Source organism: Spermophilus citellus (genome assembly GCF_964194105.1).
Source record: "Spermophilus citellus genome assembly, chromosome: 5".
Classification (NCBI taxonomy): domain Eukaryota; kingdom Metazoa; phylum Chordata; class Mammalia; order Rodentia; family Sciuridae; genus Spermophilus; species Spermophilus citellus.
Genome location: NC_138186.1, coordinates 93795294 through 93939472, shown reverse-complemented (window position 1 = coordinate 93939472; position 144179 = coordinate 93795294). Strand labels below are relative to the sequence as shown.

At 35.8% G+C, this 144179-nt stretch overlaps 2 protein-coding genes across 6 annotated transcripts; both read right to left on the bottom strand.

The window, feature by feature from the left end:
* Positions 1-34772: 34772 nt before the first annotated feature.
* Positions 34773-126473, bottom strand: LOC308649590 (cytochrome b5 reductase 4). 5 transcript variants are annotated; one of them, XM_081295244.1, is made up of 17 exons: positions 126268-126473; positions 120559-120712; positions 108545-108645; positions 104985-105066; positions 94277-94306; positions 90264-90324; positions 88633-88690; positions 86873-86966; positions 84708-84740; positions 83288-83410; positions 64959-65099; positions 63366-63518; positions 60780-60930; positions 60378-60464; positions 48802-48966; positions 47022-47131; positions 34775-45082 (listed from the first exon to the last, which is right to left on the bottom strand). In XM_081295244.1, exons 1-17 carry the CDS (start codon positions 126379-126381, stop codon positions 45015-45017), a joined length of 1725 nt encoding a protein of 574 aa, XP_081151370.1. In that variant the 5' UTR covers positions 126382-126473; the 3' UTR covers positions 34775-45014. The 5 variants fall into 5 exon arrangements, with proteins under 5 accessions (XP_081151373.1, XP_081151371.1, XP_081151374.1 ...); XM_081295247.1 differs by lacking the exon at positions 63366-63518 and having other exon boundaries at positions 34773-45082; XM_081295245.1 differs by lacking the exon at positions 94277-94306 and having other exon boundaries at positions 34774-45082.
* Positions 126474-127792: 1319 nt separating this feature from the next.
* Positions 127793-132498, bottom strand: RIPPLY2 (ripply transcriptional repressor 2; the record flags this gene model as incomplete). Its single annotated transcript, XM_081294999.1, has 5 exons — positions 127793-127940; positions 130961-131025; positions 131347-131428; positions 131606-131932; positions 132479-132498. 5 exons carry the CDS (start codon positions 132496-132498, stop codon positions 127793-127795), a joined length of 642 nt encoding a protein of 213 aa, XP_081151125.1.
* Between the last annotated feature and the right edge of the window lie 11681 nt (positions 132499-144179).

Sequence of the window (144179 nt, the reverse complement as noted above, 5' to 3'; positions counted from 1 at the left end):
GAAGATGGGAGGGGAGGGGAGGGGAGGGGGGATAGTAGGGGATAGGAAAGGTAGCAGAATACAACAGTCACTAATATGGCATTATGTAAAAATGTGAATATGTAACAGATGTGATTCTGCAATCTGTATTTGGGGTGAAAATGGGAGTTCAAAACACAATTTGAGTCAAATGTATGAAAGATGATATATCATGAGCTATGTAATGCTTTAAATAATCAATAAAAAAATAAAATGATAAGCTCAAAAAAAATTTAATTCAGATAGTTAAAATTGAAAGTATCTATAGGTGTAAATGGTGTTTGAATAAGACCCCAGAAGAAGTTCTACTTCTGGATATATATCCAAAGGAAGTCAGGATCTCAAAGAGGCATTAGCAGGTTTAAGCAAGGGGCAATGGGGATTGGAAGAGTCACACATTGAAGTCAGGGTCTCAAAGAGGCATCTTCAGACCCATTTTCATGATGGCATTGTTCACAACAGCCAAGACATGTGCTGTGTCTCTAATGTTTGTGTCTCCTCCAAAATTCATATGTCGGAACTAAATCACCAATGTGATAGTATTAAGAGGCAAGGCCTTTAAGAGTTGATTAATTCATCAGGATAGAGCCCTCAGGAAGAGGTGCAAGGGAGCTACCTCCCTCTCTTTTCCCTCTCTGTTTCTTCCACCATGTGAGGACAGTGTTTGTCCCTCTGAAGGACACATCCATAAGGCACCATCTTTGAAGCAGAAAGCAATCTTAGCCAGACATCAAATCTGCTTATACCTTGATCACGAACTTCCCACCTCCAGAACTGTGAGAAATCGATCTCTGTTGCTTATAAATCACCCAGTCTGTAGCATTTTTATTATAGTTACACAAAGAGACTAAGACAACATGGAAGCTAAATGTCCACTGACAGATGAAGAGCTAAAGTAAATGTGGCATACACATACAGTGAAATACGATGCAGCCCTAAAAAGGGAAGGAAATCAATCTTACCATTTACAACAACATGGATGAACCTGGAGAGCATTATGCTGAGTGAAACAAGTCAGACACAGAAAAACATGTACTACCACAACCAGCACAGCCAAATTAGCAGGTTTCAGCGAGGAGTGATGGGATGTTAGAAGAAATAAGAGTCACACATGCAGATCTTGAAGATAAAACAGGTGGGGTCAGCTGGAATGTACAGTGTGGTGGGATTTACATGATGAACCTAAAATATATGCATAGAAATCAGAGAGTAGAATGGTGGTTCCTGACAGAGACTGGAAATGGAGGGAAGAAATGGGAATTATTAGAAGGGAGACACTTTAGTTACATAAGATGAACTAATCCTAGGAATCCACTGTGTGGCACAGTATCTATACTTAAAAATACTGCATGGCATACTTAAAAGTTTTCTAAAAGAGTAAATCTTATATTAAATGTACAAAAAATGATAATAAATTAAAAGTTTGAGAGAAATGAGTCCTCAACACCTCCCCCTTCCAAATCACTCTTCCCACAAATGTTTCACCAGTGAGGATTGATTTAATTAACTAGATCATCTTTCAAAATGAGAAAACACCACCAGGGAATGGAGGAAGACATAAATGACACAATGCTGTAGCAGAATAATTAGAGTCACTTCCATCTCAGATCCACTCCTAGCTAAGGTCAGAGTCAATCCTACATGAGAAGAGAAGAGAAAAAGTATTTGAATCTAAAAGACTCAGACTCTTACTGACACTTTTTATTTACTATTGGTGTAAAACAATACATTCAGGTTTTGTATTGCAGCAATCTGGAGAGATACTCCACTTGGAAAGCTAAGGAAATCTGGTTTTCAAGCCAAGGAACTCAGAGACCTAAAATAACTCATTCTTTTAACAAAGAAAGTAAACAGAGAAGGAAATTTATTTATAATTATCCTCTATCATCTAAGGAGGGAAGATCCTAGTGATTTAAATAAAGATTTTGTTTGCAGAGCGCAAAGGAAGCACCATCTCCAGTGTGTTGACCTCTGGCTGTCTATCTTGACAGAGGGTTTTAAAAGGTGGATGTGGAACTGGGCTCAGTGGCACATGCCTGTAATCCCAGCAGCTCAGGAGGCTGAAGCAGGAGGATCATGAGTTCAAAGCCAGCCTCAGCAAAAAACAAGGCACTAAGCAACTCAATGAGACCCTGTCTCTAAATAAAATACAAAAAAGGGCTGGGGATGTAGCTCAATGGTTGAGTGTCCCTGAGTTCAATCCCGGGTACCAAACAAACCAAAAGGTGGATGTAGGAGCCCCAGCTGAGGCTGCATCACACCCTACAGTTCTTAGAATGGAAATATGGAGGGAAGAAGGGCTGGAAGGAAGGAGTGTAGGAGAGGGGGGAGACTCATCCATTGCTACAATGAAAGACAGGAAGGAAATGTTGTCCACATGGGGAGATGGCAAAAGGTGCTGAGCTCTGGGTCAGAAACCAGCTCCCCCACTGCGCCTCTTATTAGAAGAATAAGGAGATCCTTTGAGTTCTGCATGAGGTTAAAGAAAAACTCTCTATAGGGCCCAGTGTCTCTCTCACACAATAATTTTAGTCTTTTGGATTGATTTAAATCCCAAACAGGACTCATGAAGTCCACCATCATCAAAGCTGAAAGGAAAAAAAAAAAAAATGAATCCCAGTCAGCAGGCTATACCTCCTCCAAGAGCTTGCTGTTGGTACCCGGTCAGAAACAATGTGGTTACTGGGAGTTGATAATGGGTAAATTCTTTAGAAATCCTTGAAATAGTGTTTAATCTGTCATGCTATTACAATCACAGTTGGAGCCGCTCTGCTGACAGAGCTGTAAATATTTTCCTTTGAAATTAATACAGCCCCGTGTAGGCCGTCTCTGTAGTAAAATCCTCCCTCTTGGCTGATGAAATCTGTTGCTATGGTAACAAGAGTTAACAGCAGAAAATCATTTTTCATCCCCAGGATGATGGCTTCCCCTTTTGCAAAATAATGTCAACACTTAATCAGGCAAAAAAAAAAAAAATGGACAAAAACTGTGGACACTGAAATTCATAGATCCTTGCTCCACTAATCCATCTCCCCGTACCACCCCAGCATTTGATCTCTACCCAAAACAATATTTTGATTCTCTCCTACCCATACTATAAATCTCCCTTCTGTTTGGACTGATTTAATAGTGACAGTATCATTCTCCAGTTCTTCACACGCACTCACAGCCAGCCGCAAGCCAGGCCAACCTCAACGATTCTGCTAAAGCCCTATTCATCCACACTCCAAAGCCAATTACAGATAACTTCAATTGGGTTCTTATTTGTGAAGATGGATGCATTATCTTCCCCTCCAAAGTGACTCTCCTTCCCACATTCTACATTTCATTTCATACAGGGCAATTTTCCCTAAAAGTCTCAGATCCATAATTCTGAAGACACTTTTCACTTCCCCATCTGTTCTCTTCAGCAGGTATCTCTGGCTGCCAAATTATTCCACAATGTCTTTGTCATCAGTGTTGCTTGTCTTCTATCATTCTCTACCCACCCAGGCAGCTTGTCAAGTGCAGAAACTTGATGCAATAAACTTCCTGTGCTAATCTCGCTCTCTGTCTCTCTCTCAGCATCATGTGTATGTGTATTAGCATTGCTGTCACATGCTAATACACATATGCTGATAACGACAAGGTCGCGGGTTTGTTCCCCTTGCGGGCAACCAAATGCCACAGTCTGGCTGGGCACAATCAGGAGCCACTTGTCAAAAGAAACTAACTTTATTTTTAGAACCACACGCCAAACAAAACAGCTCCTCAGGAAAACCTTCAGAGCCCAACTGCCACCACCGGCTTCCCACAAGCCTCTCTCACAACCACCAGCCTCTCCACCTCCCACAATCCTCCTGCTCTTGAGGCCGATTGGCTGGGTCGCGTGGGCAGAGCCAAAAAAGTCCCCCAATGAGCAGCTCCTGGTCTGAAATGGCAGGGAAACAGCCCAATGAGCATCACCACAGAGGAGCCAATCAGCTAGATGTTGCTGGGCCGCTGTGAGCCAATCATCAGCCCGCAGCTGGAAGTTTGCTGGCAGCTGGAAGTTTGCTGGGGCCCCTTCCGCTGTGGCTCTCAACATCATTCTCCTACTCTCATTTTCTCTCTGAGCTCTTTCCTTATTCCCTTATTTTACTGTTATGGATCCAAAAAAAATATTTTTCTTTCCTCAACCTTTAAAAACAGAGATCTCCTTGTAGGATGAAACCTGTCCTTATTAAGGAATTGCCCAGTTAGGAAAAGAAAATCGAATCTCTATCTGTTAGAAGAGCTGTACCCTGTGCCTGGCTGTGGATCATGAGGGAAGAAACTAGAGGTGGAAGTCACTTGCCAGAATCCTCCCAGTAAATGAGAAGTGGAGATCTTAGAATAAACCACAGTTTCATTCTTCACCTTTACTCTGTAAATGATGCTACTCATCAGAGGTAAATTTCAAGTTTTTGTTTTTGTTACATACCCCATATGTAAAAAGAAACAGCTGCAGAAACAAGTTCCCTGAATTTTTAGTTTAGATGAGTTTCAAGAATTATAGGGATTTGAATTGGAACATTATGAAAAATGAGACCAAATGCCTGGGTTGTTTCTAAGAAAGGCTGAATCAATTTCCAAAAGAGAAGGAAAAAATCCAGCTATTACTGTCACATGCTACACATATGGAAGATGTCAATTGCTTTGGAGGATGTTTCTCCAAATTGGTGACACAGTTTTGGTTTACTTATATCCTAAATCTTGTTTTGTTATGGCTCTTAACTTCATGTGGGTGGATGACTGCACGTGCCCCAGTGAGATGATTTCTGAGTTAGTGGTTGAAGTTCATAGGATTAACTCCTGGCTCTTCTCTGCTTCTCTTCCAGATCTCAACATTTTGCAGTTCAGACATACTGACATATCTTTCCTGGCCTGTCTCTTCGCTGCTCATATGTTTGAGTTCTTATCTTTGAGACATCAAATGTCGTGCAATGAAATCCACACAATGTTGTGTTGCCTGACTCTAAGGCTCTGCTTGCTGCATCATCGCAGCATGTTAGGAGAACCCTGAACCGTGAAGACCAGCACTACAAAGCCTCATGATGAACTGAGTGCCTCATGCCTGGAGAGCTCCCACCCCTTTTCTTCTGATTTCTTCAAACTCTCATCTTACCAGGAATGCCTCGGAAGCAACCAGCATCATCACACTCAAGTTAATTGAACCCAGTTTTTACCTGCAGGGTGCCTATGAAACACTAAATTAGATTGAATGATCAGAGCTGGTAAAGAGGCCAACACAAGCACCATACTGCAAACCCTGAATAGATGCATCCAATATACAATAGCCTAGTGAGTTACTTGTTAACCCCAAGCCAAAGAACTTGGCAAAGAAGGGACCAATTTTAGTTCATCATGAGAAAGAAAATTACTTGGCACAAAGACCAAGTGATTTCCTCTAATTCATCTATTTCATGAATTGGTAGCAGAAGCAAAACTATAGAGATCAATTTTCCCCCAGATTACAATACCATTTTTTGAGTTCTCTTTTTGTTTAAATGGGGTAGGACAATGTTGGGCAGTGTTTTCCCAAAGTGCAGGCTAAGCAACCTTTGCCTCAGTATCTCTCAGAGGGACTTATCTAACATTTAATTTCTTAGACCTCATCCTGGATCTAAACCAAAAATCTCTAGTGGATGGGGATGCTGGCATGTATATAGTTTAACCAGATCTGCAGATGATTCCTATGGGTCCTCAAATTTGAAAACCAGAGTTAGAAAATATGAAATTTTATATCATCCATGTTTCTGAAGAGTGCCCAGACTCTCGAGGATCTTGTTTAACAGACTTCCAGGTCCCATCCCTTGGACATGCAGGTTCACTAGGTCAGAAGCAGAGCCCTAGAATCTGTGATAAATACTCCCAGGTTATGATGAGCCACGTTTGGGGGATTCCAATTGGGGATGATTGCTTTAAGTATGGCTCAGTTATATTTTATAATAATAAAGCCGATATTTACTGAGGCCCCACCACTAAACACTCTGCGGAATACTGCTTCCTACCTCAAAAAAATCTTAAGAGGTAAGTGGTATTACACCTATTTGATGGAGTAAGAAAATAGGAATTAGCCAACATAACCTGGGGTCCCACAGCTAAGTGAGTAGTGGAGATAGAATCTGAACTCAAGTCATAGGAATCTGAAATCCTTGCTGTTTCCCCTGGGCTAGCCTCTCTCCTGACCCCATGCCAGACAATTTTCAGCATTGAGTGATTCTACCTAAGGTTTTCTACCGTACCTATACCTATAAGATTCTATTCTCTATAGTTTTGCCATTTTTTGAACCAGGACTTAATTCTCCAGGTCACAAAATCTGTTCTTTGTTTTGCAAAGTATTTTTCTGACTCAAACCTTATTTTCAGGATTCCATTTAAAATTTAATTTTTCTGACTACATACCAAATTCACTTCCTTATGGGACACCAAAAGTTTCTACATCATATGCAAGGTCACCACTTCTGTGGACTTACTGCCATGAGGCTAGAATGGATGCAAAAAATCTCCCTCTGGGATGTTGAAATAAAGAATCTTTGGTTTGGGGCATTTCTGGTGAATTCTTTTTATAAAGTATGTCTGTGTGCTCATGTAAATTCTGAATCAGACTGATCTTCTGAGCTCAGTCTGAACTAAATTTGAAGTTTGACAAAGAAAGTTTGTTTAAAAAATAACAACTTTCAGAAAATTATGTGTACATATATTGCTTTGGACCATGGCACATAAAAGAGAAGGTTGTGTCGGAGTTAGAGGAAGACCTGGAGAGGCCTCTGCAGGCAAAGGGGAGGGAAGGAGATTAATGGATGTTAAACACCAAGGGGAATTTGATGGTGGTTAAAATTAATGGCTACATTAAGTCTGATTTGGAGAGTAGTTGCCTTCCTGGAGATAATTTTGTGCAAGGCAGTCCCTGAGCATCCAAGCTGTGATTGTGATATAGCTCAAATGGACATGAAAAACAATTCAGTAATTTTTGTAAAAAGTATCTGAATTTTTGTTACCAAATGAAACAATGGCCTCTTGGATCATTGAGAACACTTAATGCACCACTCAGACCTGATTGCTTTAGAGTCTTCATTTTTCCTTTGAAAACTTATGTAACAACTTTATCAAGTTTTAAGAGATATAACCTACCCATGTAAAAATGAACAATCTCATAAGTGTTTATATATGTAATATGCCTACAAAACCACAATCAAGACAGAAAGCATGTGATCATGAATAGCTCAAATGGACAGGAAAAATAAGTCAGTAATTTTTTAAAGAAGTATCTGAATTTTTGTTACCAAATGAAACAATGGCCTCTTGACAGTTTCCTTAGGACCTTTGCTATCCCTTCTGCCCAGCCTTCTCCCTTCTCGACTTGTCAACACATATTTGTCTCTATAGATTACTTTGCATTTTCTATAAATGGAATCATATGGTATATACTTTTTGTCTGGTTTCTTTCACTCAACAAAATTATTTTGAGATTCAATCCATGTTGTTGTACATACTAAGAGTCCATTTCTTTTTGTTGCTCAGTCATATTCCATCATATGGATATACTGCAACTATTAAGTCAGTCCTCTCTTGATGAATATTTGGGTTGTTTCCAGCTTGGAGCCATTATGAGTAGAGCTGCTATGAATGTTTATTTTTAAGCCTTTCTGTGGATATGTGCTTTCATTTCTCTTGGTTAACTATCTAGGAGAAGAGTAAGGTCAAATGGTAGGTACATATTTTTAAGAAATTACCAAACTGTTTTTCAAAGTGGTTATACCAGTCTATATTCCTATCAGCAGAGTAAGAATTCCAATTTTTCCACATCCTCACCAGCATCTGATATAGTCAGTCTTTTTAATTTTAGCCTTTTGAATAATAGATGTGTAGTGGTGTCTCACTTGATTTTAGCTGGCAATTTTAGCTGGCGTTTGTTTCCCTAATAACCTAGGACATCAAGCATCTTTTCATGAGCTTATTTGTTATCAACATAGCTTCTTTGGCAATTTTTTTTTCAAATTATTGGCCCATTTTTAAAATTGGATATGTGTTTTCTTACTTTTGAGTTTTAAGAGTTCTTTTTACATTATGGATATGAATTCTTCACCAGTTATGTGACTGTAAATACTCTCTCCACATTTATGACTTTTTAAAAAAAATCCTGAGTCCTTTATGAAACCAACTAACCACAGGACTAAAGTCTGACAGGAGCCAGGGTGCCCCTTGCCCACTTTGCAGACACCTACCTCCATGTGAGAAGATCTTGAAGAAGCCACAGGACCTCCATATAGCTACACTATCAGGGCCAAGGACTGGGGTGCAAAAGGGGCAGGCGTGAGCAAGAGACAGAAGGGCCACTGCTAGAAACAGGCATTGGACTCCAGGTCTCCTGATGTGATCCAATTCCATTTTCACACTTGAGCCTACAAATCAGCCATTATTTCTGTATTAGTCAGTTTTTTATCACTTTGACTAAAATACCTGAGCAAAAAAAAAAAAAAAACAAACAACTTAGAGGAGGAAATTTTATTTTGGCCCATGGTTTCAAAAGTTCAGTCCATAGTGGGCTGATTCCATTGCTGGTCCAAGGCGAGGTAGAACATCATGATGGAAAAGCATGGTAGAGGAGCCCTGCTGGGTTCATGGCTACCCAGAAACAGAGAGAGAAATGCGAAAGGGCCACAAGAAACATGTACCCTTCTAAGATAACGGTGACCCACCCTCTCTAGCCATTCCCCACCTCTTACAGTTACCCTGCAGTCAGTCGATTCAAACTAGGATGAACTAATTAGTATACAACTCTCACAATTCAATCATTTTACCTCTGAATATTCCTGAATCAATACAAATATTGATATGAATCAATCATAACACTTACTCTGATTCTATGGCAACTTGTAAAGGTTACTGAGCCAACAAACAAGGCTTAAAATCCAAGTACATGCAGATGCATCTCACAAACCACAATGAGTAAAAGAAGTCAGACTCAGAGTACATAGGGCCTGGTTCCATTTACTGAAGTAAAACAAACAAACAACAACAACAACAACAACAAAAAACAGGCAAAACTGACCCATGCTTTAGAAGCCAGGGAGGGGAGTGATAAATGGAAGGGACGATGGGGCTTCTAGGGTGCCAATGTTTCAGTTTCATGATTAGGTTTCAATTTGTGAAACTTGACCCATGCATGTTTCTAAATGTATATGTCAATTTTTTAAAATCCGACATCTTCCCCACAATGCCACCTGCCTCCCCAGGGCCTCATATGGCTGTGGGACAAGGTGAGTGAATAACACAGCCAATACAATTTAACATGGTATCCATCTGGGAAGTGCTTACTAAACGCCATTCATGTGCTTAGAGCCAGGGTTTTCTGAACCACAACACAGGTAAGCACATCCCAAAAGATCTGCAAGTGAGCTGGGTTTATACATGTGGCAAGACCAGGGGCCAGGGGAGATCCCCTGGAAGGTTTTGATCACAGAGGCATAGAAGTAGTACAGGCACCCGCTCACTGCACTTGGTAACACCTACCCAAGGTGGAAAGGCCATACATAAAGCTTGCACACTGGAGTTAGAGAACAAATGAAAGGAAACATGGAAAGATTCACAAAGGATCAGATAAATTGATGGGGAGGCAGAGCTGTGATGAGTTAAAGGGAATTGGGGACATTAAAGGAGGGCTCAGTCTTCTGGAGAGGCTGACAGAGAGAGTGGCTACTGTAATCTCCACAATCAAAATCACATCAAGCACCAGAAAAGAGGGCCTCTTGGTGAGACATCTTCTCACACTGTTTATGCTCTTAAACTTGAAAGACTGAACCTAGAGCGGTTCTCTAGTGGCCCTGGAGTTGAGCACAGATCACACAGACTGTCAGTACTACCAAACTCACTGGCATGAGGAGGGGGCACTAACATTGAATGCCTACTAACTTTCTGGTACTAAGTCACAGATGTGCTACTCTTCACAGCCACCCCGAAGGCTTCTCCTGTCCACCTTTGAGGAGCACATCCTGCTTTCCACTAGACTGCTGATGGTTTCTGTGTTGTTATTGACTTCCAGTAAGAGACATCTAGTCAGTTTCTGCAGGTGAATGGATTGGTACTTAAGTCATCCATTGGCAAATACAGCAATTCTAGGGTCTTCTCAAATGCTTGATGATGACCGCCCATTTTTAAAGTTATTTAGTTAATGGCATTTCCCTATGAACACCAAACATGGTGAATAATGTATGTGAGACTTACTGATATTAAGATATTTCTTCTATAATACTGGATCCTATCTCTAGGGCATAATAGTTCCTGAGATTTCATAGGCCTCCAAGTGCTTACGTAAGATAATTTCTCTTTTCTTCTAACTGAAGAACATTATTCTAATTAACAGCTCATAGGAAATTAAATACATCTGCACTCCAGGTAGTAGTTTAAACATGGAAAAGAAAGATTTGCAACTAATCCAATTAGAAGTGATTTGAAGCTTCAGACAACATAATGTGATTCCTTCAAATGTATAATTACCTGTGTCTCTTGAGCAGACTATAGCCAAGGATCATGGGCTGTCAGCAGACAAGCCCTGTCAAATCACCTTGATGGTGTGCTTTTCTTGACAGTCTTTTGCCCGTCTGTGATATTTATGCTTGCAAGTGGAAGGATGCCTGGAAAAACACTTGTGTTTTAAAGGAAGTTATTTTAGATGTGAAAGTTTTGTTTTTATTTTTTTTTCTTTGTAGTACTAGGGACTGAACTCAGGAGGCCATGTATGCCGGGCAAGCACTTTACCCCTGAGCTGCATGTCTGGACTAAAGATTTTGTTTTATATGTAGGATGGTCTGTCTTAAGATGCAGATCCATTGGCAGATGCTGAGACTGTGACAAGTGAGAACTCTGGTCTAGAGAGCAGCTCACGGGACAGGCAGATGCCCGGAAAAAAAGGCTTGAGTACTTGGAGATCCCTAACTTACCATGACTCTGACAGGCTACTAATGGGCAGCCAAGCTATGCATATTCATTTATTTATAATATATTTACTAAATATTTATAAAGAGATTCCAGTGAACAGAGTACTGTTTATTAACTTTACAAAGACTCACTCATGGAATTCTCATAATAACCCTGTAAGAGTGACTCTGTTATGATCCCATCAAACAGAGGAGGGGATGAAGGTACTGACAAGTTGAAAACCTTGCCCAAAGTGGCCCAGCTAGGAAGTGGTAGAGCCAGGAAGTAGGCTCCTGAGTCTGCTCCCTGAGCCCCCATCCTGTGCTGCTTCCAAACATGGAATAACAGGCTGTGCCAGCAGTTGTGGCAAAATCAGATGGGAGCAGGCAACATTCAAGTCCAGGCTAAGTGCATATAAAAAAAAGTCTGTGGAAGGTAGGAACAGGGCCCAGGCTGTGGGCCAACCCACTGGATGATCAAGAAGGAGGCTCTGAGCCAGGGGTGGGCATCTGAGAGCTTCATTCTTGTTTCTAATTTGTTATATAATATACATATTCTAAACTTGAACTTTTGATTAAAGAATCTACTCAAACCAGACACAGTGGCACATGACTACAATCCCAGCTACTTGGGAGGCTGTGACAAGAGGATAGCAAGTTCCAGATCAGCCTCAGAAAATAAAAATAATAAAAACAGCTCGGGTTGTAGCTCAGTGGTAGAATACCTTTGGGTTCAGTCTCCAGTAGTAGAAAAAACATCCTATTTTATCATTCATTTATTTCTACAACTATTCAGACATTCATTCAACAAACATTTACTTAATGAGTCAGGAACTTTGATGAATGCCAGGAGAGAAAACACATCAATAACCTCAAACTAACAGGTTTAATAATATCTCTCAGTGAAAGTAGTTCCTTCTGAAGAGCCCTGCAAATAATTACACATTGACACTTATTTTAAATGAGGTCTAAATTAAATAGCAAGCTAGAAAGAATGCCCCTGCTCCAACACCAATACACATTTAGTGTGGAACCTGGTCATCAAACCATTTGCAGCCAAGTGAGTACATACTCTTCCCACTACTAACCTGATATTAAAAATAAAGATAAAGTAGTAGAAAGTAAATATATCTGTTAAACAAATTCATTGAAAAGAAAAAACTATTAATACTATTGAATTATACATCTAGACTGAAAATCTACATTACTTAAGAAAATTATCCTTTTATGATAGAGAGAACATTAAATTTTATTTCATTAGCAGACTCTAGCTTTTTAACAAACAAGGAAAATATAATCAACAATTTCAATTATGACACTAAAATGAATTGGATAAACTAGAATTTATATTAGCTCAATGATTATAATATTTTGGTTTCAGTCACCCTCTACCCTGTTAAAAATTATTGAGGATCCTAAAGAGCTTTTTTAATGTGAATTATCAATATTATCATATAATAAATAAAATAGACTATTAAAACATATTTATTCAATGATTAAAAATAACTTCAAGTCCACTTCATATTAACATAAATAACACATATCAATAAAAATATGTTTTCTAGGACTCAGTTATAGAGTGCTTGCCTAGCACAAGTGAGGCCTTAGGTTTCATTCCCAGCACTGCAAATATAAATGTAAGTAAATAGGTAAATATACACACACATATACGTATATATATTTGTTTTCCTAATACAAAAAACATATATTAACAAGAGTGGTATTTTATAATTGCACCTTTCTTTATTATCTAGCTTAAAGATAGCTAGATTTTTATATTTGCTTCTGCATTCAATCTGTTCCAACAAGCTCTTTTGGTTAAGAAAAAAATTTCCAACTTTACAGAGATTTATTATTGGAAGTAAAAGAGCATTTGAATAGCCTTTATTTAAGTAACAGTGCGTAACCTTCTTTGATACAACACCAAAACCCAGTAAGTGGAATTTTCTTATAGGTAAGGTGCACTGTGGAAACTGAAATGATGTTTATGAACTTTTATACTTGGTAACACTAAAATCCATTTGCTTATCTTGACTTTTGAATGGATCTTTCACTGAAGCAAATTTTTTTCAAAATTATGTATTGTTAAATGATGGCTCACTAAGTTACACAGATCTTCCAAATGTTGATTTCAAAAAAAATTGCACAAATAACAAAGTCACATGTATCAGTATCTCCATAAATTTCAAACAAAATGTCTTTCAGTATTGGGAAGATGTCAAATTCAGAGTGGAAGATACAACTTTTCCAAATTCCTTATCTCTTTTAAGTTTATCTTATCTTTAAATTTATCTTTATCACTAGCAAACATGCACACACACACACACACACACACACACCACTTCATATGCACAAACACACAACCAGCAAAATTAGCAACAACAACAAAAAAGACTTCAGTGTTGGTAGTAACAAGCTACATTGTTTATCTTCCAGAAAAATCTCTGTCAAATACGTATGTCTGAATGGCCATACTTTGCATATCACTTTCTCTTTCAAGTAAAATTGTTTTATGAATAAATCAGCTAGTTCAGCTTGCAACTCAAATTGCTTTTCCATGAGACAAGCTTCTTCGTGCTTCATGGAACAGAGTTATTTTCTCTCAGTTGCTTTAATATTGAGAAGTGGTGCTGCTGTGACCTCTCCTACTAAATTTTCCTCCAGCAGCATTCAGCAATATCTGATTTTGAAAATGTAAAAGTCTCTCATTATTGTTTCTGTTACTGAATGCAATGTAATAACTTATCCTAGAAGATGCTTCAGGGAGTTTTCATTCTAGTTCAAAAAGTTTGTAATAAATAATTTGGGGCACTTAAAAGGGCCCATCAAGTTGATATTAAAAACAACCAGTGTTTTTTCTTTAAACTCTGAGTCATTTCTAACAAAATTGGCCACAATTGACACTCTACATTATCTGAAATCATCTTGGTGCATAGAATCCAATATGGCAAATGTGTAATATCTGGAGCACAAGGGAAACATAGCTCTTGTCATTTGCTTGTCTCATTCACAGTTCTGCAGTTTCTTTGGTAAGTTAGAGAACTCATTGGTCAGTTTTCACATTTTTCAGCATCTTTCGATATGGATGACGCAACTGTTGGTTAAGAAAGCAATTGTGAGGAATGTAAGCAAGATGGAAGTGTAGGAAGTCACAGGCTACAGCCTCTTCACAACTAGCTACATCCCCAGATTAGAAATATTTTTGGAAACCCCAGTACTTGGAACCAAGCCTGAGACACTCCTGTGGTCCACAGAACTGAATGAAAATTGAATTAGATAGAAAAGAAGAGTGACTTCAACTTTAACTGCACCATTTATCTCCCTCCTCCAAGTTGGCATAGCACCAAATAGGCTCACAGTCCCACAGTTGGGTTAGTGTTAGAACTCAGGGTGATCCAGTTTTCCTAGCATCACAAGTCCTTTCCCAGGAATCCTACTACAGGCTTACCTAATGGTGAGGTATTTATTTCTACTTTACCCTGTTCAGCGTCATATTGTCAGAGTGATCAATGTATGAAACTTGGCAGTACCTCTGTGTCACTTGATTAGGAGATACCAGCCAACTTTATAGCTCACCTGCAAAGTTGAGCTGATTGTCTTCAGAAATATGGTAAGAAGTTCAATATGACTTGAGTCCTTAGGCCCTATGCCCAGTCTTAGGCTCTACCCCAACAACTCTACACAGGTAGAGAGACTTGTAGCAGTATAGGGCCTGAACCTACTTGACCCAGGGAATGAAGAAGTGATTTCACTTAGCCAAAAGGACTTTCTTAATTATATATATTTAGTTGTAGATGGACATAATACTTTGCTTTATTTATTTTATGTGGTGCTCAGGATGAAACCCAGTGCCTCATACACACTAAGCAAGTGCTCTACCACTGAGTTACTACCCTAGCCCCTGATAATATAATTCTTTAATTAGAAGATTCTAAAGACTAAACAAAAAGATTCTTCAGAACTGATAAACAAATTTGGCAAAGATGCAGTAGCTCTTCTACACACTAATAATGAACTTGGTAAGAAAGAAATCAGAAAAACAATCTCATTCACAATAGCCTCAAAAAATAAAATACCTAGGGATAAACCTAACCAAGGAGGTGAAAGACATCTACAATGAAAATTATAAAACACTGAAGAAAGAAATTGAAGAATTAAATATGAGATGGAAAAGTCTGCCATGGTCATGGATTGGGAAAACTAATGATGTTAAAAGGCCATACTAACAAAAGCAACCTACAGATTCAGTGCTGTTATAGTTTGGATATGAGGTGTCCCCACAAAGTTCCTGTGTTTATGTGAGACTATTGAGATGTAAAATAATTGGATCATGATCACTGTAACCTAATCACTCCATACTAATTTGAATGGATTAACAGGGTGGTAACTTTTAGGGAGATGGGGCATGACTGATGTAGGTGGGTCATCTGCAGGTGAGCCTTGGCAGGGTGCATATTCCCTGTGGTCCCCCACCCATCCCTTTTTCTGCTTCCTGACCCTGCCATGAATTAACTGGCTTTCCTCCACTGGGCTTTTCCCCCATAATGTTCTGCCTCACCTTGAGCCCAGAGCAATGGTGTCAGCCATCTATGGACTGAAATCTCTGAAACTATAAAACCCAAATAAACTTTTCCTTCTCTACTTTGTTCTTGTCAGGTATTTTTGTCACAGTGACAAAAAGCTGACTAAAACATAAATTAGTATCAGAAGTGGTATTGTTACTATGACTGACCTGATCATGTGGTTCAGAAACTTTTGGAGCTGGTTTATTAAGTGTAATTTTGAAAATTTAGAGATGCAAGCTTGAAAAGCTCTAGAATATTGTAAGCAGAGCTTAATAGACAAGTATGATGGAAGTTCAGAATGCCAATAGGATTGTGGAGAGTGAAGACTGGGCTCATGAGAATTCAGTGGTAAAGAAGGACTCAAGTGGGAATTGTACTAGAGGCCATTCATTTTATTCTGGCAAAGAAATTGTCCACAATTTTCCCATTTCCGGAGTCTTTCTGTGAGGCTAAATTTAAAGGTATTGAACTATTTAATCTTGTGGATGAAATTACAAGGCAGCACAGCAATCAGGGGATGGCACAGGTAATTCTGGCGGCTTTTAGGTAAGTTTACCATGATACTCAGGAGCAAAAAAAATGTGAAAAAACTTATAGTCAGAAAAAAAAAATGAGGGGCTGGGGTCGTGGCTCAGTGGTAGAGTGCTCGCCTAGCATGCACAAGGCACTGGGTTCTATCCTCAGCATCACATAAATGTAAAATAAAGATATTGTGTCCACCTAAAGCTAAAAAATAAACATTAAAAAAATGTGAGGATAAAAGGATTAAGGATATAGTGGCTTTAAAAGAGATTATAATCACTAAAGAGATGCTAAATACTTTACCAGAAAAAAAGGTTTGAAGGCATCTCAGTAATTACAATACCACACCTATCTCTGACTCAAAGATATAAAAGTAAAAATTCCTTTGAGAAGAGATATTGAGGCCACCTACTTCCACAGGGGGACTTAGGAAGTTGTTTCACTCTCCTCTGCAGCTTCAGCCACAGTCCCATGATGTTTCCCTACTTCTCCTGATAGTGGCAGACCTTGGTGTCAATCATGTATTGCTGGTTCTGTAGGAATACAAAATGTTGGAGTTAGGGGATAATAGTGGCTTCTACTGAGATTTCAAAGGAAGGCCTAGGAGTCCAGGCAAAGTATAACAGAGTTGGAATCCCTGCAGGCAGACCCTGAGAAGGTGATACATAAAGATGTGAGAAGGAAGCTAAAGCTGCAGTAGAGATTCTTAAAATTAAAAGACACCAGTAATGTGGAACATCTGCTAAGAAAAGTTTCAGAAATTGAGCAGAGATAAGCCAAGAGAGAGGTCATATGGGCTGAAACTAGAAAGGCCATAGGGATGAAGCTACACAATCTTTGGAAAGAACAGCATGATGTCATGTGCCCCAGACATGGAGCTATAGGATTTGTTTACCCAGTTGGATTTTGGTCTTGCTTTGTCTCTTTCTTCTACACCCTTATTTTTCCCTTTTGTAATGCAAATGTTTACTCTGTGCCATCAAATATTGGATATATATAACTTCCTTTTGAATTTTATAGAGGCTTATAGTCAAGAGTTTGCCTTGAATCTCAGATGAGATTTTGGACTTGGACAATGCTAAAACTGTTAAGACTATGGGACCAGTTTTAGGTGGACTAAATGCTTTTTGTTTTCTTGAATGGACATGAGCTTTTTAAGCGTGGGGCAGAATGTTATGGTTTGAATATGAGGTGTTTCCTAAAAGCTCCTAGCTTAATGCAAGAATATTCAGAGGTAAGACAATTAGATGATAATAGCTGTAACCTAATCAGTCAATCCCAATTTGAATAGATTGGGTAATAAGTATAGGCAAGTAGAGAGTGGCTGATGAAGGTGGGTCACAGGGGGTGGACTCTAGAGGGGTGCACCTTCCCTGTGGCACCTCCCCTTCCTCCTTGCCTCTGCTTCCTCACCCTGTCATGAGCTGAGCAGCATTCCACCACTTGGCCTTTCCACCAGGATGTCCTGCCTCACCTCAGGTCCAGAGCAATAGAGTTGGTCATCTATGGACTGAGATATCTGAAACTGTGAGCTCCAAACAAATAAACTTTCCCTTATTTGTCAGGTACTTTGGTCCCAGAGATAAAAAGCTGACTAAAACAGATGTAATCCCCATGAAAATACCAATTACATTCTTCACAAAACTATGAAAAATCCTAAAATTCTTATGTAAGTATCAAAGATCCCAAATAGCTAAAGCAATCTTGAGCAAAATGAGAAACACTGGAGGCATCACAATATCTGATTTCTAAATATATTACAGAGCCATAGTTACAAAAACATCATGATATTGGCATAAAAACAGACATGTAGACCAATTGAATAGAGTAGAGGACCCAGAAATAAATCCACATATCCGCAGCTTTCTAATTCTCAACAAAAATGCCAAAAACATTGGAAACAAGATAGTCTCTTCAATAAAATATGGAGGGGAAACTGGATAACCATATGCAGAAAATTGAAACTAAATCACTGCAAAAATCATCTCAAAATAGATCAAAGGCCTTCATGTAAGACCTGAAACTTTGACTATTAGGGGGAACACTTCAAAATATTGGCACAGCTAACAATTTCCTGGATAGACTCAAATAGCTCAAAGAAAGGATATAAGAATTGACAAATAGGATTAGATCAAATTAAAAGGCTTTTTCACAACAATGAAGAAAATCTTTGCCAGTTATCCACATGACAGAAGGTTAACATCCAGACCATATAAAGAACTTGAAAAAGTTAACGTAAGAACTAGTAATATAATCAATAATTGGGCAAATATTCTGAATAAATCTGTCTCAAAAGAAGTACAAATGGCCAATAAATATATGAAAAAAATTCTCAACATATTTAGCCATCAGGGAAATGCAAATCAAAACTTCATTGAGATTCCACCTTACCTTAGTTAAAATAGCTATTTTATATATATATCTATATATATATATATCTATATATATATCTATATATATATATATATATATATATATATATATATATATATATATATATCAAATGCTGGTGAGGATGTAGAGAAAAAAGAACCCTTGTGTACCATTAATAGGAATGTAAATAGTTCAGCCACTATGGAAAACAGTATGGAATTTCCTCAAAAATCTAAAAAAAAAAATAGATCTACCATATGATCTAGCTATACTACTCCTGACTATATATCCAAAGGAAATGAAAGCAACATAGGAAATACTCATGTTTATTGTAGCACTAAGCGTAGATATGCTGATATATACACAATGGAGTTTTATTTAGCCATAAAGATGAATGAAATCATGTCATTGCAAGAAAATAGATGGAATTAGAGGTTATCGTGTTAAGCAAAATTAGTCAGATACAGAAAGATAAGTATTGTGTATCTTCCCCCATATGTAGAAACTTTAAAAAAAATTTTTAAAGATAGGCTATTAAGGAAAGAGATCAGAGGGAAACAGGGGTTTGTGGGTGAGGTAAAGAAAGGGGAAGGCAAAGGGGATAGTAAGGTGGGTGGTAACAATGAATGCATGATAAATGCATGTATGGAAGTGTCACAGTGAAACTCATTAACTTGTACAATTAATACAGTGGAATGATTTTTCTTTCTTTCTTTTTTTTTTTAAGTTTGTCTACAACTTTTCCCAGAGAAGGAAACTCCCACCCTCTATGCATTTTGGGTGAAGCTAGACCTACTTTGTCCAAAACAGTCACTCAACATAGTCAAAAATCCACACCAAAACTCTACCTTGACACAGAAGCAATTCCCAATCATGTATTTTTAGGAACATTATCTAGTCATGCTTACTCTGAGCAGAAACTCTTGTCTACTCTCAGATCCTACTCTATAGCCTTGTCCAATTACAGACTCCAAATAATGGAATTGCCTGGTCAGGGACTACATCCTGTGATCTGCTGGATAGCACACTGGAACTAGTGGTCTCACTGGCCAGCAGAGTTAATTATTTGAAAAGATAAACAAAATTAATAAATCTTTACCTAGACTAATAAAAAAGAGAGAGGTTGCAAATTAATAAAAATCACAACTGCAAGAAGAGACATTACAACAGCAGAATACATCAGACACTAGAATGGCAATATGTAAATCAATGGAAGTGTAACTGATGTGATACAGCAATTTGTATACGGGGTAAAAATGGGAATTCATAACCCACTTGAATCAAATTGTGAAATATGATATATTAAGAACTATGTAATGTTTTGAACAACCAACAATAAAAAAAAAGAGACATTACAACTGATACCATAGAAATACAAAAGATTCTAACAGACTGTTATTCAAGTATACTCCAACTGGATAACCTAGAAGAAATGAATAAATTTCCAGGTACATATAAATCTATCAAGACTAAATCATGAAGAAATAGAAAATCTGATCAGAACAATAGGACATAAGAAAATTGAATTCTTCCATCAAAGAAAAATCCCAGGACCTGATGGCTTAATTGTTAAATTCTACCAAACATTTAAAGAATTATTGCCAATCCTTCTTGTCAGCCTCACAAGTGGAGCATAATGGCCAGTTTTCTGCCAAAAGGGCCAGAAAAGATGAACAGGCCGATTCTGGGGCCTGACTGATGCCAGGAGCCTGTATGTTGATTGTTATATTGAATTTAGAGAGAATATCTCAGCCGAGCAAAGGAACTTGACATTTGGGGCATAATAGGAATGTCTGAGAGATTGGGAAGTTGTCTATGGAACAGAGATGGATAGATATGGATAGATGGTCTTTCCTTCTATTCCGACAATAGGAGAGGTGGACGGCACTGTTTGCCCCCAGAATTCTGTCAGGACTGAGAAGGTAGCTCTGGTGTCAAGGAGAAAGTTAACCTTGCACCTATCCACCTGAATCCGCACCCTGGGTTTCTGTCTATTGATTGTTATGGCCAGGGACAAGGACCCAAGGCACTGTCAATTGATTGCCATGTCCAGAAGGTCAGAGGGTTCCCTGGCCATAGGCCTCATACGCAGAGTGAGTGGTACGGGACATGCCCTGGCCCAATGTCCCTCCTTGCCACACTTGAAGCAGGTGCCCAGGGGGATTTTCAGTGATGGACAGCGACCGAGGAAGCACCTTGCAGCACCTGGGTGAGCATTTGAAATTTATCGTGTTCGGCCCTGTGCTTGTGGCGCTCAATTTCCTCATCCCAGTTGTGAAAAACCTTAAAGGCTACCCCCAAGATCTCAGTCTGGGGGGTGGCAGGGCCTTGTTTGAGCTTTTTTAGTTTGGCCCAGATATCAGGGTAGTTCTGCCAGAGGAAATATGTCATAAGGACATGACGGCCATCTGGGGTTTTGGGAGTCTGATCTGGGGGCAGCAAGTGGCCCCGGAGGGTGATTGGGATTAACTCGGTGAGTTTCATCCGCATGGGCTCTGGCAAGTTCCCAGACTCTGGTACGTTTCTCAAGAAGAAGAGTATTAGCCAATAACATATAAGTGAGGCTATAAGCCTGGAGGACCCATTGAAACTCTCTAACGTAAGTGGTGGGATCTGTAGTGAATGAGCCCAACCTTCGCTCTAGTTGCATGAGGTCATTCATAGAGAACGGGACATGTACCTTGATAATGCCCTCAGGTCCAGCAACCTCTCTTAAAGGGGCCATGGTTTTCGAGACTAGGGGCGGGACGGACCTAGTTTGGGGGGAACTAAAGGTGTTGGCCAAGTCAGGGGGAGCACCTGAGGGGGTGGACATAGCCAATAGGGGAGGTCAGTAGGGAGGGGGTTCATCTGCCGGATAGGTAGGGGTGAGAATGAAGAAGAGAAAAAGCCTCAACATAGGGGAACTCCTTCCACTTTTTCGAGCACTCGAAGGAGTAAACAGATCTCTAAGAATTGTGGGATCTAGGGATCCTCCTGGAGGCCATTGACTTTGATTGTCTAATTGATAGTAAGGCCAATCTTGTGTGCAGAATTTAATAAGGGGGAATCTGCAGGGAGGGAAGAAGAGGCCCCCATAGGTCAGGAGAGGGACAAGGGTGGTTGAGAGAGAGAGGGGGGGGAGGGGAGTGCCTGTTCTTCCACCCCTCAGTACCTCCCACTCATGAACCAGGTTCCAGAGAGTCCACCGTGACCATGAAGGTCGTGGTGGGGTGCGTTCTCTCCTCCAGATTGGGCGTCAGAGGTTTGCCGGACGATCAGTCAAAGCCCCTGCGTAGCCCATCTGAACTTGGATACTCGATAGGTGAACTCACCTACTGAAGATCTGGTATTGTAAACAGCACTTGAAAGAGTGGACCAGGACAGCAAGCCTTGAGAGAGGGGGCCCTCAGGCAGTGAGGCATTCCCCCTCCCAGGTTTCGGCACCAATGAAACAATGAACAAGGCTTGTTGTCGGAGCAAATGCCCATTTATTGAGGAACAGTTCTGCATATTTATAGAGCCAGGGGTGGTTTGACAGTTGGCATGGGGTGCTTTTTGACTGGAGGGTAAGGATCAGGTGAGCCAGCAGGGCTCTGATTGGTGGGTAGGATCAGGTGAGCCAGCAGGGCTCTGATTGGTGGGTAAGGATCATGTGAGCCAGCAGGGCTCTGATTGGTGGGTAAGGATCATGTGAGCAAGCAGGGCTCTGATTGGTGGGTAAGAGTCATGTGATCCAGCATGGCTCTGATTGGTGGGTAAGGATCATGTGAGCCAGCAGGGCTCACCATTGGACGGCTCTTCTTGGGGGCTGGGGAAGTTAGTCTTTGGAGCCGGGGGTCTCCCAACACTTCTGAAATGTCAAAAAAACTGAAGAGGAGAGAACACTTTCACTCTTTTTAGAAGACCAGTATTACCCTGATACCAAAGCCAGGCAAGGACATTGAAAGAAAATTGTAGGACATTGCTCTTGAGGAACACAGATTCAAGTCTTCAACAAAACATGATCAAACAACTCAACAACACATTAAATGTATCATTCATCTGACCAAGTGGAATTTACTCCTGGAAAGCAAGATATGTGCAAACTGAGAAATGTGATATGTCATAGTAACAGAATTGAAGACAAAAACATCATTTCTGTAGATGCAAAAAAAAAAAACTTGAAAAAAGTTCAATTTTCTTTCATGGAAAAATCACATCAAATTAGGTATAAAAGGAATTTACTTCAGGATAGTAAAGGCCATATACAGCTAACTTTATACTCAATGGTGAAAAACTGAAAGCCTTTCCTCTAAGCTTTGGAACAAGACAAGAATGTCCATTCTCCCCACTTCTATTCAACATAGTATTGAAAGTCTTTGTCAGAGCAATGAGGCTGTGATAGTAGGAGCAAATGTGACTCCATTTTGTTTTATGACTTCATCCTGTAAAAAAACCATGCCAAGTAGAAGGGTCATGACTGGGGCAAGATGTTCTTTCCCTTTTGCTATAGAAACCTTTAAGAACACGGAACTACCTAATGGGGTATTGTTTCTGTAACTAGGGTAACGGGGCTCTGTTTCTGTAACTGGGGTGACTGGGCTAACTGTGATTGGTTAGGCTTGCCTCTGCTAGACTGCACTGTCCCGCTTCTGTAACCTGGCTTGCTTGCATTGGCTAGACCCCTGAACATCCCTTTTGCAGTTTTCAGGCTTATAAGGAGTGCCCTTGCAATTGTTCAGGGCTGATCAGGGGAACAGCTTTATGTTCTGGTCAGCCGCCACCGGTGTGCTTCAATAAAGGCTTGATTCAATTATATGTGAGTGGTCTGGAAGTCAGTTTATGAAACCCTGGGATGAAGCTTTAACTATAACAAGGCAAGAAATAAAAAAATACCTAGACATGAAAAGAAGATGTGAAATTATCAGTGTTTACCAACTATATGATCTTGTATATTAAAAAAAACCCTAAAAACTCTACCACAAAACTATTAGAATACATGAAAACAGTAAAGATGCAGAATACAAACCAACTATGCACTAACAACAAACTGTCTGATTAGGAAATGGAGAGAACAATCCCATTTATAATAGTTACAAAAAATAAAACTAAGTAATAAATTTAACGAAGGAGGCAAAAACACTGCACATTAAAAACTGTATAGCGATAAAAAAATGTTAGACACAAATAAATGGAAAGATATCCTGTATTCAAGTATTGGATAATTACTATTGTTAAAATGCTCATATGATTCAGAGTGATCCTCAGATTCCATTAATTCCTACTGAAATCCTAAATGTCATTTTTCACAACAGTCAAGCAAACAGAAACTGAGGATAACTCGGTAGTAGAGAGCATGTTTGGCACACATGGTACCCTGGGTTCAATCTTCAATATCATCCCCTCACAAAAGAAAAAAAGAAAAAAAAAATCCTAAAATTCACATGGATCCCACAAAATAACCCCCAATAGCCATGGCAGTCACCAACAAAGTAAAGGCGCATCCCACTATCTGATTTTAAACCTTACTACACACCTATAATGAAAGAGAGGCCCTGGGTTCAATCCCCAGCACCACAAAAGCAATAACAACAATAACAAAAACAAGCAAACAAACCAGCATAGTATTGGCAAAAAACACACAAAACATATTGACAAATGAAACAACAGAGAGACCAGAAGTGAACCAAGGCCTACACATTGAACTGATTTTTTGACAAAGTTGCCAAGAATTACACAATAAATGGTGCTTGGAAAACTGGGTACTTAACTTGCAGAAAAATGAAATTGGATCCTTATTTCACACCATGTACAAAAAAACCCAAAAAAACTGAAGTAAATGAAAGATTTAAATGTTAGACCAGAACTGTAACACTATCAGAAAAGAACTTAGTGGGGAAACTAAACAACATCAGTCTGAGCAATTTTTTTTTAATTTGACCCCCCAAAATTCATGGAACAATGATAAAATTAGATAAACCAGCTTACATCAAGATATAAAGCTTCTGAAAAACAAATAAAACAATGTGGAGAGACAATTTATGGACTGGGAGAAAATATTTGTAAGCCTTCTATCTGCTAAGTAGGTAATGTCCAAGATACATAAGGAAATCAGACAGCTCAATGACCAATGTATTAGTCACCTTTTGTCACTACAACAAATACTTCAGATATTCAATTTATGAAGAGAAAAGGTTTATTTTCGCTCACAGTTTTGGAGATTTCAGTCCATGATTGGTTGGCCCTTGTTTTAGTCAGTTTTTTCACCCAACCACAACAACTGTAGAGGAGGAAAAGTTTCAGAGGTCTCAATCCATAGACAGCAGATCCATTCTTCGGGGGTCAGGGTGAAGCAGAACATCATGGTAGAAGAGTGGCAGAGGGAAGCAGGTCACATGACGACCAGGAAGCAGAAAGAGAGAGAGACTCCACTGGCCAGATACAAATACCTACCCTGTAGCCACGCCTCCAATGAACCACTTCCTCAGCCACCTGCCTCCAGTTACCACTCAGTTAAATCTCCTCAGAGATTGATTCACTGATTAGGTTCAGGCTCTCAGAACCCAATCATTTCTCCTCCAAACCTTCTTGCATTGTCTCACACGTGAGCTTTTGGGGGACACCTCACATTCAAACCATAACAGCCCTGTTGCTTTGGAGTGATGAGGGTGTACATCCTGTAGGGAGTGTGTGGTGGAGCAAAACTGCTCTCTTCATGGCCAGAATGCAGAAGAGAAGAGGAGGACAGGGGCAGCTCCCAACGACCTAACGACCTCCCAAAGGTACTATGTCTTAAAGGTTCCACCCCCTCCCAACTGCAGTTTCCTGGGGATGAAGCCTTTAATGCATGAACCCTTGGGGGGACAAGGCATTAAAGAAAAACCAATTAGTCTGGGTCTGGTGGCCTATGCCTATCATCCAGCAGCTTGGAAGGCTGAGGCAGGATGATTTCAAAGTCAAAGCCAGCCTCAGGAACTTAGAAATGCCCTGTCTCGAAATAAAATAAAATAAAATAAATACAAAAAGGGCTGGGGATGTGGCTTAGTGGTTAAGTGCCCCTGGGTTCAATCCCTGGTTTAAACACACACACACACACACACACACACACACACACACACACACACAATAAAAGGAAAGAAAAAAATGTTTAATTGTTAAATTACAGCAGCAAGAAAAAAAATTTAAAGGGCAGGGATCTTGATAGATATTTTCTAAAAGAAGATATACAAATGACCAAAAGATATGAAAAATGCCCAGTAATGCTAATCATCAGGGAAATACAAATTACAACTACAATGAAATATCATCTCAAACCTGTCAGAATGACTCTTAAAAGTATGAAAGATAACAAGTGTTGACAAGGATCTGGAGAAATAAGCACCTTTGTACACTGTTGGTGGGAATGCAAATTAGTACATTCATTACTGAAAACTGTATGGAGGTTCCTTAAAAAAAAGTATTATTCAGCAATCCACTCCTGAGTATTTATACAAAAGATGTGAAAAAAGGTATTTTTAAAAAATATTTTTTTAGTTGTCAATGGATTGATTATTTATTTATTTATTTATTTATTTATTGTGCTGAGGACTGATCCCCAGGTCTCACACATGCCAGGTAAGCACTCTACCACTGAGCCACAACTCCAGCCCCAGAAATCAGTTTTTCAAAGAGATGTCTGCACTCATATCTGTTATAGCACTATTTAAAATAGCCAAGTTATGAAATTAAGCTAAGTTACGAGCAACAGATGAATGAAAAAAGACAATGTGGTATCTATACCTAATGGAATATTATTCAGCCTTTAAAAAGGAAATTCTGATATTTGAAAAAATATGGATGGAATCAAAGAATATTAAGCTAAGTGAAATAAGCCAGGCTCACAAACACAGCATGTTCTCACTTATATGTAATATCTCAATCAAACTCATAGAAGCGATGGGTAGCACAGAATTTACCAGAGGCTAGCAGGTAGGGAGAATAGGAAACTGATGGTTAAGGGAACAGAGAGTCAGTTATCTCCCTTATTTCCATCTCTCCTTATTGACCTTAACCAAAACTTTCTGTAAACCTTTTGTCAGCGTTTCCAACATGGATGCTTATCCAAATAGAATTAGATTTTACTCTGAATGTCTTGTTTCCTTCAGACATTCTTACAAACACGATATCAGGTCTTAGGGCAGAGGGAGCAGCATAGGCTGTGTTAATGCTTATTAGCATCATCTGCAGACAAAACCTCATTTCTAGCTTCCTGGGTTCAGTCTCTGTTGAATATATAATTTCTATTCTTTTAATAACTTTGCTGTAAGGTCCATCAGACAGGGGGGTGTTGGTCTATGGACAGTAATACATGAGTTGGGAGGAAATAAATGGAAACACTCAAAAACCTACTGAAGATATATTCATTGCCCTAAAAAAGAAACTGCTTAATTAACTATAAAATGTAAAGCCAGACTGTACTGAATGTGGTTGCTGATAAACTTCAAACAGTTGGGATCTGCATTAGGGTTCAACCCTGTCCATTAAAGTCATACTTTTTTTTTTTTTTTTTTTTTTTTTTTTTTTTTTTTTTTAGAGAGAGTGAGAGAGGAGAGAGAGAGAGAGAGAGAATTTTTAATATTTATTTTTTAGTTCTCGGCAGACACAACATCTTTGTTGGTATGTGGTGCTGAGGATCGAACCCGGGCCGCACGCATGCCAGGCGAGCGTGCTACCGCTTGAGCCACATCCCCAGCCCTAAAGTCATACTTTCTGACAAACGTCAGCTCAAATACTAACCCATACAAAATCTTTTTTTAATCTTCAGAATCTCAAACAACATCTCCTTCTTCTGTGTTTTCCGAAAGAATAGGTTTCCTAATACTTTAAAAATAATTTTCAGGTGAGGAGGGCCATCTCATTCCCACCAACTCATCTGTACCCCCAGCTACTCAGGAGGCTGGGGCAGGAGGATCACAAGTTCAAGGACAGCCTGGATGACTTAATTAGGCAAATTCTTGTAGCATCTATTTCCCTACCTGTCTCAAAAAAAAAAAAAAAAAGAAGGAAAAAGAAAGAAATCTGCTTCATAATCAATTTTATAATGTGTTATCTGCCTTCTACATACAAACACGTTGAACACAGGAGCATCTCTGCATGATCACAGGACAGGTTCTCCTATATCCAATAGATTGGAGAAATAGAGAAGTGGAACAATTTCTCAAGGTCACTGAGAAGCATGAGCATAAATTTTACTTCAAAATAAACAGGCAAGTAATGATTCATCCTCCACATCTACTCTGTACTTGCCATCTGGGGTCATCTCATTCCCACCAACTCATGCTGCCTTGGCTCTGGCATCAAGAGAAGGAGCATAGAGGTATGTGATCACTTTATCAGCTCAGCCTGGATTTCTCTAACCATTGACTCTGCTTTTTCTTTGTTTTTTGTTTTTTTTTTTTTTTTTTTGCAACACTGGGGATTGCACCCAGGGCCTTATACACACTAGACAACTGCTATACCCTGTGCTTTCTTCAAACTGAGGCCCACTTGGTAGGCCAGAACTTCAAGGGCTAAGCTTTCTTCACCTCCCCTAATTCCTGCATGGATGAAAAGAGGTTTAGGAATTACTCAGAGCCAGTGTCTTGGGTAGGGGAAGATCTGGTATGAATTCTGAATGTTACAGTCATCAGCTCAGAAATTTAATTAGGCAAATTCTTGTAGCATCTATTTCCCTACCTGCATAGTGAGAATTACTAATACAGTGCAGCTCCTGGGGTTCAGTGAGGAGCAATGAGATGCAGTGTGCAAGTGCTTTGCAACATTTGCTACATCTCAGTTCTTCCTCAGAGGGGGTCCCCATGGCTTAGTGCACCTCTCTGCCCCAGAAATACTTTGGCTGGGGTGCTTGGTCTTAATACACCAAAGCTTTCAACAAGGGCCAGATTTAGATCTTTATATAAACTGGTGTTAAGTATAACATATAATAACACAGTGTTCTTTTATTTCTTAAGGCAATAGCTTTGAAGCTATTTTTGAAATAGGACAATTTTCAATAGAATGTTTAGGTTCCTTTTCGCTGCCCTTAAGCAGTTGGTGGGGTCAGCCTGCTGATAAGCCAGTATGGCCCCCATCCAGCTTTCATGTCCTAAATAGCCTGGCTTTTCCCTGGATGGATAAGCCCAGGCCCTCATCCTCAATCATCTTGGTATTTCTACTCTCTTCAAGAAATGACAAAGTCAGAGAAAAGGTCACCAAAGGGCATGGTCTAGATAGAGTGAGAACTTTTTCCTCCATTCTTGAGCGCATGTGGGTGGGAACCCAGTTGGGATGGGAACAGATGGTTCCTGCTCGGAGAAGCTCTGGTTGAGCAAGGGCACTGTTCCCCCTGTAGGTGAGGGTTGAGAGTTGGGGATGCATCTCCTGGGCTGGAAGGCACCACTGCTGTTCCAATTAAGAAAAGGTACGCTCCACCACTCATACTTCCTGGCCCCAGCTGCCTCCTTCCTCGTGACTGGAGTATTTCAGTAGATGGCCCCATCAACCTCTTTGCTTTCTGGCCACAACTTCTTTCACCTGTCTATGACCATTCTGGAAGGACTTTCCATCCTCTTGATAACCTAAACTTTAATTCTTCCTGCAGGTACCCTGTTATAGTACTTAATGCTGATTCTGTCTCTGCCTTTTCAGAACACCCTTTGCATATTTCTAATATAACATTTATTATTATGCACCATAATTGTTAGCTTACTTATTTGTATGAGGCATAAATTAGAAGCTTCTTAGTTAAAAATAGAGTTCATTACACCAAGAGACAGACGTGTCAGCTCAAAGTGGGCTCAGAAGACATAAGAAATTCCTAGTCACCAAAGGGACCAAACTGGGTGACAATAATGTCATAAAAAATTCTTCAAAATATTACCATATCACTTGAGTGCTTGCAGATAATAGAGACAGAGAAACCCCTACCTTTGTGTGAGTCTTGGCTATATGTGGGTAGAGGCTCACCAGCAAAGTGGCAAATACTATAAGAACTCAGTCCATGAATTGTGACTTACAAACAAATGTTAAGAATCATTGCTGTATTATCTTCTTTTCCTGTGCCTGCCATGTTGTGGTTTAGCATTCATGAGCTCTTCAATAAATCATAGCATTTAAATAAGACAGAAAATCCTTTTCCTCTTACTGCTGAGGTTTCATAGATATTGGTTGTACAATTTAAAGAAAAATGTTTCCTGAAAATGCTCCCTTAGAACATACCTTGTAAGGCTTTCCAAATAGCTCAAAAGAAGATTTTTAAAACCTTTTCTTTAAAGAACTACTTGAGTCTTCAGAGGAAATGCCAGCATCAGTTCCTCATGGCTTAATCTCATTTCAAGGATAGCACACTTATTCCTCTCAAGCTGTACTCCCCAACCCAGGGAGGAGTCAAGTAAAGCTGCCACAGTTAGCAGAAAAGAAAGATAGGAGCAAAAGTTATTAAACTGAAGGCAAAAATACATTAGAGAAGATTGAAAAAATTATAGACTTAGCCTTTAAAAGCCACAAATAAAAAAGCTAAAACTTTGAAATGACTGATGAGCAAGAATAAGAGTAAGAGAAATTGTAAATCCTAGAAATGAGAGTATAACCTTAACTGCAGATGTAGACGCCATGACAAAAATAGAATACTTTGAACATTTTTTTTTGTCAGTAAATTAGAAAAGTTAGATGGAAAAAAAATGTTTTCTAGATAGACTGACTCTGAGGGGGAAACAAAAATCACAGAACCAAGAAGAATCAATCTCTTAAACATTAAAGACAATCAATCCATCTGAAAATGGGTGGTAAAATGGTTTTATTAGTGAGGCAACAATTGTAGAAGGAACCAACATGGTTCCGACATGGAGGTATTGTACAATAAAATGGAAAAAGATGAAGAATTGTCCACTCCAAAATACATGGTATGTATTTGGTTATAACTTTGATATTTAAACCAGATTGGAATGATAACATTGAAAATAATATGCCAGTCTCATTTATGAACATTTAACAAAAAAACAATTAAGTAAAATATTAGCAAACAAAACTGAACATCAATAATAATAATCTGGACTTATCCCAAGAACAAGAATATAAGTTTAGGATAATCTATCAGTTTTAACTGTACATATTTTGCCTATTATCACATTAGCTGATTAAAAGAAAACAACCATAAGATCATCTCACAGGATGGGAAAAATACCTTTGTGCATTTTATTGCAAAGTTTGAATACAAGAAAATTTCCTCGATCTACAAATTTTTACACAACATAAAATCATAATCAATAAAATAGAATAAGAAAAACATGTTTGATAAAAACCAACATTATTGGCAGCTGGAGTTAGAGCTGCTCAGTGGTAGAATACTTGCATAGCATGCTCAAGACCCTGGGTTCAATCAACACCACTAATAATTAAAAACTCCGCAAACCAGGAATAAAAACGAACATTCCTAAACACATACAATTTTCAAAATAGCAGGAAATAGCCTATTTAATGAGGAAACATTTGAAGCACTCTTTAAGAATTCAGAATGAAGTAAGCTGTTTCCACTATCACTCTTCTTGGTTTTACTTTTCATTTGCTTTTGGCTAATTTCAAGTACAGGAAGAAAAAAAGAGGAAAATATAGGTACAAGAATTTTAAAGGAAGAAATTATACCATCATTTTTCAAAAGCAGTATCACTATCTAAACAGAAAACACAAGAGAAAAATAGAACAAAAATTAGAATTAATAATTAAGGTTAAAATACACATTGGGCATCAATGTGCAAAAATCAGTATGTCCCTACTTAACAAAACATACACATACATACAATTTTGAAACATATTATATTTAATAGTAACAAAATATAAGATACTAGAAATAAATCTAAGGAAAAAGTACATATCTTTATGAAAGAAATTATAAAACTTTTTTTACAAGATATGAAAGCAATTTTAGATAAGTGAACATATGTTCCATGTTCAAGGATAATAGTATTTATTGAAAAGTGTTAGTTATCCTCCATAAGCTATAATGCCAATACAATTCATTTAAAAGCTCAATAGTATTTTTTCATGGAATTTGAAGATTTGTCTTAAAATCTACATAGAATGGAGAATAGACAAAACAATTGTGAACAACTTCAGGATGAGGATCTGCATTCTACTAGACATGCAGACTTTTCTAATGCTAAAAGAAATAAGCGATGAGTGCAGGGCCTGAGCCAGATAAAGAAACCTGAGAACAGAACAGAGAAGCCACATGTGGATAAATCATATATGAAAACCTGACATACGACAGAAGTAGCTTTGCAAATCAGAAAGGACAAACTAGTTCAGTGTTTCCACATTTTGTTTTACCAACAACCCATAGTGAGTGATTTTGTACTGCAATCCCAAACATACAGTCACATATACATATAACTAAAATAAGATTCAAGGGAAATCATCACTATTACCAAGCACAATCCATTCTGGTGTATTCTATTCAGCTTCATTTGATTTTTTAAAAAATCCTTTTTTTATAATAACTATAGAGTTGTGACCTTCAATTTTTTTTAAAAATGCATTGTACAATAAGGTTTTTTTTTTCTTTTGCTTCTGGAGATTGAACCCAGGTTTTGCACATATTGCACACTATCATCGAGCTACACCACCAGCCTACACTATGGTTCTCGATGAAGAGACCTTATGGTGGTGTGCTGGTATGTTGGATAACTAGTTCCCTGGGGTTGAAGAGGGAGTAGATTTGTAGTGTTTGCTCATTTCTGTAGTGTATTGACACCATGACTGATTAAAACTACAAATATTTTAACAACCAGCTCACAGAATTCCTCAAAATTTGATAGGACTCTCATGAGCAGGTAGGAGGCAGCTCATACACATCACTGATGTAGGATAATTGGTTACCAGTGGAATAAATAATAATCAGACTTATATGTCATACCATATGTGAAAATTAATTCCAGGTGAACTAAATCTCACAACGTGGAAAGCAAATTGAGATCTGAATGTGAAATATGAAAAACACAAGATGAACAGTTAAAAACAAAGCAAAACAAGCATGAGTATATCCTTTTGACTCCTGTTTAGGAGTGGATTTTAAAATTAAAAACAAATTACAAGGGAAATTATGATACCTTTGGATATATTAATTTTTTTCTGTGGTTTAAAGCATATAATTTTAAAAACAGAAAATAAACCACAGACCAGGATGAAATATTTGCCACTTCATATTTCGAATTTTTAAAGAAATTTTGTAGAAACAAATTAATAGGAAAAAGATAATAAATAAAAGCTAGATTAACTGCATGTACAATTAATTTATATCAAAAAATCTAAATGGCAAAAGGAAAAAGGAGGGAAAGAAAAGCAGATCGGCCTCACTTTTATCAGCTGTATCGACAAGGATTCAGCTGGAAAGCAGAGTTCAAACTCAGTCATTCAATGTAGGAAATTTAATGCAGATGCTTCAGAAACCCCAAAGGCAGGGCAACCAAGAGATATAACTTTGGGACCCTGTAGTCTGGAAAGAAAAGAGATGGAGAGATGGTGTTTTCAGAATCCAGAGGCTAGGGCTACCCAGTGGGCAATGGAGAAAAAGCCATCTTGCAAGAATAGGAGCCAGAACAGGGGATGTACCTCAGTAGCTGGGGCTATGGAGGAGATAACACCCTGACAGGGATCTCACTTGAAACCCAACAGAGAGGGAATGCAAATTAAAGCTACAAGACAATTTCATAGCCACTAGATCTGTAAGTTTTTTGGAAGTCAAACAATAAAAAGCATTTTGAGGATATGGTTCCGTGAGAACTTGCATATATTGGTAATGAGAAGGTAAATAGACAATTGGTGAAAAAGGATTCTTTTTTCTCTAGTAAAATTGAAGATGCCCATACCTTTTGTGACCTAGAAATTCTTCTACTAGGTATAAATTCCAGAGGAAATTCTTACATATATTCAGAAGGTGGCATGTGTAAGAATTATTACAATTTTGGGATGATAAAAATGGAAACAATTTAAACGTTTATCAATTTATTTTTTAGAAAACCTTATATAGCTGGGGATGTAACTTAGTGGTATAATGCTTGCCTATCATGTGTAAGGCCCTGCATTCAATCTCCAGAACTGAAAAAAAGGAAAAAAGTTATATGTTCATACAGTAATGGAATACTAACTATATCACTGTTAAAATAAATGAACATAGATTAATCCCCTATGCCATGCAATTAAAACAAAGCAAGTAGTAGAAGACCATATATAATATCACCCCTAAAAATTTAAAAACATAAAAGACTTCTGTATCTTGTGTGGGGATATTGCAATATGTGGGGATATGCAATATGTCCATTAAGTAAGAGTAAAAAGATGTAGAAATGATAAACATCAAAGCAGTAGTAACCCTGGGAATGGTTTAGAGGGAAAAGGGATCCTGGAGGTCTCCACAGGAGTTTTCAGCAATATTTTAAATGCTTTATTTCTCATTATGGATTGACATTACTTCTTGCTCATGCATTTTCTCTCTCTACCACTTTGTAGTCTGATACAGTTGTTTTTTTATTAAAAAGATAAGGAAGGATTTGCATCAAATTATTATTCAAATAAAAATATCAATCCTACTGTTAAAACCCTGAAATATATTTATAAGAACTCATATAGTTGTTGTAAGAGGTAGCAATCATTTATAAATTGTCTTTTAATCATTCCATGTTTTTGAATGTACAAATAATGTGTTTGTATAACACATGATTGTAATATATTCTGAATGTATTTTTCTGAACATAGCATCTTTGTTTCATCGAACATATAAAAGCTGGACAGTAGTATTAATAGGTAATATTTATCAAGCATTCACTCTGCAGGTACTAATCATCATCAACCCACATAAAAGAAAAACAGGACACCCAAAGATTAAGTCAATTTTCCATAATCACATAGCTAATTAGGGCAGAGCTGGGGCCCTCTCTAAACTCTCTTTTGTTCCCCTCAGAATAGCCCTTACTTTTCTGTCTCACTTCCACTTGATGTATACACGAGTACAGATAAAATGAAAGTGCTCTGACAGTATCTGGACTTGACCATGATATGGAGCTCTCTAATTTCATAGATTGGGTATAAGTTAAGAGAGCATCCTAGGGAGAAGTGAGGCCTCCCTGTCAGGACACCTGGCTCTGAGGTCCTGCTGCAGCTCTTCTTGGTGGTTGTCTGACTCCAGGCGAGTCAGTAAGGTAAACTGAATTCCAGTTCTGGCTCCTCCACTTTCTAACTTGTGATTTAGCCTCTTTGAGCCCCATCAGCAAAAGAGATAGTAATACCTACCTTGTCCGGTTTTCTTTGGGGGAAAATGAAGGCATGTGAAAAGCTCTTGCACAGTGCCCCTCCACAACCACTCTGACACTATTACCACCCCCCACCCCCACCCCCTTAGCACCAGAGGTTCTGTCCTGTCCCCAACTCGACACTGTCACCTCTCCTTGAAATCAACTACAGCCAAAACATTTACACAGAATTTGGCAAACTCTACAAATAAAGTCTTTTTTTTCCTCTTTTTCTTTTTAAGGGTGTATTGCTAAGCATTCTCCAGCATGACACTGAAGGACTGTGGAAGCTGCTTTGCTAGTTTAAAATTATATAAATATGAACCTATTATTTAACATTTCATGGAAGATGAGTACGAAACTAGAATCTTTAGAAGTGAAAGCATCTTCCCCCAAGATTATTGCTCTACATCTTACAAAAAACCTTGTATACAAATTTTAGGCCTTCCTCAGAAGCCCAAGCTTGTATGTTGGGACTTGAGATAACTGTAGGTTTTTTGTTGGTTTGTTTGTTGACTTTTGCGGTGCTGGGGATCAAACCTATGACCTCACCACTGAGCTCCAACCCCAGCCCAGGAATTAGTAGTTCTTCTAGAAATTGAGTCACAGTGGGACAGAGCTCAGGATTTCATTACTGAGGAAGCCAATGATATTTTCTCCTATTACTGTGGAATCTGGGTTGTATGCTTTTTGAAACTACCTTGGGCATAGAGGACCCTGCTTTTTGTTTCCTTTCCTTAACAGGGTAAGGGAGAGTACAGCTTCTTCTAATCATATAATTGTGCAGAGTGTAAGAAAAATAAAAAGAGACACAGAGACAAGCAAAGTTCCTACTTGCAAGTTTGAAATAATAAATTCAAGATTTTAAAATATGAGAAGTGTATATATTAATACACACCACACATAACATATGGAATGTAATAGTGAAAACCTGGGAGCACTGTAATGATTTTCCACGATTTTATTCTCCAAGGATGTGGCTAAACTGTTCTGAAAATTGCTGTTACAATTCTTGTATAATAAAATATTTAATTCACTGAGAAAGTGGGGAAATTTTAGCATAACAAACACCAGAATGAATTTACTGACGACTTCAGAAGTTTTTCCTTTAGGCATGTTTAAGGAGCAATTGCAGAGTACAAATAACTGCTTTTCTCAGCATGCTTTAAATGACAGGAAATAGAATTGTGCTGAAGTCTGCACAGGCTGCCTTTACAATCACTACACGAGAAACACTCCCCTCGCTGTTATAATCACCATAGGCTAAGATGGCTAATTAGAAAATCCTAAGTCAGAACATAGGCTCTTTGAATAGAGAAAGTTGCCAGCTCATTTTTAGATTTGCCTCCCAGTGCCCAATTGCTGCAAAGCAATGGTCAGAATAATACAATTAGTGGTTTGTCCTCTAACATAGCTACGCTTATACAATTGGTATGGTCTTTATTTGCCTTCATGACTACAGATTTATGATTTTTATTATTTAATGTGTGACTTATTGACCAAAGTTGAAAGTGTCTCATGGTCCTGCTTTTCATTAGCTGCCTCACAGGCCTAAGCCCTCTAATATCCTTCTGTTCTGCCACTAGAGATCTTTTCCCTGAATGTCACTTGCCTACCAATTCCACAGTTGCTGCCTGTATTATTCTTTATTTTATATCTTCATTTTGAACAAATCTAAATTGACTTACATATCTAAGATTATTCTTTCCCTATGCACTAATAACAGTGAAGCACACAAATGATTTGCTGTTATAAGTTAAAGAAAATATTCATAGAGGGGGAGTGATATTGGTTAAATTATATTGTTATATTGTGTGCATATATGAATATGTAACAAGAAATCTCACCATTATGTACAACTATAAGGCACCAATAAAAATGTAGAAAAAATATTCACAAACTACATCTGACAAAGGGCTTGTATCTGGGATATATAAAGAACCCTTAAAACTCAATAATACAAAGAGACACAACCCAACTAAAAATAGGCAAAAGATTTAAACAGACAACTTATGAAAGACAATACACCAATAGCCAGTAAGCACACTATAATATGTTCCATTTTAGACATCAGAGAGGTGCAAATTAAAACCACAATGAGGTACCATTATTCACTGTATTTAAAAGACTACTAGTTCAAAATGGATAAGGACATGGAATATTGAAATCCTCTCAGGAAGCAGGAGGGAATGCAAAAATGGTATAACCAGTTCAGGGAAAAAAAAAGCAGTTTCTTAAAAATTAAGCATACAGTTATCATACCATACTAATTACATTACTAATTATTTATCTAAGAGAAATGAAAACATATGTTCACACAAAGACTTGAATGTGAGTGTTCTTAGTGGTTTTAATCAGAATAGACAAACATTGGAGATAATGCAAACGTCTGCCACAAAAATGCCATTTGTGCGGTTCCAAGGGGAACCCTAGGTGGAAAAATAAATCACAGTTCAGTGACACATTGAAACAGTACTAAACAATAAAAAAGAATGAACATGCCACAATATGGGCGAATCTTAAAAGCATGATGCAGAGCAAAAATAGCCCAACAAAATTGTGTACATATTAGTTTATCTCATTTATATCAAACTACAGTCATGAAAAATCTATCTAGAGTGCCTCAAAGTAGATCCACAGTTGTCTGGGGCCAGGTAGGGAAGGAACCAATTGGTATAGACCACAGTGAACTTTTTGGTGGTGGAAATATTCTATATCTCAATGTGGGAGATACAGACATTTGTCAAATTCATCAAAATATACAATTAAAATAAATGCATTTTATTATATGTAAACTATACCTCAATAAAATTGCTTGAAAACTGACAGTTCCCCATTAGATTTAAATTAAAACTGAAGCTCTTTACCATGAGCTCACTATGTGTCTCTCCAGGTGCACCTCCCTCCACTCTTCCTCTTGCTTCATTTAAGGACAGATTATCAATTTCTCTTACAGACTTTAAACTGCATATGAAAAATTTGGTAAATCCTGCTATCAAAGGAATCTTTCTTTTCCAAAAATGTCATGCTGAGAACATATCAGAAGGAAAGCATCCCAAGTAAAGATAAGTATTTCAATTTGTAAAGGGTATGTAAAATAGTTTTGCTTTAAAAATACATTCTTTATAATGAAAACAAATTTTATTTTCTCATTTGTAAAGGAAGCCAAGGGGAACCCTAGGTGGAAAAAATTATGGGCAGACTTAACTCTTTGATAGCTTCCATTTCATCTGTGGGTTGTCAGTAATGGGTCTCTGATAGATGTTGCCTCACTCTTCAATTCATCAAAATTATTATTGGCATGTACCTATTAAAAGTATAATCCAAAATATGAATTTGCAAATATTTCATTGAAAGTCCAATGTTTGGGGCAATAGTATTTAAACTATGGGTTGAAGCACTGCTAAAGAGATCAATGGTAGCATTTTATGGCTTGATATACTCTTAAGACTACAAACATGTACAGAGCATGTACTATGCACAAGGCATAATGTTAGCTGTAGTAGAAATGCAAAGATAAATAGGCAACTAGGTTGGTGACTGAGATTACGGATTTGGACCCAGACAAAACTGAGTCCTGGCACTTAATTGTATGATAGAAAACTATTGTTAAAGCTGTAAGACTACAGAACAGTATTAGGAAATTTAGGTAACTGATAATGGGGATTAATTTGCTAATACGCATCAGATTTATCAGAAAACATACTCTTCTGTGCATTTAATCATGTATTTTGTGGTTTCAATTGCAGAAACTTGCAATTTTATCTTTATTTTTTTCAAATGGGGGCACTGTAGTTTTTGCTTCTCTCCTCCTCAAAACAACTTTTTCTTCAAAGGTTCTCATGTATCCAAATGGAAAGTTCAAGTACAAGATTATAACTGAATCCATCTTTAAGAGCAAGACAATCTTTAACAGTTACTAGATGAGGAAATGCAATTTTCTAAAGCAACATTGATTATATTATGATTAAAAGACCAACAAAATGTTACTCTCCATTTAAAAAAGAAGACTCACATTTTTAGAGGTTCTTATAACAGTCTTTAAAGTATATCTCTCTGTTCATTTGAAGCCCTTCTTTTCCTTGCCAAGCTTTCCAAATGACAGTACCTCTTTGTGGGGTTAATCCATAGAAAAAAAGAACAAGGCACTTGCCATTTATGTTAGTGACCTAACCAGGACTCTAAGGCTGGGGTCTTGAGAGAAGCCCAGTTTTCTTAGGGCTCATTTCTATACTGTATGAGTGTTGATTAAGGCTACATCTTGTTGACATATATTGCACGTAAGATGAAATTACCAGTTTGACTTCTGTTTCATGCTGAGCACTCTGCCCTTGGCAGGTAGCTAATTACCACAAAGAAGGCAAAAAGAAACGTATTTAGAGAAGAGCGATGTGGTCATTAAGCTGAGTATTGATTTGTCATGTTTGGTTGTAAAGGTGCTAAATGAAGTAATTTAGGAAGGCCTTCACCTAAACATTTGGGGAGTTGAGGAGGTCTGAAATGACCTCACATTCTAAGGAGATTTTCCCTATCTTGGATTTTAAAAGTTTACTTAGTTTTGAATGAGAAGCAATTGGTTCAGATCTGGTACTTATCAATACGTAGTATGCGAACTGTCTTTGGCTCTATTCTTTGCTTGTTTTAGGGTTGATTTAATTCCTTCTCAGATCAATCCATGCAGCATTCATGTATACAACTCCTAATCAATTCCCAGTGTTTACTTGGTTTTTTAGTTTAGCATAGATTATCAAACTCAGTTCTTAGACACTCCAAAAAATGCATGAACACTGGAAGTCCAAAGATGCATTGCCACACCTTCCCAGATGAACCTGGCCACTGCTAATCTCCTCCTGGTTCATATACAATTTTGGGGGTGAGGCAAGGGAGGAGTTAACACTTGTGTAGAATGAATTACTAAAGGATAAGAGACAAACAGACCTGTGATTGTCCTCAAAAATAAGTCTCATAAAAAAGAATTGGCAAGTTTTTCTCCTTGGAAAAGATCTTGGTTTGGACCAGAATTATGGACCCTTGATTGCATCTTATAGTTGGTTCTCTTGATTCTTTAGTGAAAATTCTTCTCAAAGTCTAATAACAGTTTGACTGACATAGCTTATTTTAATCCACCTCACCACAAAGGTTTTTTTTCCATATTTTTTTAGTTGTCAATGGACCTTTATTTATTTATATGTGGTGCTGAGACTCGAACCCAGTGCCTCACACATGCTAGGCAAGCACTCTACAACTGAGCCACAACCCCAGTTCCACCACAAAGACTTTTAAAGGGGAAATAACAAGAGGATGAAGACCAGATGACATTCTATTTTTTCCCCCTGTGGTGCTGGGGCTTGAACCCAGGGCCTTCTGTATGTGAGGCAAGCACTCTACCAACTGAACTATATCCCTAGCCCCTCTATTGATTTTTAATTATGCATTTGCTTTATTTCACATCTTCAGAGTAACAATATGAACACAAACACTGCCAATATTGTTGAAACAGTTGAAACATTTTGTACACTCTCCTCATTTTTAGGTTTTATCTCCATGTAAGAGCACATGCTCCCTTTCATTTTAAAGTCTCATTTAGTTTAAGTTCTACAGGTTTAATGTTTATCACCACTTTATCTGTGTCTCCTTAGTCTTTCAGGTTGTCTGCATCCTGTTCTTTCATAGATTACTTAGGAAGGACTTTTTAAAACAGTGTTTCATCAGTTCTTGCATTCAATAATATTTTATGCCTTTATGTTCAAAAGCATTAAAAATAAATAAATAACAAAATCTTTGGCTCAGATTTTTTTCCTTGAGCATCTCAAATACATTATAAAATCTTCTTACAGGATAAGGCAATGCCATTTAAAAGTCTAGTTATAATCTAAATTTTTTTGTTTTTTAAAAAGTCATATTCATGACTTTTTGTTTCTATTTTTATCTCAATGACTAAAGGCTTTTAAGTTTTAGTAATTTTACTAAAATTTATTTTGATGTTAGTCATTGAGAGTAGATACTCAACGTGCTTTTCCAACATTCGTTTTTGTTTGTTTGTTAATGTTAGGAAGATTTTTCTTGGAGTACATAGTTTTTAGTACTTACTAATCTTCCCTTAGTTTAATTTTCACCTTTAGGACTACTATTATTCATATTTTGATATTCTTTACCTTTCATATTTACCACACCCTCTGGGATCCTTTTTAATATACTTTTTAAGATTTACATCCTTGGGCTGGTGTTGTGGCTCAGTGGTAGAGCACTGGCCTAGCATGTGTGAGGTTCTGGATTTGAACCTCAGCACCATATAAAAATAAACAGATAAAATAAAATAAAGGTATTGTGTCCAACTACAACTAAGAATAAATATTTTTTTAAAAAAAGATTTACATCCTTTTCAGGTTATAAAATTTGTTTGCTTTTGTGTTTTTAAATGGTCTTAATATTTTAAAATATTCTTTTATATTTTGAAATATAGTTTACATACCATACAATTTCCCCCTTGCAGTATACAACTCATTATATGTTTAATATATTCACAAGTATGTGCAGCCACAACCACACTTCACTTTAAAATATTTTTATCACTTCAAAAGGAAAAATCCATACCCTTTTGCTATCATACTGCTCCCCATGGTTCCCTACTCCTTTATTTCATAAGCAACCTCTAATTACTTTCTACCTCTATAATTTCCCTTTCTAGACATTTTATATGAATGAATCCTATGTATGGTATTTTGTAACTGGCATCTTTCACTCAGAATAATGTTTTCAAGGTTCATTCATGATGTATCATGTACCTGTACTCTATTCCTTTTTATAACCAAATAACATTCCATTGTAAGAATATATCACATTTTGTTTTTTTGTTCATTCATGGGTAAACATTTGGGTTCTTGCCTCTTTTCAGCTTTATGAATAATGCTGTACCCAAGATACAACCTCTATTTCATGAAAGGAAGCTGTGCAAAGATGGGAATTCTAACCAGCAAAGACAATGTGGTTTTGAAGTAGATATATTACTCTGGCATTCTATTTTGAGCTCAGCCAAACTCGTAATCCTGGTGGAATGTGACTTCACCATAGTTTAAGCTGAAAGATACCAAGAAATGATGAATAGTTGAATTTCACTTTTCTTTTATAACTCATTAGCCACCAATTCTAAGGAATGTAAACCATACTGAATCTGGTCATCTCCTCAAAGATGGTCTGTAAATATAAACAGACTCAGCCCCAAACTGGTTCAGGACAATCTTATGCAGCTGAGAGGATGGATCATAATAGTGGTTATAGTCAGGCCTTTGCCAGTATAAGGATGTTTGAGTATCCTGGGGTGTAATAGCTCCTGTCATACTCTACACATCAAGATGAAAATTGAGGATTCATAATGACATCTAGACAAAATACATTGTGCCTTGATCAAATTTCTGTTTACTTTATAGACTGTGATATACAAAATGACCCCCCAAAGACTTGAATGTCCTTTAAATATGTTATGTTACATGGCAAAAGGGACTTTGAAGCTATAATTAAGATTATAGATCTTAAAGTAGGGTGATTACCTTGTATATCTAGGTAAGATCAATCTAACCATATGACAGCTATGACAACAAAGATGAGACAGAAGGAGAATTCAGAGATCTTTAAAGCACAAAGGGACTTGATTTACCAGTGAAGAAAGGGGCCACCAGAAAGCTTGAGAAGGAATCTGGGTAGCTTCCACAAGCAAAGACTGGCCCCAGCTGACAGCCAGCAAGGAAATGGGGGAGTTCAGTCCTACAAATGCAAGAAGTCAATTCCACCAACCACTTGACTGAGGCTTGAAGAACAGTCTTTCCCAGAGCTGCTAGATAAGAGTCCAGCCTATCTGACATCTTGACTTCAGGCTTGCAAGGCCTTCTACAGAAGACCCAGTTGAGAAATGAGCGCTAATAAATGGGTATTATTTGGGCTGGGGTTGTGACTTTGCGATAGAGTGCTTGCCTTGCATTCATGAGGCCCTGTGTTTGATCCTCAGCACAACATAAAAAAATAGATAAATAAAGATATTGTGCTCATCTACAACTTAAAAAATTGATATTATTTCAAGTCACTAAGTCTGTGGCAACTTATTGTGGCAGTAATAAAAATTTAATACATCAACATATTTTTAAAGAAAGCAAGCAGAATCTTCAAGCAATAGGACTTTGATCAGGATTCTCTTTTCTCATTACAAATATGTGATGTAGGAGTCTTTAAGTTCTTTGCTCAAGAACACAGTTATAAACTATAGTCCCATCTATAAGAGTATATGGTTGAATTTAGTGAAAGACAAAGGCCCTGTTTTCCTCCAACTCCTTCTAGAACTCTAGAATGGAGAATGGATTTCAGGGACATCAAGACTGCAATAGGAAGACTAATTACCAGGCTACAGTGCTAATGCAGTTGAGGAATGACTGGGCAGGATTAGTTGGAAAGGGGTCATAGTGGAGAGGGAGACATTGATGTTGTTATTAACGGTTATAGAAGAGCTAAGTAGGCAGATGGCTGAATTCATAAATCAGAGTTCAAGAGGATATATAGACTTGGGAAAGGATAATCATGGTCAAGGTTCAGTTTGGGACACAGTCAGTGTGAGGGGCCTATGGAATATCCAGATGGTTTCAAGGAGCTAACTGAATATTAAAAATGAAGCTCAGCTGATTCTTAGATAAGACTCCAAATTGGGATTTACAAACATGTAAATTGATAAAATCACATGAATAGAGATTACATTTAAAAATATAATAAATGGAGAAATAAACAGAGATATACAATCAGAGATTAACAGAGAGGAAATTCTATTTAACTAGAAAAGGACTGGAGGAGAGAAAAAAGATTGTTAAAAATATGAGAAAAATGTTGGCTAAGGTAAAGTTGATACATTACTAATGAGCTACAAAACAGCTAAAGAAGTGTACATGATATCCTTTAGAGGGAAAAAAGAAGACAGTAGGGAGGCAGGAAGCATGAGGAAGTTCCTGTTAGCCATCAGGGAGCACTGTCAGCTGGGGACAGGGGGATTCCTCTCTTGCTGAATGAGGATGAGGAGCTAGCTAGAGGGGCGGGGGCAGCACAGGAAAAAGTGTGTTAACTAGCCATCACACACAGGGAGCTTCAGAGCTGGGCAGTTGTAATTTCAGAAATGTTAAGATTGTTTTCTTCTTGAGTACATCATTCCTTTAGTGAAGATGTAGCTATTTACAAAATCATTTACAGGGAAATTGGAGACTCCTCCCACCTTCCATTTCTGTAAAAACATTGCTGCTTCATTAAATAGTGAGAGTTAGTTTATGCAAGCAGTCCCCTAGCTATTTATTAAGTTAGTTTATGCAGCAGTCACCTAGCTATTCAACACAGTTTCCTCAAGAAAAAAAATCATAGTGACTTTTCTTGATGACCTCTGCTGAGTCCCAGTCTGCAAAAGGATTTAAAAAGGTTGGCCTCCTTAGCAGGGAGAGAAAAGACTCCCAAACAATGATGCCCAGGAGAGCTCCCTGCTGAACTGCCAGCTGTGGAAAAGCAGCCAGCCAGGAAAGAACAGTTTAGGAAGAATATTCCTCCTTTCTAGCTGGTTTAGAATTAAAAATTTAACTCATTCCAAAGCACCTAGTGATGATTTTAGGCTATAGTCTAGATGCTACACTGTTACTATCTTTTCTGATGTCTTTGGTCTTGCCTTAGAATCAAAATAGCTGTCAAGTTTCTCTTAAACTCTCTAACAAAGCTAACTCCACATAGGTGAGTGTCCCCAGTATCTTTACTGGTGCCTTCCAGAATTCCATTTAAGATATAAACCTGGTATTGTTGCATTCAACTTCGTTTCTACAACAAGGATTAAAAAGTACTTAAGTATAATTTTATTCTACTGTGCATCAATGCCATATACAAACATAAAATTATTTTGATCACTTAATTTTTTCAGCATTCCATGTTTTAATATTAATAACAAAGACATAAATGATAATTTCCTGAGTTAACAGTGCAATGTAAAATTTAATTTGTATTGCTAATAAGACATTTTATAGCATAGAAATGTGATCAAAGTGATCATTTACTTTATCATGTCCCAAAACACAAGTGCTTATTGTAGAACAGTGATACAGTTTCAATGGTAAGGGAATTTGTAAGGAATCCTGTTGTTGCCGTGATTGACTTTCCAGGTCAAGTATCAATAGTAAAATAAGTTATGTATAAAATAAAGCTGACAAATTACCTATACTGAAGGAACAGTTGATTTCATTTAAGAAACTGAAATCTGGATTCTAGTTAATCTTTTAATATATACAAAAAATGTTCTCTTAAAAAATTCTAAGTAATCACAAATTTAGATAAACTAATTGAGTAAAATACAATCACAACTCTTCATTATGCTGTAAAACTATGGATCTCATCTTTGGAAAAGTTAAGGTCATGCAGCAACCTGAAAAACAAATAAAAAAACACATGTTTCTTAGAGAAAATGTTTAAAAATAAGTAAGTTTATCATTATATCACAGTAGTTTTTCATTTTCTCCATTTCTTATATACTTTTTTTAAAACACAAATTATCACTTCTAAAAATACACAATAATTTCTAAATGTCATTAAATATCTAGTCAGTGTTCAAATTTTCAATTTTTCCATAAATGTCATGGCTTCTAAAATTTTTGTGAATGAGGATTCAATTACAACTTACTCACTGCAATTGACTAGTATATTCTGATATATAAGATTTCTTTCCTCCCCCAGTTGTCCACCATGTCCTATAATCTGTGTTGGAAAAAAAAATCAGAATTTTATTTCTTGAGTCTCCCATAGTCCTCATTTTGCTGCATTCCTTTCATATTCCTTAGTCACATGTATCTTATGTTGTTTTATTCTCCACAATTTAATAACTAAATCCAGAGGCCTGATCAGATACAGATTTACCTCTTTTTTTTGGTACTAGGTATTGAACCCAAGGGTGCTTTACCATTGAGCCACATCCCCAGCCTGTTTTTTTTTTTTTTTTGTTTTGTTTTGTTTTTTTGAGACAGAGTCTTGCTAAGTTGTTTAGAGCCTTGTCATATTGCTGAGGCTTGGCCTTGAACTTATGATCCTCCTGCCTCAGATTCCCAAGTGGCTAGGATTACAGGCATGTGCCACCATGCCCAGAAGTTTTAATTCTTTTTGGCAAAGTTTTTACAGTAGTATTTTTCCAGTCAGAGGCACATCACATATGATGCCTCTCTTATTGGATGCTGGCAATCATGGATAATCTCTGTATAGATCCATTAGTTCATTCAGGGCCCAAATTGGCAATATTCTACATCTATCATTTTTTCTTTATTAATCAGCTGAGGAATTATGTAAAGACAGACTTCTCACTTATTATGTTGCTATTCAGTAAAATGGCTCATGTAGGAAAAGCAGAATAAACGCTTGGTTTTTCCCTTTATTCATCAGTTTTCAAAGTTGATTTCCCTGGCATTCTATTTTCATTCTACCTCATTGAACAGGAAAAGGCAGCATACTGCTAAAATATAATTCAACTTGGAAAACAGTAAAAATGAAGACTTAGAAATAGCTGTTCAAATGCCGCTGAAAATAACAGTCATTTATTTAATACTTACAATATTATATACAGTTACTGTGCTAAGCACTTCACATTAAGTATCATTATTCATTCCTGTTTATAGGCAAGTGCACTAAAGCTTAGAAAGGGTAAGTAGCTGACCTGAGGACACCCAGTAAATGACTGCAAGATGACTATAAGTGGTAGGGCTAGAATTAAAACCTCACTGGCAGCTTCCAGAGCACACATATTCACATGAAGGGCCAGTACAGGACAGAAGTCCTGAAACAGCAGCCAATCCTCCCTGTATCTGAGCCATCCTACCTTTTGAGCCATGCATCCTGTCCCCTCCAACCTAAAGGGACTTCACTCTAGCCAAAACTGTACCCTTAAAGCATCTACCCTCCTCCTTTCTCTGCCTGTAATACTATCCTATATTTCTTTTGATTGGCAACATCTTAGTCATTCAAAGCACAAGTCTTTTCTAATCATGCTGTGCCTGTCTCCCTAATACACGCTCCCCCCCCCCCAGGTAAAAGTAACTTCTCTCTCTGAATTTCCATACTTCGTTTTATCTCTAGTAAGAGTACTTGTGATATTCTGTGTCATATTTTAGTTATTAGTATATGCATTTGTTTCTACCACCAGACAGTGTGGGCTTTCAAAGTCATGACTGTTTTATTTGTATCTGTGATAAAGTGGTAGTTAGTGGATCAAAAGGTCATTATTGGCCAAGTAGTTATGAGCTGTTTTTGTGTATTTTTTACAAAAATAGGATTTTAAGTTTTTCTCTGTTATCATATCATAAAAATTAACAAATGTTCACCAAATATGCAGGATATGTTTGGGATGTTTATACAGTTGTTCCTTGGTACAGGAGGAGACTGGTACTGGGAATCATGTGGATGCCAAAATTTATGGATGCTCAAGTCCTCTCTAAAAAAAAAATTGCATCTGATGTAGTACATCCTCACATACACTTTAAATAATCTCTAAATTACTTGTAATATCTACTATACTACAACTGTTATATAAATAGTTGTCCAGTACAGATACAATGTTTTTCAAATATGTTTTGATCTATGATTGTTGGAATCTAAGGATGTGGAACTCAAGGATATGGAAAGTCAACTACTTATAACCTATGTGGCAGAAATGAGATTAATTTTGGAAGGTCCTAGGAAGAGTATTTTAAAGAAACTTGTGTTACAGAACAAAAACCATGATATTATAAAAGACTCATGTCATTATCAATGAAAAAAAAGGACACATTACATGCATTAAGATGGTGAGGACAAGGAAATCAAAGAAATGAGTCATTAACTAAGAGTCACAAGTTTAGATGTTATGAATTGAAAGTACAGATTTGAATCAAGCTATATCTCAAAAGGCAACTCTATGCAGCATGGTCAAGGGTAAGTAATATCAGGCATTCATTTGTCATGATTAATGACACTCCTGGGCTTTCTGGGAACACCAGGAGTATAGTACTGAAAGATTAGCTGTGAAGCAAAACTCAGAAAAGAGAACTATACAGATGACAGTACATTTTTAAAATGCAAAAATACTAAGGTCATGACTACCCTCTATTTAATGCATATACACTGAGGCTCTGGTATGCAAGGAATTGTTTTCTATATGTTGTCAGGAACCAAAATGAAGAAGACATGGTCCCAGCATTCAAAAAGCTCATCATTCATGGAGGGAGACAATGTAGTTCTACCAGGATGGCTATAAAAGAGATTCCTTCTCAGCCAGTCTTTCAATGCTGAAGGGTTTATGATTCCAATCATTTAAAAGTATCATTATACTGCAATCTGTGCTCATAGAGATACTTCTAAAATAATAGTGTCAATAAAGTAAAACAATGTAGTTCTAGCCTTTTTTCCTATTATATATACACCTTTATTGACAAGGATCAATTTTTTATGATTAAAATAAAAATAAAACCACAAGATAAAAAAATTATCTAGAAAATGTCAGGTTTAGTCATGTACTGAAAAGAAAAAGCAGGACATTTATGGCAGTCATATTTCAAAATCATCTAGAAACCCAACGGTGGCTGCATTCAACCAAATATTTTATAGTGCCATTTTAGAAATAAATCATATCAAGGTGAATTTTAAATAAGATGGCACCCCATTGAGTATTCATTATCTGTGATTCAACTACTAGTCTTGCCTTTTATATGTTCTAATTTCTTTGGGTCTAATTGCCTGGTTTTCAATCACTCTTTTTGTTATTTACTAGCTTTTACCCAGTTGCAGACAATGAAGACTGAAAGCCTCAATGAGACAAACTGCTTAATAATTACTATTTATATTACAAAGCTTTGGTGGAAGTAGAGGCATACTGTCAGCCACTGGCAGAGAACACCAGGTGGCAGCTGTGTCTTACTTCTGTGTTCATATCTAACACTACACATGATCCTGGCCTCCAACTCTTCACTCATGGGAAGACTGAAAACTTCATTGTTTTTCTAAGTCATAAAAACAGGTTATTAAAGTGTAGATTCATATGAGCAGGAGGAACTGAAAGACTAGCTGAATGACTGCTTTTCAGGCAAGATTTTCATTTCTGGGTTTTCCCACCACACTGCTACTCACTTTATTCCTTGTTCTGTAAATGGTGTTGGTCCACAGATGCAAAGAAGGACTTTGGATTTTTCTGAACTTCTATTCAAAAATTCAGAAAGAAGAGCTGGTGAAATGTGTCCCTGTTTGCCCTTCCACTCAGAAGTAGGGGCTGAGAGAACATATTCAACATCAAATCTAGGGGAAATAAAGAATTTTTAAAAGTCCATTATTTTAAACATATTATTAGCATGTTTTAAGTTCAATAAAACATCTCCTCAAAAGAAAAACTGAATGTATCAAGAATGTTACATAGGTAAATTAACTTTTAATTTAATCTTTAGGATTAGATTTTCCTAAAGATAAAGAAAGTAATTTGGCATTTTAAAAAAATCATTAGAAACAGAACTCCAAGGGATCTCAGAGATCCTCATACCTCTGTTAATAATATGCTTGCAAAAATCACAATATAGAACAATTTCCAGTGATGTGTATTTTAATCTCTGGCTCATATCTCTTGGATGATTTCTAGACTAAGAATCCCATTTGACTTTTACTGTTGCTGTCTCAAAGTCCATCTCCCTGCTGCACACCTGATATAATTCTGTGAATGGCATCAGTTCACATGGTTACACAAGCTAAAAACCTGGGTTTTATTCTGGGAACCACTCTTTACCTCAGCCTCTACACCCAATTTCTTCATCAAGTCCTCGCTCCTAACCCTCTACCTACTTTTCTCCTTTCTCACTGCCATCATATGGCTTGTTCTGTCTTCTGTTCTTAGCTCAGGTATCATGCCCATAGGGAAGTGCTGTGGCCCCACCAGTCTAGGGTCTTGTAGTATACAGGCTGTGAAAATGTATGAAAATGTTTTTCTTTTTTTCATAGCCCTTACTTCAGGTTGTAAGTATGAGGTTACTTAACAAGATCACTATTTCCATGACTACCTTCTCTGTTGTGTCATTAACTACAGAAGAGCAGGATCTATGCCTGCTTTGTCGATCACTATATCCTTACTGGCCAAAAAATAGGAGCACTTAAATGCTATGTAATGGAACAGATGAAAGCAAAAGAAAGGGTATAGAATTAAAATGGGAAAGAACATCAAACCAAGTCTCAAAATATAATTTCTGACCATATCTTACCTAAGCTTTAAGTAAACTGATGTTGTTAAAAGCTATAGTAAATTCAAAATTTTATATTGTACCCATTCTGATATCTCTATTTTAGTAATCACAGTTAATTCTTCTATTTTCAATAGCATCAAATAAAATGCATTTCTACATATTCTAGTTAGTAACTGAGATACTTCTGAAGAATAGTTGAAATTGGTTCTATGTTAATATACAATTAAGAAAAAGTTGAAGTGAATAGCTTCATATGAGGGAACAAGGAAACCAAATATGAGAAGAGAAAAAAACATGGCTGGCATCACTGCCTTCACATCACTGTGCCTCAACTGGGTTAGGGTTTCCAGGAAGTGATCATCCTGGCCTAAGCAGCAGACCAAACAAGAGTGCCAGCAGGGGGATAGAGAAATAGTACAGCTCTGTGTACAGATCCCAGACTCTTGGTTTTATGGACCCATCTGTGCAATGAGATGGGAAACTACATAATCTCTTACGATCCTAACAATCTATGCTTTTTAAAAAAAATTTTTTTAGTTGTTGATGGATCTTTATTTTATTCATTTATTTATATGTGGTGCTGAGAAGTAAACCCAGTGCCTCACACATGCAAGGCAAGTGCTCTACCACTGAGCCATTACGCCAACCTCACCCCGTTTTTTAATACTCTAAACACCTACAGAATTATATTTTAGTTCTTACCTTCAAGGTTCCTCATTTACTATTAGCAGAGACTTGAATCCACCTTACACAAAACAGCCTCATCAAACATAGGATGGACATCTCCAATGTGAATACCTAAAACCCCAAATGTTTCAAAGTCCAAAACTTTTTGAGCCCCAACATGATCCTCTCAAAAGTTTCATATTTTGGAGTATTTCAAATTTCAGATTTTCAGATTAGAGGTGCTCAACCAGTAAGTCTATGCAAATATTCCCAAATCTGAAAATCTCCACAATCTGGTCCAAGCATTTTGAATATTTGATACTTAACCTATAATTTCTTTCACTAGCCTATATTTTCCTTCTTGGAACTTAAAAAAAGATAATGTTACATAATTTCAGAAAGTATATTTGCTTACTGTTCCATAAGAGCAGAGCCACTGTCTGCCTTGTTCAATAGTACACACAGGTCTAGCTCAATATAAGTGCACAGAAAATATTCATCAAGTGAATGAAGGAATTGATTTATAAAATACTCTCTAAAAATGAAATCTGTGCTTGGAAAAACAACGACATGTGCTGTCATCTATGAAATTATATATGTAAATGTGTATGATTTAATAAGTGCATTTTACTGGGAAGAAGGTTCATAATATTTCAATAGATTATCAAAGGGGACCCAATAGCAACTGAAGAACTACTGTCTTCCAATTCTAGACATTTGAGTAAAAAATGGAAAGTACCCTGTTTAATTAAAAGATCAAAAAGTTCAAACTATACTACAGAGCAATAGTAACAAAAACAGCATGGTACTGGTACCAAAACAGGCGAGTGGACCAATGGTACAGAATAGAAGACACAGTAACCAATCCGCAAAACTACAACTATCTTATATTTGATAAAGGGGCTAAAAGCATGCAATGGAGGAAGGATAGCATCTTCAACAAATGGTGCTGGGAAAACTGGAAATCCATTTGCATCAAAATGACACTGAATCCCTTTCTCTCGCCATGCACAAAAGTTAACTCAAAATGGATCAAGGAGCTCGATATTAAATCAGAGACACGGCGTCTGATAGAAGAAAAAGTTGGCTATGATCTACATACTGTGGGTTCAGGCCCCAAATTCCTCAATAGGACACCCATAGCGCAAGAGTTAACAACCAGAATCAACAATTGGGACTTACTCAAACTAAAAAGTTTTCTCTCAACAAAAGAAACAATAAGAGAGATAAACAGGGAGCCTACATCCTGGGAACAAATCTTTACCCCACACACTTCAGATAGAGCCCTAATATCCAGAGTATACAAAGAACTCAAAAAATTAGATAATAAGATAACAAATAACCCAATCAACAAATGGGCCAAGGACCTGAACAGACACTTCTCGGAGGAGGACATACAATCAATCAACAAGTACATGAAAAATGCTCAACATCGCTAGCAGTCAGAGAAATGCAAATCAAAACCACCCTAAGATACCATCTCACTCCAGTAAGATTGGCAGCCATTAAGAAGTCCAACAACAACAAGTGCTGGCGAGGATGCGGGGAAATGGGTACACTTGTTCATTGTTGGTGGGACTGCAAAATGGTGCAGCCAATTTGGAAAGCAGTATGGAGATTTCTTGGAAAGCTGGGAATGGAACCACCATTTGACCCAGCTATTCCCCTTCTCGGTCTATTCCCTAAAGACCTAACAAGAGCATGCTACAGGGACACTGCTATATCGATGTTCATAGCAGCACAATTCACGATAGCAAGATTGTGGAACCAACCTAGAAGCCCTTCAATAGATGAATGGATTAAAAAAATGTGGCATTTATACACAATGGAGTATTACTCTGCAATAAGAAATGACAAAATCATAGAATTTGGAGGGAAATGGATGGCATTAGAGCAGATTATGCTAAGTGAAGCTAGCCAATCCTTAAAAAACAAATGTCAAATGTCTTCTTTGATATAAGGGGAGTAACCAAGGACAGGGTAGAGACGAAGAGCTGGAGAAGAAGAATAACATTAAACAGGGATGATAGGCGGGAGGGAAAGTGAAAGTTAAGGGAAATTGCATGGAATTGGAAGGTGAGCCTCAGGGTTATACACAATTACATATAAGAGGAAAGGAGGAGTAGGAGAAAAATTATATAAGTGGAAGAAACGATTTATAGTAGAGGGGATGGAGAGAGAGAAGGGGAGGGGAGGGGAGGGGAGGGGTGAGGGGACAGTGGAGAATGGGATAGACAGCAGAATACATCAGTCACTAGTATGGCAATTTGTAAATCAATGGAAGTGTAACTGATGTGACACAGCAATCTGTATACGGGGTAAAAATGGGAGTTCATAACCCACTTGAATCAATCTGTGAAATATGGTATATTAAGAACTATGTAATGTTTTGAACAACCAACAATAAAATAAAAAAAAAATATTAAAAAAAAAATTAAAAAAAAAAGATCAAAAAGTAACAGATGTTCTCCTTTGGCTCCATTTCCAATGAACCTATCATTGGAATAAAATTGCTAAAATATATAAACGAATGCCAAAGTCCCTGTAATCTGTAATAAGTAGCTATTCATAATTTTCCTTTATTAAGATGCTTGCAATGGGGCTGGGGATGTGGCTCAAGCGGTAGCGCGCTCGCCTGGCATGCGTGCGGCCCGGGTTCGATCCTCAGCACCACATACCAACAAAGATGTTGTGTCCGCCGAGAACTAAAAATAAATAAATAAATATTAAAAAAAAATTCTCTCTCTCTCTCTCTCTCCCCTCTCTCACTCTCTCTTAAAAAAAAAAAGATGCTTGCAAAAAAAAGTCTAATTAGAGGCATATTTTCTAAAGACATGAACTAGATGGTGATAAATAACAGATATTTATATAAACACATAAATAAAATAAACTTCTTGTGTATATTGTATTTATTCACACAGTGGTCCCATTTTACGCACATAATGGAAAAAGTGAACAGACAGCATGGTAAGATTTAAGGATTATTGGAGGCTACTATCCTGCTTAACCGTCACAGGAAAGTAACAGTGCTCAAATTGGAGCAGAAACAATTCTAAGTTAAGATCAAGACTTTTTTAATAAAAGATTTCTTATAACATATCAAGATACAGATTGTGCCTGTGGAATCCTCTGTCCTGGATTTTTCTGAATGAGGGCCAACCTGCGATCTTAAACAATTACAATACTGAGTTGCTAGATGCATGAATGAGTAAACATCCTGAAACTCCCTGTATGCCCTATGATTTCAAAAGAGCCAGAGAGGACCAGGACTCTTGAAATAAATTCAGATTACCCATAAAATGCAAAACATCATAGAGAGAGAGAGGGAGATAGAGATAGAAAGAACAGGCTTGTTCTGATGAATGCCTATGAGGTCTAAAATGTCAATGAAAGCAAATAAGCCTGCTAGAAATTTTTATTTTAAATTAGACTGATGGTTACCTGAGAAAAAAAGACTTGAAATGTACTCATTCATTGTAAATCAAGAGCAGAGCCTAAATATCCAACAAATATCCTCCTCCAGCCAATTAGCTTCCAAAACCTATCCCCTCCTTCTATTTCTTGCATGTCTCCTACTTTTTCACTTTAACTGCCACAACTCCAAATCAGGTCCTACATCTCTTGTCTAAAACACAACTCTTAGCCTTAATCTGACACACCATTGCCATATTAGTAATGCTAAAAACCCAGATTCAAATTTGCAACTTTGCTTTAAAAGCTTCAATGGTTCCTCATTACCAACAGACTACCATTTCAGAATACTTAAGGCTCCATCTTTTCCTGTTTTTCTAGCTAAAGAAAATACTAGGAACAAAACTGGACTATGGTCTGTCACTAAAACATCAGAGCATTCTGGCCCTTAGGTCTTTATTACCACTACCAACATTTCCTTTCCTGTTCACAAAAATTCTATTTTGTTTTCCAAAGCCCAGCTCAAAGTCAGTTCTTGCATGAAGCACTGATATCCTTATTCTCACAAAAGTGTGATTACTCTTTCTCCTCTCAGTGCACAGAATCCACAGCTACTGATGCACTTTAGAGTAGTCTTATTTTGTATATTTTCCTATGTCAAACACATTTTGCAAATAGCATAGAAATCTATGTTAAAGTACACAATCTTCTCTTGGTGGATATAACTGGGTAAATGAACCTTGGTCCTTTGTGATTTATTTCCTTGCTGCTTGGAATTCCTTCCTTTCTCTTTCCCCTTCCCCTATTACTCAATCACTGATCTCTCTATCCACTCTTTTTTTTTTTTTTTAAAGAGAGAGAGAGGAGAGAAAGAAGAGAGAGAGAAATTTTTAATATTTATTTTTCAGTTTTTGGTGGACACAACATCTTTATTTTATTTTTATTTGGTGCTGAGGACCAAACCCAGCGCCCTGTGCATGCCAGGCGAGCATGTTACCACTTGAGCCACATCCCCAGCCCTCTATCCACTCTTTTTTTTTTTTTTTTCTTAAACAACAAAAAACCACTATTAAGTGTATTGTACACAATAATCTGGGTTAAATACTTCATTCTCCAGAGACTATTTGTTAAAATGTATCAACAGCCTTAGAACACTTTGATCTATTGATTATTTTGATGAAATTTTTATTCTGAATAGTTAGAGGAAGTACAGAATAACTTTTAGTCACTATATCAAATAGTAGGGGATTAGTTAAATTATATGTTCACATGATTGAATATAATGCCATTGTTAAAAATCATGTTATATTGCATATATTGCAGGGTTTCCCAACCAGCACTATTGGCATTTTGAGTTCCATATTCTGTTTTGGGGGGCTTTCTGTGCATTGTAGGAAGTTCACAGTATTCCTGGCCTCTTCCAACTAGATGTCAGTATCACCTTCCCCTCCAATTGTGACAATCAAAACATCCCTGAACATAAATGTCCTGAGGCATGTTGGGGTTGCTCTACGTTGAGAATCACTGAAACAGAAAATATTTTATATACAGAATACACTAAGTAGAAAATACAATTATTATAATAGTCACTGTGACTATTATCTTAAAAAATAAATATTATAATAGTCACTGTGACTATTATCTTAAAAAATAAATGAAATTTAATACTATGTGAAAATGAAATGAAACTTAATTTCATTTCATTTTCACATAGTAATTAACTAGATCTACTACTGCACATATCTGCCTACTATTTTTTCTTAAAAAAAATAAATGTGTAAGATTTTGCTAGACTTTGAATCCCAACTTCTGGTGTTAACAGTTAAGTATAATAACATACCTGGATAAAATTCAGGTAAGCTGACTTTTTTTTTTCTTTTCAGATTTCATACTTAGTGCCATGAAAATTGCATTGAAATAGAAACATTCTAAAAATGACTCTGAATTTCCTTTTTTTCCCTCAATTTTATTGAATGAAGCATAAGGGAAAATGAAGAGACAGTCTTTGTGTTCCGCATGAGAAAACAGGCAACACAATATCTTACTACTATTGTGCCCCTGTGTATAGAGAGGCACACTGTAGATGTTCACACATATTTCAGGAATGAATAAATGCAACTGTTACAAACATGTTAATTATGGACTAGGCATCTACATATGCTAACACATGAATCCAGATGCCCTATGATATGAGTATTAATGTGTCTGTTCTACAGATCAAAAAACTGAGGCCCAGTCAAAAAAAGTAACTTGCCCAAGGTCACAAGGTTAACAAGTTTCCATTTCATTATGATATTTCAAAGAATTTTATTTGTTAATAATATTATCTGGATAAACTCTGGGGACCAGAAAAAAAATGAAAATGTTTGATCATATACCAATCTCTGTTACTACCCCTCCTATCTTTCCTTGTTCCACAAAGGACTTGGTAGAAAGATGAAACCTAATTCTAGACAGTATTTAATTTTTTTTAACTACAGAATTTCAGAGCATTTTCAAAATTATTACATTATTTAATAATTGAATCAGGCAAATGTATTCAGGTAAACACATTTGTCATCAGAAACTTTATTATCAAAAACTACAAGTGACACAGGAGAGTCAAGATGTGGGAAAGGGTGATTCAAAATATATTTAAAAATTAATATCTTAAATGCTAACTAAAATATAAATGTGACTATAATTAAAACTACCTGATATTGAATCTGAACTTTTACTTTCCTTTTACGTATAGGACATGCAATTATGTTTTTGACTGAACAGTACTAACAAAATCCATCAATAAGTCTTTCAGGCTAGGATTTCTACATAAAACCCCAGATTATAGTAAAATTCTTTATAAATGTTTCCAAGCCATCTACACAGGCAAGGCCTTTTTGTTTTCCAGTAAGGGCTTGACTTGATGTAAGTCAAAAGACACCAAGAGTCCATGGTCATGAATCAGTTTCCAACCAAGTGCCTCCAGTTAGGAAGACTGAGACTCCAGAAAGAAGTCATGGAAAAGAGAGAGAGAGAGAGAGAGAGAGAGAGAGAGAGAGAGAGAGAGAAAGTGCGCACATGTGAGTGAGCAAGAGGAGAAAGAGAAGGAGAATAAAGAGGATAAAGACAGGTTAGAAGTCTGAACACTATCACTTCTCTCAGCAGGCTGAAGAAGTATCACTCATCTGGTATCTGGTGAGTGCTGTTAGAGCCAGGCATCCATAGTAAAAAAAAAAAAAAAAAGGCTGGGGGGGGGGGTTGGGGCCTTTCCTCATCCATAATACTACAGCCCATGTAATTCCACCAACCCAAATTATGTAGACCAAAACAAAACAAAACACAGGTGACTTTGTTAAAAGACACTTCATGTTGAAAGACTGTCTACATGTTCATTTTTTTACGAGTTAATTTGTAGATCAAGTTTAACTCCTATTAATAGACTAAAAGTACAATGTTCATTAAAATAATAAAAAATTTCCTTTAGAAATTTAAATTTTTTTTTCTTTAAGGGATCTACCTCAAAGAATACTTCTATCAAAAAACCACCTAAAATGTCTTTTTTTTAAAAAAAAAAACTTGGGGCTGGGGATGTGGCTCAAGCGGTAGCGCGCTCACCTGGCATGCATGCGGCCCGGGTTCGATCCTCAGCACCACATACAAACAAAGATGTTGTGTCTGCCGAAAACTAAAAAAATAAATATTAAAAAATTCTCTCTCTCTCTCTTAAAAAAAAAAAAAACTAGCTAAAAGCCTACCTGTTTAAATTCTTTTAAATGTTTGGGTAAATAGGACTTCTAACCCCTAAGAAACTACACACATGCTTATAGAAACCTTCATAATATATATATGGAAGGACTTCATAGTTTCCAAAGCATTTAAGTTATCTTCTCCAAAACTCACAATAGAAGTGAACAGGAAAAAATGCTATTATTTTATTCTGAAGGTAAAGAGACAGACCCACAGAACTAAGCAATTTCTGAAGTCTTAAGCAAAAAGTTTAAGTCGAGTAGAATGAAAAACTAAATTTATATCCCTAAGCTTCTTGATAAACACTTCCAAGTATAAAAGAAGCACGAAAAGCCAAAATTTGTATTTCTTTAAATCATTCTCTAAATTGTCATAATTACCTAAATACAATAAATACTTTTATATTGACACTCTAAAGAACAATAACTATCCAAGGATAAGTAAGTTCAGTCAGCTATTAAATGTCACCTATTAAAAGATGATGATGGGAGATAACAGAGAAAAGCCAGAAAACACCACAGTATTGCCTTATTATGGATATTCAGAAGAACCTAGAGCCCCTGGGAACAGATATTGAATCTAAGGGATTTTACTCTAACTTTTAAAAGGTGTAGAATTTTACCTATCTCAGACCAAGTTTTCATAAATAAACATAAATATTTACTTTAGATATTTTGTGCAACTTATTAAGTGCTGAAATTCTCAGAAATAACTCTTTTTTGAGAGAAAGGGAGAGAGAATTTTTTAATATTTATTTTTTAGTTTTTTGGTGGACATAACATCTTTATTTTATTTTTATGTGGTGCTGAAGATCAAACCCAGTGCAGCGCGCATGCCAGGCAAGCACGCTACCGCTTGAGCCACATCCCCAGCCCAGAAATAGCTCTAAATGATTACAGAAATGCTTCAGACAGTTTGATAGTTTGTCCTATGCACTATTCTGGTAAAAAATTTGTTCTGAAATATTGGAAAATCAAACACTCAGCAATGTCCACATGGAAGAAAAAGAAAGCCAGGTGATAAGTTTTTGTCTATCAGATGTGAAAACTTAGAATCAGCGCCTTCTGTGATCTAAATGTAAAGATCTAAATTTAATTAAATAAAAGACTTTGTGTACAAACATTGACATCTAATAATCTGTAACCACAATAAAAATATGGATTGAATATTAAAAAAAAATTTTGTTCTGAATCTCCTTTCTCACATCTTTTGAGGGAAGATGTGCTATATGGCCTCATTTAAACTATCTTCTTTTCCAGGCGCAGTAGTGCATGCCTAATAATCCTAGCAGCTCAGGAAGCTGAGGCAGCAGGATCAGGAATTCAAAGTCAACCTCCAAAATTTAGTGAGGCCCTAAGCAAACTTGGAAAGACCCTGCCTCAAAAATAAAAAATTTAAAAAGGGCTGGGGGAGCTGGGGCTGTAGCTCAGTGGTAGGGCGCTTGCCTTGCACGTGTGAGGCAGTGGGTTCAATCCTCAGCAAAGGAAAGAAGGAAGGAAGGAAGGAAGGAAGGAAGGAAGGAAGGAAGGAAGGAAGGAAGGAAGTAAAGAATTGTGTCCATCTACAACTAAAAATATTTTTTTTAAAAAAAAAGGGATGGGGATGTTGCTCTGTGGTTAAGCACTCCTGGGTTCAATTCCTGGTAGCGAAAAAAAAAATTGTCTTCTTATATTCAGTTGACTATGCTAAGCTTTTTTTCAATGAAATAACTTTTCACTTTGCTCTCCTTTCTGTCTTTGGATTCACCTTGACATCAATTGTTTCCTATTGAGTATACCAGCATTTCCTAAGGTGTATACTGAGGATACCAGTGACCGGTCTATTAATAAGAATTAATGCAAACAAACAACAATGAAGACAAAATGCTAAATCCTGCATAAGAAATCCCACTCTTTGAAAGTCACAATGGATATTAGCATGTTAAAGGCTCTAAGAAATATTATAACATGTTTCCTTTTGCTTAATCCATTCTCATAAAATTTATTTTATCAATTGGACCATGCCTATAATCTCAGTTTCTGGGGAGGCTAAGGTAGGAGAATTGCAAGTTCAAAGCCAGCCTCAGCAAACTAGTGAGGCCTAAACAATTTAGTGAGATCTTGTCTCAAAATAAAAATATAAGGTCTAGGGATGTGGCTCAGTGGTTAAGTGTCCCTGGGTTTAATCCCTAGTACGTATACACACACACACACACACACACACACACACACACACACACTAATTCTCCATTATAATATATATATAATATCATTATACAAGAATATCCTGAATTAACAAATTAACTACTACACAGGAATATTTTTCACTAAACCCAACTCAAGAGATAGATATGTATATATCTTGCTGAGAACACACACACATACACACACACACACACACACACACACACCCCACTATATATTTTAATTTTTTGGTGCTGGGATTTGAATCCATGGCCTTGCACATGCTAAGCAAACACTCTACTACTGAGCTACACCTCTTAGCCCTTAATTTGGATCTTATCAGACAGTATTTCTTTGGGGGTAAGTAGGGAGAATTACCATTATTTATATTTATAGATTTATTAATTAGTTTACTTTTTCTTTGAAGAAGTTTTCTGGTCAATTCAAATTTTCAGTCAAAGGACATAAGGCCTACATGTACTATATGGTATTAGTAGAGTTTCAATCAGTATAATACCTTTTATCTTCAAATGCTAATTTCTCCAATTGGCTTCTCCAAATTATATCATCCTCTGTCTTATTGAAGAACATCAATTTCACTTTCCTTAAAAGAAAAAAAAACTCATTAAATGCAACTAATTAAACTTAAAATATGCACAAGGGGAAAGTCTAATTGAACTAGGGTGCAAGCTTTTTTGTACCAATTAGCTAACCAAAAATATCAAAAACTAAAATGAGATAAAAGAATCAAATTAAGAAAATAGGATTAGAAAAATAGGATTAGAAGAGTCTAAGTAAGAAACGATAAATGAAGGAATGAGAACAAGATTATTAAGGTCCAGTGAATAATCAATTTAGAATACCTTATAATAATAAAATAGCCTCACAAACAATAGTAGATAGAGGTAAAATTACATACCTGAGACTGGGTACATTAATCAAAGCATATTTCAGTATTTTAACCATTGGTGTGAAGCCTGTTCCAGCTGCCAATAAAAAAAGATCTTCTACTTCTTGGAGTTTGGATATTTTAAAATTTCCCTCAGGATTGCTTACTGGTACAAAATCTCCTAAATAATGAAATATAAAAATAAATCACAAAAACAAAACAAAACAAAAAAATCCAACAGGGGAACTGAGAAGGCTAAGTAGCTGAATTTGGAACATTCATGAGTAACAGTATCGTTACTTACTCTGCAGACTACGTATCAGTGTTCAAGGTAGATGAGGGTTTTTAGAGTGAATTAGGCCTCCAAGTATGTGTGGATTATATCATTAGAGTAAAACTAATGACAAGGTTTTATTTCCCACGGTCATTTCCCAATCTGAAGTCCAAAATTTAAAACTTATTGCAAAGTCCTTATCCACAAATGTCAAGAAAGAATTGATAACTAAATTATAAGCACCTCAAAAGCAGAATCTACATACATCTGTCTTGTACAACACAAGGTAGAACACAGATATTTGTCATTTATATACTGATTATTAACCACAGAGATATGATTAGTAGCAAAGAAAATTGAAATAGAAATGTTTTCTAAAATCTAATGTTAGTAATTGTGTTAATTTCTCCTCCATCATATATTAAAAAGATCTACTGATTAAAATAAGAAGAGTTTAATTTCTATGAAAACAAAGCAACACAGAAAAGTAATCAGATATACTTGCAGCAGGCTACCTCCCAATCTGGGAAACAACACAGTTGAGAAATCAGTGCCCAATTTCTACAGCACAGTTAGTAGGACCACCATGTTCCACTCATGTAAGAAAACTGCCATCAGGACTATATTTGGTAATTTTCAAAGTAACAAAAATGAAAAATAAAGATGTCCCTTATTTGAAAATGAAAAACATTCGAATTTATTTTAAAATGCTTGGATGGTTCCATTTTTCCCCTTGCAGGATAGTAAGGAACTTGTAATGATTAGTAATTTGAATTAAGTTTCAAAGTAACAGGAACTCCTTGTTACAGTTTGAAAGGGACCATAAGTTCAGAATGTCTTTAGTAAAAAGACAGATGATTATTTACTAAAGAAGCCTCAAAGGATGATATTAACTTGATAACATTTATCCATATTCCAATCTTTCTAATATCACAAAATCAATCAGATTCAGGCAGTAGCTGATGCTAATCAACATCACAAGAAAGTACATATACCAAAATGGCAACTAATTTACAGCTGGTATCTAGTATCCTAGCCATAGTATAGGTATCCAGTGACCTGAACATTTATATATATCATGCAGAGTATCTTGTTAGCAGCATAAGAGCATCTGAAGATTAAATTAATCATATGTTTGATGAATGAGGGATTAAAAAAAGATGTGAATAATGTTATGTAGTAGTTCATCTAGGCCAAAATGACACGTGGTGAATTATCACTATCAGGCAAATATATAATCTCTAAGCAACACAAGTATCCGTGTTAGGTCAAGATTCCCTGGCTGAAACTGGTATAATACTTCCTCTTATTCTCTGGGCTTTCCTTTTCCATGTTCTAGACTAACTCTCCAAGCTGGACATGATGGTATATGCCTAATCCCAGTGACTTAGGAGCTGAGGCAGAAGGATCACAAGTTCAAGGCTAGTCAAACAACTTAGTGAGACCCTAGCAACTTAGTAAGACCTTATTTCAAAATAAAAATCAAATAAAAGAGCTTGGGATATAGCTCAGTGGTAAAGAGCCGCTGGGAAAAGAACGAAGAAAGGAAGGAAGGAAGGGAGGGAGGAAGGGAGGAAGAAGGGAAGGAGAAGGAGAAGGAGAAGGAGAAGGAGATCTCAGGAGAAGGAGAAGGAGAAGGAGAAGGAGAAGGAGGAGAAGGAGAGGGAGGGTAGGTGGGTGGTTTGGTTGATGAGCATCCTAGTTGAGGCCCCTGCATGTATTTGTGAATGAGACTGACAAACCTGTGGAACTTCAAGTGGCACTTCAAGAGGAACAAGTATTTTCTGTAAAGCAAGAGATGAAATTTGACACATCATCAAAGGCTGTATAGGTCATGCAGAAGATATAACCAACGCAGGTAACAGGGATCCACTGAGATCCCAGAACAACATGGTTAAATCTGTTCTCAGGGAAACATGGAGAAAGAATTGGAGAATTTAATAAACAGAAGAGAAAGACCAGTTAAGAGTCAAGTGTGAGAGACCAGTTAGAGGTCAAGAAGAAGGGATGAAGGCTTGCATTTAGAGGGTGGCAAAGTGATATGGAGGAAAGATTAAAAATTCACTGGGAGGTAGCCTCAATAGAACCTAGTGGCTGACTGGTCAGAGAGAGAGAAAATGGGAAAACTCAAGGATGACTCAAGTCACCAGACTGGGTCAAGTGTGAACAGTGATGCTGAAAATAATAAAGGTAGGGAATGTGGAATACAGAATGAAGAGAAAATGACTGTGGTTGTAGGCATGTTGAGTTTAAGACATTTAATGGACATGGAGATAACTACAGGGTATTTGATATAATCTAGAGCGCAAATGAAGTTTGTGCAAAAATGAAAAATTACTAACCAATCTGAAGATGATCAAGTTCTAGTGTAAAGAGTCCAGCAGGATAGATTTTAATCAAAAAGTAGATGTATTTATTATTGGGAAGAACTGGTTCTTTGAACTCTGAAAGTAAGGAATCAAACACAGGAGTATATGGCTTTACTATTTCTGTACCTAGAAAAAAAATAAGCACAGAAATTAAAATCGAAAAAGCTCTTAAAGAGGATGAAGCATACAAATTTTACAATGCTATCAGTATATATTTAAAATTAATGGGCAGTTAATTCTAATTATATGCTCTACATATATGCAGTATACTTATATATACCTGAAACCTATAAATACTGAAATATTTTTAACAAATCACTATTTACCTATAATATAGACAATCTGCTTTTATTAAATGTGGTCTAAACTAATAAGGATATATGCTAACAAATTTAGACAATCATCTATTCTGTCAGCATGTAATGGGTCACAATAAAAATGGTCTTAATATTTTCCATGGATATATATGAAAAGTATTTACATAATAACTTCAATTATACATAAATATTTAACAATAGTTAGTAGTGACAAACTATTCGGGGAGAGAAAGAGAAGATTTCACTTTTTATTTTATATATTTTAAATTGATTAAAACAATTTAACATTATATATTACTTTGGTAAGTGAATAAAAAGAATATTAATCCAATGTTAATCCAATAAAAAGAATAGTTAATCCAACTATTTCTAAAAATATAGTTTTTTTTAAAAAAAGGAAAATTAGAATTCATGCTAACCAAATTCTAAAAAGAAGAATCATGACCAAAATTTACTACATGGCTCCTTGACATATACAAAATTAATTTATATGCAAATTAAAATGCATTAGCAATAACTACCCTGAGGAAGATACCAGTTTTTGAATGGTAACCTGAGATTAGTGATGATGTAGAGGAAAACTTATGCCATCATAATATTCCATATCTACCAAATCCTATTTGATAGTCTGTTAGACTGACTGCTGGAAACACTACATGACATTAGTATTTTACCTTTTGAAGCTTCAAAAGGCCAATAAAACACTGAATACCAATAAGGGTATCTAAAACAAGTGAGATAATTTTAGGATGAAAGTGAGGGAAAAAGAATTTGCACAGCAAGGAATACATTTTTAGAGCTTCTTATACTGGTGGTGCACATAAGGAAATCATTTATAGTCATTCACTTGTTTTGAATATTATAAATTCAACTTCATAAGTGATATACACATAATTAGCTCCTACTATGAGATGCTAGTGAATTTCTAGAAGTAATCTTTTTGGAGGACCAACCAGTCTGTACCCCTTCACCTTTCTTCTAGAGTTTGGTTAGTAATAAATGACAATGCTGATGAAACCATCTCTCTGACTAGGAGCAATTTCTTTGTTCCATATGATGATGTGGAACACTCTAATTCCAATACATAGAAAACACTGTATCCAAAAACCTAGTTTCAGGCTAACATGAAATCTAGCTACCCAGAAACATTTATCAATAACTTAAATGACTGCTTCCTAAATAGATTAGTATCATTTTGACCTGCTTACAAAAGAAGAAAGTGTTTCCCCAAAGCCTCCATTTGTCTTACCTGTAATAGTTAGCTTGAGGTAAACATGTTGCCCAATTGGCATCTGAAGATGAGTGCTTGGTGGAAGCATCAAACAGAAAAGTTTTGTATCATGAGTAACGTCTTCCTTGGAAATTAACTGGCATTTTCTGTAGTACAAACCTAGAAAGCAATGCATTTTTCTCTTACGGATACGTAAATTATAATACTAGACTGCTAAGTCAAAGCACATACTCAGTTTTGCTCTCTAGAAAGCTTTAATTCAAACTAATATCCCTATACATTTAAAAATTTACTGGTATTATAAGGACTTTTTTTTTCATTTTATTTTCTGAGAGATCTACATTCTAAAACCTTATTTAGGTTTTAGAGGATGCTACACAGCTTCTCTCCAGCAGAAATCACCAGCGCTATGACCCCACGCAGGGCTACAGGTGTTAGCATTCGTGCAGGACTCCCAAAGTTCGAGCACAGGGCTTGCAAGCGCCTTAGCAGAATCACCTATCAGCACCTCTGCAGAACTCCCAGACTTTGCTCCGCTCCCACGCAGGACACTCAGCTGCTACCTACCCACAGCACAACGCCATCTCCAAGCCTCCCCCACCCGACTAGACACCCCAGCACTGGAAGAAGAATGCCTCCATCTTTGCTCAACCTCCTTGTCATATTTGGTGGGGACAACTCCCAGATTGGATCTCCAGCTGGCCAGTTACCTAGTTTCCAACTCCCTCTCTCCCTAGCGGCAGTAACTCAACATAGTAGCTGCCCAACACAAAACAACTCTCAGTTGGACACTTGTGCAGTGTGACCAGGGCACCACCCAAGGGAGACCCAGTGTGAGAGGTCCCTCAATCGGGAACTCCTAAGGGAGAGGGAGATGGGGCTAAAGTTTAGAGGCTAACAGAGAGACCAGGAACTGGGAATTTTCCAGGAAAGATAGGGACATAATAATGGGCACACAATTCATACCAGCCATTCCAAAAAGAGACCTGTGAGGTGCAGTCTCTCTGTAGGGACTGGCAGGTGCAACTCCCTGCTTTTAGGCACCCTGCACAAGGACCAGCCTTCCCAGCCTGGTTACCTCCATAACCCTGAAGGCAGACACCAGCTTACAACAGATAACCCACCTATTGGATGAGAAGAGAAGCAGGAACAATAGGGATCTCTAAAACTAGCAACAATTCTGGTTTCTTCCTCCGAGTATTTTTTTTCTTTTTCTTCTACCTCTCTATCCTCCCACTCTCACATCCCCAACATATGTGAAACCAAGAACTTTGCATGAAATAGGATTTTGAGGACCGAATTATTTGAGTAATATAATATAGAGGTGTTGTATATACCCTTTTTTTCTTTTTTCATTTTTCTTTCCCCCTTCAATTTTTACTATTTTAACATCCTTTATTTTTCTAAATACTTATGTGTGTTTGTTTTATGCACTCTATTGTCTTCCCATGTACTTGTCTACCCTAAATTACTTCCTGTTTATTCTCTTGCTACTCTTCATTAGATTTCTTTCACACTTCCTAAGATATATATATCTAGAGTGTGTATGTATGTATGTGTGTGTGTGTATATATATATATATATATATATATATATATATATATATATATATATCCTCCCATGACACCTCTTCAGCATATCGTCCTATTTTCCACCCCCAGTTCACTGCCCACCATCAGCAACTGTAAACCCTTTAACAAAAATACTGATTATATTATAGATAATAATCGAATCCAACATTCTGTACATGGAGTCCAAACTCTAAATGTCTGAATAACAACAAATTGTTCATAGGTGGTATACTGTTAATATTGGGATCTGTTAACATTGTCCTTCACCACAAAGGAGAAGTTTTGGAACCCTACAAGAGCACCAGAAACCTATAGGGTAAAACCAATAACACCCCAGACTCACAGAGCTAGAAGAGAAGACACAGGAGCAACATAAAAAGACAAGGGAAGAAAGTGCCCCAAACCAATCAAGACACCACATTATTAGAATCCTTGGCAGCCACAGCAGAAGAAATTACAGAGGAGTTCAGGATGTACATGATTAAATATTCTGTGAACTCAAGGAAGATATAAGAGAGCAAATAAAGGCAGTGAAAGATCATTTTGACAAGTACCTATATAAATACAAGAAGCAAAAGATCACCTCAAAAGAGAGATAGAGGTTCTAAAAAAAATTAAGCAGAAATTCTTGAAATGAAAGAAATAATAAGCCAAAGTAAAAGCTCAAATGAAAGCATCACCAACAGAGAAGGCCACTTGGAAGATAGGACATCAAACAATGAAGACAAAATATATAATCTTGAAAAGAAAGTAGACCACACAGTGATAATGGTAAGAAATCATGAGCAGAACATTCAAGAAATATGGGATAAAATAAAAAGACCAAATTTAAGAGTTATTGGAATAGAAGAAGCCATAGAGATCCAAACCAAAAGAATGAATAATCTATTCAATGAAATAATATCAGAAAACATTCCAAACATGCAAATGAATTGTAAATCCAAATCCAAGAAGCCTTTTTGTCAAATGTACAAAATCACAACAAATCCACATCAAGGCACAATATAATAAAAATGCCCAATACACAGAATAAGGAGAGAATTTTAAAAGCCACGAGAGAAAGGAATCATATTACGTATAGGGGAAAATCAATTAGGATAACAGGAGATTTTTCAACACAGCCTGTGAAAGCTAGAAGATCCTGGAACAACATGTATCAAGCTGTGAAAGAAAATGGATGCCAACCAAGAATCCTGTATCCAGCAAAATTAAGCTTTAGATTGGGTAATGAAATAAAAACCTTCCATGATAAACAAAAGTGAAAATAATTTATAGCTAGAAAACCGGCACTACAGAACATCCTTGGAAAAATATTCTATGAAGAGGAAACGAAAAACAAAAATGAAAATCAGCTCAGGGAGGTAGTACTCTACAGGAAAAAAATTATCAAAAGAAGAAAATCAAGTCAAGTTAAATAACAAAAATAAACAAGTATGGCTGAGAATACAAACCATGTCTCAATAATAACCCTGAATGTTAATGGCTTAAACTCACTAATCAAAAGACATAGGTAGCAGATGGGATTAAAAAAAGACCCAACAATATGCTTCCTCCAGGAGACTCATCTGATAGGAAAAGACATACACAGATTGAAGGTGAAAGGCTAGGAAAAATCATAGCACTCATGTGGACTGAGGAAGCAAGCAGGGGTTTCCATCCTTGTATGAAATAAAGTAGACTTCAAGCCAAAGTTAATCAAAAGGGATAAATATGGACATTACATACTGCTCAAGGGATCCATATACCAACAAGACATAACAATCATAAAAATATATGCCCCAAGCAATGGAGCACATATGTTCATCAAACAAATTCTTCTCAAGTTCAACAGTCAAATTGACCACAACACAAACATCTTGGGTGATTTTAACACAACTCTCTCACTACTGGATAGATCTTCCAAACAAAAGTTGAATAAAGAAACTATAGTTTTCAATAGTACAATTAATAACTTCGACTTAACTGACATATATAGAATATTTCATCCTGCATCAAGCAGATACACTTTTTTCTCAGCAGCACATGGATCCTCTCTAAAATAGATCATATAATATGCCACAAAGCAACTCTTAGAAAATACACAAAAGTAGAGGTACCACCCTGCATTTTATGAGATCATAATGGAATGAAATTGGAAATCAATGACAAAATAAAAAATAAAAATTACTCTAACACCTGGAGATTAAAATATAGTCTACTGAATGAACAATGGGTTACAGAAGACATCAAGGAGAAGATTAACAAATTCTTAGAGGTTAATGAGAACATAGACACAACATATCAAAATCTCTGGGACACTATGAAAACAGTACTAAGAGGAAAGTTCATTGGATGGAGTTCATTCCTTAAAAGAAGAAAAAGTCAACAAATAAATGACTAACATTACATTTGAAAGCCCTAGAAAAAGAAGAAGAAATCGACACTGAAAATAGTAGAAGGCAAGAAATAATTAAAATTAGAGATGAAATTGAAACAAAATAAAACAATTGAAAAAATTGACAAAACAAAAAGTTGGTTCTTTGAAAAAATAACTAAAATTGACAGACCTTTAGCTAAACTAATAAAGAGAAGGAGAGAGAAAACTCAAAATACCAGCATACTGAACAGACTATACAGAAATACAGAAGATAATTAGAAATTATTTTGAAAACTTATACTCCAAAAACATAGAAGATATTGAAGGCATTGACAAATTTCTGAAGTCATATGATTTGCCCAAATTGAATCAGGATGATATACACAATTTAAATAGACCAATATCAAGTGATGAAATAGAAGATGCCATCAGAAGCCAACCAACCAAGAAAAGCCCAGGACCGAATGGATATACAACTGAGTTCTACAAGACCTTTAAAGAAGAACTAATACCAATAGTCTTCAATTTTCTTCAGGAAATAGAAAAAGAGGAAGCATTTCCAAACTCATTCTTTGAGGCCACTATCACCCTGATTCCAAAATCAGGCAAAGACACACCAAAGAAAGAAACTTCAGATCAATATCTCTAAGGAACATAGATGCAAAAAATTCTCAATAAAATTCTGACAAATTGAATACAAAAACATGTCAAAAAGATAGTGCACCATGATCAAGTGGGATTCATGCTACGGATGCAAAGTTGGTTCAACATATGGAAATCAATAGACTCAAAGATAAGAATCATATGATCATCTCAATAGATGCAGGAAAACCATCTGACAAAATACAGCACTCCCTCATGTTTAAAACACTAGAAAAACCAGGGATAACAGAAACATATTTCAACATCATAAAGGCTATCTACACTACACCCCAGGCTAACATCATTCTAAATGGAGAAAAATTGAAGGCATTCCCTCTAAAAATTGGAACAAGATAGAGAAGCCTTCTTTCACCACTTCAATTTAATAGTTCTTGAAACACTGGCCAGAACAATTAGACAGATGAAAGAAATTAAAGGGATACGTATAGAAAAGAAGAGCTTAAACTAGCACTATTTACTGACGATATGATTCTATACCTAGAATACCCAAAAAGCTCCACCAGAAAACTTCTAGAACTAGTACTTGAATTCAGCAAAGTAGCAGAATATAAAATCAACACCCATAAATCAAAGGCATTTCTGTATATCAGTGATAAATCCTATGAAATGGAAATGAGGAAAACTATCCCATTTACAATAGTCTCAAAAAAAAAAAAACACTTGGGAATCAACTTAACAAAAGAGGTAAAAGATCTATACAATGAAAAATACAGAACCCTAAAGAAAGAAATCAAAGAAGACATTAGAAGATGGAAATATCTACCTTGTTCTTGGATAGGCAGAATTAATATTATCAAAATGATCATACTACCAAAAGCACTATACAGATTTAATGCAATTCTGATCAAAATCCCAATGACATTCCTCATGGAAATAGAAAATGCAATCATGAAATTCATTTGGAAAAATAAGAGACCCAGAATAGCTAAAGCAATCCTTAGCAGGAAGAGTAAAGCAGATGGTATCGCTAAAGTATACTACAGAGCAATAGTACAAAACCAGCATGGTATTGGCTCCAAAACAGACTGATAGACAAATAGTACAGAATAGAGGACACAGAGACTAACCCAGAAAATTACAATTATCTTATATTAGACAAAGGCATCAAAAACATACAATGGAGAAAAGATAGCCTCTTCAACAAATGGTGCTGGGAAAACTAGAAATCCATATGCAACAAAATGAAATTAAACCCCTATCTCTCAACATGCACAAAACTCAACTCAAAATGGATCAAGGACCTAGGAATTAAACCAGAAACCCTACATCTAATAGAAGAAAAAGTAGGCCCTAATCTTCTTCCTGTCAAATTAGGCCCCAACTTTCTTAATAAGATCCCTATAGCATAAGAATTAAAATTAAGAATCAAAAAATGGGATGGATTCAAACTAAAAAGTTTATTCTTGGCAAAAGAAACACTCTGTGAACAGAGAGCCTACATCCTGGGAGCAAATCTTTACCCCTCACATATCAGATAGAGCACTAAACTCTAGGATATATGAACTCAAAAAGCTAAACACCAGAAAACCCAAATAACCCAATCAATAAATGGGCCAAGGACCTGAACAGACACTTCTCAGAAGAGGGTATACAATCCAACAAATATATGAAAAAATGTTCATCATTGCCAGCAATTAGAGAAATGCAAATCAAAACTAAGATGGGTTTTTCATCTCACTCCTGTCAGAATGGCAGCTATTATGAAGACAAACAACAGTAAGTGTTGGCAAGGATGTGGCGGAAAAGGTACACTTATACACTGCTGGTGGGACTACAAATTGGTGCAGCCAATATGGCAAGCAGTATGCAGATTCCTTGGAAATCTGGAAATGGAATCACCATTTGACCCAGCTATCTCTCTCTTCCGTCTATACCCAAAGGACTTAAAAACCAGTATACTACAGGGACACAACCACATCCATGTTTATAGTAGAACAATTCACAATAGCTAAATTGTGGAACCAACCTAGATGCCCTTCAATAGATGAATGGATTAAAAAATGTGGCATATATACACAATGGAATATTATTCAGCAATAAAAGAGAATAAAATCATGGCATTTGCAGGTAAATGGATGGAATTGGAAAAGATAATGCTAAGTGAAGTTAGCTAATCCCATAAAAACAAATGCCGAATGTTTTCTCTGATATAAGGAAGCTGATTCATAATGGGGTAGGGAGGGGGAACATGGGAGGAATAGATGAACTCTAGATAGGACAGAGGGGTGGGAGGGGAAGGGAGGAGCAGGGGTTATCAATGATAGTGGAATATGATGATCATTATTATCCAAAGTACATGTATGAAAACATGAATTGGTGTGAACATACTTTATATAGAGAGATATGAAAAACTGTGCTCTATAGGTATAATATAAATCATAATGCATTCTGTTGTCATTTATTAAAAAACATCAATAGAAAACCTTATTCATCTTAAATTTACTTTTTAAATAATTTCATCATTTAGGTTTTAGATTTACATGTATATTAACTGCATTTGTCAAAAATATTTGATAATGAACACATTTTATTCTAAAATCCTTTACACAATGGAAAACTTTGAAACACAAGTATTTAATAGCATTAACACTAATAAGCAAATTTAGAAATATCTCTTTGATAAAGGTAGGAAAATTATATTCTTGTATTTCAGTTTGAGTATTTTAATATATATGTATATAAATTATAGAGGACATTTTAACTGCCAAAATAACTAAAAGGACTTTTATGTTTAAGGGTTATAAGTTTTGTTGTCTGAAAAATTAATTGAAGCACAAACCTGAACATGGGAGGTTTGTAATACCAATATACATTGATTTCCATAAAAGGAATATTTGAAATTAATATCCTAAACTCATAAAAATCATTCATATACTCATCAAAAGAATATCATTTATATTAGAGGAATTTTATCACAGAAGTAGTTCTCAAAGCATTAATATTTTCACTTTTAAATTCTCTTTTGGACATAAGTAATATACCAAAATAGACTGATAATCTCATTTCCTCTCTCATAAAATAATATTATGAAGATGTGAAAGAATCAATCTTGATAATACATTCCTTATTCTATTCTCACATTCTTCCACCCTACCCCACATCCCCAAAAATTTAAATAGGTACAGTAAGATTTACTCCAAATCTTAGGAGGTTAAGGTCCAACAGCTATCAGTGGTTAGTGGGAAACAAAAATAGTCCTAAGAAATAATTCTGGCCACAGCTGAATCAAACTCCCCTTTCTCTATAGCTTCCAAACACCCCAGTCATCCAATCTTTCCACTTGTTGCTATGGTAGCTCAGTAAGTACTTAGGTTTCGAGTGCACTGTTGCACACCGAAACACAGGGGGCATCATTTCCAGTCACTTCACTCTGGTGCCAGGCTTGTATCAGATATCTTCAGGGTAGCACACTACCTTGCAGATATCCTAAAAGGCCAAACCAGAAATGAAGGTTCAAATGATCTCCCTATCCCTTTCTCCAGACCTTTTCTGGGATCTAAGGAGAAACTACAATCGAAGACTTTCATGCTGTATGACTAAATAGTTAACAATTATAAATCAGACAAATAACTGTCAAATACAGTATTGGCTATGTTGTATCTTAAAATATGTACCCTCATAATGTCCTAGGCTGGGCTCAAATTCAGGGTTCATTAAAACTATTCAGGGCATCACACAGTGAGAAGGCAGAAGAAGACCTGGACCTCTACTGCCTGCCTCCTTCTCTTCTTTTTTTCTCCCTGAGTGGGTCCTTCTAAAGGGGAGGACACATGAGCCAACAGGTCCAAGCTCATCTACTAGCTCTCCTCATAAATAGCCCTGGGTACCCCTTGGACAGAACTATATTTGGGGCCATTTGAGCAAGGAATTTCGAAGTTTCAGATAATGAGAACATGGTGCTAAAGGAAAGAGGTGGCCATGTCTTAGACTTGTGTACTCCTCACCCTGTGGGAAGGGGCTGAAGAACAGTTACATGGTATGCTCCAAGTGTGGAACCCGAGGGCAGATGCATCCTTTGTCCACATCTGAGGGCCACAGTGCTTTTCCCTAATCAAATCTAATACATGTCTTCCTGACAATTCTATTGCTGGATGAAACTATTCATCTTTTTGACTTGATAATTTCTACTCTAGCATTTGAAAGAAAGAATTTGCTGCAGTAAATATACAGTAAGTATGTAAAAAGAAATTTACTAAATTTCTTTTAATAAAATACATATTGTATTAAGGAAAAAAATTAGAAAACTCAGGGAAACACTGACATACTGAGGATAATATGATAATTGGGCACACTTTTCTCTTAATGTTGAAAAAAAACCTATAGCTTCACTTCGCAAAAACAGGATTTCACAAGACCAAAATAGAAAACATGGGCAAAGTCTTCAATGGGAGAAAGAACAGAAACAACAGTGGACTAGGTCCACACTGCCTTAAGTCAAGGTTTCCTTGAGCTTAGTGAACTTTTAAAGCATTTAGTTATTCTTCTTTTCCCACACTGAAGAAAAGCAGTTTGAGGTTCTCTCTCTCTCTCTCTCTCTCTCTCTCTCTCTCTCTCTCTCTCTCTCTATATATATATATATATATATATATATATATATATATATTTTTTTTTTTTTTTAATGTTAAAAAGCTTGTCCAAGATCTCAGGGCAGCTGGAGAAGATATGAGATGAACTAAGAAGTTATTAGGGCTTTGTGCTTCAACTACATAGTCTTTGTTTAAAATGTTGGAGAACCAGAAAATATCATTCTTTAGGGTCTTCTTGTTTATGGAAACCATGTTAGTACAAGCATAAATATTTGCAGATTATTCTTCCAACCTTTAACCTCCCCAGTACTGACTATTTAATGTCCAAATTAAGGAACCAATTCATCAGGTCAAGATTCTTCACAGCTATGTCTCTTTTTTACTATTCCCATTTTTTGTTGTTCTAACCAATTATATCTTTTTCAAAGCATTATAACTTTGTTACCTAAATATCATTTATTTATCTCCTAATTCACAGTCCATTTTTTTTTCTCATTTTTTTCCCCTATAAAAACTTCCTAAACCATTGTAGCCATTCAATTTATGGAACTACACAGTAAAAATGCAGTCTATGGAAAAGGAACAACCACAATATCAGCAGCAATTAAAATGCACATATATAAATACCTAAATATGTCCACATGGAACAAAACACAACCTACCACCATTCAGTACAATACAAAAGACATTCTGTTTAGAAGTTGCCACAATCAGGCCAGAAGTCAGACCAATTTCTCTTTGCTAACTGTTTGTTCTAAGACAAGGATTTAATGAGTAGTGAATTTGATGGCAGGGAAAATGTTCAGAACATCTAAGAACAAACTATATTTAAGAATGTTACAAATGTTTATTAACATTTTGAATACTGATAAAATAACTCAAATTGATGAAGTCAATAGGATATCTTCCCACACTGAAGAAAATCAGTTTGAGGTACTATATATTTTTTTAAAGTATTAGATAACATGCATTTTGTTTAATTATTCAGTGTGTTCACTAATTTTGATAGGGCTTTTACTTAATTTCCAGTAATATAGTTTTATTATCCTCACCCAAACCATATGTTTGCGTTTGTGTGTATATTCACAACCTATCTTTAAATACAAGGGTTGATAAATATTAAAGGCATGTCTATTTAAATACTGGAGTAAAACACGATAAAGCAGAATGCTCAGAGATTAAGAATTTACACATAATTTTTAAGTAGTAGAATTAAATTCACAATAAAACATTGATTCCTTTTTGTTTTGGCTAGTATTGTTAAAAATACTCCTAAAATGTAGATGTTTTACTGATGCAAGTGAAATGTTAGCTGAATCTTTAAAAAAAAAAAGAATTTTGTACAGTTAAACATTATCTTTAAATTGAAAGAAAGAAAGCTCTTTCTCAAAGAATGGATTCAGCAGAGCCCTTGGACAACAAAACCATTTGGCAAGACTGTCACTAAATTCCATCATTTCTAAGCCTATTTCTCTCATGTTCCATAACTAATAATTCTGCCAAATTATATACTGAAGTGTTTTAATCATTTGAATTCTAAGTTTTTAAACTTCTCCTATTTCATGTTTTAATGCAGTACAGAACTTATTACTCAATTACATACTGCCCTCATTTACTCTGTGTTTCTTCAGATTTCTTATTCAGGCCATTGTAATAGAAATGAAAATATGCTAGCAAGATGCCAAAATATCTTACAGTTATTGTGAAGCAACAACTTTATGACAACTGGGCAAAACATACAATTTAAGGATAGAACAAGGCACAATGAAATTTTTATCTGTTACTCACAATATTTATTAATTTCTAATAATTATTAATGACTACCCAGGGTAGCAAAGAGACATGGATGCACAGGTATGGGCTGGATCTAGGGAGATAGGAGAATGGTTCTTTGTATATGTGCAGGAACATCTGTTTATTGCCAGGACAAGCAGCTTACTTGTAAAAATACATGCCCTACAGAAAGTGTGAGTTAATGACTGCTTGTAGTGTGTAAAGGATACACACTTAACAGTACAGACAGTACTCCACTGTGTGTTTGCATGTGTGTGTGATGTCAGCAGCAAAGAATTCCTGATAGTACAGGTTAAAAAACATGAAACTGCCATTTTTCTAGGGAAAAAAATTGTTAAATATCAGCAATTTTAGATGGTTCAACTTGAATTTATGACAGTTATAGCCAGGAACAGTGACACATTCTTGCAATCCCAGCAATTTGGGAGGCTAAGGCAGCAGGATCTCAAGTTCAAGGCTGGTCTAAAAACTTAAGTGAGATCCTGTATCAAAAACAATTTGAAAAGGGAGTGCTGGGATGTAGTGTCCCTGGCTCAATCCTCAGCACCATAAAAATGAAACCCAACAAACAAAAAACAACAAAAGATAGTTACAGATTTTATATGTGTGTGTGTATACATATAACCTAAGATATATACATGTGTGTTGCCATATCAAAATTATGACACAATCTTAAAAAGTAATTTTTAAGGCTAATTTACTGTGCTGTTTGAATCTTTAAAAGTACCTTTGATATCCATGTTAAAAGCAATAGCAATTAAAATTTTACACTGGAAATAAAAATAGCAACCCAATTTTTACTAATTTCTGACCTTTTACAGGTTCTTTAGCTCGTGCGCGCGCTCTCTCTCTCTCTCTCTCTCTCACACACACACACACACACACACACCTGCTCACTCATAATCTTTATCTCTGTTAAGGAAAAATAAATGAAAGCATTATAAATGGAAGTCTGATTCCATTAGTACAATTTAAATTATACCTATTACATTCGGATTAAAGGTAAAAAAATGAAATAGTAGTTTTTCTTCTCTGATGTTTCTTTGCTATATTTGAATCTTTAATGAAAATAAATTCTACAATTATTACGAGAAGACATTTTATTAAATGTTTTCAACTTATGCTTCTTTTCCAACTTCAACTCTTTAAGCTTTAGAAACTTCAATAAGATGAAGTGAGCATATTAATCTTTTAAAGTCAATCATTTTAGTTATACACATTAAAAACCTAAGAACCACATCATAGGCTACGAATGTTTGAGGTTCCAATAGCAAGTTAATTCTAGTATTATAATGATGTAAATATTCAGCTTTGTTAGTGAATAAAATAATCTCTAACTTTTTTCATAACTTAAGGAAGGGAAAGGAGAAAAAAGAAATTACCTTTGTTATTTCAAAAAGAACTATCACCTACAATCAAAGTCATTTTCAAAAGCAAAAAAATGGCCTCACTAAAAAATACTTCCGTGGTTCCAATGTCACACAAGAAAGGCACAGCTTCCTTGCTTGATGGTTGTTTTTTTTTTTTTTTTTAATGGTAGTTCAGTACTAAAGAATTTTCAGCATCAATTGAAGAATTCATGGATAGCCTCAGGAAATCACAGAGAATACCTGAGTTAACAGCCATTCTATTTCCAAACGTAGGTCAGTGTTGGTTTTCAGTCTTACTTATTTTTGGGGACTTGGTTTTTATCTGGTTTGCTAGGATTTTTCAATTACTATATAACAGATAATTTCAGGGCATGGGATTTCATTCTAACAGCATCTCTTCATTTTCATTGTCCCCTTCCTATGCTCTTCTAGATCATGCTATCATCCTCTATTGTCCCCTCTTCCACTCTAATTCTACAAAATTCAGACGTCCTGCCCTAGTAAAATTAATCTATTTAAATTTTTCATCCCCTTATTTACATTTTTCTCTACAATCTGCACAATACCTGGCACAATGTGTCCAGTAATGATATGTTGCCAGACCTGAAAAGTCCTTCATAATTTTTCATTTTCTTCAAAGCCATGGAACTCACTTTTAAAACACTTGAAATTTGCCTCCTTTAGGTAGTCATTCAATATCAAACTTGCTTGAGGCTAGTTCAAATTATGTTCAGTCTGTATTATATAACCTGTCCTGTTGGCTTGTTTCTTTATAAAAGTATTATTCAATCTCAGGTTTGTATATGTTCTCTAATCTACAGGAAAAAAATAATTTCCCATATTGATCCCACTTCCTGACAGAATTACTAAAATCTTTGCAATTTCCTGACTTATGGGTATGCCTGAAATGGATGTTCTAAGTTCCTGGGATTTCCTGGGTGATAAGAGTATCTTTTGTTTTAAGGAAATGACTCTTAGTAGATTCCTGGATTGCCTTAGGATGAGGGCTAGTTGCCAGGGAAACCAACCATGCGATTAGAAAATTGGAACTTCCAGCTCTAGCCCCCCAATCTACAGAAAGGCTGAAGGCTGAATTGATCAATAATGCCAATGATGGAATTAATCATGCCTGTGGAATGAATCCTCCAAAGAAACACAAAAAGGTAGTTTGGAGAGTTTCTAGATGGCTGAAAATATGGTGGTGCATTCTTAGAGGGAATGGAAAGTCCACTCCCATTCTCACAAACTTTGCTCATCTGCCTCTCTTTCATTTAACAAATTATAGATAAATTATCTATATTCTTTGCAATATCCTTTTTTATTTTTTAATTAATTTATTTGTTCTACTAAGTTATATATGACAGCAGAATGCTCTTCCATTCATTGTACACAAATGGAGCACAATTTTTGACTTCTTTGGTTGTACCCAAAGTAGGGTTACATCATTTGTACAATCATACATGCACCTAGGGTAATGATGTCCATCTCATTCCACCATCTTTCCTACCCCCATGTCCCATCCCCACTTCCCTTTGCCCCATCCAAAGTTCTTCCACTCATCCCATGCCCCACCCCCTTTATGGATTAGTATCCACTTATCAGACAAAACATTCAGCCTTTGGTTTCTTGGGATTGGCTTACTTCACTTAGCATGATATTCTCTAACTCCATCCATTTACCTGCAAATGCCATAACTTTATTCTCTTTTATTGTTGAATAATATTCTATTGTGTATACATACCACAATTTTTTTCCATTCATCTATTGAAGGGTATCTAGGTTGGTTCCACAGTTTGGCTATTGTGAATTGTGCTGCTTTGAACACTGATGGCTGTGTCACTACAGTATGCTGTTTTTAAGTCCTTTGAGTATAGACCAAGGAGTGGGATACCTGGGTCAAATGGTGGCTCCATTCCAAGTTTTCTAAGGAATCTCCATACTGCTTTCCAGATTCGCTACACCAATTTTCAGTTCCACCAGCAATGTACGAGTATGCCTTTTCCCCCACATCCTGGCCAACATTTACTGTTGTTTGTATTCTTGATAACTGCCATTCTGACTGCCGTAAAATGAAATCTTGGGGTAGTTTTAGTTTGTACTTCTCTAAATTACTAGAGATGTTGAACATTTTTTCATATATTTGTCGACTGATTGTATATCTTCTTCTAAAAAGTGTCTGTTCAGCTCCTTAGCCCATTTATTGATTGGATTGTTTGTTTTTTGGTATTAAGTTTTTTGAGTTCTTTATATATTATGGATATTAGTGCTCTATCTGATGTGTGTGTAGCAAAAATTTTCTCCCAAAATGTGGGCTCTCTGTTCACTTGATTGTTTCTTTTGATGAGAAGCAGCTTTTTAGTTTGAATGTATCCCATTTGTTGATTCATAATTTTATTTCTTGTACTTTAGGAGTCTTATTAAGGGAGTCAGGGCCTAATCTGACATGATGAAGATTTTGGCCTAGTTTTTCTTCTGTTAGGTGTAGGTTCCTTGATCCACTTTGAGTTGATTTTTGTTCATGGTGAGAGATAGGGGTTTAGTTTCATTTTGCTGCATACAAATTTCCTGTTTTCCTAGAACCATTTGTCGAAGACACTATCTTTTCTCCAATATGTGTTTTTGGTGCCTCTGTCTAGTATAAGATAACCGTATTTATGTGGGTTTGTCTCTGTGTCTTCTATTCTGTACCACTGGCCTACATGTCTATTTTGGTGCTGCAATATCCTTTTTGATAAAAAGATAAACATAAATAAGTATTTCCTTCAGTTCTATAAGGTATCTAGCAATTTTTTGAACCCAAGGAAGGGGTAAAAGAACCCTGATAAAGGCAGTTAGTCAAAAGCACAGGCTTGTAACTGAGATCAGAGTAAGGGTGGGACTAAGACCTTAACATGATGGGTATGCCTTAACTCCAGTTAGTATCAAAATTGAGTTATATTATAAGATAACCAGTTAATGTCAGCAGAGAATTGGCTGTTGGTGGAGAGAAACCCTTATACATTGTAGTGATAGAAATGTTCTGTGTTGAGTGGTGAGAGTAGGAAAAACAATTAGGTTAACTCTAGCTTATATAATAATTCAAAATATTTATAATAATTTTAAGTATTTTAAAGATGGTAAACTGAGTACATGCAGTTAGTTCCTTCTGAACCCGTCCAATAACAACAAAAAGGTTGTGTACATGTGGTTTGGTTGTTTTTTAAGGCATAAGAGAATACAAATAAAAGAAGAAAATATAACAAATTCAGGAGCTGACAAGGCAAAGAGATGATTGGTAATTAACTCAGCGGACCCAAAAAAAGCTGAATCCTAAATGAGAAGTATAAAAAGCCAAAAACTAACCCATTGTAATACAAAATTCCTTTAAGACTTAGAAATTGGCAAGAACAACTATGTCGAGAAACAGAACCAACGTGGAGCTGAAACCACTTTGTGGATGAAGGAAACAGGGATGCTCCCCCACTGCTCTGAAGTCCTCCCCTACTTAACAGAACCATATAACTGAAACTCTTCCATCCTGGCAAAATATGAGAAGTTTACTCACCAGAAAAGGTAAAACACAGGGCCTCTGGATTGAGTAATTGTTATAGACTGATCTTTGCCAATATCACGCCCGCCCCATGCCCTGCCCAATTCATAAATCAAAGTCATAATACCTATTACTTCGATGTGATTATTATTTGGAGACAGAATCTTTTAAAAGGTCATTAAAGTGAGGTCATAAGGCTGACCCAAATTCAATATGACTGGTGTCCTTTATTTATTTATTTATTTATTTATTTATTTATTTATTTATTTATTTTTAGTTATACAGGGACACATTATCTTTATTTTTGTTTACCTATTTTTATGTGGTGCTCAGGATGGAAGCCAGGGCCTCACATGTGTGAGGCAAGTGCTCTGACACTGAGCCATAACCCCAGCCCCTGACTGGTGTCTTTTTAAGAAGAGGAAATTAGGACATAAGCACACACAGAGTGAAGACCAATAAATACAAAGGGAGAAGATGGCCATCTACAAAAGCCAAAGAGAGAGGCCTCTGAAGAGGCCAATCCTGCAACATGTTGACGTTGAACTTTCAGCTTGCAGAACTGTGAGAAAATAAATTTCTGTTGATAAGACACTCAGTTTTTTGTAGATTGTTATGGTGCCCTTAGCAAATAAATATAATCTTCTAAGAAAAAAAAGGGAAAGAAGTAAAGAAGGGAGGGAGGGAGGGAGACAGAAGAAAAGAAATTAAGTGATTTTTACAGATATCAGCTTTCTTTACCCAAGGCTGGATGCAAGAGTGGAGACTGTTTACTCTAGAGACAGACAAAATGCTGGCATCAACTTTTTCCAAAGAAAAGATCCAACTGTATAGTAAATATTACTGCCAACAAGCCATATTTACTACACAGTTTCCCAAACTAAAACATGAAATTTTAGCGATAGTTAAGGATTAGTAAACATTCAAAGATAGCATTTAATATAAAGGGACCAAAAAAGACACAAAACGGCAAATAAAATTGCAGAACACAGAGGTTGCACGGGGGTGGGGGGGGGATAAAACCTCTAAAATACTAATTCTTAAAAAGATTAAGAGAAGCTAATAAGAACAGGATGCTAAAACAAAGCAACAGAAATACAAAGAGGGGAGGGGAGGGGGTACGGGGGCAGGAAAGATGGTGGAATGAGATAGACATCATTACTTTAGGTACGTGTATGACTGCACATATGGTACAATTGCTGCACTGTGTACACCCAGAGAAATTAAAAGTTGTGCTGCAATTGTATACAATGAATCAAAATGCATTCTATTGTCATATATACCTAATTAGAATAAATTAATTTTTTTTAAAAAGAAGCATGCATATTCTTCTCTTGTTATAAAAGTCTATAAGTGTTAATTATATCCTAGTTGATTAATGGCAGATATAATTATTTCTAATAGAGTGGTATTAAAAGTTTCAGTTATCTAAAAAAGAAATAGAGTTCTTAGAAGTTAAAACAGAGTAACTTAAAAAGCTAGAATACCGTTTAAAGGTGAAGAAATCTCCCCAAAAAGTAGAATAAAAGGACAAAATTGAAATTAAGAGAGAAAAAAATAATTAGAAGACTGGTTAAGGAGGTTCAATACAAGAAGATATCTAGAAAGCAAATCAGAAAAAGGGAAGAAAAAAGATTAATGATATATTCTAGAACTAAAGGTCATACTCTTTCCTTAATGAAAAGATTGGCACAAAGGATGAACACCCAGCACAAAGGTTAAAAATAGATCCACATTATGGCATATTATTGTGAAATTCCAAAACACTTGGAACAAGCAGCAAACACTACCAACTTCAAAAGAAAAAAATATATGCACACATGTGTATTATTATTAAATTATCATTTAATATTATTCTATCAATATATTATTAAATTATTATGCACTCATATTTTTATATTAAACTGAGATAAAAAGCTTTTAAAAAGAAAGGAAATGAACGGCATCACTCTTTCAGAGTAAACTGAAAACTGACTTTTGCTTGAGCAGAAAAATATAGCCAGGTGTGGCAATGCACTCTCTATAATCCCATGATGCAGGAGATAGGAGGATTGCAAGTTCAAGATTAGCCTCTGCAACTAAACAAGGCCCTACACAACTCAGCAAGACCTCGTCTCAAAATAAAAAAATCAAATGGGCTGGGGATATAACTCAGTGGTAAAATGTCTCTGGGTTCAATCTCCAATACAATTAAAAAAAAACTGTATATATAGTTGGCATCTTTTATTTTTAACAAAACCCTGAAGAAACGAATGCTTGAAAGTCTAAATAAAAAATAGACATCTTCATTCAACATACCATCATCACCTAATGATTTTGTTAGACCTAACTAAACATTATGTAGTAGAGTATGAAATTTGACCTTTCTGAAAATTTTAAAAAAAAAGGTTTTAACAGATAAAATGTCTTTTTCACACTTCCTAGAGATAGAAGGACTTCTTTAGCTCATCCCAAAGCAGCCTTCCAAACTCTGATACAATTCTGCAACTAACAACAATTTCATGAATGTAATGTTAATAAAATAATTGCACAGCATACCTGTATCTTTCTTTGGAATAAGTGAATTATGCTTCTCCAGTGGACAGCCAAGACATTTCCAAGATATATTCTCTGTCTTTTTTAAGACAATTTCTATTTTTCCCACATTCTCAACCACTCGAACTGAAAAGAACATAAATTCCACTTGATTATTGATACTAAAAAGATTTTAATTAAAACCAATCTTTCTCAAATAGTCAAAATGTTCTGATCTTATATAAGGACACCACTGATCAATGGTGAAAAAAAATAAAATTTTGCTCATTTATAAACAATTGTTTATCCATTATATGTTACATTCAGCTTACTTTATTTTAAAAATTCAGATTGCCTTTTAATAATGTAGGTATTGACAGTTTTCATACAAGCTAAAAAGTCATGGCAGCTAATCAATACACAGTTTAAATTTAGATTTTTTTTTAATATGGATAACACATTTATGTTACTATTGAATGGATCAACAAAAATGAATTTAATTTATTCCTTTTAACATTTCTTAGTTGGAACCTGAGGAATTCTTGTGAGTAAATTCAGTAGAAGGTTAAGCCTAAAAACAAAAATAGCTTTAGGAGAGTATCTTCCCAGTAAATATGGGATGAATTTAATAAAATACATGTGAATCCTTGACAATTAAGAACCTTTTAGATTATATTTTTTTCTTTTTGAATGATTTTAACAGTTTAGAATATAGGTATAATAATAATAAAAACAGACTTCTATATACATTGATTTAAACTTGATGAGATGAACATGCTTTTAAAGACATTAAACATATTTAATGTTTCTTTAAAAGCAATGCCTCTGCTAATTGTAAACTTGGAATCCAGCAACAATTTAACAACGTCCTAAAGCAGATTAGAAAAATGGATTCAATTAAATGATTACTAATTTGAAGCTTAACCAAAATAAGAATAAGATCTTTATAGAGTTTACTATGTTATATGGAAAAGGGAGACACTGAACCAGTATAACGTACTATGTGTACCTGGAAACCAGAAACTACGATTCCTCTGTTAAAAAGCTGTGTAATCCACACTGCACATTTAAATGCAACAATATTAGTAATTTAGTATGTTTTGTCAACATTATCCATTTAACTATATACATCTAAGAAAAATTTGTCTGGCCTAGTAATGTTTTTATGAGTGGCATATCAGTAGTACAGCAGAGACGAAGAATAGAAAGGAGACAGGAATTTTTTTTTAATTAAGGAGAAAAAAAAAAGAGTTGAAATGAATAAGGACAATGGAAACAGGGTTGTGGAGAAACCAGGAGTATATTTTAAAACTGGCATATGTGTTTATATAGAAAACATCACACCTTTATTTTGTAAAATGAAAATATATACAAGCAAACTAAGACAAATGCAGAGTTCTTTTTTTCTTCTCTCTCTTACATACATATTTTTTTGGTAACTTACCAGAAAAATCTTCCTGAACCTCATGGCTTAGCCCTGGGATAATAAAAGTATATTAGTTAAAATCCAAAGTCAATTCATACAGTTTATGAATACTATATAAAATCATTTTATGTTACTACTTCAAATCCTTCAAAACTAGAAAAACATTCTGAAGAACTAAATGAAAGATATAATACACAATCATAGTATGTACTGACAATCCAACAGAGCCAGTAGGGAGTAGACTAGGAAGGCAGCACCTGACTCATCCCAGGGCAGGCCTGAGTCTAGCTTGGTTTGTCTTTTCCTGGTGCTTTCTATAAAGCTGACTATCCATTCAGTTACCAAAAAAATTTTTTTCTTGAGGATCTGTGTGTACCAGGCACTTCCCAAGTGTTGTGAATACAATAATAAAATAGGAAAATCTTTACCTTTATGGGATTTATATTCTGGAAGGATGAGATACAAGAAATATTTTTACAAATATCTGCTCTAAATTTCACTGTGTTAATATGGCTATCTAGAACTAAAACTAAAAAAATTGTATACTTGCACTCTTTCCAATGCAGTGCTGGCAATCAAGAGTTAGTTAGTTTATTTTTTTCTTTATTTCTACCTGTTCCACCTATTTATTTATTTTTGTGGTACTGGTGATTAAACCCAAGGGTTCTCTATCACTGAGCTATATTGCAGTCCTTTCTGAGACAGTTTCACTAACTTGCTCAGGTTGGCCTCAAACTTGTAATTCTCCTGCCTCAGTTTCCTGAGTCACTAGGATTGTATATGAGTGCCAGTGCTCCCACCAAGAATTGCACAATTTTTAATGAAAAAAAAAATTTTATGTATGTGCTAGTGTAAGAGCCTTCAGTTTCCCCTACCTTAACTGTCCTGACTTAGAAATACAAAGTGCCTTGACTGCTGTGGGACCCAGCCAGCTACATGTTTTCCTCTGGAGGCTAGAACCTATGAAGGGGCCATTAATATTCCCAGGCACTGAAAAAGTCTATTGTCCAAAACACTGAAAGAAAGTAGCCCCAGCCCTGAGCCAAATTCCTCAAGAGCTTTTATAAACTCCATAACCCAATCCCCTCACTGAAGACACCTAGACAAAACATCCCTTTCTTTCTGTTAGCCTCAATTATATGCTACAGCCCCTCTCTGTACATAAGTTCCCCTAATAAATGTTTAGATGGACCTCCAAACATTGCTTGGATAGCAATTAGTGATTGCTTCTTTGGAACTCCAATCAGCACCATCTTGAGACAGTTTGGTGGGGCCAGAGGGTGGGGGGCACAACTCCCTTCACTCCTTTGCTGGAACTCCCTGCCAGTGCTTTTGGGGCCGCTCCAGGGATGAAACAGCTAGATGTACTGTTAGCTACAGTGTGAATAAAATTAATTACAAAGTGTTTGAAAAATAACAGATGCTAACACAGGAGTTTTACTTAAGGAGAAATCATGACAGTGATAACAACTAATATAAACTTTTGTACTGTGATTAAAACTCTCCCATAAATGTCAATTAGAATTGTATGGTTGGTCTTTGACCATGAAGATACAGGCGGCTGAAGGATGTAATGCAAACTTACAGTCTGGGCCATTATGTTGCAGCCTCTGACTTCTCATGGAACAGTTGGCAAGGAATGGGCCACCTAGTGACAAATGTTCAGTAGGAGCATGTGACAAGCAGGATTCTAGAAACTTACTTGTAGGTGCCAAGAACAAGAGATTCATCAAAGCTAAGCCAACAAATGTTGATTCTGGTCACATCTAATTATTTAAACTTGGAAAGGTGAGATCATACTGCTATTTGTTAGCACTTTTATTAGCATAAAGAAATAATAGGCCAGAAGCAGTGGCTCATGCCTGTAATCCCAGCACTTTCAGAGGCTGAGGCAGAAGGATCTCAAGTTTAAAGCAACCTCAGTAACTTAGTGAGGCCCTGAGCAACAAAGTGAGACCTTGTCTCAAAATTTAAAAATTTAAAAAGTCTGGGGATGTGGCTCAGTGATTGGGCACCCTTGGGTTTAATCTCTGGTACCAAAAAAAGGGGGGGGGGAATCAAATCTATCAAAAATGACAAACCAAAGTAACAAAAGCAGATAAAATATTAGTTACCTAGACGATAATCCAAGTCATTGCCATAATAGAAGGAGCTGTTTTCATTGATAAAAATATGGTACTCACCAATATGTATAAGATATGAATAATCCTTGATAATTGTTTCTGCTCTAAAGGAATCATTCTGATGATCAATTATTATTGAGTCTAAATGGATATCCTTTAACAGAAAACATAAATAGAAAGATTAAATAGTTACTTTCCTGCCAAACTTCTACAATTCTATTTTTAATGTTATCAATGAAAGCTCTCCTGGTGCTACTTTACAGATCCCCACACTAACTGCTACTCCTAGGTTTTTTTCTCTTATACAACCCAATTCTTTTCTTTCAAAGTACATTATCACAATTTAAATTATATATTTTTCTCTGTTTAATATGTATCTTAATCAGAAGTCTCTAAACTATAAAATTAAGAGACTATCTTTAGAGTACTGTGAGACATCTAGTAGATATTCAATAAGTATTTGATAAACAAACAATGTGTCAAAAGATTAGAATCAGATCAGAAAACAAGATATGTGTTCACTTTAATTTTTCCACTATTTTATGATGCTGGGCAAAATACATAATCTCCCAACCTCAGCTCATCCAAAAAAAAAAATGAGTTCATTAGCAAATTCTTAGAGGTTTTTAATTTTTACACAGCCTTGATGCAAAGTATTTTGGTACCTGTCACAGTGATCTCATTATTGCATGAAGAAACCTTCCCCTTTCCCTTAACCTTCCACCCTCTATGTCCCATTGCTATGAATAGAAGGAGTGGACACTGCCCTCCTGGTTTTAGACTATGATAGGAGGCTACAGCAAGAAGAAGAAGGAGGCAGGGCAAGCTGTGTTTCTGGCCCTCCTGGCTCTATCAAGCCCAGGCTGGTTACTCCTGCAGAATGGTTAAACCATACTGCAGGAGTCAGAAGATCCACTGGTTCAGATGTGATTCTGCTATCACAGAAGTAGAGTGAATTCTCTAAAATTCCTATATATCAAAACTCATGTTTTAAAGATAAATGTGAAATTTGGGAACCTGGATGTTGTTAGAGGATATGTTTAGAAATTCTAAGATGTTTGTTTTTTTATCCAATTTTCCAACTGGATTGTAAGCCCTGTAAAAGCTAGGTCTCTATGCATCTGGCCTATTATTAGATCCCTGACATCTAAGACAATGCCTCATACAAAAGAAGTGTTAAACAAAGACTTGGTGAATCAATTGTCTCCCTAACTTTAGTTCAAATGGGCATCTCAATAAAATTAGTGGTTTAAACTAAAACCACAGCACTAAATCTTACTAATCCCAATGTATGTTTAGAAAATTCATTCTTGTTAGTGAATTTAACTAATATTCACATTTGTCATCTATGCCTTAAAAAAATCACAAAAAAGCATATAAAATACTTCCCAGTCTAGATTTTTAAGAGGCTATAGCATGGCTAGTAAGAACATACATGCCAGGCAGGAGCCACACTGCCTGGGTTCCAAACTCTAGATCTGCCATCTACTGTGTAGCTTTGGGTAAATTATTATCTTTTTCTTTTCTTTGTTTGTAAAATAGGAATAATAGCAGTATCTACCTCACAGAGTTGTGGGAAGTAAATAATATAAGAAAAGTGCTTAGAAAAGGACCTGGCACATGACTATCATGAGTATTTATTTTTTCCCTGATTTTTAAAAAATATTTTTTCCAATATTTTATTGGACACAATAACTTTATTTATTTATTTTTACATGGTGCTAAGGATCTAACCCAGTGTCTCACATGTGCTAGGCAAATACTCTGCCACTGAACCAAAATCCAGCCCCTTTTCCCCTGATTTTTAAAAACATGTTTACCTTTTGTTTAGTATATATGACAATGGTGACTAGAGAGTCTGTTTGGAACCAGTCATAGCTGTAAAACATTAAGAAAATAATGAATATTCATATTAATAATGATGTACATTAACATTAAATCATTAAATGTTTAAAATTTATAGTGAGAAATATAATTCGTTAAGCTAATATTTTTCTAAAATTAACAGGGGTATTAACATGTTACGGTATTCATTACATAGCTGACAATTATTTCTAAATTTAAAGTATCTAAACTTCCATGTATTTTAATAAAAACAAAATAACCAAGATAAGACAGTTATGAAAAGGTTACACATCTTCCTGCTAAAATCTTTTATCAGAGTAATAACAGAATAATACATGCTTTTTAACAAGCATGAAGAAATCTACATGCTGTTACTTTCACTCCTTGTCATAAGTACATTGCTACTATAGAAATTAATTCATCCAGGTTGTTTAATAGGTCTATAATAAAACTTCAGATAAAATTAAGTCTTCTGTTTTGCTGCAGCTATTGATGAAATCAATACGGTTTCTGCACTTATTACCTACACACAGGCAACAATACATGAATCTAGAGCAGGCACCCTCAGTCCCTTAACTTAAAACTGTCATAAAATAACTTAAAAGAATAGCAGAATGCCTCTGTAAGAATAATATAGAAAGCCGTGGGGAGAAAGGCAGGAAGAAAAAGAACTTCAGAGAACACACCGGGTCCTGTGGGCATTTGAAATGTCATCAACAAAAGTGTGCATATATTGCTTAATTTGGTGTTAAATGTTTAAGACAACTAGTGTCTACTACATTTTGAAACATTTCCATTAATAATTGATAAAAACAAACTATATTTACCAAAAAACTGAATTGCTGAATTATGGTATGGTTATATCATGAAAAGCAAACAAAAAATACTTTCACAGAATAGTTAAAGACCTAAGAAATCGCTCACAAAATATACTATAATACCAATATTACAAAAACACAGTTATATGAAATAGGTATTATATAAACCAAACTGGAAGGAATAAGTCAAGTGTTAAGAGTATGTAAGTTTGGGTGGTTACAACTGATTTCATCACTTACTTTTGTATTTCTTTGTATTTTTATATTTTCACATTTTATACTATGCATGTACATTTTTATAATCAGAAAAATATTTTTTTCCATAGTAGATACTTTTTTTATTGGTTGTTCAAAACATTACAAAGCTCATGACATCATCTTCCATACATTTGATTCAAGTAGGTTATGAACTCCCAATTTTTACCCCAAATACAAGTTGCAGAATCACATCGGTTACACATCCACATTTTTGCATAATACCATATTAATGACTGTTGTATTTTGCTACCTTTCCTATCCCCTACTATCCCCCCTCCCCTTCAGAAAAATATTTTTAAAACATTTTAAGTGTTGATATTTAAGATGGATCAAACTTCAGTTATATTTAGAACTCACATTTAGAGAAATGCTCATTCTCCAACAATGCGTGATAAATGAGGCACTACAATTCATGAGTCAAAAAAGAATGATTAATAGTAAATAATATATCAAACCCAGAACTACTTTCTTTTTATGCATTTTTGCATAGAACAGATTTAGCTTTAATAATGTAAAACAAGCATGTATACCTTGGGGAACTAGGACCTTCTTTGGTAGATATGTCTGTCTTTTGGCTCTTGGGAAGCAGGCCTTCACAAAGAAAAACAAAATAGCAACAATTCATCTTAACAACATTAAATTTTTTTCAGTTAACTTCTTATTGATATTCCATAAATATATAAAAGGATGTAAAATGAATTTTCATACACTAAAACATACCTTTATAGCCAGCACCCTCTTCAATCCTCTTTCTAATAGCTGCCTCTCCCCAAAGGATAGTCACTATTATGACTTCTAACACCACTGATTAGTTTTTGCCTGTGTTTGACAACACTATTAGTGTATTAAGATGCCATTTTCAACTAAAAGGCACACAAAGAAGTCATAAAATGCACTCTCTTTTGGTCTGGCTTTTTTGTCTTACATTAAGGACATTATAGTTCTTTGAGCAAACAAGCAAGGATGATCCATGCTACTGAATACACCAGTAGTTTGTTTTCTTTTTGTTACTGAACAGTACTACATTGCATGAATATATAACAATTTATTCCATTGATGGATGTTCGAATTATTTCCATATCGGGGCTATTATGCATGGTGCTGTACATTTCTGGTGAGTATCTGAGGTTTATGTATGTTTAACTCTAGTAGCTACTGCTAAGCAACTTTTCAAAGTGGTTGTACTAAATTTACAATTTTTGACACATTGAGAGTTCCAGTTGCTCTGCTATCTCACTAACATGGAATTCTTTTCTATTTTACTCCTTCTTTTTTTTTTTTAATCGTTTTTCTTTTTTGGAGTTGGAAAGCTGGTTTTTATTATTAATATTTAAAACAGAATAACATGGAATCTATTTTGATATATTTATATAAGCATGGAAAATATCTTATTCTAATTAAGTCTTTACTCATTCTTGTGGGTCTACTTCAGCATGGTATTTTAAAGGTACTCTGATGCTGTTTACCACAAAACTATAGGTGTAATAAAAGGCAGGGCAAGCATTATTCTTTTTTCTAAAATGGCAAGTGCAAGAAAAGATAATCTTACTAAATCATTTAGGAAGTGCTGTAAGATATAAATTTATGTGAGGAAAAAGCCATCAACAGAATTCATAAATTATAAATCAATTTTCATCTTATATGACTTGATTAGGATGAGAAAATCTGAATTTTAGCACAGTGTAAGCACTGTGATCTTATAAATCACTGTTTCCTCTTCCCCAAAACTCATGAGACAATTTCCAGATTTCTTTAAAAAAACTACACAGTGAAATAAGCCCAATCCCCAAAAACCAAAAGTTGAATGTTCTCTGATATGTGGATCCTAACACAAAACAAGCAGGTAGGGGTGGACAGAAGTTTAGTGGAACAGACAAAGGGGAATGAAGGGAAAGGAGAAGGATAGGAATAGGAAAGACAGTGGAATGCATGTGACACAACTTTCTTATGTACATATATAAATATACCACAATGAACCTTCACATTATGTACAATCACAAGACTGGGATCGCAGTTAGAATAAGATATACTCCATGTCTGTATAAATATGTCAAAATATACTCTATTGTTATGTATATTAAAAAGAACAAATTAGGGCTAGGGTTGTGGCTTCATGGTAGAGAACTTGCCTGGCATGTGTGAAGCACTGAGTTCAATTCTCAGCACCACATATAAAAAAAATAAAATGTCCATTGACAACTAAATATATATTAAGATATATATTAAAATACATAAATGTATATTTAAAAGAACAATTTTTAAAAAAACTATTCAGTACCATAAAAAGTATGACATTACACAGAGTAATGTCACATGCCACAGAAATGTGTCTTGATTACAACATTTGCAAAAAGAAAACCAAAAACAAACTAATCAATCCTACAATATCTCTCTGGATAAGTTGAAAGAATATGGGGTAAATGTGAAGTGGAAGAAAATAAGTAAGTAAAATAAGGTGGACTGAACAAACATTCTCCTTCCCTAAAATGTTGGTAATGATTAACAGCGATTTGAAGGTATTAGGTCTCTTGTGGAATATGAAAGTAGTCTATCCCACTCAGTATTTTAAGTAACTGTTGAAATAATGACACAGAAGGCATGCAAATCATATTCAAAAACACACAGACTTATCAAATAGATTTAAATGAGTCAAAGTGTGAGGCAGCTAATAAATATAGATAAGTATTCTAATACTATAGGATACAAGTTACAAGTGGTAATGGTGCTAGCCAGATCACTTCTGGAGTGTTATTTTCCTTTTTTTATATTTGTTCTAATTAGTTAGACATGAAAGTACAATGCATTTTGACACATCATACATAAATGGAGTATAATTTCTCATTCTTCTGATTATACATGATATAGAATTACACCAGTCGTGTAACCATTTTTGCATAATGGTTAATAATGTTGGATTCTTTCTACTCTCCTTCCTACTTACAGACCTCCCCTCCCTATTTCTAATCCAAAGTACCTCTATTTACCTCCCTAGCTACCCCCGCCATTGTGAATTAGCATCCATGTATCAGAGAAAACATTTGGCCTTTGGTTCTTTGGGATTGGCCTGTTTTGCTTAGCATTATATTCTCTAGCTCCATCCATTTACCAGCAAATGCCATAATTCCATTCTTCTTTAACGCTGAGTAATATACCATTGTTTATATATACCACAGATACTTTATCCATTCATTCATTCATCTATTGAAGGGCACCTAGATTGGTTCCATAGTTTAGCTATTGAACTGAGCTGCCATAAACACTGATGTAGCAGTATCAGTGTAGTATACTGATTTTAAGTCCTTTGGGTATATGCCAAGGAATGGGATAACTGGGTCAAATGGTTGTTCCATTCAAGTTTTCTAAGGAATCTTCATATAGCTTTCCAGAATGGTTACACCAATTTGCAGTCCCACCAGCATTGTATAAGTGTACCTTTTTCCCCACAACATTTATTGCTGCTTGTATTCTTGATAATTGCCACTCTGACTGGAGTGAGATGAAATCTTAATGTAGTTTTAATTTACATTTCTCTAATTGCTGGAGATGTTGAACATTTTTCATATATTTGTTGACCGACCGTATTTCTTCAAAGGCACCAAGAACATACATTAGAGAAAAGACAGTCTCCTCAACAAATGGTAATAGGAAAACTGGAAATCCATATGTAGCAAAATTAAATTAAACCCCTATCTCTCACCCTGCATAAAACTCAACTCAAAGTGAATCAAGGACTTAGGCACTAGAACAGAGACCCTGGGCCAAATAGAAGAAAAAGTAGGCCCAAATCTCCATCATGTTAGTTTAGGCCCCAAATTCCTTAAGAAGACTCCTATAGCACAAGAATTAAAATCAAGAACAGAGACATGAGATGGGAGGGAAAGGGAGAGAAAAGGGAAATTGCATGGAAATGGAGGGAGACCCTCATTGCTATACAAAATTACATATAAGAGGTTGTGAGGGGAATGGGAAAATAAACAAGGAGAGAAATGAACTACAGTAGATGGGGTAGAGAGAGAAGTTGGGAGGGGAGGGGAGGGGGGATAGTAGGGGATAGGAAAGGTAGCAGAATACAACAATTACTAATAGGGCATTATGTAAAATTGTGGATGTGTAACCGATGTGATTCTGCAATCTGCATTTGGGGTAAAATTGGGGGTTCATAACCCACTTCAATCTAATGTATGAAATACGATATGTCAAGAGCTTTGTAATGTTGTGAACAACCAATAAAAAATTAAAAAAAAAAGAGTCATACTAAATGGCTGAAGAAGCTAGCACAGACTGGTAGATTAATAAGCTATTCAACATCTGTGTATAAACAATGAAGGTGAGTTCAAATGCCTGAGGGCATTGTATCATTCAGCACTATTTTAATCACCACATGTATTCAAGCTTTGGGCAAATGAATATGTGTTCAGGGAAGTCACAGAAAACACTACTGTGAAAATGAATAATGGTTGGAATAAGGGGCCCAAATATTATGTCAAATTGGACATAAGCATATGAGTATGATATATTTTTATTATAAATCTGTGTGACTTACCATTTAAGACTCTCTTTTCCTCACGATAGTCTGTAGGGCGATTTGGGGGAGGAAAAGTCAGTTAAGAATACTATCATGTCAAAGACAACATTAGAATATTTGATTTAATCCTCACAGCCCTTCCTTCTTAAAAGTCTTTTTTTTTTTTTTTTTTTTTGGTAAGTCCTGAGGACAGAAATGAGTCTAATAAATAGATGGCCTTTGTTTAAACTAAGTGAGTTTCATCTATGAAAACAGCCAGGCAATTTCTCCCAATGTTTGTCTCTCATTTCACTGGGCCTTTTCTACTTCTTTGGTCACTTTTTTCTAATACCTTAGTTAATCACTTTCTTTCTTACCCTACTTTATGCTGGAAATCAAATGGAAGGCTTTGGAAACTCTAGGCAATTGCTGTATCACTGGGTTATACTAAATGGTTGAGGAAGTTAATTCCTCTAGAAAGCAAATAAAACCCAAGTTTAGTCTAGGATATCATATTCTAAATTAGTATAAACAGATTTATGAAACTATAGTCCATAAAATAAAACACACATGTCAACAACCGAAAGAAATGCACTTTATAGTTTTTCTCTTTTAGTATTATCAACACTTAAAAATCATTATTATAAGATTAAAGTAGCTGAAATGATGAAAATACATTAAGACTTTCACATGCATTTTGAATGTAATTATTAGTGTTAAAACCGCCTAAAAATTTAATAGGTTTGTTTTTTCTCTTTTTTTTTTTTCAGGATGGCAGCCAATTTCACAAAGCTGTATCTTAAAAACTATAAGTGTATTATCATTAAGGTCACATCACTTGTTAAATTGACATTACCTTGTTTTAAGAAAAATAAAACAATGTCCTTAAGTCAAAGCTTCCAATTTTTTTGTCTTCTAATTTCTAATCATCAGAAATTCCACAATTATTTCTATTTGATTTATCCGTCACACAATAAGCATGTCTAAGGAGGCCAGATCATATTCCTTTCCATTCTCCCCATCTTACTAAAATCACTTTATGACAGAAAGTGATCTCAATAACATATAATAATGAAAAAATCCCCTCCTTCAAGGATAAAAATTAGAGGGTAAGGGCCTGAATGAAATCCACCACTTTCAACTACAAATCAAAGATGGAATTTGTCTCCCTTGAAAATTGGCCCTATTTTTGACATGCTGTTGTTTAATATATTTCAAAAAGACATGAGACTTAAAATATACTTAAATTATTCCTCAAAATGAGCTTTCTTTGTCAACCCTCAGATAAAAATCTAATCTTATAATCTGCAAGGAACACAGATGTCTCCCCCTGATCACTTACTTTACTCCAGTTTTATCTATCACTGTTAATGCATCTGTGATTCTTAATCTTATAGTAAACAGTAAATTCACAACACATAAGCAAATAAATCTATCTTCAGTGTACAGCACAGAAAAAAGTTTGATCTTATTTATCATGAAAAACAATTTGTTTTTAAACTAAGAGTTACACAAGATTTTGAAAAATTGTCCTGATAATTTTTTCCTAGGGAAAAAAAATTATTTCATGTGATCACTTCTTGCCTTAGATGAGTTGAATCTTCAGAACTTTCTAAATTTTGCAAGATTAGTCAATGTTTTCCTAAGTATTTTTTATCCAATATAAGAAGTACCAGATAATATTACTTTTTTTTTTTAAAGAGAGAGTGAGAGAGGAGAGAGAGAGAGAGAGAGAGAGAGAGAGACAGAGAATTTTGACTGTTTACTCTTTTTTTTTTAATAGACTTTGTTTTTTTCAGTTGTTGATGGACCTTTTTCCATTCATTTACTTTTATGTGGTGCTGAGAATCTGACCCAGTGCCTCACACATGCTAGGCAAGTGCTCTACCACTAAGCACAATTCCAGCCCTTGACTATTTACTCTTGCCAGAAGATTCACTGGTTCTCTACAGTGTGTTTAATAACCATTGTTTTCTCATCTTCCATATCTCTAAACAAAACTTGTCTTAAAGAAACACAATGATAATTCTTGATTTTGCTTTGAATTACATATTCATTACTAAAATCTTATAAATTCTACGCTTTTAAGCTATCGTTAACCTATGTTTCCTGTGTTCATCTTGGTAAATACCTTCTGAATCTCCTTTATATTCTATATATCTCCTTTAATTTCAAAGGCTTGGGATTACACATTCTCCTAGAGGCAGTTTACTAACAGAATTAAAATGAAGACTTAATAGTTAAAAATAAAAAGCTGGGTATGTAGCTCAGTCAGTGGCAGAGAACTGACTTAGCCTGTGTAAGATTCTGGGTTCAACTGTCAGCACTGGGGGGAAAAAAAGGTTTAAACATATATTCTGAAAAAAATCCCAGGATTAAAAGATTTTAAAGTATCAGATACTTACATATTCTACAGTTTTTCCTCCACTGTTCATTTAATTATCATACTATATACCACACTTCCAGAAGTTTATATTTTCTTCCTCAGTCAGCTAACCTCATCAATTTTCATTCAATTCTCCAATTTGTCAGTTATTTTCCATTCCTGTCCTATCCTCTGAGTGTCTAACAATTTCTTCCTCATGTGGAATCACCTACACATCAATATACACATTTAAAAATCATTTTTGCATGATGTTATGGTTTGGATCTGGAATGTCCCCCAAAGGTTCGTATTTAAAGGCTTGGTCCCTGGCTGGTGGCACTATCAGGAGGTGGTAGAAACTTCAGGAAGCAGAAGTGAGTCACTTTTGGCATGTCCTCGAAATCTGTATCTTGTCCCTAGCCCTTTCCTCTGTCTCTCTGCTTCCTGGACATCATGAGGTGAGTAGCTTTCTCTTTCATATGTTCCTGCTGCTATAATATTGTGCCTTTCCTGAGGCCCAATGCAATGGAGCCAGGTGATCATGGACTGAACATTTGAAACCATAACCCAAAATAAATCTTTCCTCCTTTTAAGTTAATCATCTTATGTATTTTGTCATAGCAACAAAAAGGTAACTAAGACATCTGAAAACAAAACAAATGCTGACACAAAATGTCAGTCAGGCACACCAACACCAGAAGACACACTTCCTGTTTGGGTTTGCATCTGCCTCCTAACCAATTACATTTCCCTTTAATCTTTCTGGCAGAAATCACCAAGATAATAGGCCCTATGGCAGCATGAACAAATTAAGTCAGCCAGACTGAAACAGCAAATCTGCTCATTTAGTAAAGCCTTTCACTATGACCACTTCATTATGACCACCTGTCCCTGCTCTCCACTAGTCTTACTTCTCCCCTACCTGTTAGCCTTGAAGCTTGTGCTTTGTCTACCTGAATTATACCATTTTACCAATGAGGAAACTTAGGCTCCTTATAAAAAGAATTCTGGTTTTACAAGAAGTTGAACTGCAAGCTGGCAGTTGGCCCATTTAACACTTTTCTTGTGCATGTTAACAGTGCTGTGACAGAACAGGACACCTGGAAATTAATGACTCATCACCTTACTGGTGCAATGTCTATCTATATCTCTGACTTTACAGATGCCAGGGTTTGACTTGCATGGGATGAACCAGAGAGCTATCCACTGTCTTCAAACCAGCTTAGAATGCATGTGCCACTAATATTTTTTTTTAAATAAAGAACTACTACATGCAAGATGCTTTCTCCATTTCAGCTCTACTAACATTGGGGGCTAGACAATTCTTTGTTGTAAAATTCTGTCTTGCATTGTAGAGTATTTAGTAGCATCCCTGACTTCTTTCTATCCACAGAATGCTAGTAGTATTTAGTTTAGTTGCTATAATCAAAATGTCTCCAAACATTCCCAAATGTTCCATTAGGAAGAAAATCAACCCTAGTTGATATACTAGTGGTTAAGAACAAAGGAAAATAAATTATTTAAAAGTGGTTAACATTATTAAAGCAAAAAGGTGCCTATGATTTCTTCAAACATTAGGCTTCTCCAATTAAATAACTCTGGGTTTAATTCCCAGTATAAGAAAGGAAGGAAGGAAGGGGAGGAGGGAGTGGGGAAGGAAGGAATGATAAAAGAGGAACTCAAGTTTTGGTAAAGTATGTACACGTATAAGCCTCAGTGTCTTTGCTTTTCAACTGGAAGTGTAATAAAAGCTCTAAATCCTTCCATCTTCAACTATTCTACTAATCTACAGTTCTAAATTGTTTACAGTCATTAAATGCTAGGGAATGACCATGAAACCTAAAAACATAAAGCAAATAGAAACTACAATAAAGCAAAGAGAAATTAAGAAGAAACATTTCTGAGACTACATGATGCCACTGGAAAATATAATTATTTTTTAAAATATTATATTACATTTTTTAAAGTATACTTATGTGTTAGAACAGTGCTGTCCAAAAGAAATATAAGACAAGCCAAATGTATAATTTTAAATCTAATAACAATTTAATGAAGTAAAAGAGAAACAAGTTAAATTTAGTAATAGGTTTTGACAATATTTCCACAATATTATCATTTCAACATGTAAACAATGTAAAGATTATAAATTATTTTACATTCTATTTTTTCCAAACTATCTTTAAATCCAGAGATATTTTATTTTAAATTTACATTATATCTGAATTTGTACTAGGCACATTTCTATTGCTCAATAGCCACATGTGGTTAGTAGCTACAATAATGACAGCCAAAGAATAAGGGCAAAATAAGAACTCATTTTTCATCTTTATCAGAGAATGAAGTGTTCCACCATAGAAATTACCAAAATGGAAGCTTACCTTTTCAAGCAAAGTTTCTTCTTTATTCGTTATTATTAATACTTCCCAGAGCCTTTTATAAATCATAATACTTTTAAACAAAGGATTATAATAAGCAAAGCTGATTCTTTGCTTAGTAATAACATTATGTTGTATATTCTGAGTCTACTCACTGTCCAGTTTTATTCCTTGAATCACAGGCATTACTCCAAAGCCACAACAGAAACCACCAAATAAACTTAGAACTAACATAGAACTGCCTAATTTGGTGATCCCCAAAATGCCAGTTCTGGATCCCTACACTGGGGTCTGACAGCTCACCTCATCTAAAAATTTTAGGCTGTCATTCTGAAAGAAGCCCATGTATAAAATTCCTCTTCAGTATATCTACCACCTCACCCACCAAGTTCCATTTCAGCAACAGTCTCCTTTCACCATCACTTGGAGTTCTAATTGTAAGAGAAACACATACCCTGGTTTGTCACAGATTATTCTCTATTGCCAGCATAATTACTAATAGAGCCTGCTTTCATCCTTAAAACTGTCCTAGTTTGGACAATTACAGTTATACCATCTAATAGTCTCTATTGGTGAGTCTCAGGCCAGCAGAGACTGATGATTCATCGTTGCCTATGATGAAAGGCATATAAGGGGTTGTTAAAACAGCTTTCTTATTTCTGACACATTCAATCTTCCTCCTTAGTTGCTTTGTCCCTTTCATAATGTCTCCCTGTTCTGGTCAGCCTGGAGTTCAGGCCACCTTACCTAATACTTTTCCCTAATCCACTGCTGTTTGGTCTAATTTGCAATCTTTCTGTGGGTGGATCTTAAGTCTCCACTGTTACAGAAGTCCCTTTACTTACAACCAATGCTCTTCTGGTTTGTAAAATTCTTATCTTTGCTTCCTAATGCCTTTCAAGTTTTCTCATCTCACCATCCACTACTGGCCTCACCCTAGCAAATCTTCATGATCTCAAAAGATTTTATGGTGAAGCACAGACTGATTCACAACTCCACTCTTACAGGTCCTGTTAATAATAAGAATAATCTTTCAATTTTCACAGAAATATAAGCATCTTTCATGGTAAAATAGATCACTGCATGCTAGTATATATCCAATAACTGTAGAGATGTATACAAGAATCAAAGGAACAGAGGGGCAAAGATAGCCACAATGCAATAACCACTTCAATTTCCTCCATCATCTGTTGCTTCTTATGTAGCAAACATTATTCAATCCTTATAATAACATTAGGAAGTTTGCTTTTTTTTTTTTCCTTTTTGCCATACTGGGGATTAAACTCAGGGCCTTGCTCATGTTAGGCAAGTATTCTACCTCTCAACTATATCCCCAGCCCAGGATATTTATTCTTAAACCCCATTTTATTGACAAGGAAAAATAGTTTGTTGGATTTTTGTGGTTTCTAAAAATTTTTTAATATTTTGTCTTCTGGATTTTTTGCTGATATTATGTAACTTTGTTTCATCGTTGTTACTGAATGATTTTAGGTTGTCAGTTATTTTTACCTCAATATTTTCAACATACAATTCCACTGGCGCCTACCATTGTTTTAGTAAACTGGCTACAGTAGCTAGTAAATAAAACTAGTTGTCAATGTTCTAACTAATGGTTACCTATCTCTGACTACCTATTTTCTCATTATCTTTGATATTCTATAGTTTCACTACAAAGAGTCTATATGTTGCTTCTCTTTCATTTACCTTGTTTCAGATTTGCTGAACTAGCTAAACTTAGATTTATACTTTTATCAATTCTGGAAAATTCAAAGCCACTGACCCTTCATATGTTGCCTCTTCCTTATTCCTACTACTTCACTCTGGAAATTTGATTATAAGTGTTAGATTTTATTATTCTGGTGTTCAGGTTTCTTGCATATTTTCTTGTCTCTGTGCCACATTCTGTATAGGTTCTGCTTTTCAATCCTGCTGTTTACTGAACTAACTCTTCTACTATTTTTGATTTATTTGACTATTCATGCTATATACTTTTTACTTTCACCAGTTTCATTTTTCATTTCTAGATGTTCTAGACAGTTCTTTTTCAATTCTATGTGGCTATTTTCCACTCATGTTACCAGTTCATTCTTATTTTCCCAAATATTTAAAACATAACTATCTTCATTCTAGATAAAATTCTAGGGGTGAAATTCTGCAATTTGTTTCTGATTTGTTTCCTCACGTGTTCCCAATTTTTTAAAAATAAATGACAGTGGAATGCATTACAATTCATATTACACATATTGAGTACAATTTTTCATATCTCTGGTTGTATATAAGGTATATTCCCACCAATTCATGTCTTTATACATGTACTTTGGATAATAATGTCCATTACATTCCACCATCATTGCTAACCCCTGCATCCTCCCTTCCCCTCACACCCCTCTGTCCTATCTAGAGTTTGTCTATTCCTCCCATGCTCCCCGTCCCTACCCCACTATGAATCACACTTGTTTTATCAGAGAAAACATTCAGCATTTGTTTTGGGGGGATTTGCTAACTTCACTTAGCATTATCTTCTCCAACTCATCCATTTACCTGCAAATGCTATGATTTTATTCTCATTTATTGCTGAGGAATATTCCATTGTGTATATATGCCACATTTTTTATCCATTCATCTACTGAAGGGCATCTAGGTTGGTTTCCACAGTTTAGCTATTGTGAATTGTGCTGCTATAAACATGGATGTGGCTGTGTCCCTGTAGTATGCTGTTTTTAAGTCCTTTGGGTATAGACCGAGGAGAGGGATAGCTGGGTCAAATGCTAGTTCCATTCCCATTTTTCCAAGGACTCTCCATATTGCTTTCCATACTGGATGCACCAATTTGTAGTCCCACCAGCAATGTATGAGTGTACCTTTAGAGAAATGGAAATCAAAACTACTCTAAGATTTCATCTCAGTCCTGTCAGAATGGCAGCTATTATAAAGACAAACAACAATAAACGTTGGCGAGGATGTGTTCTCAAATTTTTTATTGAGCACTAATAACTATCTGATCTGTATCTATGGGGTTTTAGGGATTCAGGATGAAATGTGTTACTTCATTAAAAATTTATGCATATATTTGCCAGGAAGCCTATAAACCAATAACAAGAGACCATTTTACTTCTTGGTTTGGAGTTTCTGAGACCACATGGGTGTGATATTTGAATCCCAAATGCTTATTCCAAACTCATACGTAGTACATTTAAACTCACAGGTGGGTAGGACTGAAATCAGCTAAACCTGAACCTAAATTTCATAAATAACAAAATGCTTAAGCTATTGGATTAGTCAGCTTTTCATAACTGTGACAAAAAAAAAAGAAAGAAAGAACATCAACAGAAAAAGACAGTTCCTCCAGTCAATGACCTTTTGACATTATAAGATCAAAAGCCTCCATGCAAAACATGATAACTTCCCCAGTAAAAGAAATATGCAATCTGTGAAGAGGCATGATGACCATCTATGCCTGCATTAGGCAAATCTAAAACTCCTCTTTCTCACCATTCAACAGACAAAAAGCTGCTTCCCTCTCTTTCTATAAATTCACCTGCTACCAAGAGATACAAGAGGCAAATCTGAGCTTAACAGTTCCTGGCCTCCTTGCTGGGTGAATACTGCAAAAATCTTTCTTTTTTTCAACGCCCAGAGTTTCAGTAATGGCTTCTGTGTGCAGAGAGCAAGCCCTTGCTTGGTATTAAATTCTCAGAAATTTCTCTTTCCTCTTCTCCATCACCTTGTAAACAAGATTAAGACAGAAAAGACACTCCAACATCTCAGGGATCTTCCTGCCTATTATGAACTCAAAAATGTCTTCCATTCCTGTGTGACTATGGAAATGTGTGGCTCTAAGTTCCTAGTATCTATATAATGGCTTGCGAAAGTGGAGGGTTATCATTCTTGATTGCTATTCTCCCTGACTTTTTTTTTTTCAATCTGGGAATTTCCTTATGAGGAAATTTTCTGCATAAGACAAACCTAAAACTCCTCTTCCTCAACATCCAATATACAAGAAGCTGCTTCCCTCTCTTTCTATAAGTCCTCCTGCTACCAACTGATGCAAGAGGCAAATCTGAGTTTAACAGTTTCTGGACTCCTTGCTGGGTGAATACTGCAAAAATCTTTCTCTTTTTCAACACCCAGAGTAACCTGTAATTTAAAATTATGTTTGTTGTATTTGATCAAGCATGCTGAAGATAGATTTCTATCATTTCCAGAGAGATAGAAAAAAATTAGAAAAGTTATTTTACTAATTAAATTTCTTCTACAGAGTAGACACCTATGTTAGTTAGCTTTCTATCCTGTGACAAAGTACCTGATTAAACAACTTAAAGAAGAAAAGATTTATTTTGGACCATGGCTCATGGTTTTCAGTCCATGGACACTTGGCGACACCACTTTGGACCTTTAATGAGGCAGATCATGGCTGAGTAGAGATGCTCACCTAATTGAGACCATGAAAAAGAGGGGGGGGCACCCAGCAACAAGATATAGTCCCCAAGAGCACACCCCCAATAACCCACTTTCTCCAGTTGGTTTTACTTCCTACAGTTTCCTCAACCTCCCAATAGTTTACTGAGCAATTAATCCAACAATAGACTAATCCTTTGGAGAGGTCAGAGTCCTCAAGATCTAATCACTTTCAAAAATCTTCACCTGCATTGGCAACCAGTCCTTTAATGCATGAGTCTTTGGGAAATATTCCAGATCCAAACTACAGTCATACCCAAGGAGCGTGATCATACTTTCTAATCACCCTGAATGGCATCATAGAAGAACACATGATCTTTACTACTAGATTATGAAGGTACATAACATTGAGGATTTGGTAAAGTTAGTTGTTAAGAAATTTTGGGTAGGATCATCTCTCCTGCTGGCACTTAATTAGTGAACATAGGAGCCAATGTAGATGCAAAAGGGATTGGTTTACAAAAGTAAGTGGGTTTAGAAGAATTTTCAAACATGAAGCTCAAACTTATTTACTTTGTTATATATACATATTGCTTATTTGTTTTGCAGTGATAGGAAGGAAAATAATCCTTACTTATCTTCTATTCCACTCATTGTGCAAGGGAATTTATTCACGTGAATTCCTAATATTATGAATCATTGTACAAATTAGAAGTAGAAATTGGCTTCAAGATTGCACAACTAATATGTCATGGTGCTATGATTCAAATCTAGATATACTTATGCTAGTTTCATTCTATTGAGAAGCCTCTGGCAATCAATCCTTCAATTATAAACTCACTGAAATAAGTAGCAGAAGACTCTAGTTGTACCAATTTATTCCTAATTTGAGTGTCAAGATTAGGAGTTACTCAAAAGAAATGACTAACATTCCTTCATAGAAAGCGATTATACAAGCTATTTCTTATACTTCAATTCCATGTCTAAAATTCTCAAAGTGTGCTCTTCTGAAAGAAGGTCAGGAAGTAAGACATGACTACTTAGATTATGGAGCCTCAACTCAGAGGTAAGGGGAAGAAAATGATTATACTTTGAAAGAAGTTTAATAGAAGAATGGGGTATTCTATATTAAGGGTCTAAGGAATGTGAACAATCAGGTAAAGTGGACACAAAGAAGGAGGGAAAATCTTACTGTATAACTTTTCATATTTTCAGATTTTTTAATCATGTGAATATATCCCAATCAAACAATTTAAGTCTAAAAATCAACCCTAACTAAGTATTGTTGCCAATCTGCCCATGTAACAACAGGCTAAGAGACTAATTAAAACTAAACAAAGAGTAAATAAAGTTTTCTTACTTTTGTAATGCTTACTCCTCACACTATGAATTCTCAAAAAAAAAGTGTTAAAATTTTAAAACAAAGTCACCACATAATTCTCAAGAAGAACTAAAATTAAACCTTTGGTGTAGCTAGAGCAGAAAGATAATGAAAATGAGGAAAATACAGTGATTTATTTAAGTCTATTTATTGAACTCCAAGGGGAAAAATACTACTTATATATCACACATCAATAATGCCAGTTTAACACTAGCACCACTTACTTACCTTTTGGGATGGCAGGTTTAACTGCCATTCTGCCAACCAGGCATTCTTTCAGCATGGATTCATAATTGACCCAACGGTGAACCTGGCATGGGAGATAAATGGCAGAAATGCAACATAAGTCTGACTCACAGGATGCTCTTATTTAATTATGAACAAAAAACAACCTTCTGAGACTGCTCTGGGGCAGTTTCACTTAGCCAACAAGGAGTGATAGGAAAGCAGAATAGACAAAGACAATTTAAAAGAGTGTCCTCAAAGTATGCTCTACAGACTTCTGGAAGTTTTTAACACCTCTTTAGGTATACACAAAGTCTAAATTAGTTTCATGAGAACAGTGAGATGTCACTCACCTTTTTCACTGTTTTGACATCAGCAATGATGCTGTAAGCAACAGTGGGCAAAACTGCTGGCATCCTACTAATCAAGGCAATGGCTCCTAAATGTTCTAGTAATCTTTATATTCTTTGCCACCACAGACTTGGGGGAGGATGATATTTAAGACTATCCTATACAAAATATAAAAATTATTAATTTTATTAAACCTGGACGGTTTAGTGTGGATATTTTTAGATTCTGTGTGGCAAAATAGGAAGGTCTCAAAACATACTTCTACTATAAAGTATGATGATCATCTTAAGGAAAAACACATAAGAAATTGCTCAATCTGCAAACTGAATAGGGCTTTTCTCATGAAAAATCATTTATACATGAACTTATAAGCAAACTGGTTATTCAGATTTGGGTATTTAGCAGACACTTTTCTGAAAACGAGCAAAGCAGGAGGTACTTCAAGGAAAACAACTGACAATATTTGCTGCCAGACAACATTGGTGGGAATTAGATTTCAATAATCTTTTTGGTTGGCACCTTCTCAATATGCATTAAAAGCCTTAAAATAAATAGGTCTTTCACTCATATATTTAGGAATTTACTTGAAAAAAATATTTGCATTTACACAAAGATGCAAATACCACGACACTCAATCACAGCATTATTTAAATAAATGAAATGCTGGAACAATCTCAATATTCAATTGTAAAAAGATCAGTAAAGGAAAATCATAATATATTACCCAGTAAAATACTATATAAACATTAAAATAATCAGGTCAAAAATGTTGATATTAGAATCTTTATCACCCTGAGTAAATATGTAACACTAAAACAGAAAATTAGTTTACAAATATAAATATCTTATAATGGGCACTCATTTATTAATATAAATTGAAGTTAAATTTGTCAAATATTTATGGAGCATCCACTAATGTATAAAAAACTATCTTTGAAGGAAATGGTTGGGGTAGAACTTAAGTAAATACATAAAAAAAAAAAGATAATCAGAGAGGCAAAGGCATAGAATTGGTGAAAAACAGCAGGGACTTCAGTTTGCTCAAAGCAGAGCAAACTGATTTACCCTAATATATTTTATTTTTTGTTATATTTATTTTATTATATTTATTTACCCTGATATATTTTCCTTAGGGTGTCAAATACCAGGTAAATAACTAAATTTATTCCACTGTCAGTAGTGACCCACTGAAAAGTTGAAGAGCAAGGTGCTAAGACAATGGTCTTTAATAAAACCAATCTAGGGACTAGGGTTGTAGCTCAGTGGTAGAGCACTTGGCTAGCACGTGTGAGGTACTAGGTTCAATACTTAGCACCACATATAAATAAAATAAAGGTCCACTGACAACTAAAACAGTATTTAAAAAGAAAAAGAAAACTAATCTATCTGTCAAGTTATCTAAACTGGTACTGAAGATACTGAGCAGTATTAAAATAGTAGGGCTAAAGAAGGTGATGATGAAACAAGGCAATGGGAAGGGAGAAAAACGTATAAGATTTAAAGTCATCATTGGATTTGAACAGTGACTGAATACTGAGGCAGAATGAGAGAAGGCAAAGATTATTCAGTGCCTTCAAGTCCCTGTTATAAATACAAAAGAGGGGAAAATAGGAAAGAAGAAAAGTTTATAGCATTTGAGAGCACACTGAGTCAAAATATCAACAGGTTATCAAATTGCTCATGAGGCATTTGGAAATGAAAGACAAGAGGTCAGGAGTGGGATCAAAACTGGAGACAATTATGAAAATAAAGAGATTATTTAATAGTCTTTGTATGACTCAAATATTTGGCACAAGAAAAGTTTTATATTGAAAGATCCAAAAAGCTTCATCACAATTTCTAATATACAAAGTTGTTTACTTTCATGGTGAGTGAAAAGTCATAAATAAATTTCACTGGTCTAATTAAAGACAAGGGGAATGTAGCAATTTGGTAACTACAGCATTGGTTTAGCAGCCAGACTTAATGATATAGTAGTTCTTATAACTTCTTCCAAAAAAGCTTTCCTTAAATAAGGCCCATATAAACTCGTAACACGAAGTAAGACTAGATTTCACTGAAAATTATTATTGTGAAACAGTACATCCAGCATCAAGGCGGATACAGGAGAAAAATGTGACAGACAAGTTTTAAGGCAAATATTCCTAATCCTTTTTATTTGGTTTGCATTGCTGGATAATAACAAATATCAAATGACAATGGGAACTTCCTTTAAAACAGCAATAAGTCTCCCAATGAAAATGCTATTACAACCAATATGCAAACATGACTTTTCTCCAACCCAGGTAGAACATTAACAGCAAATGAGATTCTGTCACTTAAGTAGATGTATACTAGTACTTTTAAATATTAAACAAATTATATTTACCATAACCTAGTCAAAAAAACAAATATTAACATAAATTAAAAAAATAGGAAGAACAGAAACCAAATTATATTTGATAAAAAACAATACAAAATAACCCAATCTAATTCAGGTCTCTTGAATGATAAAATCCCAGTACTAAAACATGGCTAATTATCATTAAAATACAAACAAAAACATATGTGAAACAAAGGCAAATTTCTATCCTTCTAAAGATCGCTAGAATAACAGTTGAGAATAATTAAAATATTCTGGGTAACTTTTTTAATGTACAAGAGCTTACATTTACCTAAATATAAGGCAGAAAGTAACTAAGTATCTTCTGAGATACCCATAGACAATCTTTGCTATCACTCAGAAAAAAATAACTTTTCTATTCATTTTATCAGCCTCATCTATCTTTCTATGTGATATGCAGATTCAGTACAGTGAGCAGGCAGAATGTATATACAATCCCTAAATGAGGAAAGACTAAGAATAGAGAAGCTAAGTGACTTGCTTAAAGTGAGAGACTCAGCAAGTTAGCAGCAGGTTTCAATGTTCCTTTTTCCAATCTTTACTGCTTTCTGTAAATCAATTACCATTATTATAAAAATAATCAAGACGTGGTAAATACTTGCCAAGGGGGAAGCAGCAAGTAAGCCAAGGATTTGAAACCACCTCAAAAGTTTTAATACAAAAACAAATTAAATGGACAGCTGCTACTGTGAACATCTGCCTATGTTTCAAGATTCAAGTCAACATATCTGAAATTTACGCAACTATTTTTTTCTTCCTAAAAATGTCACAGTGCTAAATCTATGAGCACTCTTCCATTGTATTACTTCAATTACTTTCAGTATCTTACCTGATCAAAAAGGTCAGTACCATCTGATCCTGCTGCTCTCATCAGTTCATCTTCTCCACCAGGATGAAACTCCATATATGAGCTGACATTATAAACAAACCCTATATCAAAGCAAAGAGAAATAATATCCTCAATAAACTTCTTAAATATTGTAAAGTCAATACATGTAAGTTCCAATAAATCTTTTCCAATACATTCTATTTAACAAATTATTAATTCAGAACTGTAAAGGGTCTGAAATTTCACTATACTTGCAAGCCAATAAGTTTACCTGCCAGTTTCATGGGCCCTGGCAGACTTGAAGGTTGGAAACATGTTTAGCACTCACATCAATAAATGCAATATTAATATTTGTACAGGTTCCCTGAATCTCAATTCCTATGAAGATATGAAAATGGCCCAGTAAGACCTGTTCCTTCAGGAGAGGCTCCTTGAGCTTAGGAAACTTGAATCTTTTATAAAGGACAGTAAGCACACCTGTCCTTATTCTAAAGGGAGATATTATCTATATTATATAGAACCATAAGCAAACCTGCTCTTTGTTCTAGAAGGAGATACTTTATCATCCAAGTTTGTTCACTATGCAAACATACCTAAAAAGATAGTCCAGAACAAAAAAACAGTCAATATCTGCTTATACGATACACAAAAATGCAAATACTCATAGAGGATTGCCTCCCAACACAAAATGATGAAATTCTTTATGTGTACATAATTTTTGAAAGTAAAACATGCCCAGAGAGTTTACAGAGCAATAATATTCCATTCTATCATCCTATATTGTCTTGGTAGATGGATCTGGTAGATAATCAGGAATCAAGATCTCATCCATATGCCTGACCTGATTCAACACAGGTGACCACTTCGGTCTGTGAAAAGTAAGTCCAACTCTTCTTTTCAATTGTCCAGGAACAAAGATTTATAGTTTATATTTTAATCTTTAGCTTTTTCCTAAATATTTATATGATCTATTCATCTATTCAATTATATTTTTATCTGTGAGAAACAGGGAACAAATAAAGCAGCTATCTCAATGAATAACCTTCTGAAAGAAGTGAGCTGCTTTTTAAGTATAAACAGTACATAAGTAAAAAGCACATAAACCCAGCCCTAAAGACACCTTGAAAGTGTAATAAAAACTGTTTTTTTAAATCCAAGATTAGCCTCTTTTCATATGATGACCTCCATGAATTTAAAAAACCTCAAATAACTTAAATGTTCCAGTGATATAATTATCCTGAAAGGAAAGAAGAAGCTAATTTCAGTCCCGAGAAAAGTACTGAAGCTTTTCCACCAGTTCAATTTTTGAAAATAACCAATTAGTCCAGGGTTCTTTATAAAACTGCCTAAAGGCAAGCACAAAAGGAAATGAATTAAAAGAATCTCTTTCAGAAGTCCTCCAAAGAAGTTTAAAAAAACTAGTTGAGTCAAACTACATTTCTCCTTCTCCATCAAACGTGTTTGTATTGTTTAATGCTCCAAAATCCAAAGAACACAAATGTGATGGTAATGATTAAGATTAAAATTATTCCCAGTGGGCTTCTTAAAACAGAGGATGCATCCCAAATAAGTTTCAAACTTTCTCTGCAATCTAGTCTTGACCAGAGCTCTAAAATTTCTCAGGAACAAGATCTTTACAACACATGATCATCTGTGACAAATGTCATGTTTCACAACCAGTTTTTCAGGTAGCTTTAATAGTTGTGTCAGCCTGTAAAGCCTAAAATATCCCACATATGTTCTCTGCTGCCTTATCGCCCCTTAGATTGATGCCCCTCATAATCCTGCCTTTTTTTTCTGAGAGACCAGGACCTGTGGACCTGAAAAAACATCCCATCCTTTTCAGACAGACAAAATTAGGAATGCTTACAAAATCCTTCACCTTAGTAATTAAGTCTATTAGACAGTATTTCAGTTCAAGATATATTAGATCCAAACACACTTAGTAGTATTAGTAATCTGCTCATTATGACTCTTAAACCAAGCCCCAAAAGGGAACTGGTCCATTTCCTCTGATACTCAGACTCTTCCCTTCCTCTTTTGTCTCCTTCCTTTTTTTCCTTTACAAAACCATTTCCTAACAATTAAAAAGTTGGACCCTTAAATGTGGAATAAAAAAAAATCACAAAAATTTTATGCTTTTTCCCATCATGCCTTATTATGCTCTTTGTTCATATATAGCTTTTATCAAATAAATCTCTGGAGTACAATGTTCTAGCCTCTTACCTATTAGCACCTAATCTTTTTTTTTTTAATTTTTTTTTTAAAGAGAGAGTGAGAGAGGAGAGAGAGAGAGAGAGAGAGAGAATGTTTTTAATATTTATTTTTTAGTTCTCGGCGGACACAACATCTTTGTTGGTATGTGGTGCTGGGGATCGAACCCGGGCCGCACGCATGCCAGGCGAGCGCGCTACCGCTTGAGCCACATCCCCAGCCCCCTTAGCACCTAATCTTTAGAAAATAATTTCTTAACCCTCTTAAGTTTGCAGTGACACAATTCTTAAATTTCTTCCTACATCTCTTATTGCCCAGATGTGGCAGATTTCAGCAGCCAATTACCATTAAATAGAAATGAATAATATTTGTGGACCAAGAAGCATACACTCAAATTGATGCTAGGCTCTAATTTTTCTGCAAAAATGTAAATTCTAATGATAGAATAAGAAAAAAATAGGCAGAAACTGATTTATGAAACACTAACCCTGGATAGTGCAAAACTGGGCTTTGACCAAGATCTTCTGATCACAATCCAACTGGTACTATCATTTACATGGGTGACCTTCAGTGGCAGAGGAAAATATCTATCTCTATCCATCAATCCATCCCCTCCTTTATGCTCATACTCTATTGTGTGTGTGTGTGTGTGTGTGTGTGTTTGAAACTCTAACCAAGAGTACACACAAGAAAAGGACTAATTTGAGTACTACTAAGAAAAGCAATGTATTAAATTAAATACAACAGCTGTATTAGGAAGATATATTCCAATGTTTAAATACACCATTTTCAAATGCCCTAGGAATTCAGGGTATACAATTATCTAATTCATTCTAGCAGAGGTGTAGCACAATTAAAAGTACATATGCAAGACAACAGCTAACCTGAGTTTCTTTAGGTAATGCATTGGTGTTACCTGTTCTTAGCACATTTCACAGTAAATTATGTCTTCTGTGTTGTGAGTCTAGAACGCTGAGCTCTCAGATAAGTTCTTAGAATAAAAATTTCCCATTTAAAATGATCACTTGATAGTTTGTCTTATCAGAAACTCTTACTTCAAGTCAATCACAAAATGGTGTCTGAACACTGGAAGATCTTTATAGGCAATTTTTAGTTTGCTCTCTCATCCAGCCCAAGATTCACCTCTACCCCACATATAGATAGAGGATCATCCAGTGTCTATTTGAGTAATTCCAGTGTCTGGGAGTTCACTACCCTTCTAAAAGCTCAGTTCAAGGATCAATATCATTTTTTAATTATTTTTTTTCTTATTACACACATAGAGCACAACTTTTCATATCTCTGGTTGTATACAAGGTATCTTCACACCAATTCACGTCTTCATACATGTACTTTGGATAATAATGTCCATCACATTCCACCATCATTGCTAATCCCCACCTCCTCCCTTCCCCTCACACCCCTCTGTCCTATCTAGAGTTTTTCTATTCCTCCCATGCTCCCTGTCCCTACCCCACTATGAATCACACTCTTTATATCAGAGAAAATATTCAGCATTTGTTTTGGGAGGATTGGCTAACTTCACTTAGCATTATCTTCTCCAACTCTATCCCTTTACCTGTAAATACCATGATTTTATTCTCATTTATTGCTGAGTAAAATTCCATTGTGTATATACACCACATTTTTTTAATCCATTCATGGATTGAAGGGTATGCAGGTTGTTTCCACAGTTTAGCTATTGTGAATTGTGCTGCTATAAACATGGATGTGGCTGTGTCCCTATAGTATGCTGTTTTTAAGTCCTTTGGGTATAGACCGAGGAGAGGGATAGCTGGGTCAAATGGTGGTTCCATTCCCAGTTTTCCAAGAAATCTCCATACTACTTTCCATATTGGCTTCACCAATTTGCAGTCCCACCAGCAATGTATGAGTGTACCTTTTGACACTTCTCAGACGATGACATACAATCAATCAATATATGAAAAAATGTTCATCATCACTAGCAATCAGAGAAATGGAAATCAAAACTGCTCTAAGATTTCATCTCACTCCAGTCAGAATGGTAGCTATTATGAATACAAACATCAATATCACTTTTATGATAACTAAAAATAAACATTAGAAACCGATATTTCCATTCTACACAGAAAGTACTCTTTCCAACTTGACAAACACTGTCTAAATTTTTTTAGGTAAAGTTTTAGTATTTATTTGCTTTTAATTTAAGCTCCCAATTATCTCTGATAAAGACTGCAGGTATCTTACAATAAAATACTTATCAATAAGTATGTGTCAATTTCTGTGTGAAAACTTTTAAAACCCACAGCAAGATGTGTAGAGGAAAATATACCAGTTGCCTAACAGTGTTGCTGTGAATGAGCTTTTAATACAATGTAGACTAGCAGCCAATGTGAAGAGACTAGTAATCATGATTATCTGATCTTAACAAATATTAAGATAAACAAAAATAGGGAACTCATTAGTTCTTTTAAAGGGAGAAATTCTCTTTATACTGTGAAGAACAATAAGTCTTTATAAAGGGGAAAACGAGCACATGATTGGTATTACAATTTAACCAATATATAAACATTCTTCATGAAGACTTCCTCCCATTCTCCTAGCCCTAGGTAACCACTAACCTTCTGTCTATATAGATTTGTATACCCTAGACACTTCCTATAAATGGAATCATACAATATGTGATCTTTTAAGATCTATCTTCTTTCACTTAGCATGTTCTCAAGGTTCATCCATGACATGTATCAGTAGTTTTCCTTTTTGTGAATAGATAATATTCCAAGTATGGATATATCACATTGTGTATAATTATACATTCATCAGTGGATGAACATGGTTGTTTCTACAGATAGTTTTTGTGTAGACATTTATGTTTTCATGTTCATTTTCTTTGACGTATAATCCTAGGGGTAAACTTGGTGGGTCAGATAGTGTTACAATTTGCATCTAGAATATCCCCCAAAGGTCCATGTGTAGAAGGGTTGGTTCCCAGCCCATGGTGCTACTGGCAGATAGTGGAACCTTCAGTAAGTGAGTCCTAGTGGAAAGAAGTTAAGTTATTAAAGTTGTGGCCTTGAAGTGGATACTGCGACCCTTTCTTGTTTTTCTGCATGTGGCTATTATGAGTAGAGCAGTTCCCTCTGCCACATGGTCCCATTATGATATACTTCCTTGCCACAGACTCAAAAGCAATACAGCCAACTGATCATGAGTTGAAAGCTCTGAAATTATGAGCTTACTTCCTTATAAGTTGTTCATCTCAGGTATTTTGCCACAGTAATAAAAAGCTGACTGACACAGTATTCTATATTTAACCTTTTGAGAAATAGCCAGACTATTTTTCCATTTTCACCAGCAATGTATGAAGGTACTAATTTCAGAGAGCTCTTTTTTGGTCACTACTTCAACTCCCCATAGAGAGAAAAAGCCTTTTCCCACTGAGAACCCAAATCATATCACCTATCTCAGATGATTAAAGTCAGAACTGGACTACAGGATACTTCAACCTCATCTCACACTTAGCTCTGTAAGACAGTGCTTAAGGACAGTCCAATGGAAGACTCTGAAACATTTTATACCTACTAATCATTCTCCCAGAGGAAGCTACCACAATTAACTACATCACCATGGTTCAGACCACACACCCATTAATAATTTTTCATTTCTTCTTTGTTCTTTTTTGTAAGTCAGAGAGTCTCACAAGTTAGTATAGAGACTCCTGAGGGAGCTCAAGACACTTTTGGTGGTCCAAGGCAAAAAAATTTTCACAGTGAGACTAAAATGTTATGCCTTTTTAAATTCACATTCTTCCACAAATGTAGGGTTTTCTAGAGACTACAAAACATGTGATATAAGACTGGATGCAGAAGGTAACATGATAATATACTTATCATCTACTGCCACACATCATGGATATTTACCAAAATGTAAAATAATACCACTATTCTGTTTTTCTGATTTAAAAAGTAGCTATTTTTCATAAACATAAGTACTATAAAAGATAACATATAGTGAGTTTATGTGTTAGTCAGTTTTTTGTTGCTGTTACCATAATACCTGACAAGAACAACTTAGAGGAGGAAAAGTTTATTTGGGACTCATGGTTTCAGAGACTCAATCCATGGATGGCCAACTCTATTGGTGGGCCTAAAGTGAGGTAGAACATCTTGGTGGAAGGGCATGGTAGAAGAAAGGTGTTCAGTTCATGGCACCTGGGAAACAGAAAGAGAGAGAAGGGGGCCAGGGACAGATGTGGTCCAGGCCACAGCTCCACAGACTTACTTCATGCCCTACTGCCTATAGTTACCACCCAGTACAGCAGTTAACTATTATTCAAATTATTAGTCTATCAAATGGATTAATCCACTGATGAGGTTATAGCTCTCAATGTAATCACTTCCTAAAAGCCCTACCTTTGAACCTCGCTGTATTGGGGACTATACTTTTAAAGCAAGAGTTTTTCAAGATCCAAACCATAATAATTTTATTTTATTTTTAAATTAATATTAAAATATTCTTTAGGTTTCTTAATTTTAATTTCTAAGAGGCAAATATCAATCAAGATCATCATACAAAGTCCTTTGGGGGTCCATGATAATTTTTTACATAATAAAGGAATCATAAGACCAAAAAGTTTGAGGATCACTGCTATAAGCAAAATTAGTAATTTTGTAATCAGATTAAAAAATAATTTTTAGTTTTAAAATTCAAATATTTAACTCTAAAGTCCCATATTATATCCCATCAACAAAATTTATCTTAAGCCTATCATGTATGTACCAAGTATTATGTCACCATATTGTATTACTCCTATTTATTTAAATTATTCACCACTGTTCATGTTGTTGACTTCAAAATAAATGAGGAGGGAGAAGATATGTTCATAAGGTAAAATCATGGTATATTTCACTGTATTCAAATGTACAGCTTGATTTTTTTGTAAGTACTGTGACTACTTTGCCATCTTGTGTTCAGTAAAAAAACTGCACATTATTTTCACTATGTCTACAGATATTTATCTAATTACAACAATTGCTCAGAAAAATCTACAACTATAACTGAAGATTTTTAATTCTCTCCCTCAATTCTGCTAATGTTTGCTTTATATATTTTGAAGCTCTGTTGACACATAAAAACACTAAGAACTCTTTTCATCATTACAAAATTTCCATATTTGTTAAAATTCTTGTCCTTGGTAATACTTTTTATCTGATATTAATATAATCCAACCAGTCAGATTAAATCAAACTTTTACTTCCTGTCTAGATAATATACATTTTTCTACACATTTTGTTTCAACTTATCTGTAACTTTCAACTTAATCTGTAAGTTATCTGTATCTCTAAAGTATACCTCTTTTTTTAATTTTTTTTTTTTTTTTTTTTTTTAGTTTTAGGTGGACACAACATCTTTATTTTATTTTCATGTGGTGCTGAGAATCGAACCCTGTGCCTCATGCATGTTAGGCAAGCGCGCTACCACTTGAGCCACATCCTCAGCCCTAAAGTATATCTCTTATAGATATTATGCAGACAGGTCCCGATAACATGAACAGACACACACGCAACATAGACAATCTCTACCTTTTAATTAGAGCACTTGGTCCATTTACATGTAGATTAACTATTATAGATGAATTTGAATCTACCTTTTTTATTAAATCCACAGTCCCTAAATTTTCTGTCTCTGTTCCTCTCCCTTCCTTATTTTAAGTTAACCAATTTTCTAGAGAATTTAATTTAGCCTTATCTCTTTGCATTATTTTTAATAACTTTTTTAAAAATTACAGCATATATCCAGAACTTTTACTTGCTTACTTATGAATTAATATTATACCTCTTCATGTGTAAATTCATGTTTACTGCTCTCTATCCCCTATTCTTTTTTTTTAGTTGTAGATGAATACAATGCCTTTATTTATTTACTTATTTATTTTATGTGTGCTGAAGATTGAACCCAGTGCCTCACACGTGCTAGGCAAGTGCTATACCACTGAGCCACAACCTCAGCCCTATCGTCTATTCTTTTTTTTTTTTTTTTTTTTTTTTTTTTGACATCAGGAAGCAGGGCTTTATTCTGCAATATGGAAAAAATACGCTTTGCCCACCTTCCCCAGACATGAATCATTACCACTCAGGAACTAGCCAGCAATGCCCCTTGCAGACCCCTTGCAGAGTTCTAAAGACAAACCAGAGCCCAAAAATTCTTTCTTCCCTTAAACCCACCCATATCATTATTTTACAGAATTCACTTGTACACAGGTATCAAAAAATTATACTAAAAATTTATCACTAAACTAACTTTATTATATTTTTTCTCTCTTAAATTTCTTTGGGAAATATCTTCCCTGTCCTGGTGACTTCTGCTTCTTATGTAAGTCCACAATACAATGTTATAACTTTTGCTTTAAACAGTCATATATTCTTTAATAGTGAAGAAAGTAAAATGTAATCTTTTCTCTTATGCAAACACTGTTTTAGTCAACTTTTTCACTGCTGAGATGAAATGACCCCACCAAGCACAACTGTTGAAAAGGAAGAGTTTATTTGAGGGCTCATGGTTTCAGAGGTCTCAATTCATAGGTAGCTGGCTCCATTCCTCAGGGCTTGAGGTAAAACACACGTTAACAACATGGCAGAAGAGTGTGGCAAAGGAAACCAGCTCAAAAGCAGAGAGAGACTCCACTGGCCAGATACAAATATATACCCAAAGCCATGCCTCAATTCCTACCTCCTCCAGCCACACCATACCACTTCAGTTACCACTCATTAATCACTATCATGGGATTAAATCACTGATTGGGTTAAGACTTTTAAAACCTGATCCTTTCTCCTCTGAACTTTCTTGTACTGTTTCACATGTGAGCTTTGGGGGGACATCTCACATCCAAACCATAACAAATACCATTTCCTGACTTCTTGAGCTGTCATCAGAAATCACTATCTTTCAAACTGAAAGCATTTCTTATAGTGCAAGTTAGCTGGTAATAAATTCTCAGTTTAAAAACTTCTTATTTCAACTTAGCCTCAAAAAGAATTCTGTATCTTTGTGAATATAAAATTCAGAGTTGATGGTACCATATTTTTCCTCAGCAGTCATTTTATTGTTTCTTGGTATGTTTTCTCTGACTACTTTCAAGATTTTCTCTTTGACTTTCAGCAAATGGATGTGCCTAGATGTGGTTTGCTTTCTTTTGACCATGTTTGGATTTGCTAAGCTTCTAAATTCACAATTTTAAGGATTTCTTCAAATTTGTGAAATATTTGGCTCTATTCTTCAAATATTTTTCTCATTCTTTTCCTCCTCCTGGAATTCTATACATATATATTAGACATTTTTATCTTCTCTGATAAGTCTCTGAGACTGTCTAATTGTGTTCCTCTCTGTTCTTCAGATTGGATAATCCTACTTATCTATCTGAAAGTTCACTAAATCTTCCTTATATCACCTCCAAACTACTATAAAACCAAATATCAAATTTTTTAAAAAAATTCATATATGCTAATTTTTGGTTCTAGATGTTCATTTTTTATAATTGCTATTTCTCTGAGATATCCTATTTATTCATTTTATACATACATTCTTTTACTTCTTTGTATACTTATAATATGTACTTTAAAATTCTTGTGAATTAAGTTCAAACACCTGTATCATCTCCAGTATGCCTTTTCTCTTCAGTGTGTTTAGTAACTATGGATAAGATAGTAGAAACTCTAGATTCTGTTATATTCCTCCAACAAATTCTGTTTTAGTAGGCAATTGACTAGATCCAAACTCAAACTCTTTCCCATTTGGGAAATTGAAAATTTAAAGCTTTCTTCAATGTTTTAGCTTTGGGGATACTTATAGTTTGTCATATATGCAAGAAATAGTTTATATTCTTCTCTGGATCCTTCTTTCTTTGAATTTTCTCCTTCACTTTCTACTTATTGCAAATACCCCAATCTCTGTCTTCTAGTTCTTTAAGCCAGTAGGGGTGCCAGTCTCCATCTGAGTTTTATCCACATTTCATGGCATTAACACTCAGACTTAACCTCTAATTAAATGCCATAAGAAACAGGAAACTTACCCAGGGACATTCCCTTCTACTAAATACAAATGGTCCTTGTCCTCTAGTTTCTGTCCACTTTCGGTTGCTCACCAGGTCTTTAGATAAATTTTTCTTCTTATATTTTGTCCTGAGGTTGCTGGAGTGCTGGTCCAATAGAAGCTAATCAGCTATAACTAAATATAACTCTGCATGTTATTTTAGAAAAACAGTATAACTTTTGCCAATTTCAATGGAAACATATGGAAAAGAAACTAATGAAAAATAAATGGATTTCTCAAGAGTTTAAAGTAATTTTAAAGAAAAATAACTAAAAGGTAGATTTGTGAAAGTTACTGGGTGGTAGAGTATCTTAGGACTTCTGGATTTAAAAGCATTCATTTATTTTCCATACTCCTGAAAACTTTCTAAAATAAATGTTAGGGATAAATAAGATGTAAATCCACAGAGACACAGAAGTCAGAAAATAAAATGACAGCAATGAAGTTTTGGAAGCCATAGAGTTAAATGGATAAGTGATAACATACTTCATTTTCACAGAATGAAAAAAAAGGTGAAAATAAAAACCTATGGTAAATGGTAAGAGAATTCATGAAAAAGGCAACTTGCTCAACAGAACCCCCACAATTTTAAAAAATTATAACAGGTATGAAGAAAAGGACAATTACATTTAGTCACATATTTTCTTTTACTTTCATTTGGGATTACATTAGAAATTACTGGTAATCCTTCCCCTTTAAACAGAGGGTATTAGTAGTGTTATGGTTTGAACGTAAAGTGTCCCCCTAAAGTTCACATAAGACAATGCAAGAAGGTTCAGAGGGGAAATGATTGGGTTAAGAGACCCTTTGGGGTAACATACCCCAAAGCCACTCCCCAATTCTCACCTCCTCCAGCCATACCCTACCAGCCTTCAGTTACCACTCATGGTCCACATCACTCAGTGGATCATGATGTAAGCTGCTTCCCTCTGCCACACTCTTCCACTGTGATGCTCAGCCTTACCTCAAATTCCTAGGAATGGAGCCAGCCTTCTATGGACTAGGACCTCTGAAACCATGAGCCCTCAAATAAACTTTTCCTCTCCTAAAATTATTCTGGTCCAATCCTTTAGTCACAACAGCGAAAAATCTGAATAAAACAGTAGATGTTTAGTATGTCTGATTGTCTCAAGAACATCACTGTGGAGACTGGATGTACAGGTTCACTGTATCTATTACTATACTTTTGTCTCTCTGAGACGCCAGATTGTTGGTTACCATGAGTTCTGTTTTCATCAGCTACACCTCTCAGCTCATTTCTTCAACTATTTTGGAGCTTCTAAGTTACTATGAGCTAGAAAAAACAGGAAACTAATATTGCCACATACATAAGTAATAAAATTTGCTGTAAATGAGAACTAAATATTTGGCTTTAATGTAGGCCTTCTGATTTCCTTTAGAGTCTCTGAGACTGTATAAACTGTGTGCTACTGAATAATTTTACCTTTGGCATTAAACTGCCTGGCCAACACTTGTTTCCTTTCAAAGGGAACAGAATATGGGGATGGGGGGGGGTTTCATTTCAGAAGCTTTCTGCATCAAAATGTAAACAGTTACATAAAGAAAGAACACTGTCCAAGGCCAGAACAATATTATTTATTGCCCAGTATGGGCATATTTTTGTTTTCTAATTCTGAATCTGATCACCAAATAATAAGACTATGTATGATATGTTATAACAAAAGGAAAATCCAGCACATTTTTTAAGTTATTTAATAACTACCACCTACCTCTTATGCATATCCAACAATCTTCTTTTTTGTTGTGTTTCTTAAGTTCTTCTTCAGTTACGTCAATTAACCTGCCTTTTAATCCTGTTAGGTCCTTTCCACTTTTGGACAGTCGAATCCAATCCATAAGACTTCTGCCTTGCTTTAAAGGTACCTAGAAAAGGAAAAAGGTTGAATTAAATTTGGAATCTTCAAGTTAATTGCTTTCCCTTTGTCCTGAGACTTGTCTTCAGAATACTGCATTACTTTTATTCTCATTTAAAAAAAGATAAAAATGAAAATCTAACAATTCTACAAATCCTCATAGCTTTAGGAGGCATCATCATTATTTGTGCTACATAAGAATTATAAATAGAAAATTACTTAAAATATCTGGGCTATGAATTTTCATCATAATGGTATCACAACATAACAGGAAAAATATTCAATCCAAAGTCAGAAACATGTCCTTGTCCTGGCTCTGTCACTGTTAGAACAGCCACTCTCAACCAAAATTTCTTCCCCCTAAATATACAGAGATTTGAGGAAAGAAAAGATACACAAATGATTGACTATCACTGACTTTCTTTGAATTATCACTACAAACAGAAAAACTGGAATAACTTTGCATTAAAAATGCTTTTTAAGAATCCACTGAGAAAGTTTATCAAACAATGTAAAATAATCACACTGTACAGAAGGGGTTGGCCAACCCCTGGCCAACCCTGACAGATTTCTACATAGCCCTGAGAAAAGACTAGTTTTCACACATGGTGGTGATAGTGAAATGACTGAAAACTTATGAGGTTCTCAAAGCCTAAAATATTGTAGTTTCTTGATATTCGTGGGAGATGTGTTCCAAGATCCTCAGTGAACACCTGAAACCAAGAATAGCAGCAAACCTTATATATGCTATATGCTAGCTTTTTCCTATATATAAATTTCTTTTTCCTTCTTTACATTTTCACAGACAGGAGCTCATTCCTGCTACAGATCTTAGCAACCTAAGCATACAATTTGTTTTTCAATCCTTAAGATGAAAAACTTTAATCTCTTCACTTAATGGAAGCACTTTATGGTTTCTCTGGCATACCCAAATTGTTAGCATCACTACTCTTGCACTTTGGGGTCAGTATTAAGTAAAATAATGTTACTTGAAGATAAGAATTACAATATGCAATAGTCATTCTGATAACTAAGAAATGGCTTCTAAATGATTGACAGGTGTGTTGCCCATATGGTTTAGACTTGCTAGACAAAGAATGTTTCATATGCTAGGCAGGATGGAAGGGGACTGCACAAGATTTCCTCATAATACTAAAAACAGCATAAAATCTAAAATTTAAGAATTGTTTATTTCTGCCATTTTCCATTTAATTATTTTCAGACTAGAGTTGACTGTGAATGACTGAAACCACAGAACACAAAACCATGAATAAGAGTAGACTACTATACTTACCATTAGGTCCTTTGAAGAAAACATCCGCCAACACCTGATTACAGGATTTACTAACAGGATGTTCTGGGGTTTGGTTTGGTTTTAAAAAAAACACTTTAAAGTCTTTTAGATGAAAAGCTGCTATGGTCTGAATGTGTTCCCCAAAAAGAACATGTGTAAAATTAATCCCCAAGGCAACTGGATAGGAAGTTGTGGCCTTTGAATGGTTTTATAAAGTTCATAGGGGCTTCACTTCATAAATGCATTAATGCTGATTATAAAAGGGCTTAAGTAGGAGGCATAACAATACCAGAGCTTAAATTATACTACAGCGCTATAGTAACAAAAATAGCATGGTACTGGCAGCAAAACAGACACAAAAACCAATGGAACAAATAGAAGATACAGAAACAAACCCACATAAATATAGTTATCTTATACTAGACAAAGGTGCCATAAACATATATTGGAGAAAAGATAGCCTCTTCAACAAATGTGCTGGGAAAATTGGAAATCCATATGTAGCAGAAGAAAATCTTAACTTCTGTCTCTTACTCTGAACAAAATTCAAGGATCTAGGTATTAGAAGAGAAACTGTGTCTACTAGAAGCAAATGTAGGCCCAACACTCGATCATGTTGGCTTAGGAACGAACAGGCTCAACAAGACTCTCAAAGCACAAGAAGTAAAATCAAGAATCAATAAATGGGATAGTATCAAACTAAAAACCTTCTTCACAGTAAAGGAAACAATCAATAGAATAAAGAGAGAGCCTACAGAATGGGAGAAAATCTTTGCCATCTGCACCTCAGAGCATTAATCTCTAGGATATATAAAGAACTCAAAAACACCACCAAGAAAACAATTAACCCAATCAATAAATGGGAAAAGGAACTGAACAGACACTTCACAGAAGAAATACAAATGACCAATATATGGTGACACAGTTACATCAATGTTTATAGCAGTTCAATTCACAATAGCTAAACTATGGAACCAAACTAGATGCCCTTCAACAGATGAATGGATAAAGAAAATGTGGTATATGTACACAATGGAATAATACTCAGCCATAAAAAAGAATGACTTTATGACATTTGCTGGTAAATGTATAGATCTGGAGACAATCAGGCTACATGAAATAAGTCAATCCCAAAAAATCAAAGGTTGAATGTTCTCTCTGATATGTGGATGATAATACACAACAAGGAGGAGAGGGAAAGAATAGAAGTACAGGGGATTAGACAAAGGGCTCTGAAGGGAAGGGAGCGGGGAAAGGAAAGACAGTGGAATGAATCTAACATGTTTTTCCTATGTACATATATGAATACATCACAGTGAATCTCCACATCACTACATCCACAAAACTGGGATCCTAACTAGAATAAGACATACTGCATGTTTGTATAAATATGTCAAAATAAACTCTATCAAAAAAAAAAAGGATGGCTTAAGGCTGCTCTCTTGATCTCTATAATTTCCACCATGTTCCACCAAAGGCCCTTTCTAGATGCAGGCCCTTGACCTTAGACTTTTCAGTCTCCAAAACTGCAACAAATCAATCCCTGTTTTTTACCAATTATCCAGGCTTGAGTATTGAGTAATATACAGAAGTGTTATTAATATTTCAATCACTTAAGACAACCTAGTAAAATTTTCTGTAACATGGCTACTATTTATATTTAGTATGTAATATAGTACCAAAAAAATGTTTAATGCAAAAGCAGGCACCTTCAAGTTTTTACACCTCACTTTCCTGAATCATACTTATTTCATGTATCGATTTACCCCCAAAATAAACAAATTAATAGATCTGTGATACATTTCCAATTTCACATTTCACCCTAAATTTTAAATCTATATTGTCCCATTCTGTCAGTGAAACTCTCCAAGTTTCTTGATCCCAATCTTATAATTTATTCATTTGAAATTATTTTTTCCTATCCCAAACCAAAACCACTGTTCTCTCTCCATTCCATAATCCCCAGGGTAGTTAATTTCTAGAAATGCAAGTGAAATTATGTACCCTCCCTCCTTCAGCGGCTCCTCATGTTACCTTATAATAATGTCTCCAAATTCCTTAGTGCTTTACCAGATCCTTCATAATATGGTCATAATTTGTTTCAAAAGATCCATGATTAAACTTTCATTTCTTTCCATTATATGCTTTAGCCAAATGGGAATTAATTCCTTGATTACTATCAAGTACTTGCTCTCAAGTGTTGCTTTTTCTTCCTAGATTTGCCCCACCCTCCAGAAGCCTCTGGAAGGCTTCTCTGATTCAGACTACTTTTTGGTCATAACACACTACTGTAGTATTTATGGTATTTTATATGACTGTTTATTAGTCTTTGCTACCTATGAGACTACTTGAAATGAGAGATCACACCTCTACTAAGTAGTATATAAATACTGGTTTATGAGTTATTAGTAGAAATAATAATAGCCATCACATATTGAATGCATTCTCTATGTCAAATTCAAATCTGTGAGGTTTGAATAAAACCCTAGGGTAAACATCCTTTACTGAGTGCTTACCAAAGCTGTGCTAAGAAAAAACATTATCTTACTTAATCCTATGAATAATCCGATAAAATTGGATATTTTCAGTTATACCCAAGGAAACAAATTCAGAGTTTAAATGATGGATTTGGGAAAAGAATCCGTGTCTTTCTCACTTCAAAGTCTATGCTTTTAACAATTATGATATACAACGTCACCAACTAGGTTTCATTTTCTTCAATCTGTATTTGTCTCATCCAAAGTCAGTTTCCAATATGGTCAAGATTATCTTGTTTCACACACACACACACACAAAAAAAAAAAAAAGAAAAGAAAAGAAAGAATCTTAATTTCTTTTTAATTGTACAATAATATTATTTGTTTTCTTTATGGATTCAAAGACTCACATTTGCCATCACCATCTGTGTAACTTTTTGTCTTTGCCTCTAAGCTTTTCCTTTAGATGGATGTTGAGAACAACGATGGAGATTTTAGTGGAGAGGGGCCACAACTCATAATCTAATTCTGGAAAGGCTACACTATAATCCAGTGAGTATTTAGTTTAAGGAGAGAAAGAGGTCAAGGGAGGAAAGGACACATGATTGGGTGGCTGTAAATAGACGTACAGAGCAATAGATGAAATATCACAGACAGAATCACATCACAAGACTATATGCTCCAAGGCAACATTTCTTAACCAGTTTCCTTTCTGTGAAATGGAAATACTGAAATCTTCCATTTCAAGGGTCATTATGAAGATTAAACAAGGTAATACAGGAAAAACACTCAAAACATATATGGCCATGAAGCATTTAATAAATCTCAGTATTGGTATTATAATTGAGGATACAGACCTCTGAGAAGCACGTGAAAAATACAGATTCCTGAACCCATGTTTTAGTCTAAAATCAGAATTTCTGGTCTAACTAGAGAAAAATAAGGAAAGTCGGAGAAAGTCCTAAATGATGCTAAGACCCAAGAGTCCAGAAATGACAAGAAAAAGGAGTAGCCTAAATAGTTGGAATTCTCAAAAACAAAACATGAGGAAGTGGCTACAGAACAAAGCATTAGCAAATAAGAGAAGCAAGCAGCATTCAGGTTTAAGTGAACAAGGGTCACACTTTTTACTATATTTTGCAAATATAAAATGTATTTGCATCCCACCTGTTGCTAAACGTAACTATGCTTAACAAATACTCTAGCATTAGTTACATTAGCTCCGAAGTCAGCAAGTGATATCAGTACAAAAGTCATGTTGAAACAATCAGATACCTGAGAGGAAGGAAGTATGATCGGAGAGAAGTGTCCATAAACCTGAATGGAGGTTTGTGGACATTTGTCTTAGCTTCTCAAATATTCCCTAGCTCCAAAAATCCCCACCGCTGCAGACTGTCTCTAGTCGCCACTGTTTAGTCCTTCCCTTCTGCAAGAGAAGCCACAACACTCACAACTCCTTCAGACAATGAAGAAGAGACCAGAGAGGACAGGTTGAAGGGAGGGAAGACAATATTAAGTACCCAAAATAAGGCAAGCATGGTGAGCGGTCCTGTCCCAGAGAGCTGAAATTCCGGGGGAAAGGACCTAAAGGAAGGGGACTGACTGCGGGAAAGAGGGGCTAGCAGGTGAGAGGAAGGGAAGGAGAGTTCCAGGACTGAAGACCAGCAAGGGCTGAAGGGAACGAAGGCTCCAGAGGCGGACAGGCGGTGAGGGCAAAACAGACCGTACTGAAGATGAAGAGCGAAACGCAGGCGGGAGGCGAGCTCTGGGCGCCACCAAGTGTCACTGGCTTACCTTGCTACGCCCCCCTGGGGCGACGCGCTGCTGAGAGCTGGGGGCCGGGAAAGACTGAGAAGGTACGTTTAGCATCCTGGATCCCTGGCCCGGGCTCTGCCCGGAGTCGCTCATTCGGCTGGACCCCTCTCAGACCAGATTCTCCCGCTCCGGCTCAGCGGCCGGGCAGAGGCCGAGCCCCCGACCCACTTCCGGGGTCTCCAGGGGTGAAGCACGCCGTGACGCAGAACGTTAGCGGAGGGCGGAGCCAATGGAGCGAGCGCCGGCGGGGCGGCAACAGGGGGAAAGTACGCATGCTCAGTGGGTCCGGCCGACTAAACTTCAGCACTGGATGGAGGTGACAGCTATTTCGCGGAAAGACCAGAGAGTGAAGCTGTTCCTCAGCCCTGGTGCTGATGGAATCGGAGAATATATTCTTGTAGAGTCTTGTTAACCCAGAACATCACTCTCTGTTCGTTGATAAGCGGTACGATTGTACTACCTGAAATATGGACTAAAATAACACTATTACAGCAGTCTGATTTCTTTGAAATTCTCTCCTGTGAAACACCAGGCTGTACAGTAAGGAGAATCTCACAACTACCTCTGATCTTCGCCTTTACCTGCTATCATCCTGGAATATTACAGAGATATGTTTACTTGTAATTACATTGTTTATTGTGAGATTGGGTATGAACTAAAAAGGACTTCTTGATCACAGATTACTATATTACCTTAATCCGGCAAATTTCTCCTGTTTTCTCTCTCATTAAGAAAATTGATAATATGAATAATGTTTCCACCAAATAGCTCCCCTTTGGACAAAAAAGGATCAATATTTTTCCATTCTGTTCTTTAGTCTCCACTCTTTTAGGTTTCATGTAAATCACTCCCCTTAATGTTTAAATGGGAGTGATTTACATGAAATGTAGTACAATAAATATTGGATACCCCACACTATTTTACTACTAGATTTAAGAAGAGCAGACGAGAATTATTATCATTATTTCTTTATAATTCCTAAAAGTTTCAGAGCCCTACTACTGACTTCCTTTCCAATTATAGAATAATGATTTTAAAGTATTTTTCACTATCTGCTAGCAGACACATAATAATAAATGTGTGCTTGGTAACAAAGTGATATTCTTCATTACCTAATAAAAGAATGTTATCTGTAATTACAACATCCCAGTGAGGTCAGTACAAAATACTAGATGTTACAACATCTAGTATTCAGAGATTAAATATTGTCATTCTTTGCAAAATTATATATACAGGTAAATGTGTAATTTAATGAAAAGACCGAAAGTATCTCTGTAAGCCACAAATAGTTATAATATAATCAAGACATTTGTAAATGGCATTTATTTTAAATTTCAACATTTAATTCTAATGAAGGGATAAAAAAGTCAATACTACCATAGTATTTATATAATATTTCCTTTTATTAATAAATTATATACAAATAAATTAGTTTAAAAGATTATGATACATTTATACACCAAAGCCCATGAGCTTTGAATATCATCAGAAGTAACTAATTAGATTAATTTTCACAGGTCAGCTGCTCAATTTCATCTTCACTATCAGAATCTTCATAAAATGAAATTGTGGCTTGAATTGGAAAAATTTTTAGAAGAGCTTCTGCTTCTTGATATAAGTAATCATAACACTTTGATTTTGGCCAAAATAGCCTGAAAGAAGCAGACAACATAGTATGGTTTATTTTGTGCACATTCAGAATCCTCATGCTTATGAAAACACCAGATTTCAAGAGCGCTATACCCTTTGCAATAGATGTATGCATTTAGGTACAGCCTTAAGATAGTTTTAAAATGCTACTATTACAGTTTTCATAGAGTCTATTTGCCAATAATTAATGGCTATTTATTTTAAATATCTATCCAAACTATAAATTAGATCAAACAAATTTATGTAAACCCTGCATAAGCATATTTAGTTTACTTCTAGTTTCTACATTCCTTAAGGGTAAAAAATGAATTCTACCACTACAATACCAATTCCAGTGATAATCAACTTTATAAAAATGACAAATGTTATGCACCCTAAGCAAGGTGTCCATCACCTACTGCATTGTTTAAAACTCACAGTTTAACTATTAGTAATAGATGTAGCCAATACACATTTAGAAAGTACCAAAACCAATATTTTTAAAAGTTGGTCTATGCATTCACAACTTGAGACATAGAAAGGCTACCTTTGACACAGTCTTGAAACCATTTCTTCTCATTTCCCAATCAATTTGGAACACTATACTGAGATACTGAGAAATTATATAGGTTTCAAACAAATAATTTGCGGGTAAGCACGAATATCTCAGAATTTTTAATATCTGGCAAGTGTTAATATTGCCACTTGGCTTTCTATTGTGTTTTATCCAAGCATAAAAGGAGAAGAGATAAGGCTGAATTACTGACTAGAGCACAGTTATTTTAGTTTACGATGAATAGCCCTGTGTATAACTGAGTGATTCTAAAAAACAAAGAATTATATTATATTCAGTATTCTCAATTTTAAATTGTGGGAAAAAAGACAATGATGTTTATATATGTTTCTAGCAAAACATTTTTAAAGTTTATAATTTTAATGCTTAAATATGTAACTATGGGTTATTCATTCAATAAATATTGGGGTGATTCCTTAAAATGCCAACATAATTCATATATCAAAGATGAATAAATCATGACCCCTACTCTCAGGAATTTGCAAATGAGTGAAAACATAAATAGTACTCAAGATATAAATTACTAAAAATAAAATAAACTTAAGAGAAGCACAATTAAATTGTAATAGTAGTTCAGAAAAGAAAGTAATTGCTTATGAAGATAACAGTTTACTTTCTAATATTTAATTGGATTTGCCAAACCCAACAAATGCTGGTTAGTTGTTATCATCATACTCTGTCCAGAATTTCCCACTGTGGACTATTTTTCTTCCAGAGACTCCATATTTTATTGAATTACTCCCTCTTCTGATTCTTCTGACTCCTTTGTGGACTTCTCTTTCTCTATATACTGGTGAGATACAGGCCTTCCCCCAAAGCTTCGTTGAGAATGATCAGTTCCTACCTCTCGATTACCCAGGATGAGCTGAGTACTCACTGTCATGAGTTCCCCAACCCTCGATTTACCATAGACTCCCAAGCTTGTACTTAAGATTTTAACATATATGTAGTTCTCTACCCGATATCTCTATTTTATTGCCCCATAAGCAGTTAAATATGACAAACGGAAAGTTGGATGCATTACCTTGCACTCCAAATCTGTTCTAAGCACTAATTTCTTTCTTCTTTCTTTCTTTCTTTTTTTTTTCTTAGTGCAAGACTCACCTTGTCATCAGAAACTTGGGAGGAATTTTGGCTTTTTACCACTGCTTCACCTATCATATCCAATATATCTTAAAGCCAAACTTTGTCACCTAAGTATTTTCCAAATTCATCCAGACCCATCCTCACTTCCAATGTCTTAGAAAAGCTTATCATCATTTCTTACCTGAACAATTTCAATAGCTTCCAATTACTTTTGGTATTCTAAATTATATATAATTTCCTTAGTGATTTTTTTTTTTGGAAACATAAATCTGACCACACCACTCTATGGTTAAATCCCTTGAGTAATACGCAAATTCATCTATAGAGTAAACCTATGAGATCTTAACAAAGCTCTGTATCAAGGTGTACAAGCTCTGGCCTCTGGCTACCCTGCTGGAATGACCACAGCTTCACACACCCAAATTCCATTCTGCCCCTACCTCCCCATCCATCTGGTTAACTTCTTCAAGACTTCAGGCAGTCACAACCTGTGATGCACACCTCCCTGAGCCTCACTTAGGCACTTCATGCCCTCTTCGCACCTGTAAAACTGACCAAAATAAACTCCATTAGGACGTTTACAAGGTGCTGTCATTTTTTCCTATGTTCTTCAACAACTGCTAGCACATGGTAGAAAATTAATCAGCATGTATTAATTATTATGTGCTATCTATAAACACATACATCCTTTACAAACATCATACAGCTCTTCTTTTAACAGCTCTCAGACGCAGGAAAATGGCATAATTATTAACCTTTAGTCTGAAGAAGAGCTACAAAGAATCTTACAAAAAGGCCCACTTCCAGGGGCAAGAAATAGTAAATAGTTTCTCCTTGTTATGTTAAATAACTTTTAAGCTCTTTTAGGATCACCCTTAGTAATCTTTAGGATTTTTTGGTACATTTTCATTTTCTCTCAAGTGTCAAGCTTGGTTTTCTGTGAAATTGCAATCATTAACTCCATTCTTGCTTCTGGTTTGCAAGAGAATAACCTACCACTCACTTCTGTCTGGTATGAAGTCAATTTCATTCCAACCCTTTGGGATTACAAACAAAACAAAAGCGAAAACCATTTTTAGGCACAAGATGTCACCATTCTACTTTTCCTATACAATACATGTTGTCTTTTTCTAACATATTCCTTAAGCATTTACTGAGTATGCACGGATTTAACTGTTCTTTCAGGTGGGGGCGAGCGCTCCTACATTTTTCAGTTAGATGAGTAACCCACCTCTGCGAGTGGGATGAACAGAGTAACCTTAAAGATAGATTTTCCAAGAAAGAAAAACTACAGGATCAGCTGCCTAGCGGAGCTGCGTGAAGCCTCCAGCCTCTTCTTGGGGATGGAAAAGCAGGGAATCTTCAGTAGGGCCTGTCACTTACCTGACTGGGTGTGTGTACTGGAAAAACTTTCCTGAGGCTTGAATCATTCCTGGACCATTGGGTATCTGGGGACGAAAGGAGATGATTCGCAGTTACCACCCACCTCCATCTCAAAAATGGAAATGGGCACGCCACAGAGTCTCTCAAGCTTGCAGGAAATGTGACCCCCCCACCCCACTCCCAGCTTCTCAGCAGCCGGGCTCTGGCAGGATCCCGGTGGCCTGACACTGGAGAATACGCCCGCCTTCCTCAACATTGGCTGGGCCACAGGCAGGCACAATCTTAAGCGAGGGTGCAGACGGAGGACAGGTGTCCTTCAGGTCCTACGTCTCCAACCCCGTCTCTGCATCCTAGGAGGGGCAACCCGCCACCCAGGGTTCACTCACCGTCTCCGCTGCATAATGCAGCGTCCCTTCCTCTTTCTGGCCTCTGGCTTTAACCCAAGGTCTCCAAAAGACTGCGGATCTGCTGAATGGGAAGCACAAGCAGCGCAAAGGAAACGTGAGACCGAACCACACTTCGGGAGAAAACACCTCAGCCAACCGCTGGCACCAGGTGTCTGGACCGAGGGCGGAGGGTAGGATCTGGGAAGAGGAGGAAGGAGGGACTAGGAAGAGAGTTCAGGGCCGCGCTGGGGAGTGATACCCGGAGTCCGCGGCCCTGCGTCGCGTCCGGACGTCGGGGACGGCTGGCAGCTGGCGGTGGCGGCGCGCGCGCTCGCAGGCTGCGCTCTCTGCGTTCTCCGCGCTCTCCGCAGTTTCCATGGCGCAGCGCGGATCCGGAGAAGGCAGCTGCCAACTCGTGGGCAATCCTGGCAGCTTCCTCCAGGTCCGACCCCCTGGCTTTATATAGCCCTTGCGGCCTGCTGCATATTTAGAAGTTCGCACCCTATCTGCCCCTCTCTCCCCACATAAACAAAAAGGCTGCGCGTGAAGGCGCACCGGGCTGAACTCCGGGTGTGAACGCGTGCAACTCCCAAATGGCCAAGAAAGGGTTTTGTCAAGCGAGTGTTAATCGCCCCGGACACATGGCCGCGGTGAAAAACAACATTCGCCCGAGCAGCCAATTTCCATGTGAAGAGGTTAGGAGGGGATAAAATTAAGCGAGTCTACACGTTTTGTGTATTTCTGCAAAAAAGCCAAGTGGTTGGTAATTGATCGACCAGTCTCAGGGCTTTTGGGCCTTTGGCAAATGCAGCTAGGTCTGCGGTCCATGTTCTGAAGGCTGGACATGAGCCCAAATGAAAAGGAATGGCTTTAATTCCTCTTTCTGCAACAATTGAAGAAAGGTCAGCGGGGGCGGGGCTGGGGTTGTGAATGGACTTCTTAACAAAGAAATGTCGGTTTTATTATTATTTTTTAATGTAATGAGAAGCTAGGTTCACATATTTACCTATTATTATTTGGAGATCATAGAAAATCATTGGCATCAAGAAGAGATGTGAATGTTCCAGTCAAGAGGGACAGAGCCTGGAATCGTGATTTGGGCATAAATAATGGCCCATATATCTTCTCATACCTGTGATTTTCCCCCAACATCTAGTCAATATCCCCTTGCAATTAGTCTTGAGGTTCATCTCTACATTTTGATCATTACTTGGCATGTTGTTACTCATTGATAACTGGAGAATTCTTTTGTGAAGGTGGGAATATGTGTGAAATAATAATGAAATCTTAAGTTACCATATGAAACAAGGTAGTGGTTCTTTCTGCCCTGTTTCACTTATCTATTGAGGTCCATTAAACTTGGCGATTCTTCAAATGGAAAATGATATATAAATGTGATAATTTTTTTCAAAATATTTTAAATAATGAAGCTGATTTTTTAAAAAAGTTGTAGGTAAAACCTTGAATGCAAGCTGTGTTGTCTCCACTATTCATTCAATTACTTTTTAAGAAAATAATCCATTTAATTAGCACCTAAAGGCCTATAATGATCTACCTGCTGGGAGAATGAGAAATGGTTTCCTTCAGATAATGAAATTAATGAGGAGAGATACCCAGTGCATGTCTCAATAACCTAGAATTCTTGTTAGGCTAAATAAAATAAAGCTTAATGAATGCTAGTTGCATGCCTGATGCATAGTGAATCCTGAACAGATTATAAGCTATTATGATTTGGATATGAGGTGGATCTCAAAGCTACTGCTAACGCAGTAATATTCAGAAGTAATATTACTAGAAGTTGAGAGATGTAGTCTATTCAGTCCATCCTTGTTTGAATGGACTAACTGGGTAGTAAATGTAGGCAGATGAGGCATGGCTGGTGAAGGTGGTCACTAGGGGCATGCCTTGGAAGGGTGCATCTTCCCTGTCACACATACCCTCTCCTTCCTTGCTTCCCAGAGGGGAGCAGCACTCTCCCCCTCCCCATTCCATCACCCATGGTATGCTGCTTCTCCTTGAGCCCAGGGCAATGGAGTTGGCCATCTATGGACTGAAATTCCTGAAACTGTGAGTCTCAAATAAACTTTCTTTCTCTAAATTGTCCTTGTCAGGCATTTTTGTCATAGTGATGTGAAAGCTGTCTGAAATATAAGCTCTTTAGAGATGTTGGGCTATCTGATGAAATGGCTCATTATTTCAGTTTCATAAACATCTCTGATGTGTCTACAAGATGTTAAGTAATACATTCGTCATATATAATGGTGAATAAAGTATAATCCTTATTGTCAAGAAGATTGTAGTCATAATCTATGGCCATTACAATGGCCACATAAGCAGATTTCTAAAAAGGACACATCCAAAAGCAAAAATATATTTTAGGCAGAGAAGTGACAAAAGGGAGGGACTTTAAAAAGTCTGTTTAGGAAAAACTTCTTAGAGTAAATGAAACTTCAATTGATATTTCTAGAGGATCAATCAAAGGATATTATTGTCTGTGTATGTTGGTTCAGAGGAGGGAGGAGAAGGAATGAGTTATTTCAGAAGCAGAGAAGTGGCTGAAGAGATGTAAAACCCTTGGACTTCTCAAAGCCTAACATGCCATGCTAAGATGTTTTGACTTTATTTTAAGTGCTTATGGAAGATTTTAAGAAGGAATTTTAAGTGGAATGATAACATTGCAATTTATAAAAATCACTTTGGCAGCTAGGCACAGTGGTGCATATCTGCAAGGCCAACTTCTCTGGAGGCTGATGCAGGAGGATTGCAAATTCAAGGACAGCCTTAGAAAGACGCTCAGGAATTTAGTGAGATTATGTCTCAAAATAAAAAACAAAAAGGACTGGAGATATAACTCAGTGGTAAAGTGCCCCTGGGTTCATCCCCCAGTACCAACAACAGCAAAATAATTTGGTACCCTCTGGCAAGAGGGAGATTGAGAAGGCTGACACTGGAGAAAAGGAGACCATTTAAAAGATTGCTGTAATTGTGTAGACAATACAGAAGAAGATATATACTAAGAGTGCAGGTGAAAGGATAGACTTGAAGGATATTTAGGAAATGGAATTCACAGAACTAAATGCTGGTAGACTTGAGAATAGAGTCTAAATATGCTTCCATGTTTCTAGACTGGGTAAGCATGTGGATGAAGATGGCTCATACAAAGACAAAGAAGAAAGGGAATATAGGAGAAAGAGTACACCTTTATTCGTTTATTTTGTTTTATTCTTTTCATGGTCCACAGGAGGAAAAAAATACCAAACTTGATTTTGGATCTTCAATCAGTCAGGACAGGCTGGGTGATGCAGCAGTAAGAAGGAAGTCCAAAATCTCACCAGCTTAAAATAGCGAAGACTTATTTCTCACTCGTGCTATATATGTCCATTGTAAGTCTGTGGAAGATCGGCTATAAATCATCTTCACTAGAATGCAAGCTGATGGATCCTCTTTTCTCTAAAATATCACCAGTTTACAGGGACAAGGCAATAAAATTATGTGCCAGTTTTCAAAGGTTTCTGCCTAAAGTGACAATATCACCTCAAATAAATTTCATTGGCCAAAATAAGTCATGTGACACACCTAATTTCCAAGGACCAGGGAAGTGTATTTCCACTCTATTCCCCCAAAAAGAAAAACCAGAAATAAACAGCATATAAGAGTACCAAGTCTGCCTTGCTGACTGCTAAATATTCAATTTACTTTCCTTCCAGCATATAAAATACAATTACCCCCAAAAAAGAACCCAGAAGAGATCTAATAGGTTTGATTAGACTTAGTAACACATACATGGAGAAGACATCACAGGAAAAATCCAGAGATATGAGATCTGGAGCTCAGTAGAAAATTTAGGACTAAATATTTAAACATGGAAGTCATGGGCAAGAAAATAGTAATTAAAACAATCGGAATCAATCCATTTTCCTGAGGGAATTTTGTAGTTTGAGGAAAGGACCCAGGACAGATCTCTGGAGATCAACATTTGATTGTAAGGTGAAAGAATATGCAAAAAAAAAAAAAAACCAACTCACTGAAAACGAATAGTGATAGGTAGTAGGTGAATCTGTAGAGCAGGTGTGGTGAAAACATGGGGTGAAAGAATTTCAACAAGAAGAGGTTCAAGGCAGTAAGTGCTACCAAGAGGCCAAATAAGATAAGGGCAAGTGTTAATTGGATTTGGCAATTAAAGGGTCTTGAGTGACTTTAGAAAAACATCACTTGAGTGTATGGGAACAGAAGTTTGACATGAAGTAATAAAAATAATGAGTTGGAGTTATAAAGAATTATAAGCCCATAAATATAAAGAAATACAGAAGCATAATATAATTAAAGGTAGAACATATTTATATGACCACTCATTATTTTATAATTTTATACTAAGTTCCACTAGTGCTTACCACCTTGAGAAGGAGAAAGAGAAAGGGAGAGAAGTGGACTCTGGGTCATTAGAAGGACTTATTTTTAGGGTAGAAGAGGTAAAAGTATGTTTATAAGTTAAAGAGAGAAGTCAGGAGAGGAGAGGCCTCTGGAGACAGAGGATTGGGTGATGGCTCATGGTCCCCAAGGAGAAAGGAAGAACTGAAATCCTTAACCCCATAGAGAATTCCCATTGTTAGGGAACAGACAGGTGAATGATGGGAACGTGACGTTAAGAAAATAATTCTATTAAATGTGCCCTTTGTGCTGACCCCCACATGCTTTCTTTTCCAAGAAAAATTTACTTGCAGCCCTGCCTGGCTTCAATGGACAGGATATGTCACATTCCTCAGCAAATTGCAGTTCACTGCAGGACTAATGCAGGCCCAAAATAATGTTGGTAAGAGGAACCTAAGTTACCCTAAAGGAGGAGACTTTTGTGACCAGATCCTGGGGAGATGAGGATGGTTACAGATTTTATGGTTCCTCCTAACCATAAAATCTGTAAGAATGTATGGTAAAGGATCCAATTAGAATGGTCAGAATGGGCCAAGATGATCTAGAATGGGGACTTGAAAGTCTGATGTCACCTGGCTGTCAGTTAAAAGTCAGGAGGTGGACTTGGGCAGAACTCTCTGGAAACTCTCTGGGATTCCCAATAAAACTGGAGTGCAGGAGAGGCACATTGTCCCTTTCCTCTCTGAGAGGACCCACTCTTTCCTTTAAGAGTGTCCCCTTTCCCTTTTCCTATTCCTCCAATAAACTCATTCCTGTTACACTGAGCAACATGTATGAAACCTTTCTGACTTGATTGCAATAACGCAGCCTCAGTTTCTCAGAAGGCCCAGGCTCCATAACACCATGAGATTGGAGCGCCTGAATTGGTGATGCTAGTAATGCAGGACTGCAAACATACAAGAAATAAATGTAATCAATGTGACCAGATCTGGCATGAGGAAGGAGAGTTTTGGTATAATTGATGACACATAAATCTGAAATAGCAACACTGTTTCCAAAATTGTGAAAAAAGAGAACATTACTGGAAGAAAAAATGAAAGAACCAATTAATTAAAGCAAAACAAGATTCATTCTTGATCAAATTAATGATAAAAAGCAGTAGAAATATGGATAATTAGAGCTAGAAACCTCAAACCTTCCGTTCATAAATTGATTTAATTTTTTAAAAGTTTTTAATTGATTTTTTTAAAAAATAAATGACACTAGAATGCATTACAATTCTTTTTTTTTTTGCATTACAATTCTTATTGCACATATACAGCATGATTTTTCATATCTCTGGTTGTGTATAAAGTATGTTAACACCAATTTGTGTCTTCATACATGTACTTTGGATAATGAGGTCCATCACATTCCACCATCATTGCTAACCCACTGCCCTCTCCCTCTCCCTTCTACCCCTCTTCCTTATCTAGAGTTCCTCTATTCCTCCCATGCTCCCCCTCCCTACCCCACTATGAATCAGCCTCCTTATATCAGAGAAAACATTTGGCATTTGTTTTGGGGATTGGCTAACTTCACTTAGTATTGTCTTCTCCAATGCCATCCATTTACCTGCTGCCACCTATTTATGCAGATTTTGAAGTTAATTTCCAATGAGGTCAGGATCAAAATGCTATTTTTCTTTTTGTTTGTGGAATATTTTTTGTGTATTTTATCTTTTTTATATCAAGGTGGGACCTCTTAGCTAAATCATGAAGGGAAATATTAATTTTAAGAAGTGCCAGCCAGGTGCAGTAGTGCACATCTATAATTCTCGAAACTTGGGAGGCTAAGGCAAGAGGATCACAAGTTGGAGGCCAGATTCAACAACTTAGCCGACTCTGTCTCAAAATAAAAAGTTTGAAAAATGACTGGGGAGATTATCAGTGGCAAAGTGACTGTAAGTTCCTTGTACTCCCCCAATTAGTTAATTTTTTAATTAAATAAAAGAAGTGCCAGAAGACAGGAGCAAACAATGTAATTTTCAGGAACTTTGCAGGTATTATTTTAGAACTTTACAGGTATTATTTTGTATTATTATTTATACACATAATTCTTCAGCAAGCTTGATGAAGTACAAGAATATAAAGTCTTATAAAAAATAAATACACAATCATAATATAATGCAAGGTATAACATGTTACAGCTTAGATTTATTCAGAATTTTATACTGAATTCTATTAGTGCATTTAAAGAATGTGTTTTATATAACATACCAAAATAATTTCATAATGTACCAGCTAGTTAGACCAACCTACATAATCCATTAGGATTGGAATATAAAAAACTTCACTTACTCAACAAATATTTCATGAACACCTACTATGTGCCAGATCTTGTTCTAGGAGCTTGGGGTATATCAGTGAACAATACAGACATAATCCCATAATTTCATGGAGCTATATTCTAACAGACCTTTAAGCCATTAAACTTTATGTTTTACTAATAAAGAGCATTATAAATTCACTGTATACAAGGCGCATATGTGTCTAACATGCTTTTCTTTCTTTTTAATTTTTTTAATCTTAGAACTTTGCAAGGCCATAAGATCATTAAAAGGAAATATAACCTAGAGGAAAAGTGTTAGGGCTATGTGATGGTCCTTGAGAAGGAAGCAAGGAAGAAATCAAGAGCACGTTTTAAGAACTAGATATGAGCATGCATATTATGAAGAAAACAATAACAAAAAGAAAAATTGGAGCTTGAAATAGGCTCACATTTTGAATGTGACCTCTTGTTGCCCAACATTTTCTGATAAGCAGGATGACCTCAGCTAGGGTATGACTTATTCCCTACTTAGAAACTGAGGTGAAAAACAGAAGTGTGAAGGAATATAGGGAATATTATGACTCACAGCTGCTGTTGCCTCTGTGTGCCTCTTGATGATAGCAGTTTTGCTTGTAACAAGAGCAAAGTTCATACACATCGCCTTTTCATGATTTCATGAATATTATTTAAGGAAGACTGTAATAACTGACTAATTAGCTAGACTCCTTGGTTAAAAGGGAAAAAAAAGTTGTACACATAAAACCTGTTCCTTTTCAGACAAATTTTTCATTTGTGTCTGAATGCCAACAGAGTCGGATATATTAACATTTTTGGCATTCTATTTCAATGACATAACTATGTTTTCACAGAAAAATTGTGAAAAATTGAATGTAAAACTGTAAATATAATGTTTATGAGGGACCTTTTGGAGGTAATAGATTGCTGTGATGGTTGCACTGTCCTGTAAATTTACTAAATGTCATTAACTCATACAGTTAACATGGATGAATTTCATTGTATTTAAAGTATAGTTGAGTATAAAAATCTTCACTGTAACATTGATTATTGTTGATTGATTCTTCTTTGTTCTTTGGCTGGGCTTGAAAAACTAAATACTATGAGCCTATTTTAAGTGCTTTGCAGGTTTTCAAAAACGCATCTGTAATAGAGAACATGATTTCAATGCCTTCTACAACTTTGTAATTTGTTTCAAATATATGCTGTGTTTATGCTGGTCTCTGGGCAGTTCTAGATAGTTTTGCTGCAGTGCAGTCTTCAGAGACTCTAGATGAATGCTCTGATTCATCATGATCAGAAGTCCTTCAGAAATGATTGTATTGGGCTTACAGTAAAGACCTCAGCCACCAAGCTATGGTGCATATTTACCATCAGGTTTGTGTTAGTACATCCTCACTATTGCTGATTTGCCAAAACCCAGGACCACACACAGAAGCTGCTATAAAAGGAACATTTCTCATCACTCTTCTTTGATGTTGAACTAAAGAGCAAGCAAATGAGCTCAAGGGACTAACCATTTTATGTTAAATTATTAGATGGTTCAATACAAGAATATGTTCAAAACTCACTAGTAAACCAAAATCCTCTAATCTTTTCTCTACAAATGATTTGGAAGTTCTGTGATCAGTATTTTATGCCAATAAAATTTCATTTGAAATAGTTGATTTAATAGAAATCTATTTCAGATCAAGAATCAGATTCTTAATCAAAGGTGGCATTTCCAAGCTTCAGCATTGGAAAATGTTCTCAGGTTTAAGATGAAGCTAACAGTTGTGGCAAAAACTGACTTAGAACTGAGCAGAGCTGGCGTGTGTTGTTTTAAACCAAGAATGTGCTCACAGATGGCTCAGAGCGAGATTTAGCAAGTCTGTGCTAATCACACTCATACATGGGAATATCTCCACTGAAAACAGCCACACTTCATTGTGCTCCTCATGTGGTTTTCTTACTTGGTTAATAATTACAATAAAGTAGAAGATTTAATGGTCTGAAATATTTCGTGTTTCACATTATAGTTGCAATTGAATGTATATTATAAAAGGAGAGAGTTCATGGGAGGTGTTTCCAATTCAAAGTCTAATGAAGATACAAAATATTTTCAGAAGTTCAGCTTTGGATAAATAAATCTTTGTGGGTTCAGGATAGCTTCACTTCTAGACATTTTTCAATTTCTGAGGTAGCATCAAGTAAGTTAATTCCTCATACCTAAAAAAAGTATATAAAATAAGAATACAGTATATAAATCTGACCTTAAAACAATCAATCTTTTCCATTATAAAACTATATTTTATCATGTTTTACTACATCAGACACTTTCTATTAAGTATTCATTAACTATACAAATTTAATATTCTTGTATTATTAAATATCTTTTGCCAAATTATGGTAAACACCAAGACTTATTTATTTTAAATTTTATTTAAATTTTGCTTTTATAATAGAACATAAAATGTCTCAATGAGATATGATTGGGAAAAGAAAGTATATTCAATTAACAAATATTAATTGTTATGAATTATGAGTGAGGCACTGAACAATATTTGAGTATACAATATAGAATAGAGAAGAAGAGCAACATATTTTTCTATTCTCTCAGTGCCTAAATTCTCCTAGAGAATAGATTAAAAAAATACATGAAGGAGACAAGTATAGATTTGCAAGAGATCTATAGACAGAGTTAGAGAGTGATGTAATAGAAAGGGATCAGAAGAGGCCTCTTCTAGGCAGGGTAATCAGGGAAGGCCTCCAAAGGGACTTGAGCCAAAGTCTGAAGGAAAAGGATCATGGACCTTTCCTAAATCCCTAAATCTTCTATTACTGCTGATGTAGCTAAATTGTAGCAGAAAATATCTCCCTCCTCTGGCTCGTTTATATTAGCAGTAGGAGTCCAGAGAGCTTATGTGTAGACTATTCCAGAAAAAGAAGGCTGTATAAGATAATATATTTCTGTGTTTGTTTCTGACTTTTGTTTATTACCTATATTAGAGAATTAGTTGAATTATAGGATAAAATTTATTTTCTTTAAGTGTAAATGACTCCCACTTTAAATGGGAGAGACAAGTTTTAACTCAAGTAGCAAGTTCAAAAGATGGGATGCTGTAATATGTTAACAATACCAGTGCATGATAATTTAAGTAAGGAAGCAAAAATGTACTAAGAGATTGAATAGAACTACTTTTTGTTATTATTGAATGAAATATAAATGAGGATTTATGGAAAATTACAAACCGACAATTGGGTTATCCATGAAGATTTTAGAAAACAAAATTACACATTTGTAATAGACATTTATTAGCTCTCAATGACTACTGATTAACTGACAGTTAAAAACAGGAGGTATGATTTTCATAAAAGCTCTCTAAATTTTTCCCAGTATCTCATGGTAGTATTTGTTACAACAATGATCCATCCAGTTGTAGTGACTGTATAAGATTTCACTGGTTACCAATCCTATAACTGTTCCCCACCTCTACCCTCATTCTTGCTAAAGAATCTCAATTTTGTATAGATATCAAGTAGCATGCTTCTGGGAAAAGTACTTCTTATTCCCTAAAAGGAAGCATGGAAGGAAACATTCCACTCTTTAATGTGCTGCCTCCCAATTTCATATCTACTTTTGATGTCAGGATTTGGGGCTCATGAGAAGGACACAAGATGAGACACAAGATGCTGAAACTAGCTGAAGGATATAAATATTTTGGTGAAATTTTTATGCTGTTAAGCCTATGGAATAGCCATCTGTGGAAATCCTCCAAATCTAGACTTCATATTATATCAGAATTCAAATTTGCTAATTTAAATTTTAGTATTTTAGATGAGTTTTAGTTATTTGCATATATTTTCATTCACTAACTAGTTATACTCAGGTATTATTAAATAGACTAACTCAAATGGCTTCATATAATCAAAAAATGCAATACACTTGTTGTTTCAACATAGACTGGTCAAATGACCTTTCTTAGCAGTGGAATGAGTTTACACAATGTTCCTTTTCTACATAAATACAAATTCTTACCATTATCTCCTTGATCCTGATAATCTTCAAAAAGACAATGTTACCTAATAGTTTTCCCCTTTGAAAAGTTGAAATTTCCTAAGTAAAGTGTTATTTAAGACAGTAGTTCTCAGATATTTTGGTCTTAAGAATCCTTGAAGCTCTCAAAATTATTGAGAATATTATTTCAGAGTTAAAACAAAAATTACTGAGGACCCCAAGCCCCAAGGTTTATGTTATATTTATGTTGATTATATCTATTGGTGTTTACTATATTAAAATTAAGACAGGAAAAGCTTAAATTTTATATTTACTAATTCCTTTAAAGTTATCAATTATTCATTGCATGAAATATGTGTTTATATTAATGGTAAACAATTTTCCAGAACTAATTTCCTTTGATAATCTTTTTAATTTTTGGCTTAATATAAGATGACTGGATTCTCATGTCTGCTCTGTATTCAATCTATTTCAATATATTGTCTTAATTGAAGGACATGGAGAAAACCTGCTCTCAAACAGATATGTTTAGAAAAGGAAAGATTTCATAGACTTCTTACCTGCATTCTGGAGATTCCCCAGGAGTCCTGCACATGCCTCCAATTGCTAATTTAAGATAGCATAGTCATACTATTATGACAAGACTTTGAAAAGTCAGGTTGACTTGTTTTTCTTTTATCACCAGTTAGTCAAAGTAGATATTGGCAGATTAAGAGAGTTATATACAATTCTCTTACCTCCTCAGAAATATCTCCCTTTCCATACTCATAATCAATGTAGCTGGCTCATCCTATTAAACAAACTAATCTTTATCTTTAGAAATTGCTAAAAGCAGATTCAGAAGGCTAAAGTGAGAAGATATGAGCTCAACATTGATTATGCAATGCTGTGTCTGGTAGTTAATGGTGTCTCCATTGATTCTAAGATGCTTCCCTTGTGTATAAAGTGGGGTTGTACTTCTTGCCCCTTCAGGTGAGGTATGTGTCCATGTTACATCAGTGAAATATGAGCTGAACTGATGTATTGCTTTCCTGAATGAAAGTCTTAAGAACCGCTTGGCAATATATTGTGCTCCCTTCCTGTCTGGATGGAGAAGTCAGCAGCCTAAATAAAGATGATTTGGAAGCAGGCCTCTACTGACTTGAAATCAACTTTTGTTGTTCTAAACCATTGAGATAAAGAGTTCTTTGTTCTGGCAAAACTCAGCCTGCATACCTGATTCACCTTACTTTCTGATCCATCAATGAAGGACACCATAGAAGCAAACAATGTAATAAAACATATATTTCTATAATTTTAACAAACCAGATAAGGATTGTTAAAAAGGTCTATAGAGAAGGCAATATATTTAATGTGACCTTTGCTTATCAGAATGAACAGTAGCAAAATTGAGACAAATTTCTTTAGCTGTTGTAGTCAACATTTTGAAGTTGTTTTTATTAAAACAATCATTAATTCTAAAAATATTCATCAACTAAAACTATGTGAAAAACTGCTTGGCTCTGGAGGGATACAAGATGGGATCTACCATCGTGGAATGAAACAAATGCCCTCAAAAAATCTTAGGAAGTCTAAGTCAGACTTTAGTACTTACCGTTTTTTCTTTAAATACTACTTGTTTGGTGATAAATAACAGAACTCAAATTAGCAGTGTCTTAAACAAAATAGAAGTTTATTTTTTCTCATGTAATTCACGTTCAACATTCCAGAGTTGGTATGACATCCTTTTTCATCAGATTCTTCTGTTTCTCTGTTCTTCCGTACAAGGTTATGGACCTTTCTTCACTGTTCAAGATAACTGCTACAGATCCAGGCATTATAACAATACTCCAAGTAGCAGTATGATAGGAGAAACCACAAAAATCAAAGTAAGAAGACCTATGCCTAATGTCTTTAAGATGTCTTAGAAACTTTTCCATTTGCTCTTTTTGGGTACAATTTAGCAATGTTGTCATACCTAACTACAAAGAAACTGAAAAATATAGCCCTTATTATGAGCAACTTTATACCTATCTAAAAAATGGTAGTATGTTACCAAGGATAAATGAAAGAATGCATATTAGGGTAGCAACTCACAGATTCTATTCTGTAGTTGACACTACTCAAAACTTTCTGTAAAATGTTAATCAGAAGAATAATTCAT

Bases quoted from the DNA above. Each gene is read 5' to 3' on its own strand.
- LOC308649590 (XM_081295244.1), bottom strand. From the start codon at position 126,381: ATGAGCGACTCCGGGCAGAGCCCGGGCCAGGGATCCAGGATGCTAAAC. The intron at 90,325-94,276 runs GTAAGTCACACA...TTCTTTGTGAAG, and splicing joins GGAAAAGAGAGTCTTAAATG to GCCTGCTTCCCAAGAGCCAA. The intron at 86,967-88,632 runs GTAAACATGTTT...TTTCTGTTAAAG, and splicing joins TCATATATACTAAACAAAAG to GATATCCATTTAGACTCAAT.